This window comes from Monodelphis domestica, chromosome 3, assembly GCF_027887165.1.
Source record: "Monodelphis domestica isolate mMonDom1 chromosome 3, mMonDom1.pri, whole genome shotgun sequence".
Lineage (NCBI taxonomy): Eukaryota > Metazoa > Chordata > Mammalia > Didelphimorphia > Didelphidae > Monodelphis > Monodelphis domestica.
The window spans coordinates 73132587-73240939 of record NC_077229.1 but is presented as its reverse complement, the minus strand read 5'-3'; the positions used below and the strand labels follow the sequence as shown (position 1 = coordinate 73240939).

At 42.5% G+C, this 108353-nt stretch overlaps 3 protein-coding genes across 3 annotated transcripts; all 3 read left to right on the top strand.

The window, feature by feature from the left end:
* The first annotated feature begins 3938 nt into the window (after positions 1–3938).
* Positions 3939–6594, top strand: JUND (JunD proto-oncogene, AP-1 transcription factor subunit). The gene has a single exon (XM_007507887.3). The coding sequence runs from the start codon at positions 4353–4355 to the stop codon at positions 5553–5555; it is 1203 nt and encodes a 400-aa protein (XP_007507949.2). The 5' UTR covers positions 3939–4352; the 3' UTR covers positions 5556–6594.
* An 18873-nt stretch (positions 6595–25467) lies between these two features.
* Positions 25468–94750, top strand: IQCN (IQ motif containing N). The gene is made up of 3 exons (XM_007489232.3): positions 25468–25549; positions 31156–31205; positions 87341–94750. The coding sequence occupies exons 2-3, from the start codon at positions 31191–31193 to the stop codon at positions 94646–94648; spliced, it is 7323 nt and encodes a 2440-aa protein (XP_007489294.2). The 5' UTR covers positions 25468–25549; positions 31156–31190; the 3' UTR covers positions 94649–94750.
* An 8040-nt stretch (positions 94751–102790) lies between these two features.
* CIST1 (colon, intestine and stomach enriched 1) lies at positions 102791–108026 on the top strand. Its single transcript, XM_007489231.2, has 4 exons — positions 102791–103190; positions 106493–106963; positions 107252–107391; positions 107849–108026. Exons 1-4 carry the CDS (start codon positions 103124–103126, stop codon positions 107894–107896), a joined length of 726 nt encoding a protein of 241 aa, XP_007489293.2. The 5' UTR covers positions 102791–103123; the 3' UTR covers positions 107897–108026.
* The last annotated feature ends 327 nt before the right edge of the window (positions 108027–108353 follow it).

Sequence of the window (108353 nt, the reverse complement as noted above, 5' to 3'; positions counted from 1 at the left end):
TGCTTCTCCCCAGGCCCTCCTGGTGCCCTTCCCCTTGGGGAAAAGATGCAGGGACACAGACACCCAGACAGGACCACAGCCAGATACACATCAGCAAACACACAGAGGCTACCCAAGCTGCCAGGCGTATATCCCACGCAAAATGTGGGGGGGCAATAAAAACCACAATAATACCAGCTGACATCTGTGAAGGATACACAATCACAGACTTAGAACTGAAGGGTCCCAACATTTCCCATCCGTCAGATGGAGGCACTAAGGTGAAATGACTTGCCTAGGTCACACAGGACTGGATCTGTCTGACTCCAGAGCTCATCTTTTTTTCACTGAGCCACATCTAAGGCTTAAAAAGCATTTTATGTATTATTTCATTTATTTCATACAATGGGGGGAGAGAGAGAGAGAGAGAGAGAGAGAGAGAGAGAGAGAGAGAGAGAGAGAGAGAGAGAGAGAGAGAGAGGAGGAAGGAAAGAAAGAAAGAATGAAAAGAGAAAGAGAGACAAAAAGAAACAGAAAGAAAAATAGGGAGAGAAAAAGAAAGAAAGAAGGAAGGAAAGAAAGAAGGAAAGAAAAAGAGGGAGGGAGGGAGAAAGGAAAGGAGGGAGGGAGAGAGAGAGGGAGAAGGAAAGAGAGAGTATTATAGGTATTACTATTACTTTTTTTAATAGAGGCCTGAAAATATGGGATTTATCAAAAGTCATTTATCACTAGCCAGTTAAGTGTAAGTAGGAGGTTAGATTCCAGTTTATTCAATCCTTCTAATACTCTAAGCTCCAAGTCCCCATCATTCCCTACTTGGGTGATTTTAAGTGTTACCTGGTCTCTGGGCCTCAGTTTCCTCATCTGTAAAATGAGGGGGTTGGACTTTATAAATTCTCCGGTCCAACTGACTAAAACCCAAGACAATCACCCAAGGCCTACACTCACAGACACAGGTACACACAACCACACACCCCAAATGCATCAACATAACCGAGATGCCAGCTATCCACAGATACAAAAACTCACAGAGTCAGACATGCAAACTCTGCCAGGGTCAGAAGCAGAGCCAATACCCAACCATACCAAAAAACACCCCCAGAGGCCCTCTGCTCCTTCCAATCCAGAGGGGGAAAACCACCCACCCTCCTGAGCTTGATTCCCAAACTAGTTAAACCTCATTTCTAAATTGAGCCTCTAATTGGGAAGCTTTAACCCCTCCCTGTCTGGTCTTATGGTCGTGGCCCCATTTGGCAAGGGGGAAGGGGTGGGGGAGGGAAGAGGAAGGGGAAAGGGTGGGGATTGTTCTCTACGGCTTCGACTAGCTCCCAGAGCTTCAGGCTGCCCCTTTGGGACCGGAGAGGCTGGAAACCAGCACTAGGGATCATCAGATTCAGAGCTGGGAGGAGCCTGAGAAATCGAGTCCAACCCTCTCATTTCATAGATATGAAAACTGAGGCCAAGAGTTGGGGAAAGAACTTGCCCAAGGTCACATGGGTGGTTAGCGTTCTAGCTGGGAGTTTTCTGAACCCCGAGTCTGAGTTCTTTCTTTTTGCCATTGAATTCTTTTTTTTTTCATTGAAATGAATCCCAGAAATTAGCCTGGAAGCTTCAAGATCCTCCCTCAGTTCCAAGGTCCTGCTTCAGAACTTGGGATCTCCTGGGGGGCCTCTCTGTGGTCCCCCCTCAGAGAGGGTCTAGGGGAAAGAGGAGTGGTCGGACCTGCCCTTTAGGGGTCTCTACTATCACCCCAGCCCCAAGGATCTGCCTGCCTTTACACTCCTCAGATTTGCCTTGCATCTCTCACTCCTTCCCTGCCTCTCCTCCCCTTCCCCCAGCTCTTGGACCCTGAACCTCTTAACTAGAGAAGCCCAGGCTCCCAGACCCCCCCAGAATCTCCTAACCTCGCAATTGCACCCCAGTCTCTTCTGTCCTGGGCTCCCATGCCTCTGCCCCTTATCCCAGCCAGGAAGCTGGAAGGGACCTACCTAGTCTGCCTTTCTAAATGGACAGAAGAGGAAACTGAGACCCAGAGAGGCCGGATAGTGCCTGAGCTGGGGCTAACCTCCCAACTGGGTGCTCCACCCCCCCCCCAGGCTCCTCTCTGGCCCTCCTCCCCCCCAAACCTGCCCAGGGGTGTGCTGTGTTGCGGATTCGCCCTGCTAGGTGGGTCGGGGCAGTGCTGGGGGGGTGGGCCTGGGAGAGTGTTTGGAGTGGTGCTTTGGAAACGGTAGAGGAAAGAGCTTTTCAAGTTCCCCCAGTGGGTTTGATTTCTGCTCTTTAAGTTAACGCTTTCCAGCCCGCAGCGCTCCCCACCTCCACTTCCCCCTGGGAGCCTCCCTCACCTCCCCCTGAGCAGGGAAATTTCCAGACCTTTCTCCTTCACCACCAGAGGGTGGGGAGGCCTGGCAGGCCGGAGCCCCATGCCGTGGGGGGAGGGAGGACAGCAGCTCCCCACCCCCTTGAGTTCACAGTGTCCCAGCCTGGTGCCAGCTGCCAGGATCCAGATGGGTTTGGCCCTCAGGGCTGGGGCTGGGGCCAAGGGTGGGGGTGGGGTGGGGGCTGAGGCGGCCTGCAGCCCCTCGGTGGAGACGTCTCTGGGTACCCCCAGCCCCACCTCCCACCCCCAGCGGCCAGCCTCTGTGGCCCGGGGCCCCAAGGGGAGCCAGGGGCTCTTTGGGGCTGCAGCCGGCTGGAGGGGGCTGGGCAGCGTCTGCTTTCCATGCCAGGCCCTGGGCTCCACCTGGCTAGCCGGAGGGCTCCTCGGAGCTCCCCCTGAGCCTGGCTTTCTCCCACAGGGCTAGTGTCTCTGGTTTCGGTTCCTGGGCCTGGTAGGAGCCCAGCGGAGGTGGCCCCAAGGGCCAAGGGGTAAAGCCTTTTCCCAGTACCCCAACCTCCGCCCTGGTTCTCCCCTCCGGCTGAGGGGTGGCTCCTCTCACCTCCCACTGGCTGCAACCATAATAATGATGATAATAATAACAGCATAATAATAACCAGCTGCCGAGATGTGGCCTCATCTGGGAGGCTCCTCTGGCATTTCGGGGGCCCAGAGTGTGGGGCAGCCCTAACAGTGGGCTCTGGGGCTGCTCGGCTTGGGGGGTGTCCGGATAGGCCTGGGATGTCACTGTTCTGGTCGGGAAGCCCTTTGACCAGTCTCTGTCTGTGGACCGTCTCCCAATAATGCTTACTGCCCATTTTCTAGCTACATTTTAGCTAGAGATTAATGAAAAGAAAAATCTAATTCTTTCCCCACCCCAGAACCTTCGTAGGGTCTGAATCCCAGTTTAAGAACTTCTGAGCTAAGGCAGTGGGGCTAAGGGCCCCGTGGGTCCCACCCACAGCCTCCTGTCCAAGCGATGATGGGGCCAACGAGGGGTACAGCCTTGGGGAAGGCTGGATGGGAGCCCAGGAAGGTGTGTATATAGGGGGGGGGGCACCCAGACGTGGCTGGCTCAGGATAGACTTGAGAGCTGCCAGGGGATATCACGCCACTGCGGGTGGGGTGCCCCAAGGGTGACGTGCAGTGGGTGGCGGTGGGGGCGGTCTCGGAGGCAGCCCGAGGAGGGGCTCTGGGGTCCAGCTTGGAGCGACTCCCTTTGTGCCTATAAATAGGGCCTGACGTGCTTTGGGGCCGAGGCCAGCTCTGCTCCAGAAAATACCACGTGACCGTACCCCCCTTCTCTCCCTCCCCCCTCCCCGGGGGGCCCCGCCCCCATGACATCAACCCACAAGTCCCCGCGCTGTTGTGCAGTTTACAGAGCGTCTCCGGGACAACTGGAGCTGGGGGGGAGAATGGGGGGGTCTAAGAGGTTGGAGAGAGAGGCCGCGAGGGAGGGGGGGTGGCCAGCTGCCCTGCCTCCTATGTAAATGAGGGGGGGCCTGGGGGAGACGTCATCTGCATCCAATGGGGAGCGGGCGAAGTGAGCTCATCGTGGCTGGCCGAGGGTATAAGATGCTGGAACTGGGGGCTGCGCGGGCAACGGCCTCCCGAACTCAAGCAGCCGAAGAGGTGGGGGGTGGGCATAGGCGGGGACAGGGGAAAAAAGGCTAAGAACGACGCGCGCGCGCGCGCGCGGACCGTGGGGAGGGTCGTCAGCCGCGATCCCCACCGAGCAGCGCGTCCAAATCCGGGGAGGGGTGGAAGCGACTAGAGCGCAGCCGCTACGAGTGAGCGTGTCCCGGGGTGGGGGAGCCGATTGATCGCTTCGTCCCCCAGCCCCCTCCCCCTCGGGGGGGAAGCAGCAGCGCACCCCCCGCCCGCTTCCTCCGCCCCTGTCCCTCCCCCCAGGACCGCCTCTCCTCCTCCCGATCGGCCCGCCCCTTCCCCCTCCTCTCCCTCCTCCCCGGGGCCGCTGCGGGGGAGGAGGTGGAGAATGGAAACACCCTTCTACCATGATGATGTGTTAAGCAGCTTGAGCGGCGGCAGCAGCACCAGCACTAGCGGCGGCGGCGGCGGTGGCGGCGGCGGCGGCGGCTTCGCCTCCTCTGGCCGCCTCTTCCCCCCGGCCGCGACTCCCTTCGCCGGCGGCGGCGGAGGCAGCATGATGAAGAAGGACGGCCTCACCCTGAACCTCAATGATCAGGTGGTGGCCACCCTGAAGGCCGCCCCGCCGCCGCCGCCCCACGGCGCCCACCACCTGCGCGGGGACGGCGGCGGCGGCGGGGGCGGCAGCGGCGCTGGAGCGGGCGCAGGGGCTGGAGCCCCGGCCGCCAACGAAGGGCTACTCACGTCTCCGGACCTGGGCCTGCTGAAGCTGGCGTCCCCGGAGCTGGAGCGCCTGATCATCCAGTCCAACGGGCTGGTGACCACGACCCCCACCAGCAGCCAGTTCCTCTACCCCAAGGTGGCGGCCAGCGAGGAGCAGGAGTTCGCCGAGGGCTTCGTCAAGGCCCTGGAGGACCTGCACAAGCAGAACCAGCTGAGCGGCGCTGGCGGCGGCGGTGGCGGCGGGGCAGGCGCGGGGCCAGCCGGAGCTGGAGGGCCGACCGGGGCAGCAGGAGGCTGTGCGCCCACACCAGGCGGGGCGGGCGTGGAGCTGAGCGCCGGGCCCGCGGCTGCTGCGTCCCTGGCGCAGCCTGAGCCGCCAGTCTATGCTAACCTGAGCAGCTACACGGGCTCGGCGAGCGCACTGGGCGGCACCACGGTCAACTACAGCACGGAGACGGTGCCTTACCCGCCACCCCCCGCCGGCCTGGGACCTGGGCCCGGCCCGGGCCCTCCCCAGCCGCACCCCCGGCTCCAGGCGCTCAAGGACGAGCCGCAAATCGTGCCCGATGTGCCCAGCTTCGGCGAGAGCCCACCGCTGTCGCCCATTGACATGGACACCCAGGAGCGCATCAAGGCGGAGCGCAAGCGGCTGCGGAACCGCATAGCAGCCTCCAAGTGCCGCAAGCGGAAGCTGGAGCGGATCTCGCGGCTCGAGGAGAAGGTGAAGAGCCTGAAGAGCCAGAACACAGAGCTGGCGTCCACGGCCAACCTTCTCCGCGAACAGGTGGCGCAGCTCAAGCAGAAGGTGCTCAGTCACGTCAACAGCGGCTGCCAGCTCCTGCCCCAGCACCAGGTGCCCGCGTACTGAGGGGGGCCGAGAGCCTAAACTGCCTGGAGACCCGGGGTCCGGAACTGGGGTCCCGGGGCCACCCACTCTTTGACTGACGGAGCTCGGGCGTCCGGCTCGGGACTGCTTCTCCCTCAGGGCGCATGCTCGGCTGCTCCTCTTCCCCCTGACCCTCGGAGGCCAGGACCCAGACTCTCCGACAGAGCCCAGGCGCCTCCCTTGGGACAGGGCGCATGCCTGGCCGACCCCTCTATTTGACCACCCTCTCACCTCTTGGGCCAGGACCCCATGACTGACCCCGGGCGCCTGGCTCGGGGCTAGAACGAGTCCTTAGGGCGCATGCCTTATGAGAGGATCCTCCCCTTTCCCCCCATTCTAGCAGCCCTCGAGCACACAGCCCGGATCCCCGTTGCTCCCACCACCAGCGCTTCAGGCTTCCTCCTTGACCCACTCCACAGTGGCCTCCGGGCTGACTACGGTGGACTCTGGGCGGCGCTCCTGGGCCTTGCCAGGAAACGGGGAAGAGGAGGGGTCAAACTTAGGGAGCCTGGACTGGGGGTTGGAGACCCCACCTGAGAGAAGCTGTGGCGCGCACCGGGGCTAGACTAGCTCCCAGCCTGGGAGGCCCGAGCGCAGAAGACCGACCCCCTGTCCCCGGGAGCTCGCTGCTGGGGGGCTCCCTGCCCCCTGTTTACAAGCCCCGAGAGCGGCTAGGGCCGCTGCCGTCTAGTCTGTCCGTCAGTCCGTCCGTCCCTTTTTCTACACCCCTTCTCCCCATCCCTATCGTGTGTTCGGTTTGCACAAACCCGCGTCTCCCACCCGCCCTCTTTGTACAAAGTGTAAATGTGACATTTACAGAATTTCAAGCTATTTTTTGTTTGTTTGAAGTGTTCGAATTGCCCTATTTATGTTTATACTGGGAACAACGTGGTGGGTGGGTTTTTTTTTTAAAGAAAAGCCCCACCTCCATTTTCCCCCTCCCCCCTTTTGCTATTACTCCACATTCCAGTATGTAATACTGTACTCTGACCTTCTGTTCAGTAAAGTATTGTTACCACGAGCTTAGGCTCCGCCTGCTTCTTCTCCCCTTGGGGGAGGGGCCTGGAGCCCCTCCCCTCTGATCCCGGCACACAGCCCCTACCCCTCTCTCCTCCCTCCTCAGGCCCAGGGGCTCCTAGGGGCCGGGCAGCTGCTGTTGCTGCTGCCTGACCCGCTCTAGCTTTCCCGGGGAAATTGGAGCCCCAGAATTCTTGGGGCTCAGGATTCGTTCCGAGAGCCCTGGGAGAGAGAATAGTGCCTCTGGCTGAAGGCAGGTCTGGGAAAGTGCACCCTCTGACATAAAGCGCTGGGGGCTGCGGCTTCTGGCGGACCACCCCCACCCCCAGCCCCTTTGGTGGGGGATGGGGTGGCGAGTAGAGGCCTAGGCATGCCGACCGGCCTGCTGGGCCCCTGGCAGGCAGCCTGCTGATTGGCAGAGCCCTGCACGCAATTATAGAACCCGGAAACTTAGGGCCGGGACACCCAGCCCTCCCGGAGTGTGGGTTTCCTGGGGGGGCCTTGTAACTCAGGGCTGGGGGTGGGCTGCAGAGTCGGGTTTCTTCCTTTCTCAAAGGCTGTAGTAGACTCTTGCCCCTTAACAGTGGGTTTAGAAAGGAAGCGAAATTCCACCAACGCAGTTACTGTGACTGTTACTTGGCCATCAAATTGGGCTTTTCTGTCACGTCCCAGGGACCATCTCCACCTCCTCGCTGCAGCCCCAAAGCGAAGATGATACTAGCTTACATGGGTATGGCACTTGGGCTTCAAGCCCTGAAAAAGCAGAGTTTAGGGCCGGAAGAAACCTGAGGGATGATCTAGTTAGAACTTCTCAATTACAAATGGGGAAACTGACAATGGAGAAAGGGATCTGCCGACGTCACCGAGGGGAAACTTAGCCTAACAGTGACATTGAAGAAAACCCATTAGAGGCTTCCTTCTGACGAGCCCTGGGAAGGAGGAAGTATACACGGTCCTTCCTTTGGGGGATTCTGCTCTACTCCCAGAAGGGCAGCCTGATCCATCCACGCTTGGCCCTGCACATTAACCCTCCATAGAAAAACGTCCCTGGGTTCTAGAGACTACCTTCTGGGCCTGTTAATCTTCTGGGGACACCAGCATCCTCCCCTGGTGGTGGTGAGGTTGGTTCTCTTAACACAAGGCTTGGCACCCTAGAAAGGCTGGGTAGGGAACAATGAGACGGCACACACAGAGCGGAGTCAGAATCTGTACAAATTGAATGCAAGGTAGCTTTGGGGAGAGAGGACACTCAAACCTGGGGGGAAGGCTTCATGGAAAAGATGACCGAAGAAAATCAGAGATTCCAAGAGGCCGAAGGGAAGGGGGAGAACGTTTACAGCAGGCCTGGCTGGGTGTCAGTGCTCTCAGGACATGTGCTGCTATCATGAGGGATGGGTAGAGAGTAGAAGTATTAGCCTCATTTTCCTCATCAGGAAAATGTTTTGGAGAGGGTAAGTGGACATGTCCAGGGTCAAACAGCTACTACCAGGTGTGAGGGAGTAGGGAAATAAAAGCTAGGGTTACTAGCTTTATAGTCCTCAGTGATGTTGTCCAGGGAGCAACAACTGGCTTGGTTAATGCTACATTTTAACCCAGGGGAAGCTTGGTGGCACAATGGTTAGAGAGCCTGGCCAGGAATTGGGAGGAACTGGGTTCAAATCTGGTCTCAGAAACTTTGTAGCTGTGTGACCCAGGCCAAGTCACTTAACTTGCTCTTCTGTCTTTGTTACTAAGACAGAGAGCAATGGTTTAAAAAAATGCTGACCCCTAAAGAATAGTAAGTGTTCATTCAGTCATACTCACTAGTTTACCATTCAGCAAACACTGAATATTCACCTCTCTGGGTTCTAGAACACACTGAGGGCAGTTTCAAAATGGGTGCTATCTGGCTCCTGTCCTAGTGTAGCTTAGTCTAGAATGTTCTTAATAGTAAACATTTTTATAGCTCCTTAAGATCTGCAATACTGGGGCAGCTCGGTGGCACAGTGGAGAGAGAGCTGGGCCAGGAGACAGGAGGACCTGGGTTCAAATGTGCCCTTAAACACTTCCTAGCTATGTGACCCTGGGAAAGTCACTTGACCCCCATTGCCTAGCCCTTACCACTCTTCTGCCTTAGAACCAATACACAGTATTGATTCTGAGAAGGAAGGTAAGGGTTTAAAAAAGAAAAAGAAAATGGCAAAACAAAAAAAGATGTAGTGAAAAAAAGGTCTTTCATATCCTTTATATTATCTCATTTGATCATCATGACCCTAAGAAGCAGGTACTTATATATCCCAATTTTTAGATGAGGGAAGGTTTACATAATAACAATTTAATTTTTAAAATTAAATTATTAAATATGTATAAATCAATAAAAGTTAATTGAATATTTATGTGATAAGAATTTATATAAGAGAGTGTAATACATAATTTATATAATAAATAATTAAATTGCTATAAAAGACGTATTCTATAATAAATGTCAGAGGCAGGATTTGAATTCAGGGCTTCCTGTCTCCAAGTCCAGAACTCTATCTACTATTGCCATTTCAATCCCTCAGCAAGTATTTCTCAAGATCTTACTCTGTACCAGGTTCTGGGGTCACAGAATCAGAAATGAGCTTGAAGATAGAATACGGTCATAGCATCATGAGAAGGTCAGATTTAGAAGGGATCGGACCTAGGTGACAGAGCTAGTAAGTGGGAGAGCTGGGAGCGTTTCTTAGGAGTGGGGCTAAAATTTGAATGTATGCTGCAGACTCCCAGTCCTGCATTCTTTCTACTGCCCCAGATTACCTTAATTTCTCAGTCAGGTCAGTTTCCTCTGTGGAGAACAGACTAAACTGGGTGGATGTCAGCTGGAGGGCTGAAGTTGTCACTGAAGACAGATGTGGGAAGGGGATATGGTAGTGGATAGAGACTGGGACTTGGGGCTAGAAAGAAGAGTCAGTCTATTCTGACCCTAGAAACGTAGGAACTGTCTGAACCTGGATGAGTTACTTAAACCCATCTCAGCTTCCTCATTTGCAAAATGGGGATAAGGATAGCATCTACCCCAGGAAGAGGTTGTGAGAGTCCAATCAAGTAATGTATGTAGGATGCTTTGCAAACCTTGAATCACTCTGGATGTGAAAAGAACATAAACTATTATTCTTTCTTCACTAATATCACTGATTGGGTGATTTCAAGGATCTAGAAAAGGCTCCTTTTCCTAAACCCCAATGCCCTTCTCCGTGCACCCTCTGGCTAAACCCTCACATGTCATCTGGGTCTTTTCTGGTGATGTATTGGTAAATGTTTAAAAACCAACAAAGAAGGGGAGGGAAAATGTCCAGCACATTTAAATTTTTATTCTTTTTCTTTTAATATTTAATTTTTCCCAATCACATGTAAAAAACATTTTTAGCATAAAAAAAAATTGAGTTCCAAATTCTCTCCCTCCCTTCCTCCATGGCACACTTGTAAATTTAATTTGCATTATTAACATTTTCTCCATCACATTCTTATGTCTAGACAATCAACAAAAGAATAAATCAAGCCCTGATATATAGTGTTTGTTCATTTCTGGAGCATAAATGCTAATGCTGAAAAAATTTTTAACCTTCATTTTCTGTCTTAATAACAATTCTGAGACTGAAGGATAAGGGCTAGGCAAACAGTGTTAAATGACTTGCCCAGAGTAAGGTGGCTAGGAAGTGTCTGAGGTCACATTTGAACCCAGGTTCTCCTGGGGCTAGGCCTTGTGCTTTATCCACTGTGCCAACTAAATTGCCCAGTACTGAAAATTTAACAGTGGGCTCAACTGGTTCACATTGGCTCCAAGCATACCCCTGCCTTTCCCTACACAGATAGGTTAAAAATTGATCCTCAAGATAGGAGTTACTGGGAAAACAGGAACCTCTCATGTAACCATGGTGTGACAGCTGGAGGATCTGCACTTCAGTCCTACCTCCAGACATTTGCTAACTGGGTAATCCCCGGCAAGTCTCTTAACGCTCTCAGCCTCAGTTTCCTCACCTCTAAAATGAAGGCTTTGGAATCAATCACTAGGCTTCCTTCCAGCTAGAAATTGATGATCCTGCCACTTAATAGAGTTGGTGAAATGATAGTTTCTGAGATGCTTTCTTACTGACTGTTAGAAGTAGAGGTGACCTTCAAGATCCAATTCATTTATTTAAGAGAAAGAGAGAGAGAGAGAGGGAGGGAGGGAGGGGGAGAGAGGGAAAGAGAAGGGAGAGAGAGAGAGGGAGGGAGAGGGAGAGAGAAGGAGGGAGAGAGGGAGGGAGAGGGAGAGAGAAGGGAGAGAGAGAGAGAGAGAGAGGGAGGGAGGGAGGGGGAGGAGGAGGGAGAGAGAGGGACAGAGAGGGAGGGAGGGAGAGGGAGAGAGAATGGAGAGAGAGAGAGGGAGAGGGAGAGAGAGAGAGGGAGAGAGAGAGAGAGAGAGAGGGAGAGGGAGTGAGGGAGGGGGAGGAGGGAGGGAGAGAGAGGGACAGAGAGGGAGAGAAGGGAGAGAGAGGGAGGGAGAGGGAGAAAGAAGGGAGAGAGAGGGAGGGAGGGAGAGGGAGAGAGAGAGAGGGAGGGAGAGGGAGAGAGAAGGGAGAGAGAGGAGAGAGAGAGAGGGAGGGGGAGGAGGGAGGGAGAGAGAGGGACAGAGAGAGAGGGAGGGAGAGGGAGAGAGAAGGAAGAGAGAGGGGGAGGGAGGGAGAGAGGGAGGGAGGGAGAGAGGGAGAGCAGAGACAAAGAGAGAGGGAGAGGGAGAGGGGGAGGAGGGAGGAGAGGGAGAGAGACAAAGAGAGAGGGAGGGAGGGAGAAGGGAGAGGGGGGAGGGAGGGAGAGAGAGAGGAGGGAGAGAGAGACAGAGACCAAAGAGAAGGAGAGGGAGGGAGAAGGGAGAAGGGGAGGAGGGAGGGAGAGAGACAGACAGAGAGGGAGGGAGGGAGGGGGAGGAGGGAGGGAGAGAGAGGGACAGAGAGGGAGAGAGAGGGAGAGAGAAGGGAGAGAGAGAGAGGGAGGGAGAGGGAGAAAGAAGGGAGAGAGAGAGGGAGGGAGAGGGAGAAAGAAGGGAGAGAGAGAGAGGGAGGGAGGGAGAGAGGGAGGGAGGGGGAGAGGGAGAGACAGAGACAAAGAGAGAGAGAGAGGAAGAGGGAGAGGGGGAGGAGGGAGGAGAGGGAGAGAGACAAAGAGAGAGGGAGGGAGGGAGAAGGGAGAGGGGGGAGGGAGGGAGAGAGAGAGGAGGGAGAGAGAGACAGAGACCAAGGAGAGGGAGAGGGAGGGAGAAGGGAGAAGGGGAGGAGGGAGGGAGAGAGACAGACAGACAGAGGGAGGGAGAGGGAGAGAGGGAGGGGGAGAGGGAGAGACAGAGACAGAGACAAAGAGAGAGGGAGGGAGGGAGGGAGAAGGGTGAGGGGGAGGAGGGAGGGAGAGAGAGGAGGGAGAGAGAGACAGGGACAAAGGGAGAGGGAGGGAGAAGGAAGAGGGGGAGGAGGGAAGGAGAGAGAGGGACAGAGAGAGGGGGAAAGGGAGGGGGAGAGGGAGAGACAGAGACAGAGACAAAGAGAGAGGGAGGGAGGGAGAAGGGAGAGGGGGAGGAGGGAGAGAGAGATTTGCCCAAAGATCACATAGGATAACAATGGCAGAACCACAGCAGAACCTTGGGCTCCAGTCAGGAGACGGTGTTCCACAGGGCATTCATCCCACGCCTGTCGTAAATCCACTCTCCACTGTCCTCACCACTCTCCGGGTCACCGGGGTGGTGGTGCTGGAGGCACTGGCTAAGCAGGTTGCAGATGGTCCCAGGCAGGGATTCACCCATTGCTTGAGGGAGCCACGGAGGCAGAAGCATCTCCAGGGTTCGAGAGCTCCTGGCTAGAAGGCAGCAAAGTCTGGTATGTATTCACAACAATGGGAGGTAAATAGTTTGGGGATTCTTATCCCCATTTTGCAAGTCAAGAAACTGAGACTCAGAAAATACAGGTATAACCCAGTGGAATTGCTTGTCAGCTTTAGGAAAAGGGAGGGAGAGAACACGAATCATGTAATCATGGAAAAATATTTTTAAAAAATAAATAAAAATCATATTAAAAAGGAAAGAAAGAAAGACTCGGACTTAGAGGCAAAGGGACTTGCCCAACACCACACTCAGGCAACTTTCACCTCCATCACCTTACCACCATCTTATGAGCTAGCATTGGAGCTCCTCCTGCTGGCAGAGAGAAGGCGGCACGAGGGGGAGTAGAAAAGAGACCCGAGTTAGAAAGCAGGGAAGAAGGGTTCAAATCCCAGCTAAAGGTCCTAGGGGAGACCATTTAGTCCTCATATTACATGTGGGGAAATAGAGACCCAGAGAGCAGCAGGGACTCACATAGAATAAAACACAGGCAAATGAGTAGCAGAGTCAGAATTTGAACTCAAGTCCTCTCCAAATACAGACCCATATTGCCTTATTGTGTGACTCTGGCAGTGCCCTTTTCTAATCCTGGATCTCAGTTTTCCCATCCATAAAATGGAATGGTGGAACCCCAAATCCTCCCAAGTTCTGTTGGACTTCTAGCCTGTGATCCTCTGCTTTCCGAGTGGGCTCTGGCAGTGCCCCTGACCTACCTGAGAGAGGAGACTAAAGCCCTAGGCAATGCTGAAGGGCAAGGCATGCCCTCCCCTGCCCTAGTTGCAATGGGAATTGGTAGGACACCACCTCTCCCTTGTCCAAAGCCACAAAGAAGACTAGAAGATGCGGGGAGGGAGGTGCAGAGGGTAGTTTCTGTGCCAGAACCAGTGTCATCGGTGCTCAGGGCCAGGGAAGTGACTCAGAGCTGGACCTCGGCCATCTCCACCCATCCCCAGCTCCCACTGATCCCTGGGCTCCACACTGGTATGGGGGGTGGTGGGTGGAGAGAAGAGGCCCAGAGAGGCTGAAGCAGGGAGGGCTCCAATTCTCCACCCATGCAGATGGCTGAACTCACAGGGAACCATCTCTGCAGAGCCTAGCCCAGTCCAGCCCAGCCCTTAGGTCTCTGACATGTTCTGGTCGTATAATCAGAGACGAGCTCACAAAATCAAAGAACCTCAGAGCTGGAGGGGAACAGGGACCCTTCCGTGAATAAGAACCCCCCTTGGAACAACCCCAACACGTATTGAGCAAGGTCAGCCAGCACTGGATGGAGGACTTCTAGGGAACAGAGCCTATTCCCTTCCAAGGCAGTCCCATTTCCCCCTCTTGTTGTTTAGTCATTTTTCAACCCCGTCCAGCTCTTCTCGACCCTATTTTGGGGTTTTCTTGGCAGAGATACTGGAGTGGTTTGCCATTTCCTTCTATGGCTCATTTCATGGATGAGGAAAGGGAGGCAAACAGAGGGAAGTGACTTGCCTAAGGTCCCACAGCTGGTAAGTGTCTGAGCCCAGATTTGAACCCAGGAAGATGGCACTTTCATCCACTTCACCTCCAACATATCCTTTTGCAGAACTCTAATTGTTAGGGAAGTTTTTCCCCAGCAGCCCTGCCAGATGAACCCAGTTTTGCCCCGTGAGGCCAAGCAGAACAAGTCTAATCCCTGATTCTCATCAGTGATTGTGCTTCCCCTAGGTCTTCTCTGCTTTGGTCCCATTCCTTGACCCATCCATTCATCATCCTGAGCCTCTGGTTTCTATCTTGCAGCAAAGGCTGCTGTGGGGACCTTTCTGTACCTTAAAGCATCCTAGAGACGAGTTCTGATCAGCTGGGTGATAGGTGTGAGGCTCTTTTCCTGGATGACCGCTGGTTACCTGAATGGGTGTAATAAGACGGAACCCATCACACAATGTTAGGAGAAGCGATCTTGAGTTTCAGCGATTACTCAAGAACATTTAGGAAGTGCCTACTATGTGCCAAGCATAGAGAATGGAAAAAAAGAGCCAAAAGACACCCCCTGCCCACATGGAGCTTATGATCCAATGGAGGAGACAACCTGCAAACAAATAAATACAGGGCAAGCTTTAAAGAAGACAAATAGGAAATTTGAAACTGAAATTGAGAGGTTGGGAAAGGCTTCTTATAGAAGATTTTTAGAAGATAGAAGAGTTTTAAAAAAACTCTTTCCTTCCCTCTTAGATTTAGTATTGTGTATTGGTTCCAAGGCAGAGTTGCTGGTAAGGGCTAGGTAATGGAGGTGAACTGACTTGCCCAGGGTCACACAGCTAGGAAGTGTCTTAGGTCACATTTGAATCCAGGATCTTCTGTCTCTAGCCCTATCAGAAGATGGGATTTGTTTGGGACTTATGGGATTGGGGAAAGGTCAGGAGTCAGAGCAGAGGAAGGAGAGAATTCCAAGCATGGAGGACAGCCAGAAAGAAATGTTCAAAGCTAAGAGAGAGTGACATGTTCATGGAGCAGTCAGGAGGTCAGTGTCACTGGACTGAAGAGTAAGTGTCAGGAGTAAGATATAAGAAGACTGGAAAGACCCACATAAATCATCAGCATTTCTATTATTTCCAACAAAACTCAGCAGCAAGAGTTAGAAAGAGAAATTCCATTCAAAATCACCCTAGACAATATAAAATATTTAGGAATTATATGAACACAACTACAAAACACTTTCCACACAATTAAAACTAGACCTAAATAATTGGGAAAGCATTAGTTGTTCATGGGTAGGACGAGCTAACATCATAAAAATGCCAATCCCACCCAAATTAATTTACTTCAGTGCCATGCCTATCAAACTACCAAGAAACTTTTTTTTATTGAATTAGAAAAAAGTTAGAAAGAGAAATTCCATTCAAAATCGCCCTAGACAATATAAAATATTTAAGAATCTATTTGCCAAGACAAACACAGGAATTATATGAGCACAACTACAAAACCCTTTCTACACAATTAAAACTAGATCTAAATAATTGGGAAAACATTAGTTGTTGATGGGTAGGATGAGTTAACATCATAAAAAATAATGACCAGCCTACTGAAATTAATTTACTTCAGTGCCATGCCCACCAAATTACCAAGAAACTTTTTTATTATAACAAAGTTTATTTGGAAGAAGACTGGAAAGGTAGGAGGGAACTAGGTTAGGAAGGCTTTGACCATTAAGCAGACCATTTTGTAGTTGATCCTCTGGAAAGATAGGGAGTGACTAGAGTTTGAGAGGTGATATGATCAGATTTGTGCTTTAGGAGAATCACTCTAGTTGGGGGCAGCTCTATAGCGAGAAGTCTCAGATTGTGAGCCTGATGGAATGGAAGGATGGCGGTGCCTTCTAGCATAATAAGGGAAGTAAGAGGTAGGGAGTCTTTGGAGGAAAGACAATGAGTTCAGGAGTTTCAAATGGCCATCGGGCATCCAGTTCAAGATATCTGAAAGGTAGTTGGGAGATTGGAGACTGAAGACTGGCCGAAAGATTGAGGTAAGAAAGAATTTGAGAATCATCAACAGATGACTAAATAACTAAGTAACTAAATCCATGGGACACAATGCCACCTCCAAGTGGAGTCATATAGAAGTAGAAGAGAAGAGGTCTAGGGTATGGTTAGAAGACATGAGCTGGAGGATCCAGAAAAGGAGACAGAGAAGGAGCAGCCGTTGTCTCTCTAAGCTCTGCTTCTGAATCTCTGGACCTTTCTGCCTCTGGAGCTAGCAGGCTTCTCATCCATCTTTGCCTCCTTGGCCCCCATATCTGATGGGCAAGTTCTGGCTTGGGACCACCATTTTAAGAAGTGCCTAGGCCATCCCTGCTCACTTCTCTTCCAGTTCCACTCCTGACTCTTTGAGCTTTTCCATCTTCCTCTGAACTCATACTCCTCCTTTACTCTCTCATTTTTTGTTTCCTTCTCAACTTGTTAAGGTGGTGACAGTCTTTTCTTGCTCAATTTACTATTCCCAGTACTCAGCACAGTGCCTGGCACAGAGTAAACACTTAAGAAATTCTTTACAGGTATCCCTTCCACAATCCAACTTTCCCCATCATGGTTTCCATATAATGCGAGTATAGCATAAGAAATTAAATGGGAATTTTCAAGGAGTTTTGCAGAAGTCACAGATGACACATAAAGGCCTGAAGACAACACAGAAAAAGTTTAGAAACTCAGAAATGCATAAAATATATGTATAGTATCCCATAATATCAACACATTTTATCTATTTTTAAAAAATAACCATTACCTTCTATCTTGGAATCAATACTATGTATTAGTTCCAAGGCAGAAGAGTGGTAAGGGCTAGGCAATGAGCGTTAAGTGACTTGTCCAAGGTCACAAAGCTGGGAAGTGTCTGAGGCCAGATTTGAACCTAGGACCTCCTATCTCTGAGCCTTGCTCTCAAGCCACTGAGCCACCCAGCTGCCCCTCACATTTTATCTTTTAATACCACAAATATACACAATTTATTTTTCTATAAATACTCCAGAAAAGACAAAAATTCAGACTTCTTCTCTGGTCTTAAGGGAAGGCCAAAACATTTTTACATTTTTCTAGATTGTGGGGTGCCACATCCTAACTCCCATGATATGGAAGGGATACCTGTGTTTACTTATCTATATTTCCAAATATGGCAGCTAGTGACACAGTGGATAGAGCACTTTGCCTGGAGTCAGGAAGACTAAAATTTCTGAGTTCATATATGACCTCAGAAACTTCCTAGCTTTATAACTCTGGGCAAGACACTTGATCCTGTTGTGAACTCTAAATTATTCCACCCTACTTAGACCATACTTTAGGGGAAGATAATATTGTAATCTCCTGATTGAACAATGAAGGTACTTAACTCTTACCTTAAGTGAAGTTAGAACTTTAAGCTGTCTATTTTAAGATCTTAATACAAAAGGTGTTAAGTAACTATAAAGGCTAAATTAATCACAAAAAGGTCAAGTAACTAGCAAAAGGTGAATTTAACAAAGAAGTGTTAAGTAACTCTAAAGATACAATCTAATCAAAAGAAGATGAGAACTAAAAGTATGGGCTGTCCTGGAGAAAAGCCTTTGATTTGATTGGTAGATGTGAAAATTTAGAGGAGACACAAGGGTGAAAGATCTATATATTTGGGTCACTTTCTCTCTCCTGGACCTTTCTGGTGGTGGAGAGTGGCTGGTGGCAGTGTGCTGGGTCTTTCAGCATCTTAGCATGGCTACAAGCTATTGTTCGGTTTGGTGGTGAGTTTCTGGCTGTGTTTTCCTCCTTTACTTTCCAACTTTATCTTCTTAGAAGCCTCTCATCTTCAGAGACCTAGAGGCGGGGATTTTAAACTCCACCTGGCACAGGCCAGGCAGGAGAAATCCTATATCCTCTTCCCTCCTTTTCCTTAAAAATTTCCCCTCTCTATTAATTAAATTACCATAAATTTCCAGACTGACTTGGGTATTTTATTTGAGATTTCCCTTGGCGACCAATTAAATCTAGATTTTAAGTCACAACCCTAAAATTATCTTTACACTGTCTACCTCAGTTTCCTCACCTATAAAGTGATTTTGAGAAGGAAATGGCAAACCCCTCCAGTGTCTTTGCCAAAAAACTTCAAAAATAATCATGAAAAAGTTGTACACAACTAAAAAACAACTGACAACAAAAAATGCAAATGATATGCAAATTAGAACTTTTATTTTTCCTGTTTATACTTATGGGAACTCCATCTTTAGCACCTCAAGTTGAAACTAGCTTGTTCCAGATGAGTTTATAGCAGGAGAGAGATAGAGCAATTATCAGGCACAGTGAAGGATGACCCAAGAACCTCATCTCCAGCCATGGCAGGAGAGAAGACTAGAACAATGGCTCTGGGGAAGATGACTTAGAGATTGAATTCACGGTAGGAGACATGATTAGGGCCAGAACAGTGATTGGGTCCAATGTAGGGTGACCAAGGAACCTCCTATACTATAGGAATAATATCTAGCACTGAGTACCCCAAGGATGTCATCTGTTGTAGGAGAGAGGGCTGGATCAGGAATCAGGCTCATTTTAGGGTAGCCTGAGGTTCTCCTCCTCCATGATGAGAGACAAGGCCAGGCCAGAGCCCAACATACCCAGAATTGCACAAATATGTCAACCTTTCATGAGAACATCCTAAGACTCTACGATGTAAATCTAGGGACCTCATGAGTTCAGATCTGGCTTATCTGAATTAGAAGAAAAAGATTTTTTCAGGTCTCCAAAACTCCAGACTTACCATATTTGTACCATCATTTGGAAGTCATCTACTGACTGCAAAAAGCACCTCAAGATAACTTTCAGAGTTGAGCAAAAGGAAAACCCCCATGGAAAGTCAAAATAAAGCCTTTCATGTATGTGTGTGTGTGTGTGTGTGTGTGTGTGTGTAGGGTTATCAATAAAACAATTAATTAAAAAGAATTTTTTAAAAAATTCCCTGTTGCTATTCTATTTTCTTTTTGCTGCTGCTACTCCACCATCTTGGCTCTAATCCCACTATTCTATTTTGGAGAAGTGCCCAGACTAGCCATCTTTTGTTCCCCTCCAGGATTTACTTTTGATTCTCCAGACATTTCCATTCTACCTCCATATGGGTCCATTCCACACATCCTCCCTTCCCAATATTCCCATTCCCCACTTCTCATTTCTATTTCATTATTTTGAAAAAGAATTTATTTAATTAATTTAGAATACTTTTCCATGGTTACATGAATCATATTCTTTCCCTCCCCTCCTCTTACACCCCTCCAATAACCAACGAGCAGTTCCATTGGGTTTTACACATGTCATTGATCAAGATCTATTTCCATATTATTGCTATTTGCACTAAGGCGATCACTTAGAGTCTGCATCCCCAGTCATATCCCCATCGACCCATGTGATCAAGCTCATTTCTCTTTTGTGTGCGGTCTTCTGCCATTAGAATGTAAGCCCCTTGAGGGGAGGGAATAGCTTTCATTTTTGTCACAGCCTATATTTATATCCTCAGTGCTTAGCATAGTTCCTGGCACTTGGTAAGTGTTTAATAAATGCATGTTACCTACTTGGTCATCTCAGAACCGGAGCAATGCCCAGAGATGACCCAAGGATTCAGTCTGTAAGAGCCAGAGCCAGACCAGCACCCAGTACAGGGTGACGACCCAAGGACTGGCAAGGGGCAAGACCAGCTTTCAGGCAGCCTGGCCTGAATCACAGCAGACTATTCCTGGAAAAGAGGGGTCTGGTCAGCTATCAAGCTGGGGGTCAGTCAGGGTCTCCCCACTCATACAGGAATGGAGGGGGGGAGTTTAGCAGAAGTAAATGTCTTCTAGCTAGAAACAGGCTAAAGATTTGAGTAAACAGAAGAAAATGTCAAGCAAGATGAAGAAATAGCTTGGACTGAGAAAAGTCCAAAGTCTAAGCACAGAGAGTAACTCCACAATAAGTAGAACCTCAAAGAAAAGAATGTTCTGGTGATAAAGTCTACAACAGTGCCCGGAAGAAAGGAAATAAGTGATATAATATAGAATTTCTAGGAAAGGGGGCAGCTGGGTGGCTCAGTGGATTGAGAGCTAGGCCTAGAGATAGGACCTGGTCCTGGGTTCAAATCTGACCTCAGACACTTCCCAGCTATGTGACCCTGGGCAAGTCACCTAACCCCCATCGCCTAGCCCTTATCACTCTTCTGCCTTGGAGCCAATCCATAGTATTGATTCTGAGACTGACAGTAAGGGCTTAAAAAAATTGCTAGGAAGGAAAAAATGACAAGGAGAATCAGTAATAGAATAAACAGTGTGGAAATCAAGGGGATGTTGGATGTGTATCGATTGGGGAATGGCTAAACTAATTGTGGAATAGGATTGTCATAGAATACTACTGCACTGTAAGAAACAATGAGCAGGTTAATTTTTTAAAAATGTGGAAAGATCTATGTGAAATAATGAAGAGTGAGCAAATAGAACCAAAAGAACATTATATATAGCTTTAGAAGTCATATTTGAAGAAAAGCTTGTGAATGTCCACCTCCAGAGAATGAACTGATAAATAGCAGCCTGAAAGATTTTATATATATATATACACACACATATATATATATATATATATACTTTCTATGGTAGAGGGAGAGACTGAGATACCTGGGAATAAATTCTACTTTTTTTTTTTTTTTTAAAGGAAGGGGAGCAGCTGAGTAGCTCAGTGGATTGAGAGCCAGGCCTAGAGATGGGAGGTCCTAGGTTCAAATCTGGCCTCAGACACTTCCCAGCTGTGTGACCCTGGGCAAGTCACTTGACCCCCATTGCCTAGTCCTTACCACTCTTCTGCCTTGGAGCCAATACACAGTATTGACTCCAAGATGGAAGGAAAGGGTTTAAAAAAAATAAAAAATAATTTAAAAAAGGAAGAAATAGTGACAAACTTTTCTCAAGAATTTAACTCCCTGAAAATGAGAATGAGCCAAACAGAAAACAATGACTCCAGGAGACAAGAAACATTCAAACATAATCAATGGACTGAAAAATTCCCATAAGAAAATTTATTTTTATTTATTTAAAAAATCATTTATTTGAAAATATTTTTCCATGTTTACATGATCCATTTTCTCTACCTCCTGGACTCTTCCCTCCCCACTCCTGGAGCTGACAACAATTGCACTGGGTTATACATGTGTTATCACTTGGTACCTATTTCCATATTATTCTTTTTTTTATTTTTTAAACCCGTACCTTCTATCTTGGAATCAGTACTGTATGTTGGTTCCAAGAGGCAGAAGAGCGGTAAGGGCTAGGCAATGGAGGTCAAGTGACTTGCCCAGGGTCACACAGCTGGGAAGTGTCTGAGGCCAGATTTGACCTAGGACCTCCTGTCTCTAGGCCTGGCTCTCAATCCACTGAGCCATCCAGCTCCCCCTCCCATACTATCATATTATCCATTTTTTGAGTAATCTTTTAAAAATCCAAATTATACTCATATAAACCAGTGATAAATCATATATTTCCTTCCCAGAAAAAATATATATTATCAAAAACAACTGATCTAGAAAATAAGTCAAAAAGATCATCTAAGAATAATTCAATTATCTGAAAATCTTGCAAAAAAAGTTGCATACCATATTTCAAGAATTCATAAGTGAAAACTACCAAGATCTCGTAGCACTTTAGGGAAAAGTGAAAATAGAAAGTATCACACTTTTACTTTCTTTATTTTAATTTTTAAGTCTTTTTCCATGATTCCATGATTCATTTTCTCTCTCCCCCACTCCCAGAGCCAACAAGCAATTCCAATGGGTTGTACAAATGTTATCACTTGATATCTATTTCCATATTATTTATTTTAAGCAGGTAGTTACTTTTTGAGAGAAACTCTAAAATGAAAACTACCAATGATGTAACAAAATTGAGAGCATCCAGATCAAAGGAAAATCCTGCAAGAATCCAAATGAAAGCATTCAGGTACCAAAAAGCCAAAGTCAAGATCACACAAGACTTGGAAACTGCCACATAAAGGAGAAGAAAGTTTGGAAAATGATATAGAGCCAAGAATAAATTCAGGCCTTTCTCCTTTTGGCTTATATTCAATATTAGGATGAAATGACACACTCATAGGCCATTCAACAGTTAACAAAAAAGGAATTTACTAGTCATCTCCCATCTCTAGGCCTGATTCTGAGTCTACTGAGTCACTTAGCTGCCCCTAGTTTCAATACTTTTAAAGGAAAAATTAATCTAACTTGCTTGGGGGCCAGAATTAAAGATATTACTCCCTCCACATACATGAATAGAACTTTAGAAAAATTAGAGAAGATAGGTCTCAGTCAATTACTGGATGAAAAACGACATTTATTTATTTATTTATTTGCCATACATAGCACCTTTGTAAAAGATCATATACGGAGGCATAAAAATACACAAATTCAGAAAAGAAGCAATAATTCAATAATGCAAGAAAATTAAATTTAATGGAGAGCCTTTGAAGAATTAAAAACTAATTAGAGGGGGCAGATGGGTGGCTCAGTGGATTAATAGCCAGGCCTAGAGATTGGGAGGTCCTAGGTTCAAATCTGACCTCAGATACTTTCTAGCTGTGTGACCCTAGACAAGTCATTTAATCTCCATTACCTAGCCCTTACCACTCTTCTGCCTAAGAACCAATATATAGTATTAATTCCAAGATGGAAGGTAAGGGTTATACATTTTTTTAAATAATTAGAGAATAAATAATTTAAACCTAAAGAATTGGTGAATCAAATAACAATTCATAGAAATAATAGAAATTTCATCCAAAATGACAATAATAAGATAAAGTAGTATGAGATTCAGCTGAAATAATCTTTGGAGAAAATGTAAATATCTAAACACTTTCATCAATGAAAGAACAGGTCAATGAACCAGACATGCCACTGCTAGAAAAGCAGCAGAATCAAACCCCCCAACTAAACACTAAAATAAAAATTCTAAAAAGTCAAAGAAAAATAAATTTTAAATTAAAAGCAAAATAAAACTAGGAGTTACTTTCATATAAAGAAAAGATATAGTCTGATTTTTTTAAAAAGTACATTCACAATAAATGAAGAGAAAATATAGGAAACTATCCAAAATAATTTTGCCTAATTATATACCAATAAAACCAATTTACGGTGAAATGGATAAATATTTACAAGAATATAAAGTACTCAAATTTTCAGAAGAAATAGATTAAATAGACCAGCATCAGACAAAAATAAAACAAACCATGAGCACCCAAGGGGAGAAAAACTATAAGGCTATATGGATTTATAAGTGAATTTTGTTAAACATTTAAAGAATGAATTACACTATGACATAAGCTATTTACAAAATATAAGAAAACAAAGGACACTCTAAAACTCATCTGGAGGAGGCAAAGAACTAAAAGAAGAAAAACAACTGCTTGATCACATGGGTCGATGGGGATATGATTGGGGATGCAGACTCTGAATGATCACCCTGGTGCAAACATCGATAATATGGAAACAGGCTCTGATCAAGGACACATGTAAAACCCAGTGAAATTGCATGTTGGCTACGGGAGAGAAAGAACATGAATCATGTAACCATGAAAAAATATTCTAAATCAATAAAATAAAATTAATATATGAATAAAAAAATAAAACATCTGGAGGAATGAAACACCAACAATTTCGAAGGAAATAATAAAGTGAAAAAATAAGGGGGCCATTTAGTAACAGATCTCAAACAATACTACGAAGAAAGAATCATTGAAATGATTTGTTGTGGCTTAAACATAAAAACGTTGATCAGTGGAAGAGATTAGGTATAGAGTAACAAAGGAACACAGTATACTGTTTTATAAACCCAAAGATCCCAATTTTAATGGGGCAAGAATTCACTATTTGAGAAAAACTGCTAGGAAACCTGGAAAGCAGTCTGATGGAAATTAGATATAAAGCAACTGATTCTAAGACAGGGGGCAGCTGGGTGGCTCAGTGGATGGAAAGTCAGGCCTAGAGACAGAAGGTCCTGGGTTCAAATGTGGTTCTAGACTTTCCCTAGCTGTGTGACCCTGAATGAGTCACTTCACCCCAATAACCTATACCTTGCCACTCTTCTGCCACTCTCAGTAAGAGAAGGAAAGGTGGCTTTTTTTTTTTTAATGAGGCAGTGTGTTTCTTATTCCTCGAGATATTTAGATGTTTAGAAAGAGACTGGGTTGTTTTAGAGAGGAGTTTTGTTCATTTCAGGGTGAACTAGATGATCTTTGATGTTCCATTCCACTGTGAGATCTGGTGATCTGTGATACTTCCCTCCCCCCAATCCTACCATCATTCCAAAATAGTCATCATCCTCAGCTCTCCCAACTCAAGGATCCCAGCTGCCATCTCAGGGGTAACGGTTATGGTCTCTTCTGTTGCTTGGGGGATGGGGGGCAGTTCTCCATCACCCAGAGGTCCCCAATTCTCTTTTCCCCAGTTCTCTATCACCCAGAGGTCTCCATTTCTCTTTTCCCCAGTTCTCTATCACCCAGAGGTCTCCATTTCTCTTTTCCCCAGTTCTCTATCATCCAGAGGTCCCCAATTCTCTTTTCCCCAGTTCTCCATCACCCAGATGTCCCCACTTCTCTTTTCCCCAGTTCTCTATCACCCAGAGGTCCCCACTTCTCTTTTCCCCAGTTCTCTATCATCCAGAGGTCCCCCACTTCTCTTTTCCCTAGTTCTCCATCACCCAGAGGTCCCCAATTCTCTTTTCCCCAGTTCTCTATCACCCAGAGGTCCCCAATTCTCTTTTCCCTAGTTCTCCATCACCCAGAGGTCCCCAATTCTCTTTTCCTCAGTTCTCTATCACCCAGAGGTCCCCACTTCTCTTTTCCCTAGTTCTCCATCACCCAGAGGTCTCCATTTCTCTTTTCCCCAGTTCTCTATCACCCAGAGGTCCCCAATTCTCTTTTCCCTAGTTCTCCATCACCCAGAGGTCCCCACTTCTCTTTTCCCCAGTTCTCTATCACCCAGAGGTCCCCAATTCTCTTTTCCCCAGTTCTCTATCACCTAGAGGTCTCCACTTCTCTTTTCCCCATTTCTCCATCACCCAGAGTTCCCCACTTCTCTTTTCCCCAGTTCTCTATCACCCAGAGGTCCCCAATTCTCTTTTCCCTAGTTCTCCATCACCCAGAGGTCCCCAATTCTCTTTTCCCCAGTTTTCTATCACCCTGAGGTCCCCAATTCTCTTTTCCCCAGTTCTCTATCATCCAGAGGTCCCCACTTCTCTTTTCCCCAGTTCTCTGTCACCCAGAGGTCCCTACTTCTCTTTTCCCCAGTTCTCCATCGCCCAGGGTTCCCCAACTCCCTTTTCTACCAATCAGACATTTTAACTACCCTCCCGATTACCGAGACTTCCACCCTGGTTTTGAGCCCCTTTGTCAAGGGCACAGCACAGTGCCTGGCATCTAGGGGATGCTTAATAAACGCTTCTTCCCTTTCCTCCATTCATTCCTCCAAACTTCTCTGGTTGCTTTGAAATGGGAAGGCAGGTTGGCAGGACTTGGGATTGGCTGGAACCTGCACCAGGTCATAATGCCTCCACCATTTCCCAGGTTCCGTATAAGGTGCATCATGCTGGTTGCTGGGTCCAAAGCAGTAGCAGGTGAGCCCAGGGTATATAACCCACCCAAGGAACTGGGTGGACAAAGTTGCTAGGTGCTAGGGCTTCCATCTGTTCTGTAAAATAGGTTTCTACTCCTTTGTCTCAATATTGGAAATGTGTATGTGTTTTGGGTGCCATGGGATGCCAGTTCTACAGATGTTATCTGCTCTAGACAACCTCATTCTCCTTTTGTCCTCTTTTCTTCTTATGCTTGGTCCTCCCAAGACCTTCTGGTCCTTTCTGTAAAATGGGTCGAAATAGAAAGATGCTTTAGGATTCCCCATGACTCCCTCCCTCCCCCAATCCATTCTCACTCTTCATTCTGTGTGTCTGAATATCTGTAGCTGAGTCCACCTTGGTTGAATGCCAAGCTTTCAGGTTACCATCCAAGGTTAGGTTGGGGGAACAAGATCCTTCTTGAGGAAACGATCCTTCCTGCTGGCCCAGGTCCCTTGTGTCTTTAGCATCTCTTCTCAAGACAAAGCAGTCTTCCTAGGCTGTGGAAGAACAGGCTGCCTTGGGGGCCAGACTTTTCTTTCAGAGATAGGGACCCCCACCCCAGAGTTCAAGGAAAACCAGGTCTAAGCGCTGGTTTTAGAGAGTCAAAGACGTGGGGACTCTCTAAAACCAGAGTCTATTGTTCCCATCAACCCAAAGGCATTGTGGGAAAAGCACTGGTCTTGGAATCAGGAGACATTTGGGTGATTAGGGCAAATCACTCAATCTCTGTATCTTAGTTGTCTCATTTGCCCATTGGAAGTAGTAGTCAATATTTGTAGATTGTGGTCAATTTACTAAGGTTCTCAAGGCTTATATAAATAAAATAAAACTTTTAAATGCGTTAAGGAAATAAATTGGCAGTTATGGTGGCAGAGCTGATAGGGCACTGTGCTGGGAATCAGGAAGACTCATCTTCATGAGTTCAAGTCTGACCTCAGACACATACTAGCTGTGTGATTCTGGGTAAGTCAATTCACACTATTTCCCTCAGTTTCCTCATCTACCAAATTATTTGGAAAAAGAAATGGCAAACCACTCAGTATCTTTGACAAGGAAACCCTGAATGGGTCCACAAAGCATTGGACATGACTGAAAAATGACTAAAAACAAATAAATAAATACTCATCATAGATCAATGATTGTGATTCAGAAATTTGATTCACACTCAGCTCACACCCTTGCTCTCTCTGTCGATGTATACTCCTTCTAACAGCTCTGATAATAATAAAGGACTTAGGGATTATAAGAATCATCTTCCCCTGTAGCTATATAAACAATTTCACCTTATTGAACGTCTTCCTCCAGTGATGCATATTGGAACCCTTCCTTGTCTGTGCAACCTGGGTGACTCTCATCCACATTCTCCCCTCAAGTTTGCCACAGCAGGTCCACCCAATATGTTGGAGCCCTTCCTTGATTTCACCCAATGCCATGAGGGGACAAGCGGGGTTGTTACCTCTCATCCTATGCTCCTGCCATGGGACCAGCCCAGCTTCACTCGGTGTCATATAATTCTCATGCCTTTGTCAAAGAGTTGGAAAAATGATGTGTATTAGACTTACTTGTCTCTGGAATTGATTGTTGACTATATGTTGCAGCTGGCTCACAAGCTCCATGTCCCTTTTCATTGCCATCTTTAATCCTTTGGAGATTGTGGCATGTCAAGTCCCACCGCCAGAGGATAAAACCAATAAAATGATTTTATTGAAAACATAGATCTTTGCTGTTATGAGGAGCTTGAGGTCAAAGTGTTTTGTAATTTTCTGAAATCAATCCAGCCCTCTCTCCTCCTCCCTTCCAACTCTGGGCTCCCAGATCATCGTGTGTCTCTGTTGCCTGTCCCAGATAAACATAGTATTAGACAAATTCTATAAGGGTGTCCAGCAGGTGCATGCTGAAATCTGAGCAACAGACATTCTTCATTTTTTCTGGTTCTAGAGTATCAAGGCAGTTTTCCTTGATAATTTCTTTTTTTTTAATTAAATTTATTTATTTTTAAGTATTTTCCTAAGGTTACATGATTCAGAGCTGACAAGCAATTCCACTGGGTTATACATATATTATCACTCAATACCTATTTCCATATTATTCATTTTTACAATAGAATAGTCTTTTAAAACCAAGAACTCAAATCCTATACCCATATAAAACAAGTGATAAATCATGTGTTTTTCTCCTGTGTTTCTGCTCCCACAGTTCTTTCTCTGGAAGTGGATAGTGTTCTTTCTCATAAGTCCCTCAGAATTGTCCTGGATCATTCATTGCATTGCCACTAATGGAGAAATCCATTACATTCGATTGTACCACAGTGTATCAGTCTCTATGTACAATGTTTTCCTGGTTCTGCTCCTCTCGCTCTGCATCACTTCCTGGAGGTTGTTCCAGTTCCCATGGAATTCCTCCACTTTATTATTCCTTTGAGCACAATAGTATCCCATCACCAACAGATACCACAATTTGTTCAGCCATTCCTCAATCAAAGGACACCCCCTCATTTTTTGCCACTACAAAGAGCCCAGCTATAAATATTTTTGTACAAGTTTTTTCCTTATTATCTCTTTGTGATACAAACCCAGCAGTGGCATGGCTGGATCAAATGGCAGGCATTCTTTTAAAGCCCTTTTGGCATGGTTCCAAATTGCCCTCTAGAAAGGTTGGACAAACTCACAACTCCAACAGCAGTGTATTAGTCCAATAATTCTTAGATTCCCTCTCCTGGATTTATATTCCAGGTCATTTGTTTTTCAAACGACACATTTCACATTTTCTCCGATTATTTTCATTCTTTTGACTTTGGTTGTTTCTTGATACCTTATGGAATCATTAGCTTCCACTTGCCCAATTTTAGTTTTTACGAAATTATTTTCTTGAGTGAGTTTTTGTTACCTCCTTTACCATTTTGCCAATTCTATTTTTTAATAAGTTATTTTACTCAGTGAATTTTTGTACCTCTCTCCATATGGCCAATTCTGCCTTTTTAGAAGTTCTTTTCTTCAGTGCATATTTGTATATCTTTTTCTATTCACCCAATTATGCTTTTTTTTTAAACCCTTACCTTCCTTCTTGGAGTCAATACTGTGTATTGGCTCCAAGGCAGAAGAGTGGTAAAGGCTAGGCAATGGGGGTCAAGTGACTTGCCCAGGGTCATCAATTATGCTTTTTAAAGAGTCACCTATTGTATTTTTGGGCCTCTTTTACCATTTGGCCTATTCTGTTTTTTAAGACACTAATTTCTTCAGCAATTTTTGGGCCTCCTTTACCAAGCTGTTGACTTTTTTCATGATTTTCCTTATCACTCTCTTTTCTTTTCCCTCTCTTATTTTATTTTTAAAACCTTTTTTTTTTTTAAACCCTCACCTTCCATCTTGGAGTCAATACTGTGTATTGTCACACAGCTGGGAAGTGTCTGAGACCAGATTTGAACCTAGGACCTCCCGTCTCTAGGCCTGGCTCTCAATCCACTGAGCTACCCAGCTGCCCCCTTTAAAACCCTTTTTGATGACCTCCTTGAATTTTTTTTCTGGACTTTAGATCAATTCATATTTTTCTTAGAGGCTTTGGATGTAGCAGTATTGACTTTGTTGTCTTCTTCTGAGTTTGAGCCTATCCTGTCTCTGAAATAACTTTCTATGTTCAGTTGTTTCTTGTTGTTTGCTCATTTGCCCACCTTTTTCTTTTCTTTTAGTTTAGAAAACTTTGTTAAAGTTGTGCTCTGTAGCTGTTTTTTTTTTTTTTTTGTGTAGCTTCCCTCAGAGCTGGCATTGGATACTATCTGCTTTCAGTTCTTCCATGGTGTTAAGAAGAGGCCAGATTTGAACTCAGGACCTCCCATTTCTAGTCCTAGCTCTAAATCCATTGAGCCACCTAGCTGTCCCCTAAACCTACTTTTTTATGTTTCCCAGAAGTTCTTGATAAATGGGGAGACATTTCCTGAGTAGTTTATGTTTTTGAGTTGAACAAGGGCTACTGTTTAATTTTTCAAATTTCTTGTCTAGTCTGTTCCACTGATTGACTTTTTCTCTTTTAACTGGCAATAGTTTTGATGATTACTAACTTGAGATCTGAACGCACTAGCTCTCTTTCATGACTACTTATTTTTATCATTTCCATTGAGATATTAAACATTTTTGTTCTTCCAAATGAATTTTTAGAATTTTTTTTTTCCAGTTCTATAAAGGTTGATTGGTGTGTATTGTGCGAGAGACCTGACTGCTGTTTTGGGTTCAGAGTTGGACTAAAATGTGACCTTTATAAACTATTTAATAATGGTTAGCAAAAGGAAGTTTACTTAGCTGTAACATGGAAAGAGTATTCAGCAAGAATACAGTTTTGGGGAAAAAAATACCATTTTGATTAACTTGGATATAGCTTCCCTACTTTTGGGTTGGCTAAGTTTCATTTGCCCTTTGGGGGAGAGTATGAAACCTGGGAGAGAATCTCTGAACTCTTCATAAACTGGATTTTCTGCTTAGGCCAACAGGAAGCTACATCAATGGCCAAAACCTTAGTCCCTTGGACTAATTCAAGAATGACTTCTCATTACCTCATTAGGGGAAAAAAAACTAGGCTCGCCTCAATGGCAGGCACTAAATAAATCATCTACATAACTATAAACTTGGACTATAATATAGTACTAAACTGATGAATAAATTTGGATAGCATTGTGATTTTTGTTATACTGGTACATCCCAGGCTGGAACAATGAACATCTCTAAAATGACTTCATTCTTCCTTTTAAAAAACTTTTACCTTCTGTCTGAAAATCAATACTAAGTATGGGTTCTAAGGCAGAAAAGCAACAAAGAATAGGCAATGGGGGTTAAGTGACTTGCTCAGAATCATATAGCTAGGAAGTTTCTGAGATCGTATTTGAACCCAGGACCTCCTATCTCTAGACCTGAGTCTCTATCCACTGAGCCATCTAGCTGCCCCTCTTCCTTATTCTCCTCCCCCCCCCCCCCAAAGATATTTTAAGTGCTCTCAAGGAGATGTCAGTGGGCATGCCCCAACTCTTCACAGGTAAATGTTTTCAAAAGCATCCTATAATCTCATCAACTCCTTTGTTTAGTCCCCTACAGAATCATTTTTGTAGTGTAAGATTTGTTCTTGTTTGATAGAATTCATTTATGAATCTATACAGACCAGGTTTTCCCCCCCCAAAATTTATATCTTATTCAGTTTTTTTATTTCTGAGACTGAGTTGTCTAGATTTCTATGACTTGTTTTGTTATTGTGGATACTTTCTATATTTGTAAGTAATCATCAAATTCCTTTAAATTTTGTTTTGCTAACCTATAAACTATGAAGTAATTTCTCATTATTCTTGTTAATCTCTGTTCATTGCAAATTTGCCTCTTAAAATGTTTTACTATATTTTTTTCCATTTTGGGGGGGGGAGCAAATTAGCTTAAGGTTTATTGATATTTTTAGCTCTTGATATTCAAGTTTTATAACTTCTAGGGTCTTTTTGGTTTATATTTTATATTCTTTAATTTTTAATAGTTCTTCTATATTCATTTGTGTTTGTCATTTTGTTGATTTTCTAGTTTTAAAAATGTAGGCATACTTCACTAACTATTTTTTCTATTTGTTAATTTTATTTTCAGAAATACAGTTTTTCTTTTGAGGACTGGCTTGCTATATGTACAATATGTGGGTATGTGGTCACATTGTTATTCTTTTTTACATAATTTCAACTGTTCTATAATTTTTTCTCTGACATCAGAATGTTGTTGCTTATTAGTCTTCCTTTAGATCTATATTTTTATTGGATTCCTTTTTTAATCATGGTTTTCACTGAATTCTAGAATATAGCGGAAATATAATATTTCTGCCTTTTATATTTTTGTAAACATATTTCCTGCATGATGCTAAGAAATATATATATATTGATATTTATATCATGTATATTCTATGGTGTTCGTATTCAGAAGACTCTCTTTAAGTCTTTTTTAAAAAATTCATACCTTTTGTCTTAGAATCAATATGGTGTATTGGTTCTAAGGTAGAAGAGTGGTATTGACAAGGCAATGAGTGTTAAGTGATTTGTACAGGGTCACACAGCTAGGGAATGTCTTAGGCAAGATTTGAACCCAGGACCTTCCATCTATGGACCTGGCTCTCAATACACTGAGCCACCTAGCTGCCTCCCTTAATTCTTTTAAATATAATTTTTTCAATAGCCTGTTCAGTTCTATATTTAACTTTTTATTATTTTGGTTAGATTCATCCAATTTGGATGAAGGGACATTTAAGTCTCCTACGATTTCTGTGTGTCTTTCTTTTATATATATAATAAAACATATATATACATATAAGAATTCGGTTAGCTTTTCCCTCATTGAATTTAAATACCATGTCATTTGGAGTATGTAAGTCAATTGTTTTGTCTGAGAATATGATTACAGTAATAGCTTTTAAAAAATCACCTAATGAATGCTAAATTTTGTTCTAGGTCTCCATTTTTATCCTTTATTTCTATTTTTCATGAATTTCTTTTCTAGGGAGTAGGCTCTGGCTCATTCTCCAAGAGCCTGACCAGCTATATTTCCTCTTTGGAGTTATAGGCTAACCTGAGAGATTGACAAATTATCTTCTCTGACCTCCAGCTCAAGCCACTACCAGTTGTTTTCTCCCTAATATAAGGAACCTGTAACTAGTTTCATTTAACCAGTTAACACCAAGCAGTTTCACCTATTTACTTTGAAGGTAAATCAGAAACAAAGAACAAACAAGTCATACCTCCCCGCATACTTCGGAGGCACCTCCCCTATCCATCTCTATCTCTATCTTTGTCTATTTCTTTCTGTCTTTCTCTGTCTCTCAATCTCTGTCTCTGACTCTCTCTTACAAATAATAAACATTTAGTAAGTGCCTACTGCATGCTATACAAATAAGGAACAGATAGTCTCTGTCCTAAGGGAGCTTACAATCTAATGGGCATACATCATTTTCTTGTGCTCCACTTTGCTTTATTGCACTTTGTAGGTATTATGGGTTTGTGTGGGTTTTTTTTGTTTTTTTTTTTTTTAATTTGTTTGTTTTTAAAATGGAAGGATGTGCCGTTTCCCTAACAGCATGAGCTCATGTCTCATCTCCATGCTTCCTTTTGGTAATTTCCACAATATTTCAAAGTTTTTCCTGATTATATCTGTTTTGGTGATCTGTGATCGGTGGATGTTGATGTTAACTACGAAATTGCTTTGGGGTGCCATGAATGATCATTTAATATAGCTAGCTTAATCAATAAACACTTTGTATGTTTTGGTCGTTGCTGCCTCTTCCCTCCTTGAGCCTCCCTATTTCCCAAGACACAAAGATATTGAAGAATCTAACATAAACTTGATTGTTAAAGCAGCCACAGGGTTTGGGAGGCTTGACTCCAATTTTGAAAGAAGTTCTGCTGTGAGCTCAATACTATCCAGCAACATCAAATGCTACAGAGAAATACTTTGTGAAAGGAAGAGTCAATCAATGAGGCAAACTTCATTATTGTCTTATTTCAAGAAATTGTCCCATCCACCCTCACCTTTAGTGTCCTCCATCCTGATCAGTCAGTGGCCATTAACATCAAGGCTCCCACCGGCAAAAAGATTGTGACTCACCAAAGGCTCAGATGATGATTAGCATTTTTTAAGAAAGTATTTTTTTTAAGGGCATAATATGATTGTACTCCTAATAGACTACAGCACTGCTTTATTATGGTGGTCTGGAACCCAAACCCCAATATACCTGAGTTAGGTCTATATACAAAAGGAAGGTGAAGGCTGAGAAGAGCCTCAGAGGGTACCCATTGCAGGGACACAAGGGAGATGATGGTGGGGTCAAAACTAAGCAGAGCAGCTGGTAGCAGATGAAGAGATGGCTGATGTTTTGAGCCCTGAGTAAATGGAGGAAATGTTGTTGTTGTTTTTTACCCTCCAGCCCTGTAAACAAAAGGATAGAACCAACTAAGGGTACTGATGAGATATAAATAATAAAACTGAAGGATCTTGATGAGATGAGTTTCCTAGTGATGAGATTATCTGGTGGTGAGTTTATCCTGGGCAGGGCTAGATGTAGATAAAGCAAGCAGAGGAGATAGTAGCAAATGAATTTATTTAATTGGGAAGTTTAATCCATTGACATTTAAGTTGTTTTTTTTTATTATCAGTTATCATGTGTTTATATTTTCTTAGATTTTTACATGTATAAAAGTGTAAAACATCTTTCCATAGTAGTCATCTTGTGAAAGAGAACAAAAGAAAATAAAACAAAATAAAAGTGAAGAAATAAAGTGAAAGATAATGAATGTATCTTCTTCTATGTTCAGACTCTATCAGTTCTTTCTTTGGAGCCAGCTGGTGTTTCTCACTGAGTCCTTGAGGTTTTTCTTGGATCACTGCATTGCAAAGAATAGCCAAGTCGTTTATAAATGTTCATCATATAATATTGCTGTTATTTTGCACAATGTGTTTCTGGTTCTAGTCACTTCACTTTGCATTGGTTCCAGGTTTTTCTTAAATCATCCCTTTCGTTCTTTCTGAGAGCACAGTAGTATTCCATTATAATCATATACCACAACTTGCTCAGCCATTTCCCAATTAATGGACATCTTCTCAGTCTCCAATTTTTTGTTACCACAAAAAGCTGCTACAAATATTTTTGTACAAATAAGTCCTTTCCCTTTTAAAAAAATCTCTTTGGGATACAGATCTAGGAGTGGTTTTGCTGGATGAAAAGGTATGCATACTTTTAAACCTCTTTGGGCATAGTTCCAAATCCCTTTCCAGAATGGGCATATCAGTTCACAACTCTATCAACTGTGCATTAGGGTACCAATTTTCTTCCATCCCCTCCAGCATTTATTATTTTATTTTTTCTGTCATATTAGCCAATATTGTGTGACAAGGAAATCACTTTAAAAGACTGATATATATTAATTTAAGGTCGCCAAGGAATTCAGCTATGTAATTCCTAAATGAAAACTCTAGTCAGCCGTCAGCCTTTTATAGAGTTTAATTACAAACAGGAGGAAGAAAGGAATTAGAGAGAGAGAGAGAGAGAGAGAGAGAGAGAGAGAGAGAGAGAGAAAGGGGAGAGAAGGGAATAGGGCTTAAATACCCCTTCTGTTTAGGCTGGGCCAAAAGGCCCAAGCCCTTAGATAGCTGGGGCAAAGAAAGGAGATCAGTCCCTATTACTCACGTGACCAAAATGGAGAAACAGTTTCCGGGGCCTCCACCTCCAGCTTCCTTTAGAGCAAGCTTCTCAGAGCACCTCTCCAACCACTCAGAGCCAAAACTCTCCAACCCTCTCCTCAGTCCTCAGACCCCTCTATCTTTAAGGAAACCATCCAAGTTCCCTCCCCTCAGTTCTCACATCTACCAATCACTGTCCATCATTTTCCCTGTGCCAATGGTGGCTCTAGCTTAACCCAGGACCGCCCAGAGGTCTGTGGCTTTGCACATGTCTGTTGAAGGTCATATTCTCAAATAATTAAATCTTGATCTTTTGCTACAGCCCTTCCTAAATCCTGTTACCCTGAGTAGGGTAGAGATTGGAATAATTAAATTTTGATCTATGCTGCAGCCCTTCCTAAATCCTGTTAGGACTGAGTAGGGTGGAGATTGCAATTTCCAAGACCTGGTTCTGTCATTCCAAGTATCTCCATTGTATCAATTCTAAAATCAATCATGACTCAAAGAAATTCCTGTTCTATGCTTAAGCATAGGTCAAAGCCCTTTCCATTGTTCAGCAAAAGGTTTCTGTCCTAAAGTAATCTTAAGAAGGGAGGAGGAGGAACCTCCCATGCCAATGGGGTTCACATTCCAATAGAGTTCCCACTCTCAATAGGAAATTTTTCAAGTATGAAATTTCCCAATGGTGAAATTTCCAACATTTATAAGTCTAAGAAATTTTAAGGTTTACAATTGTAGGTGTGAAGTGATACCTCAGAGTTGTTCTAATTTGATTTTCTCTAATAGTGAATTAAAGCATTTTTATGTGATTTTATATAGCTTTGAATTATTCATCTGAAAATTGACTATTCATATCCTTTGACTGTTTATCAACTGGGGAATGATGTGCATTCTTATAAATTTAACTCAGTTCTATATATATTTGAGAATTAAGTTCTTTACCAGAGATACTGATTTTTTCCCTATCTTTCTCCTTTTCTTTTAATCTTGGTTGCATTGGTTTTGTAAAACCTTTTTAGTATAATATAGTCAAAATTATCCATTTTACATCCTGTAATGCTTTCTGTCTCTTGTTTGGTTATAAATTCTTCCCTCATCCATAGATCTGACAAATAGACTATTCTATGTTCCTCTAATTTGCTAATTTGCTTTTACATCTGAATCATGTATCCATCTTGACCTTCTCTTGGTATAGGATGTTAGATGTTAGTCTATACCCAGTCTGTGCCATAACTTTTTCCAGTTTCCCTAGCAGTTATTTTCATAGAGTAATTTCTTTTTCCAAAAGGTTGGATCTTTGGGTTTAACAAACACTAACTATGGTAATTTGCTACTCTATCTTGTGTAGCTAATCTATTCCATTGATCTTTCACCCTATTTCTTAGCCAGTACCAGATTGTTTTGATGATTACAGCTTTGTAATACAGTTTGAGATCTGGTAAATCTAGGCCACCTTCTTTCAAATTTTAAATTATCCCCTTGATATTCTTGAACTTTTGTTCTTCCAGATGAATTTTGTTATTAATTTTTCTAGTTCTGTAAAATAATTTTGGGGCAATTCAATTGTTATGGCATTGAATAAGTACGGAGGTGGACTGTCAGTCCATGAGCAATTGACATTTTTCCAATTGTTTAGACCTGACTTTATTTTTATGGGAAATGTTTTATAATTGTGCTCATATAATTCCTGACTTTGTCTTGGCAGGTAGGCACCCAAATATTTTATATTATCTACAATTAATTTAAATGGTATTTCTTTTTCTATCTCTTCTTGCTAGTCTTTGCTCATAATATAAAGAAATGCTGATGATTTTTATGGATTTATTTTATATCCTGCAACTTTGCTAAAGTTGTTAATTATTTCAGTTAGTTTTTTAGTTGAATGTTTAGGATCTGGTAAATATAACATCATACTCTCTGCAAAGACTGATAGTTTGATTTCTTCCCTATTCTAATTCCTTTAATTCTTTTTTCTTCTCTTATTGCTATTTCTTTTTTCTTAGCATTTCTGGTACAATATTGAAAGTATGAAAAGTGATGATAATGGCCATTTTTGCTTCACTCCTGATCTTACTATCGTGCATTTATTAAACATTCATGAGTCAGGCACAGTGCCAAATTCTGGGCATACAAAGAAAGACAAAAAACCCCCCAAACCCAACCCCAAACACACACACACACAAAAACAATCCTCAAGCAATGATTATTCTAATGGAGACACCAAATAAATAACAACAGCAATGTACAGTACACACATTAACAGTAAAAATGGAAGACAATCTCAGAATAAAGGGATGGGGGATAACATGAAGGCCCCAAACACCTCTTGTAAGACATGGAATTTAAGCCAAATCTTGAAGAAAGCTGGGGAAGCCAGAGGACAGAGTGAGACCAGAGTGTTCCAGGGATAAGGGACAATTAGGTCAAAGGAAGAGAGTCAGGAGGTGAAGTATTATATATGTGGGCCAGTACAACTGGATTATGGAGTACATGGATAGAAAACACTCATTAGAATAGGTAGATTGAGACTAGGATTTAAAAGCCTTTAAACGCCAAAAAGGAGAGTTTTTTGTTGTTGTTTTTTCAAATCCTCACCTTCCCTCTTCAAAGTAATACTCTATATTTGTTCCAAGGCAGAAGAGCAGTAAGGGCTAGACAATGGGGGTTAGGTGACATGCCTAGGGTCACACAGCTAGGAAGTGTCTGAGGTCAGATTTGAACCCAGGACCACCATCACTCCTATCTTTGGTCCTGGCTCTCAATCCACTAAGCCAGCCAGTCAGCTGCCCCCAAACAAAAGAGTTTTTAATTGACTCTAGAGAAAGTTGGGAGACATTGGGGTTGGGTGAGGGATGAGAGGAGGATGAGATATAGTCAAAGCTATGCCTTAGGAAAACCATCTTGGTGCCCCTGTGGAGGATGGACTAGAGGGTAGGGACAGACTTAAGGTAGAGAGATTAAGACAATAGATCAGGCAAGAGGTGATGGGGAACTGAACTAAGTGACCAGTTGTGACTTCAGAGATGGTTAAATATGCTTTTTGTTTCTTGGCAGAGAATTGTTATTCTGTAGGGACATAATGGGGACTACATTTTCAATATGGCCAATGGGATAATTTCTTTTTCTTTACTGTATTTATTACAAGGAAAGATTCTACTGGAAATGATGGAAAATCATTAGAAAATGATGCAGTTGTAAAAAAAATCAATAAAATATTTTAAATGGGGGAAGAAAATGGAGGTTATCCATCATGAATTCCATTTTCTTGCCTATTCCAAACCTTAAATCTCTGCCACTTAATATCTGTATGACTTTAGGCAGGTTACTTAATTTTTCTGCTCCTCAGTTTCTTCATTTGTAAAATAGAAGGATTGACCTAGATGACTTCTAAAATCCTTTCCACTGCTATCTATGGTCTGTTGTTCTAAAATCCTCTTTATCATTCCCCATTTTCTCTTTTTCTCTAGTCCGATGAAAAGATGGATCTTCTTGTCAAGGCTAATGTCTCCACTCACCATCTTAATCATATCCCCAACTCTCTCCTCTCCAGTCATTCATTTTCGATCTTGTCTTATCCACTAACTCCTTCTCCATCCCCTGTAAACATGTCTGGTGAAAAGGAAATTGCCACTTATTGCCTTTTAAATCATTCATAATCATCTCGAGTTATCATATATTAATCCGTTATAATAGTTTGACAAGTTGTCACTGTGTGATTTATAGTAAGAAATAGCCTCAGATATTAATTGATTGAATGACTGTGTATAAGAGCCAATAATCAGTAAGGATCATCAAGAAATAATCGCAGATAAAGTGTGCTGAGTTAGTAATTAAAGATTAATTCTCAGTTCACTTTTGACCCTGAGCAGAGTACTCTCAGAATTGTGCCATAGAGCAGAAGGTGGGTTAGGAAACTCATTGTGTGGCTTTGAAAACTGATCTTCTGGTATCCAAAAGGGGAAGTCTCCATGGATGGGAACCCCTCCGCCATTGATGGCATCTGATCTTGGGTCAATTTGAGTTGATCCCATCATTCCCCTAGAATATCAGTGTCATATAAGTCAGAAGATTCAGTAGGAGGAACTACTGTCAGGTAAAAGCCACAGAGAGGTCAAGAAGACACAAGGATTGAGAAGATGCCATTTGATTATCATTTCATCCTTTCCTTTAAATATCTGTAAGTTGTAAGGCTTGGGCTCTTAGTCTATGCTGCATGTATGGCTTCATGATGTGGCTCTCACAATAAAGTCAGTCTTTACTGAGAAAATTCTTTTTCTTTTCTTTCATTTCCTTTTCTTTTTTTCTTTTCTCTTTTTTTCTTTTTTCTTCTTTTCTTAGGTCTTTCTGACCCTTAAAAAAGTCTTTATTTGATTTTTTTTCATGTATTGTCCTTTTTCTCCCTTTCCTATCCAAACTCTGAAAAAAAGAATGTTATACTCTTTGTTTCCATTTCCTTACCTCCTGCAGGCTTCTTGTAATCCCCTCAGAAATCTGACTTCTGAATCGACTACTTGATTGAAACTATTGCCTTCAAGACTACCAATGATCTTTTAAACTAATATTCTAATAGCATCTTCTCAATCCTTATGTCTTCTTGACCACTTTGTGGCTTTTGCCTACAGTACCTCCCTCCTACAGGATCCTCTCGCCTCTTCTGATTTGTTTGACACTGATATGCTACAGGAATGATGGGATAAGTTCAAATTAACTCAAGATCAGATACTATCAATAAATGCTGGCCACAGAGAGATGAATCTCTGTAAGGGGTTGACCCTAAGTTTCTGAGAAACATTTAATTTTCTAGGTCTCATAATAAAAAAAGGTCTGAAAAAGATTCAGGCCCAAAATTCCAGAACCACCGAGTACCTGTGCAGTGGCCCTAGCACCAAGGTTTAAACAAACGTTGCTTTCTTCTATTCTGTTCCAAAATTAATCCATTTGTAGATCTCATCCCATTTTCCTTTCTATTTTTCTTTTTTCTCTAATTGTTTTTATGATGTCTTATTTTTTATTCTTTTGAATTGTCATTTCTTATATTTGTACAAAAGAGTAAATCATCATGCCCTCTCTTAGAAAAACTAAGACTTATGGTTTATATGTGATCTTCTGAAGGCTTGGGACTAGTAACTTTAGCCCCAGGAGCCTTTGCACTGTCAACTTTGGGATTGGCAATTCTTAAGGTGAGTGGGATCATCAGCCTTGGAACCATTGGGCTTGGTGACCTAAGAGCAATACTTGAACTCATTTTGGATTTGGTATCAGACCTTAGATACTTTGGCTTTGGATTTGATGGTCTTGGCATCAAGCTTGGCAACTCTGGGATCAGTAGTAAACTTTAATTTAGTACACCCTGCAACCATAGGTTCATTGGGCTTGATAAGGTTATGACAACCTTAGAATCAATTTTGGGGGTTTGAGGACCTGGATATTTGGTGAGAGTCTTGGGGCTAGTATAACTAATGGTAGCCTTGGTGTGATTGGGCCCGAGGACCCAGACATGGAAGCTTTTGTGCTAAGAGCTAAGAGCTTGGATGGCCCCTGTGTAGGTTTTGGAATTTTTGAACTGCATCTTTTTCAGTCCCTTCTTGTTATTAATCTAAGCAAATTTAATGTTTCTCAGAAACTTAGGATCAGCCCCTTATGGAGACTCTTATCTTTGTGGCCTGGGTTTAATGATGCTTTTGTTTTTTACTCTTCAGTAATGTTTTATTTTTTTTCTCAACTATATGTAAAAACAATTTTTGGCATTCATTTTTCATCATTTTGAGTTCCAAATGCTCTCCCTTTCCTTTCCCCTCTCTGAGATGGTAAGTAATTTGATATTGGTTATACATGTAGGTTATCCTACAAAAAACATTTCTATATTGCTCATGTAGGAGAAAACACATTAGAAAAACTCAGGAATAAAATAAGATGAAAAATGATATGCTTCCACCTGCATAAGTTCTTTCTCTGAAGAGAGATAGCATTTTTCATCTTGAGATATACTAAGTCACTCTTAGATCAGTGATGGTGAACCTTTTAGAGACCGAGTGCCCAAATTGCATCCTCATGCCATATGTGAGCCATTCCCTTACCCCAGACAGGAGAGAAAGGAAGCACTCTCATTGGGTTTCTGGGCAGAGGGGCGGATAATGAGAGACATGTCCTTAGGAGTAGTGGAGAGGAGAAGGGAACAGCAGCCCCCTCCAGCATGTGTGCCATAGGTTTGCCAACATGGTCTTAGATCATTGTATTGTTGAGAATAGATGAATAGTTGTTCATTATATCATATTGATGTTATTTTGTACAGTGTTCTGCTAGTTCTGTACACTTCACTCTGTATTAATTCATGTGAGTCTTACTAATTTTTCTGAAATCCTCCTGCTCATCATTTCTTATAACACAATAGTATTCCATTACAATCACATACCACAATTTGTTCAGCCATTTTCCAATAGATGGGCATGTCAATGCCATTTTTATGCTATTTGTATGATTGGCTATGGACAGCATAATTCTTAGATTTGGCCATATGTCCATTGGAAGAGACTGAAAGTGATAGGGGAGGCTAGAGGGCCCCCTACTGTCTCATTCCTAGAAATATTCACTCATGAAGAAGATAGAGGGGTAAGAGTGTGGCCACTGTATCTGGAGTCTTTCTGTCCTTACCATCACCATTTACTTCTTCTAAAGCCAGTATATCTAAATTCTGTATTTGACATCCTCTTTTTTCACCCTGGATGTTGGGGCAAAATTCTAGGAAGGAGAAGATGTCTCCTACTATGTCAGTCTCTTCACTTCCAAGTAGAACTGTTATGAGGTCTTTGTCGCCACTTTCCCCATGGGAAATATGTTTCAATGGCACCCCATCATTTCTTCTCCTAGAGCAACTTCCACTTAGATCCTTTGGAGCCTCTCTTCTCTACTGCTCTTAGCTCACTCCATGAATGAATGAAAATAGTATAACTTCTCTGCTAACATCATTCTAATTCTGGGTGGAATGACATCCCAATCTCCATACTTTCTTTTGCATATCCTCTTCCCACTCAGGCAAGTTTCCTCTATACTATCTCCATATAAACAACAACAACAGCAAAAACAACAAAACAACAATAAAGAATGTGGGTTTTAGTTTTCAGAATATCAGTTCAATTTTTCCTTCTTTCTTTTAACTCTTAAAGTTCTCTCTTAATCTTGAATAACAATGTCTAGCATTTGTATAGCATATTCTCTAAGAGCTTCATAAATATGATCTCATTTGATCCTCACAATAGCCCTGGGAAATGGGTTCTATTATCTCCATTTTAAAGTTGAGGAAACTGATAGTGAAGCCTATAGAGGTTAAGTGACTTGCCCAAGTTACACAGCCAGTATGTGTTGGAGGCTGGATTTGAATTTAGATTTTCCTAATCCAGGCCCAGATTTCTATCCACCATGCTACCTAGCTAACCCTACTATATAATACTGTTTTTATAAAATCAAGCAACAGAAAGGGAAACTGGGGAAAGAGTTAGCTATTTTCTTGGAACTTTCCTCAGTCCTTGAGTATAATTGATGGTGCTAGCAAAAGCCTTTTAAAAAACAAAAACAAAAACTTTAACTTTTCCTGTTTTTCTTTCTTTCCTCCATATTAGCCAGGTTGAGAAGGAAAATTCAAACAAAAACAAAAAATCCCAAGGAAAAATAAAGTAAAATGAAAGTATGCTTTTGATCTGGATTCAGTCTCCACCAGTTCTTTCTCTGGAGATGGATAGCATTTTAAGTCTTTGGCAATGTCTTGGATCATTATATTGCTGAGAAGAGCTGTCATTCTTTTAAACATATATGTATATACACACATATATATATAACCAATTACATTTAATATTACATTTCCACACAAATTTTCCCAAGTTACAGGACTGAACTCATCTCCCTCCCTTTCTTCCCTATCATTGTACAATATATTGCTGGGACTACTTGTTTCACTTAGCATCAGATCATATATGTTTCACCACGTTTTTCCTGTAGTGTCCTGCTCATCATTTCTTATAACACAATAACATTCCATCACAATCATATACTACTTATTCAGACATTCCCCAGTTGATGGGCATTCCCTCAATTTCCAATTCTTTTCTACCACAAAAAGAGCAGCTATAAAATTTTTGTCCATATATGTCCTTTTCCTTTTTTATAAATCTCTTGGGGATACAGACCTAGTAGTGGTGTTATTGGGTCAAAAGTTTTGCAGGGTTTTATAGCCCTTTGAGACTAGTTCCAAATTGCTCTCCAGAATGACTGAATCAGTTTACAATTCCAACAACCACAGTGCATTAGTGTCTTAGTTTTCTCATCTCCCCTCCAATATTTGTCATTTTCTTTTTCTGTCCTATTAGTCAATCTGATGGGTTGGGGTGGCATCTCAGTGTTGTTTTAATTTATATTTTTCTAATTGATAGTGATTTAGAGCATTTTTTCATGTGACTCTAGATAGCTTTAGTTACTTCATCTGAAAACTGCCTGTTCATATCTTTTGATCATTTATCAATTGGGGAATGACATGTATTCTTATAAATTTGACGCCGTTCTCTAACGTTGTTGTCATTCATCCTTTACTTTTCAGAGGACCAATGTGACATCATGGAGTGGGGGATATCTTGACTTGTTCAAAAATATGATTTAAGTAAGTCAAAGTTGCACAAAGCCTTAGGCCTCACTCTCTTCTAGTGGCAAGACAAAAATCAGGACCATTGGAGATGGTCTGGGATGCAGCGGATAACCTTAGCATCTTCAATGTCTGATCAAGCTCTATGCACTCCCCATAGCCTGCTTCAGCCACCTTCATTGCCTATTGGAACAAATTGTTTTCATCATTTAGTTCTCTCTATATTTGAGAAATTAGGCCTTTTTCAGGGATACTTGTAAAATCTCCCCATTTATGATTACTATGTATTTCCCTCCATCCTATTCCCTTCTGTTTATCCTACTCTTTCTTTTCTTTCACCCTGTTTATCCTCAAAAGTGTTTACTGCCTTCCCTAGCCCACCCTCCCCTCTATCAGCTCCCCTTCTTTCTCTTCATCCCCTTCCTACTTTCATGGGGGTAATATAGTCTTCGATTCCCAACTGAGTATGTATGTTATTCCCTCTTTGAGCCAATTTCAATGAGAGTAAGGTTTTCCTCCACTGTAAAAGCTCTTCTGTATCTCTTTTGTGTGGATAGCATATCTCATTCTATCTCTCCCTTCCACCTTCTCCCAATGCATCCCTCTTTCTCACCTTCTACTCTAAATTTTTTAGATATTGTCCCATCATATTCAACTAACATCCATGCTCTTTGTCTATGTATATTTCTTCTAGCTGCCCTTATAATGTAAAGTTCTTAGGAGTTACAAGTAGCACCTTCTCATGTAGCAAGGTAAACAATTTAATTTTATGGAATCCCTCCTGATTTCTCTTTCCTATTAACCTTTTCATGCTTCTCTTGAGTCTTATGTTTGAAAGTAAAATTTCTTATTCAGCTCTGGTCTTTTCATCAGAAATGTTTGAAAGCCCTCAATTTCATTGAATTCCCATTTCTCCCCTGAAGTATTATATTCAGTTTTGCTGAATAGGTGACTCTTGGTTGAAGTCCTGGATCCTTTGCTCTATGGAATATTATATTCCAAGTCCTCTGATCCTTTAATATAGAAGCCACTAAACCTTCTGTCATCCTGGCTGTGGCTCCACCATATTTGAAATTTTTCTTTCTCACTAATTGCAATATTTTCTCCTTGACCTGGGAGCTTTTGAATTTGACTATAATGTTCCTGGGAGTTTCCATTTTGGGATCTTGTGCAGGAGGTGATTGATAGATTCTTTTCATTTCCATTTTGCCCAACTGATTCTAGAATATTAGGGCAGTTTTCCTCAATGATATCTTGAAAGATGATATCTAGACTCCTTTTAATCATGACTGTCCCGTAGTCCAGTAGTTCCTACCAGGTCAGTTGTTTTTCCAATGAGACATTTCACATTTTCTTCTATTTGTTTCTATTCTTTTGATTTTGTTTATTGTTTCTTGATATTTCATGGAATCATTGGCTTCCACTTAGCCAATTCTAAATTTTAAGAAATCATTTTCCTCAGTGAACTTTTGGACCCCTTCTTCCATTTGATCAATTTTACTTTTTAAGAAGTTCTTTTCTTCAGTGAATTTTGAACATTTTTCCATGTGGCCAGTTCTGTTTTTTAAGGAGTCATTCTCTTCAGTGGATCTTTGTATGTTCTCTTACATTTGACCAATTCTTTTTAAGTAGTTCTCTTCTATGGATTCATATATCTCTTTTACCTTTCTGGCTATTCTGTTTTTTAAGGTATTATTTTCTTCAGTATTTTTTTTTCATTTCTTCTTTGCTAAGCTGCTGACTCTTTTTTCATGATTTTTTTTGGTATCACTCTCATTTCTTTTTCCAATTCTTTTCTCCATCTTTCTTATTTGATTTTTAAAATCCTTTCTGAGTTCTTCTAGGAATTCTTTTTGGGCCTGAGACTAATTCATACTCTACTTTGAGGGCTTGAATGTAGCAGTTCTGACTTTGTTTATTTTTCTTAATTTCTATTTTGATCTTCTCTGTCACTATAGTACCTTCCTATGATTGAATTATTTTTTTATTATCTTTTCATCTTTCCAACATTTTTCCTGACTTTTTAACTTATATGAAAGTTGGGCTTTGCTCCTGCAGTGGAGGGAGCACTGTTTAAAACATCAGATTTTTTGTAGAGCTATTTTGAGAGCTAGATCTGGAGGATCTGTATGTTTTCAATTCTTTTAAGGTAGTATGATCTAAGGAGAAGTGTGCTTGCTATTTTCCCGGCCTTTGTTCTGGTTTGAGCAACCTCATAAATACTTCTTTTGTACTAGAGCTATGACTAGGGTCTTCAACTCTCCTGTGGGTACAAGCTCTGGTGTACTTGTACTCCTACTCACCCTGAGACTGCAGCCCAGGAGTGTGACCTGTGTTTGGACACTTCCACAGATCTGTACCTAGAACAAGCAAAAGGACCCTTATATTCTCCTTCTGACCAGATGTCCAACTCTCTTACTATCTGTGGACTGAGAAGTCCAGAAGTCACTAATGCTGCCAGTTCAGTGAACCCCAAAGGTGTGCTGCAGACTTACCAAGGTGCGGCCTGCTACGGTCATGCCAGGATATTGCCTGCACTGGATTGCACTCCACTCTCACCCCAGTGAAATAGACCTTTCCTGCTGACCTTCTAGCTTTTCTTGAGTGGAAACTTGTTTTGCTCTGTCTTTCATAGATTTTGCTGCTCTAGAAATTGCTTTGAAGTGTCATTTTAAAGATTTTTTGGAGGGGAATTTTGGGAGACCTCAGGAGAACTGTTCCTTTTCCTCCATCATCTTGGCTGAACCCCTCCCCCTGGCCATTTTTACTTTTAAGAGTTTTATTTCTCCATTGAACCAACTGCAAAGTTTGCTATTATTGTCTTGTTATTTCTAGGGAATTAAAACATTCATTTTCTTGATTTCTTTCTTCATCTTCATTTAAAGAATAATACTCATAACAGTATTGTGGCCTTTTATAGGATGCTTGCTCGTTTTTCATTCTTTCTTTATGAGTCACACTGTTGGTCAATCTATTTGGGATCTGGGCTCATTCCCAGCCTTTCTCTCTTGACTATTTTGTTTTTCAGCCTTTTTTCTTCTATTCTTGGCCTCCCTCCACTCTGTTTTCCTTTCCACTGTGGTGGCATGCACATTTTATCCTGTTGTGACCCTTGTGGCTGAGAGGCCTCAGTCTTCAATTAGGAGATATTGGAGTTTAGCTGGGGCCATACCATAAACTTCATAAGGAGATTGCTATAGCAGGTTGATAGCTCCAGTTCCTTCAGAAATGGAATCCCCATCCCTGGTAGCTGGTTTTGTGCTTCTAAGTTAGCCCCATCATTGTCGTATATTCTTTTTTCTTATGTGGCTTGGTAGAATCCAGGTTTTCTATATGTTTTGTAATGTGACAGGCATTCAGAAGAAGTCACTGTTGTGAGGATAAAGAGTGAAAGTCGCTTTATCTGGAACGAGAGATACAAGTCTATCCAGTTGTCCACACTGCATGCTAGTCAGCATGGAGGTGGTTGGCAGTAGAGGGAACTCTGGGTAGTTCAGACATCCCTTGGTATTTCATACAGATTTATATTTTTTATAAGCATTTTCATGTTTTCTTCTTTCTAGAAGAAGTTTTCATTTCTATAGGGTTGGTGCATTTCTTGTTGTTTCAAGGTTTGGGGATGAAGGAATATATACATACGGTACCATCTTGCTGATAATATGTATCCTCCCCCCATGCATTTTTTCACACGAGCTCTTGTCCAGTCTCACCTTCCTCATCCTGTATTTGTACATTTGATTCCTTGCATCCACGTAGAAGACTTGATATTTATCTGTATTAAACACCACCTTATTAGATTTGGGGTCTTGACTCTATCATCCGACATATTAGTTATCTCTCTTTTTTCTGAATCATCTGAAAGATTTTTTTTAAGGAAGACATTGATATGTTATAAAATATATGATATATGATATAAAAATAATGAATAGGGGCCAAGTTCTGATCCCGGGAAAATTCCATTAGAGAACTCTCTCCAAGTTGACATAGACAGAGCTAGGTGGTTCAGTGGAGGACTTGAGTTCAGATACAGCTCCAGACACTTATAAGCTGTGTGTCCCTGAGCAAGTCACTCTGCTTTTGTTTGCTTCAATCCACGGCAGAAGGAAATGGAAAGGCAAACCACTCCAGTATCTTTACCAGTAAAACACCACGGACAGTACTGGTGTGCCGTGGTCCACAGGATCACAAAGAGTGAGGTACAAATGAATGACTGAACAACAACAAAAAGAAGTTGACATTAATGGCTGCTCTTTAGATGTGATCATTCAACCCATTCCAAATTTACTTTACTACTCTCCTCTGGCCTGTATCTTTCCTTCTTGCTCATAAGAATAGCAGGAGAGTCTTTTAAAGTTGTAGGAACTGATGCAAAGCAAAATTAGAAGAAGCAAGAAAACAAAGTCACTGACAACAACATAAATACAAGGAATGGTAAGAGCAAAAATGATAATGTTGTGACAAATCTTGGCCCCCACCAAAAGAAAGGAGAAAATATACCTCCTTCCTTTCTTTTCAAATGGGGGAGACCTCTTCCAAATGAATATCATCTTTCTATATTGTCACACATGACTCATGTATGCATTGGTTGGCTGGCTGATTGGTTGGCAGATCCTTCAGACTTTCCCATTTGTGAATAAAATTGGGACAGTTGCATCAAACATGGCAACATTGCTGAGCTTGCTGGAAGAGATCTGTAACCACTCAAAAGAATTTAGCCAAACCGGCAAGGTAGGAAAAACTAAATACACAAAGAAAGCCCATTGACCAGATTATGGTGTGCAGTGAAATAAATAGACAACCTAGGGAGCATGTCCATCAGTTTATATCTCTATATAATACAAGACAATACAAATGAACATTAGTCAGGCAGGCCTAGAATCAAACAAGGAAAGAAAGAATCAGACGTGTTGGCTTAAGAAAATTGTAAAGCCCTTTTAATGATCCCAGTTTTCTCCCAAAACCAAAGGTCTATTTTTTCCCCTTTAAACACAAATGGCTGCAAGTTAAGGAATAACACAATCTCTAAGGAACTAGAGATGAGTATTGCCAAGGGGCAATGAAGAAGCACAGGGGAGGTATGGGTGACTGCTCCATGTAACAAATAAGAAACTTTGAAAAGGAGATGGAGAGAAAGAACTGAATCAATGGAATGTAGGTATGAAAAAGAAGACGGGCCATTTTAAAGTCAAGAACTGCTAGGCATTTGCTGATGGAGTTGTGACTTGATCCAACCATTCTGGAAGGCAATTTGGAATTATGACCACTAGGTTTGTACCCCAAAGAAACAAAAAAATGGGAAAGGACACATTTGTACAAAAATATTCATAGCTGTGCTTTTTGTGGTGGCCAAGAATTGGAAAGCAAAGGAATGCCTCTCAATTGAGGAATGGCTGAACAAATTGTGGTGTATGATGGTGATGGAATACTATTGTACTGTAAAGAAGGATGAACAGGAGAATTTCGGAAAGAGCTGGAAAGATCTACATGAACTGATGCAGAGTGAAATAAGCAGAACCAGGAGAACATTGTACACAGTAACTGAAACATTGTGGAACAATCAAAAGTGATAGACTTTGCTACTAACAGCAATACAATGATCCAGGACAATTCTGAAGGACTTATAATAAAGAATGTCATCCACCTTCAGAGAAAGAACTGTTGGAGTAGAAATGCAGAAGAAAATATATGATTTATCACTTCTTTATTTGGGTATATGATTTAGGGTTTGGGTTTTATAAGATTATTCATTTACCAAAATGAATAATATGGAAATGGGTTATGAGTGATTAAAAAAAGAACTGCTATGCATGAGGTAATGAGCCATGTTTGGCCAAATGGTTGAATCTATTTCAAGCAAGTGTACAAGATTGCTCCTGTCCAAGATAGCCTGAGTATGCAGGACTAGCCTTTCCTAACACTCTGAGCTACTGACATATTCTCTCCCAAATTGCCTCATATTCACTTTATATGCAGTCTATGTCTATGTCTATATCTATACCTCTATGTAAATATGTACATACATACACTTAAGTATATATAATATACACACAAATAACCATTAATATATATTGTATAATTAGAATTTGGTCCCCAAAACTCTCTTTCTCAGCTTCCCATATTCCTTCTCATGTTATATGCTAAGGTATGAAGGGTATATTTTTTGAGTAGCTCCTCCCTCTTGCTCTCTTTTCCCCTGATCCTGATTTGTGAAGGTGGGGTAAGTTTCAGGCAGGGGAATTTTTCTCACATGTCTCTACTCAGGCTTTTACTTTTGTTCTTGTATTTTTTCTACTTCAAGTGATTATTAATAAATCTTATAAAATATAATACTTAGAGTTATTTGATATTAATTTTAATATTACATTTGATATACTCAAGTATATAGGCATTTATTTAGATAAGTATATGTATATATACATGCATAATTATACATTTATAAGTATATGTATATACATATTTACATATTGTTAACTTTATGGTTGGACTGAATATTTAATTGGTTGCTAGGGATTTAATTTCTAAATTCCAAAAATGAATTTCTAAAGTAAAATAGAATTTATGGTACTTTATTTTTACAATAGAGGGAAGATATTAAGGGGAGGGGGAGAAGAGAGAGAGAGCTTTGACTTCCTCTGAACCAGGTAGAAATTCTAAGGCCCCAGCCAGGGGAAAGGAGTCTCAAGACAATGGGCCTTTCCCAGAGGCTCATGCCTCCAGAAAGGGCAAGGAAGGAAATCAGTCTTTACACTGACCACGTTGTCAGTTCAATCAGCAGATTCTTTTATCAGCCTCCACTCCAGTAGGCTCCACTCCGAGTGTGTCTCTTTCAAACTCCAAGTGTCCCTATTCACTCCAAGTCTCTCTTCACCTCAAGTGACTCTCTTCACTCCAAGTGTCTCTCTTCACTCCAAGTGTCTTCACTCCAAGTCCAAGTGTCTCTCCTCTGCGTGTCTCTGTTTCCACTTTTAAAGACCTTTTTCTCTTGTCTCACTTTCCCTAAATTTTACATCTGCCCAGCTGACACTCCACTCCAGGATTGCCCAATCACTGCTGACACTCCACTCCAGGACTGCCCACTCTTTCACACGTGGGTCACAGACCTTCCACTCAATGTATGAAATGGGTGTTCACACCTTTTTGTGGTTAAAATCCAAAATGGGTAGAGCTCCATACTCAACTTTAAGTACTGTGTTTATACTTTGGAGATTAAAATCTAAAAATAGACAGGGAATTACAATTTAATCTTCACAATAAAGGAAGAGCTAAGTACCTTCATTGTTACAATCAGGGGAGAATCAAATCCAATCTTCACAATACGCTTATGAAGGCCAGTAACAAGAAGAAATTGTTGAAGAAAAATATTGATACTAATACTACAACAAACTGACTTATTTAATATAACATTACTCTATATCCAAGTCATTTGTAGCTTGGAGAGAGAGATGTCCAAATTAGCATAATTCTCCATGTATCTTGATATGACTCTGCCTCAAGACAACTTCAGGTAACATTTAGAGGAATCTTGAACAAGGGAAACATTTTAAAAATACAGCCTGGGGGGGCAGCTAGGTAGCTCAGTGGATTGAGAGTCAGGCCTAGAGACTGGAGGTCCTAGGTTCAAATCTGGCCTCAGACACTTCCCAGCTGTGTGACCCTGGGCAAGTCACTTCACCCCCATTGCCTAGCCCTTACCACTCTTCTGCCTTGGAACCAATATACAGTATTGATTCTAAGATGGAAGGTAAGGGTTTTAAAAAATTATAATTAAAAAATAAAAGTCAAAGAGAGGATTTTATATTTAATCCTATAGGCAATAGTCACTGGTGGATAGAACACTGGACTTGGAAACAAGAAGACTCAAATCTGGCTTCAGACACTCATTAGCTGTGCAACTCTGAGCAAGTCACTTAACCTCTATTGACCTTAATCCACTGGAGAAACCACTCCAGTATCTTTGCCAAGAAAACCCCATATGGGGTCTTGAAGAGCTGTTTGTGACTGAACAACAACAGGATAGATTAATTTCTTGGTCAGACTTGGGCTTAAGGAAGATCACTTTGATAGACGAATAAAAGATCAATTGGAATGGGAAGTGACGACTCTGGGAGACCAGTCCAAGAACCCAAGTGCTATTTCAGGCATTAGTCAATGAAATATCTCTGATAAAGGTCTGATGTTCAAGACATATAAGGAAACAAATATATGAGGACAACAGTCATTCCCCAATTGTTAAGTGGTTGAAGGATAAGAAGAAATTTTCAAAAGAAGAAATGCAAACTTTCAATTACGATAAGAAAGACTTTTAAAAATTGTGAATAATAGAAGAATAACAAATTAAAACAGCTCTGCTCTTTTGCTTCCACACACCTGTCACCTTAGCAAAGATGGTAAAAGATGGTCATGATAAATTTTGGAGGGTCAATGAGAGGACAGACACATGGATACAATGATACTACAACTATCAAATGATCCAACCATTTTGGAAATAAAAACATATATTCAAATAGAAAAAAAGAGGAGTAATCAACTCAATATGTATTTTTTAAAGTTAGAAATCCAACAAATAAAATCAAAATAAGCTTAGAGGAGGAGATGTTAAAAATCAGAGGAGAAATAGATAAATTGGGAAAAAACACATTAAAAACTAAAAGTAAAATTGATAAGCCTTTAACAAACTGGCACTGAGGATGGTAAATTAAATTTAAAAACAAAGAAGATGCCCTCACAATTAAGGATATTAGAAAAAAATAATATTTATAGCCCCTCATACACAAATATATGCTGATAAAACTGGGAACTTGAAAGAAATAGAAGATTGCCTACAAAAGTATAAAATGTCTAAATTACTAGAACACCAAATAGAGATGCTAAATAATTCAACCTCAGAAAAGTAAATTTCACTAGCTGAAAGAAAAAAATCAACAACAAAGAACTCCTGTTCCAGATGGATCTATGGGAGAATTCTACCAGACTTTAAAAGAATAATTAATACTGATGCTTTACAAATTATTCCCAGGAATTAAGAATGCATTACACCATTCTCTTTTTATGAATAAAATAAATAAAGTTCAAATATTTAAATCAGGAAGAGATAAAGAATGAAACTGATAACTATTAATGAATATTGATTCAAAATTATTAAATAAAATCCAACCACACTGGCAAACAATTTGAAACTATACACATAAAAGGACTATTTGATATACACATTCTTCTTGGTCATCTACAAGCTATGTTACCTGCAGCTTCAGCCTTTACCTCTGACTGGAATTGAAGGACTCATCCCTGTGGTTCCAAGTTCTGATTGGCAACATCATTATCACTTCTCCCCAGTTTCTAACTTTGCCTTCTCAGGACAGTGCTCGAGTCAGCATTTCTGGCCAGGATATCTCAATCAATTACCCTATTACTCCAATCACCATTCGGACTTCTAGCCGCCTCCTCACCTTGAGAGGCCTCTGCCCTGGGACTAGCACTTGATTGAGAATCCAAATAAGGATCCACATTTCAGCCATGCTCACTTCTTTCTCAGTTCCACTCACTCACCTGTCTCTTCTCTCTTCCCATCAGCTACATCACACCCTATCATCATGCCAAGCCTATAGTAAGGAGTTAATAAATCCTCTCTCTCTCTGTCTCTCCCTCCCTCCCTACCTCTCTCTCTCTCTCTCTGTCTCTCTGTCTCTCTCTCTCTCCCCTCTCTCCTCTCTCTCTCTCTCTCTGTCTCTCTCTCTCTGTCTCTCTCTCCCCTCTCTCCTCTCTCTCTCTCTCTCTGTCTCTCTGTCTCTCTCTCTCTCCCCTCTCTCCTCTCTCTCTCTCTGTCTCTCTCTCTCTGTCTCTGTCTCTCTCCCCTCTCTCCTCTCTCTCTCTCTCTCTGTCTCTCTCTCTCTGTCTCTCTCTCTGCCTCTCTCTCTCCCTCTCCCTCCCTCCCTCTCTCTCTCTCTGTCTCTCTGTCTCTGTCTCTCTCCCCTCTCTCCTCTCTCTCTCTCTCTCTCTCTGTCTCTCTCTCTCTCTGTCTCTCTCTCTCTGTCTCTCTCTCTCTCCCCTCTCTCCTCTCTCTCTCTGTCTCTCTCTGTCTCTCTCTCTCTCTGTCTCTCTCTCTCTCTCTGTCTCTCTCTCTCTCTGTCTCTCTCTCTCTCTCCCCTCTCTCCTCTCTCTCTCTCTCTCTGTCTCTCTCTCTCTCTCTCTCTCTCTCTCTCTGTCTCTCTGTCTCTCTCTCTCCCCTCTCTCCTCTCTCTCCTCTCTCTCTTCTCTCTCTCTCTCTCTGTTTTTCTCTTTCTGTTTCTGTCTGTCTGTCTCTTTCTGTCTTTCTCTGTCTCTCTGTCTGTTTCTCTCTCTGTTTCTGTCTCTCTGTCTCTTTCTTTCTCTATCTCTCTCTGTTTTTCTCTCTCTCTATTTCTGTCTCTTTCTGTCTTTCTCTGTCTCTTTCTGTCTGTCTCTGTCTCTCTCTCTGTCTCTGTCTCTCTGTCTCTCTCTTTCTCTGTCTCTGTCTCTCTGTCTTTCTCTTTCTCTGTCTCTCTGTCTTTCTCTCTGTCTCCATCTCTGTCTGTCTCTCTCTGTCTTTTTTTGTGTGTGTGTGGATACAAAAAAGAGGCACAAGACAGTCCAGGCGCCAGGGAGCTCACAATCTAATGGGGAAGACAACAAAACAAATACACATATATCAACAAGATACATACCGGTTGAATAGGAAATCGTATCAGGGGAAAGCACTAGGATGAAGAGAGGTTGGGAAGTCTTCCAATAGAAGATGGGCTTTTAGTTGGAATTTGAAGAAAGTCAGGGATGTCAGAAGGTGGCGATGAAGAAGTTTTAAGACCATTCCAGTTACTTGGGACAGTCAAAGAAAATGTCTGGAGCTAAGAGTTGGACTTCCTTGTTCATGGATCATCAAGGAGGCCAGTATCACTGGCCCAAAGACGACGTCGAGGGGAGTAAGGTATAAGAAATCTGTCTACCTCAGTTTCCTCAACCCTACAGGAATACTAATAGCACCTATCACCCATGGTGGTGAGGGTCAGTCAATCAATTGATCATTGTGAAATGAAGAGAATGATGACTATTTAGCAGTGTCTGGCACATAGTAGGAACTTAATCGATGTCTGTTGCCTTCTTCCCTAAATAAGGTGTCATCTCCTCTTAGCCTATATGCTACTTTTGGGCAGAGATAGTCCCATTTGTATTCATGTCCCTATGCTTAGCATTTAATAACCCCCCCATTAATTCATTCATTCCTTTTAACCCAAAAACACTTTTACTTTTATTTTCTTTGTTTGATGCTTTTTCTTTTCTTTTCTTTTTTAAAACAACCCTTACCTTCTGTCTTAGAACTGATACTAAATATAGGTTCCAAGGCAGAAGGGCAGTAAGAGCTAGACAATTGGGTTAAGTGTCTTACCCAGGGTCACACAGCTAGGAAGTGTGACCAAATTTGATCCCAGGACTTCCTGTCTCCTTGCCTGCCTCTCTATCCATTGAGCCACCCAGTTGCCCTATGACACTTTTTCAAAACAAAAAGGTCCAAGACAGGGGAAAGAACCCAGATGTACACAAATCATTTTAGCAAATTTTTAATTATAGAGCAGAAACCAGAAGGAAAATTAGGGCCTGTCATTTGTGAAATGACTGAATTGTGGCATATGAATGGAACAGAATATTATTTTGAACATGAAAAATTCAGAGAATCTTGTTTTGTTTAGTTATAATTCATTCGTGTCCCAGTCTTCATGACCTCATTTGGGGTTTTCTTGGCAGAGATGCTGGAAGGATTTGTCATGTCCTTCTCTAGCTCATTTTACAGAGGAACAAACGAAGGCAAATAGGGTTTAATGACTTTCCCAGGGTCATACAGCTAGTGTCTGAGGCTGGATTTGAACTCAGGAAAATGAGTCTTCCTGACTCCAGGCCCAGTGCTCTTTGCATTGTGGTACCTGCTAGCTGCCTCTAGAGAATCTAGATCTACACAAACATTTTTTTAAGTGCCTACTGCATGCCAGGTACTGTGCTACCAAAAGAAAAAAGAGACTTCCTAGCTGTGTGACCTTGGGCAAGTCACTTAATCCCCATTGCCTAGCCTTTACTGTTCTTCTACATTAGAATTATTTCTACATTAGTATTAATTCTAAGATGGAAGGTAAGGATTGTTAAAAAATAATAGGAAAGTTGGAAAGAAGGGAGGGTTTAGGGTACTGAGGTACTCTAATGAGGTAATGAGTTTTATTTGAACATGTTGAGCTTGAGATACCAGAAGAATGGAACGATCTAGTGAATGGCCACAATGATGTAGAGGAAAGCAACTTTGAAAGACTTCAGAACTCTGATAAATGGTCTGATCAAAGATGACTTCAGGAGACTTAGGAGGAAGCATTGCTCTTCTCTCTCGGCAGAGAGGTGATGAATGATACATACATTTTCAAGACATGTTCAATGTATTGATTCGTCTTGATTGATTAGATTTTTTATAGCAGGTTTATGCAGTTCAAGTTTTACAACTGAGTTCTTTAGGGAGGAAATGTAGGTATGTCATAATGAAAATTATTTCAAGAGACTGATTTTGCATAAGAATATCAGCTCATTGATTAGGCCAGCATCATACCGGTAAAATGACACAGGCCATTGGCCTTCTTGATGACCAAAGACCTCCAAGATCCTGGATCAGGTACCTCAATACACCTTTGGGAGCTCCGTTATGCAGCTCTTCGCCTGAACATCCCAAGACATCCCTAATTGGTAAATAACTAATTAGGAGGTGATCCATTAAAATCTCAGTCCTTCCCCATCCCTATGTGATGGGGAACGTGCACACAGGAAAAGAATCATTGTAAAACATTCCTGTTAGCCAGACTTTGTGAAAGGAGCACATTACTAAAGGCAAAGAAAATGCAAAAATCTGTAGACTGGATGGTACCTGAGGACTAAGACTTGAACTCAGTCATTCTCTCTAGTAAACAGGGATTGGGACCTTTCTACTCCAGGGGCCTGAGAGGAGAACTAATACAGCAGATGAAAAATAAATTCTCCCAGGCACAATACACATTTATGTTTAATCTGTATTATTATTATTTCTTCCTTTGCTTTCTAAGGTATAGACAATCAATAAAATAATAAATCAAGCCCTGATTTGTGATATTTACTAATTTCCGAGGTATAAATACTCACCCTAAATGTTTAATAACCATTTTCCAGAGCCAGTTCAACAGACTCCAGGATATTTCTAATTACAAAGAAGGGCTTCTATTAGTTGTGTGTGTGTAGAAGGATATAGACACATGCTAATGGGAAGTTTTACTTACATATATTTTATATATGTATGTATAACATGTGATGATTTTAACTTTAAATTATTTGTTAAATTAAATTTTATAATATGTTATAAAATAAGTATAATTAAATTACATTTAAATTGTACATAAATAAATATATGTGATGAAAAAAGAAAGAAAAGAAAAGAAGTAAAACAAAAATTATACAGTATACAAAAGAAGTGCAGAAAGGGACACGAACAAGGTAATTTTATTACTACTTTGGTAATTGGTAAATTTAACATGAACTTTAAAAAAATCAACAATGTAACAAAAGTTGATAATCTCATATAAAATCCTCTTTTGTTCCTCTTTGCATGTTGTAATGTTTATTTGTTGATGACTACTAGGTTCTTGGAGAGTTGTCTAACTTTATTCTCTTAATTATTTCCTCTTATTGGTCCTCAGTAAAATGGGAAGGTTGGACTACATGATTGTAGAGGTCCTTCTCAGCTCTTCCTTTCTGTGCTCTAAGAGCCCTTCACAGCTCTGCCATTCTCTGTGCTAAGGACTCTCCCAGCTCTGACATTCTCTGTTCTAAAGGTTCTCCCAGCTCTGACATTCTCTGTTGTAAGAGTCCGCCCAGCTCTGACATTCTCTGTTCTAAGGGTCCTCCCAGCTCTGACATCCTCTGTTCTAAGGGTCCTCCCAGCTCTGACACCCTGTTCTAAGGGTCCTCCCAGCTCTGACATTCTCTATTCTAAGCTCCCTCCCAGCTCTGACATTCTCCATTCTAAAGGTCCTCCCAGCTCTGACATTCTCTGTTCTAAGAGTCCTCCCAGCTCTGACATTCTCTGTTCTAAGAGTCCTCCCAATGCTGACATTCTCTGTTCTAAGGACCCTCCCAGCTCTGACATTCTCTGTTCTAAGGACTCTCCCAGCTCTGACATTCTCCATTCTAAAGGTTCTCCCAGCTCTGACATTCTCTGTTGTAAGAGTCCGCCCAGCTCTGACATTCTCTGTTCTAAGAGTCCTCCCAGCTCTAACATTCTCTGTTCTAGGGACTCTCCCAGCTCTGACATTCTCTGTTCTAAGCTCCCTCTCAGCTCTGACATCCTCTGTTCTAAGGGTCCTCCCAGCTCTGACATTCTCTGTTCTAAGAGTCCTCCCAGCTCTGACACTCTCTGTTCTAAAAGTCCTCCCAGCTCTGACACTCTCTGTTCTAAGAGTCCTCCCAATGCTGACATTCTCTGTTCTAAGGACCCTCCTAGCTCTGACATTCTCTGTTCTAAGAGTCCTCCCACTGCTGACATTCTCTGTTCTAAGGACCCTCCCAGCTCTGACATTCTCTGTTCTAAGCTCCCTCCCAGCTCTGACATCCTCTGTTCTAAGGGTCCTCCCAGCTCTGACATTTTCTGTTGTAAGAGTCCTCCCAGCTCTGACATTCTCTGTTCTAAGCTCCCTCCCAGCTCTGACATTCTCTGTTCTAAGGTCCCTCCTAGCTCTGACATTCTCTGTTCTAAGCTCCCTCTCAGCTCTGACATTCTCTGTTCTAAGAGTCCTCCCAATGCTGACATTCTCTGTTCTAAGGACCCTCCCAGCTCTGACATTCTCTGTTCTAAGCTCCCTCCCAGCTCTGACATCCTCTGTTCTAAGGGTCCTCCCAGCTCTGACATTTTCTGTTGTAAGAGTCCTCCCAGCTCTGACATTCTCTGTTCTAAGCTCCCTCCCAGCTCTGACATTCTCTGTTCTAAGGTCCCTCCCAGCTCTGACATTCTCTGTTCTAAGCTCCCTCTCAGCTCTGACATTCTCTGTTCTAAGAGTCCTCCCAATGCTGACATTCTCTGTTCTAAGGACCCTCCCAGCTCTGACATTCTCCATTCTAAAGGTTCTCCCAGCTCTGACATTCTGTTGTAAGAGTCCGCCCAGCTCTGACATTCTCTGTTCTAAGAGTCCTCCCAGCTCTGACATTCTCTGTTCTAAGCTCCCTCTCAGCTCTGAAATCCTCTGTTCTAAGGGTCCTCCCAGCTCTGACATTCTCTGTTGTAAGAGTCCTCCCACTGCTGACATTCTCTGTTCTAAGAGTCCTCCCAATGCTGACATTCTCTGTTCTAAGGGTCCTCCCAGCTCTGACATTCTCTGTTCTAAGAGTCCTCCCAATGCTGACATTCTCTGTTCTAAGGTCTCTCCCAGCTCTGCTTTCTTGGTGTTGATTGTTAGGTCAAAACGAGCATGAGCAGCAGAGGATCGATCCAGGCTGTGTTGCATTCCAGTCTTGGAGGCTGTATTGAGTGCACAATAATCTATTATGCATCAACTCTCCCTCCACTTTAGCCTTTACTTGTAGCCTTTTCAGATGAAATAATTTACCATCTGACTTTGATTCCATTTTCATCTTTGGTGAAAATATCTGACATCATGGAAAACATCATGCTAAAAACCATGAAAAAAAAAGATAAAAAGCATGAGAGCAAGCACACAGGCCTGCTTCACTCCACTGGTAACTGGGAAAGCACAAGAGCATTGTCCATTGTCCACAGGTTGGTGTGGTAACAAGGTACTAATCCAGGGGCAACTAGGTACCTAGTGGATTGAGAGCCAGGCTTGAAGACAGGAGGTCTTGAATTCAAATCTAGCCTCAGACACTTCCTCACTGGGTGATCCTGGGTCAGTCACTTATTCCCATTGCTTAGACCTTGCCATCCTTCTGCCTTGTAATCAATGCTTAGTATTGATTCTAAGATGGAAGGTAAGTTTAAAAAAATACTATGGGACGGTTATCTGGGGAAGGGAAGAGCAAAGGATACTGGAAGTAGCTATCATGATGTAAGAAAAAGAAGACAATTAAAAAAAACTTAAGAAGAAGGAAAGTTTGGGGCAATTAAGAGGGAGAGTAAGCAATCAGGAAAGAACCCAAATCTTCACCTTTCGGAGGACAAAGGAAGGGATTATTTTCTCCCCCCCCCCCCCACATTGACTATAGCTTCTAGGAGCAGAACTATTTGTTGAGAAGGGGACATTCCATCTAATGACTAAAGAGAAATACTCTTATCAGGCAAGGATAAGGACAAATAGTTATTGGAATCTGGAAATAGCTTCAAAGTGTGGAATTCCTGACCGCAAAAAAAATCAACTGTGGAATTAAGAAAGAGGGCTAGGCCCAGTGATTGAGGGTCAAGACACAGAGATGAGTAGACCCTAAAAGCTCAGCTAATGAGTAATCCACCCAGCAGAGATGTTGAAACCAAGAGAGATCTTTGAGAAGATTCCACAAGAGAAAAGATTCTGACGCCTAACAGTTCTGGAGTTGTGATTTGTTTTGACCACATGTTTGTCTTATTACCATTACTAAATACTAAATTTGTGCTCACTTTTTCTATGGATGCTATATATATTAATGAAAGACTGGTCTCTGACTCAGTGGCATCTTAGTAAATACCTTTCTTAAAAGAGAGTTGTTCTATTGTCTGACTGTTAATGGGAAGCATACTAGTGGGGTCTTGTGAGTTATAATTTTAGAAGTAGCCACAGACTGTAGAACCCAAAGGAATGGCCACCCTCTGGGGGACCAACTACAAATAAGAAAGTGGTTCAGGAAGGAACAGAACCAGGAGAACATTGTACACGGAGATGGATACACTGTGGTACAATTTAATGTAATGGGCTTCTCTACTAGCAGCGATGCAATGATCCAGAGCAATTCTGAGGGACTTATGAGAAAGAACTGTGGGAGCAGAAACACAGAAGAAAAACAACTGCTTGATCACATGGGTCGAGGAAGATATGATTGGGGATGTAGACTCTAATGATTACCCTGGTGCAAGTATCAATGATATGGAAATAGGTCTTGATCAATGACACGTGTAAAACCCAGTAGAATTGCACATTGGCTATGGGAGGGGGTGGGGGAAGGGTAGGGAAAGAACATAAATCTTGTAACCATGGAAAAATAATCTAAATTGACTAATTAAATACATAAAATTTTAAAAAGAAGAAAGTTGTTCAGGGGAAGCAGTTCCATATTATACTGTGGGGGCTTCATCTGGATTGGAACCATAGATTTCTAGAGAAAATTGAACATTTTTTTCTTCTGCAAATGGATAGTTTTTTAAAAGTATATCTTCTTTAGGAGTCAGGCAAGTTTCTTTGAGCTAGCACTTGCATAGTTGACTATTTATGTCCTGATAACCACAGTATTTCTGTACACACTGAGCACTAGCAGTGAGGTTTTCATATTGCCAGGGCCAACCACTCTTGAGTAGCTATTGGGCAGTGCTATATTTATGCAGGCCACCAGGTGGTGATCTAAGCTCAAGCTTCATTGATTCATTCTTCCTCTATATGGGTAAGAAGGACCTAATGATTTCTGTATCTCCCTGGCATTTTCTTCCTAGTGCTTTCCCATTTTCCATGTTTAAAATCAGAGGATAAATACTGGATGTCTCTAAAGTCTCTTTAAGCTATGCAAGCTTTAAAACCACACTAAGACTTTGGAGACATTCTATAGATTTTCATTTTGCAACACCCTATTTTTTTATTGAAAAATTCTATTTAATTAATTTAGAATATTTTTCCATGGTTACAAGAATTATGTTCTTTCCCTCTCCTCCTCCCTCTCTCCTCCCATAGCTAACACAGTTTTACATGTGTCATTGATCAAGACTTATTTCCATATTATTAGTATTTGCACCAGGGTGATCATTTAGAGTCTACATCCCCATCATATCTCTATCGAACCATGTGATCAGGCAGTTGTTTTTCTTCTGTGTTTCTACTCCCACAGTTCTTTCTCTGGATGTGAATAGTGTTCTTTCTCATAAATTCCTCTGGATTGTCCTGGGTCATTGCATTGCTGCTAGTAGAGAAGTCCATTACATTCAATTGTACCACAGTGTATCCGTCTCTGTGTACAATGTTTTCCTGGTTCTGCTCCTTTCACTCTGCATCAATTCATAGAGGTCGTTGTTCCAGTTCACATGGAATTCCTCCAGTTCATTATTCCTTTGAGCACAATAGTATTCCATCACCAATATATATCACAGTTTGTTTAGCCATTCCCCAATTGAAGGGCAGCCCCTTGTTTTCTAATTTTTTGCCACCTCAAAGAGTGTGGCTATAAATATTTTTGTACAAGTCTTTTTCCTTACTCCTATATATTTTTCTAATTTATATAGGACTGTGCCTCCATTTAGATAGCAGAAAATTGGGTAATCACAAGGAAGAAGGATAGTGAACTTGGGATGTAAGAATGAAGCCCTTTTAGCTATAATGAAATCATTCTCTACCTGGTAAAAAGTTGGGAGGTTGTGAATAGATCATTCCCACATCATTTGTGAAGACAATGAATTTGTTTCCATGGCATAGTCTGATCTATCTTTTCCCTAACCACTAGCATATGCTAGCATAGACCATCAGTAGAAACGTGGTTTGTTTTTTTTTAAACTAGGGAACCTTGAACCCAGAGCTGTTTCAGAGCTCTATCCTAAGGGGCCCAGATAATCACAGATGGTGGAAGGTGATGGTGTGGTAACAAGATATTAATCCTCAGTGATCAGGACAGCTAGGTAGCACAGTGGATAGAGTGCCAGGCCTGAAACTGGAGGACATGAATTCAAATCTAGATTCAGACACTTGTTAGCTGTGTGACCCTAGGCAAGTCACTTAACCATAACTGCCTAGCCTTGCCACTCTTCTGTCTTGGAATTTTTATAAGACAGAAGATCAGGATTTTTTAAAATCCCCAATGATCCCTCTACAAAGTATGACCACCTTTCTCTGATTATTTATTTATATTTTTATTAATAGAATTTTCCCATAAGTGTACCAACCCCTCTCCCTCCTCCCCACATCACAGAAGGCATCTGATTAAGATTTAAAAGCCACATGATTGACTAGCTGGAAAAATTTTTCATGCCCCCCAATGCTTTGTGACTTAAATATAGTTAGTGTAGAGTACAACTTACTCCTTTGTGGAGGTGGGTGGTCCACAGGTGTTATATGTTACATATATTTGGGGACTATTTCAATGTATTGATTGATTTTACTAATTTTTTTCCTTTTGAAAAAATACTGTTCTTGGGATGGCTCTCTGGGGAGGAGAAGAGCACTGGGGATAACTATAATGATGTAAGAAATAGGCACATAGGCAAGCGGCAGTCTCCAGAGGCAAAGACTTAGGAAATGTGCTGGGAGATCACCATAGTTGAGGATAGGGTCCAAAGATACAGCAAGCAAAGGTTGAACCGCTCTTCTCTCTATTAGCTGTCCTTCCAATAGAAGCTAAATGGCACATGGATAAAGTGCCAGGCTCATCTTCCTGAGTTCAAAACTGGTCTTAAACACATACTAGCCATGTGACTCTGGGCAAGTAAGTCACTTAACACTATTTGCCTCAGTTTATTAATCTATAAAATGAGCTGGAGAAGGAAATGTCAAACCACTCCAGGATCTTTGTCAAGAAAAGTGGGGTCATGAAGAGTCAAATGTGACTGAACAACAACTAATCTCTCTGTTCTTGTGTCCTTTGTTATAGTTAAAGGGATTGTTGGGATTGAAGAGGGACAGGGGATAAGGAAGGTTTTGTAACAGGGAATGGAGGAATTGAAGGGACAGAAGGTAAGGTAAAAGGAGAGAGATACTCCCTGCTAAGAGGCTATCTTTGAAAAAATGGGGTTCTTGAGAAATGGACCAACTATGATAGCCTAAGGGGATGTCTTCTCTATTGATTGATGTTGAAGATACCCCAGGGCAGGTAAACATGGACCACCTGAGGGACAAGCCTCCCCCTGGATCAAGGTCACCTGACAGGGGTCTGATAGGGACTGATGGTTGAATGGCTATCCTGAAGTTCTGCTCCCTCTATGTCCCCCTGAAATCACAGTCCTCTTATCTGACTGCAGGTTATTTAACTCAAGATGAATTTAATAACATGTTTGGATTGGGAAGATATCAGAGAAGAGGGGATTGGGATTTCCCTAGATTGGGTTGAGTCTCTATCTCAGCTTTTGAGCTAAGACCAGGTCTCGCAGGCTGGTGGAGGGTTTCTTTTATTCCTATCTAGGCTAATCTATGCTAGCTTTCTTAAGTTCAAAGTCTTTAGCAGTAGACAGCAAGAGGAAGAAAAGATTATGACCTTCAGAGCTGTTTGGGCCTGTCTCTTCAGGCTGGTGCCCCTAAAAACCAGCCTTACAGTTCAAACCACTCCCCTTAAATCCTTTTGTTCAATGCCTCAATCACAGGAATCCAGGTAGAGCACACAGTAGGGAAAATCCAGGAATAGAGGTACTTCTATCCAGAGACAGGGAGAGAGCACTCCTTCCAGTCTGAGGGCCAGGAAAGAGAGTCCTTTGAGAGCAACTGTCACTCTCCAAGTTCCCCTCCTCCCCACCAACTGTCATCATTGCTGTCTATCAATTTCACTCTAAACTTCAAACTGCTGTTTGTTCCAACTCAGTGGCAGAAAGTTCAGAGCTTGATTCAGTTTTCCTTTCCTTTTCCTTTCCAAAACTGTCCCCTTTTTTTTGTTGTAACCTTCCCAAGGTCACTTATATTTATTATACTTTCCAAGCTACTAAATCTAATTTCTAACTACTCCCCCCAAAATAATAAACTTCCCTCAATTACTCTATCACTAGTCTATGCTAACTTTATCTACTCTAAGGAATTCTATGCAGGAAAGTTTGGGTAAGGGTAGTTTTAGGGTTTTACAATAAATTCAGTGCAATAAATGTTTGAACAAAACCATTACAAAGAAATTTGAATCTTATTGCTAATAGTACTTACTCTTGCTAAGTTAACTAATACAAACATTTTTCCTATCTTATATATCTATAATTATTTGCAAACTATTTTATCTATCTATCTATCTATATATATATATTTCCATTAAACACAATTTCAGCATCAGCTTTACTATAAACAATTAAAACTTTGCTATCTGCAAATACAGCTTAAGTCTATTCCTAAGTATAACTAACTGTTGATGCTACGCTTAACTTAATTTACTCCTAATCTATTCCCTATAACTATTCTCTAAGTCCTTAGTCTAATCTATAACCTAATCTTATGTACAACATATATACATTCTATGCTACATATTTACAGACCCTATCACTGTGTTACCAACCTAATTATCATATATATATTATTTATAGAGATGACTTACATATAATACAATATTATACATTGTTCCCACATCCTGATGTTGGTCAAATAGAAATATCTATTGATCTTTCTATTTGCCTAAGACCTTATGGAACTAACTAACTAACTATATATATATATATATATACACATATATATATATATAATATATATATTTACATTTTGCATAAATGCAATTTCAGACACTCTTTTATTTACATGAGGTCTCCCAATGTATGTCAGTTTGTGATTTTGTGTTTTGTGTCTGATAGTGTTGTGTTGAATGAATACTTATCAAGTTTCTTCAGATTTCCACTTCTCATGTTGACTGATGGATCTCTTCTTTCTTCCAAGTTATGTAGTGTTGTATTGTGATAATTAAAATGTTTTGGAGCAAGGGAAATATATATATATATATATCAATTATGACCGCTGAAATATGTTTTCTACTGTGTCTTGGGTTTATATAAATATAAGATGGTCGCCAGGGAATATATTCCCAATTTATGAATATGCCCAAGCCAACTGGGTTTTATAGAGAAATTTAATTTATAATACACTGATTAATCAATAGAAAAAGAGAGAAAGTAAGAAAGGAATAAGAATGAATAAATCAGTCAGTTGGTTTTATCACTCACCCAAGATCTCTCTAGGTAAGGCTTCTCATGCCAACCTCAGGCTCCACCTTCAAGAGAGCCTCCTTTCAAGAAATGTTTCCAGAGAATTCTCCTCCTTCAGAGCCAGCCTTCTCTCCTGGTCCTCCCACAGAGCAACCTCCTCAGTCCTCCTTCAGAGCCACCTCGCTCAGAGCAAAACCTCCCCCTTCTCTCCTCAGATCCTGCTATCTTTAAGGAAACCATCTAAGTCCCCTCCCCTCAGTTCTCACATCTACCAATCACTGTCAATGTCTCCCCTGTGCCAATGGTGGCTCTAGTTTAACCCAGGACTGCCCAGAGGTCTGCCCCCCTTTGCACATGTCTGTTGAAGGTCATATTCTCAAATAATTAAATCTTGATCTTTGCTGCAGCCCTTCCTAAATCCTGTTACTCTGAGAAGGGTGGAGATTGTAAGTTCCAAGACCTGGTTCTGTCATTCCAAGTATCTCTATTGTATCAATTCTAAAATCAATCATGACTCAAAGAACTTCCTGTTCTATGCTTAAGTATAGGTCAAAGCCCTTTCCATTGTTTAGCAAAAGGTTTCTGTCCTAAAGTAGTCTTAAGTAGGGAGTAGAAGGATCCTCCCATGCCAAGGAGTTTCACATTCCAATAGAGTTCTTACTATCAGTAGGAAATTTTTTCCAGTATGAAATTTCCCAATGGAGAAATTTCCAACATTCATAAGTCTAAGAAATTTTAAGGTTTACAGTATGCTATTTCCCTAATATGTGAAATTAATTTTGTTTTGTAATTTCGCTGCACTTAGTATTACATATAAGTCCTGTTTTCCGTTTGTCCTCTTCTTATAAAAACAAATTTATAAAGTTCAAAGTCTTTAGCTGTCCATTTCAGCCTTTCCTCTTTGTTTCTTTTCTCTAACAGCTTTTCTTGATGCTTTTCCTCTAGACTGGAAAGTTGTCTTCTCCTTGTTGCTCCGGTATGCTTGACTGCCAGGATCTTGTCTTGAACATTATGTGTCACTATTGTTTCTTTGTGGTGTACTTTTTTGATGTTAATCAGTTTTTTGTTTTCATTTCACAGCACTATCTTTTGTGTAGCTGTCTTCATCTTCTATGTCTGTTACAGTGATATTGGATTTTTCTGGTTTTATGTGGGAACAGTGGAACATGAGTCTTTCCCTGCAATTTTTATAGCTATCAGGGTAGTAAGCAATACTTCATGTGGTCCAGTCCATTTTAATGTCCATAGCCAATTTTCTATTGAAAATTTTTGTGTATACTTTATCTCCTGGTTTGATATTGTGCAAATTGTAATCCAGGGGGTACTATTTGTTGTATCAAGTCCATTTCATGCAACTCTGCTATTCTTGTTTGTAAAGCTTGCATATATTTTGTTAATTGACAGTCTGGTTAGTAAAGAAGTTCTAAGTCAGAGAAAGCAAGGTGTGATGGGATCATTATGTTGTTTGCTTCTTCCTCTGTTTGTTTTCTTTCAGGTATCTAATTTTGTTCTACTCCTAATTCAGTGTCTTCTTCCTCAACCTCTCTTCTGCCTTGGAACCAAGACACGGTATAGATTAGAAGGCAGAAGTTAAGAGTTTACAAGATTGAACCACCTGCCAGCAATAGGAAGGGGAAGGGAAAAGAGGGAGGGAGATAAGCTCAATAATATAACTTAGGAAAACTTAAGTGGGAATTTGTTATTATATGTCATTGATAAGAAAGAAAGAACGAAAGAAAGAAAGAAAGAGAGAGAGAGAGAGAGAAAGAGAAAGAAAGAAAGAAAGGGAAAGAAAAAGAAAGAAAGAAACAGTTTTTTAAAAAGAATTGAGCTTCTAGAATAAACAGAAAGATGTTAATGAAGAGAGCAAAGGAAATAATTTTTGGAAAGGAGTACAAAAAATGAAATAAAAAATCTAATGAACAGAACTTAGCTGAAGGAGAGGAGAGGGAGAATCTACATGAGAGCAAAAAAAAGGGAAGAAATCTATAATGAGATAAAAGCAGGAGAAAAGAATTAATGAAGAAAATTCTAAAGGGGAAAGGATAACAAGTGAGAAGAGGAGAGCAGAGGCGAGAAGAGAGCCAGAGGGGACAGAACCACCTTAAAAAAAGATCAGAGTAACTGAAAGAATATAATATTGTGTTTATAGAAGGAGATGGGGTAGGGGAAATCATAAAAAAGAAAAGATAACCTCACAATCTGTTACTTATGAGAAACACATTTCAAAAATAAAGACATACACAGAATAAAACTCAGAAGGTGGAAAAAAATTTACTATTCACATTACAGATGAAAAAGTGGAATCCCAGAAAAATAAAATTACTTGCCCAAAGTTATAGAGATAATAAGAGGCAAATCCAGGATTCCATTTCAAGTTTGGCCCTCTTTCCACTGTGCCAGGGTTTTCAACTAGTCTCCCCATCTTTAACAAACAAAATTGTTTCAAACTATTGCTATGAGAAAAAAGAAAGCACTTATTATTGGCAACATAACATAAAGACTGGAGTATTAAAGAATGGGAAAAAGTTACTTGCTTTGAAGAGACTTACTTTTTCATTCAAGGCTATCTACAGCAAAACCATTGTCAGAAGTTCAGGTGAGTCTGTAAGTTTATGGCATCTTTAGACTATAAAACATCTATCCCAAAAAGATGCTTTGCAGATATTTTCTGTTTTAGTGCATCTGGAAGACTTATACTTATTGTAGGAATGATGAGCTTTGACAAATATGCTGATATATTGAAAAGCAGAATTGTTCTGTACCGAAATGCCAAAACAGAATTCTGTAACACACCTTGTAATCTGACCCATCATAAAATGTAAAAAAAAAATTATCCAAGAAATGGAGATAAACAAGTTTCAGTGACTTGGAGCTTCTTTGATTTAAACCCCCTTGAATACCTATGAACAGGGACAGCTTGGTGGCTTACTGGATAGAGAGCCAGGCTTGTAGTAAAAAAGTCTTGGGTTCAAGTCTGGCCTCAGACACTTCTTAGCTGTGTGACCCTGTACAAGTCACTGAATTCTGACTGCTTATCCCTTTCCAACTCTTCTGTCTTAGAAGTGTTACTAAGGCAGAAGGTAATGGTGGAAAGGAAGGAGGGAGAGATTGAGGGATGTATATAAATATATATATGTATATATAAATATATATATACATATATATATTGTGTGTGTGTGTGTGTGTGTGAGAGAGAGAGAGAGAGAGAGAGAGAGAGAGAGAGAGAGAGAGAGAGAGAGAGAGAGAGACAGAGCCTTCCTTGATTCTACTTTCTCACACTCATTTTTCAGCCATTCACTTAACTGAATCTAGTCCCTCCAAGGTCACTAACAAACTTTTTATTTTCAAACACTTCCTTTCTAACTTAGAATCAATACCAAGTATCAGTTCCAAGGCAGAAGAGCAGTAAGGGCTAGGCAATGGGGGTGAAATAACTTGTTCAATGTCACACAGCATGAAAGTATCTGAGACCAAATTTGAACCCAGCACCACCCATCTCTAGTCTGGCTCTCAATTTACTGAGCCACTTAGATGCCCAATAATGCACCCTTTATTAATGAACTTCAGGGGCATCTTCTCAGTTCTCAATCTCATTCTTGACTTTTCTACAGAATTTGACTCTGTTGACCACTCCCTCCTTCCAAAGAGTCTCTACTGTATGGAGAGAATCATTGTTTGCCTCCTATCTGTCTGACCAGGGTCACACAGTTAGGAAGTGCCCGAGACCAGATTTGAACCAAGGATCTCCCATCTCTAGACCTTGTTCTCCATCCACTGAGCCACCCAGCTGCCTCCAATAATTACTTTTTGAATTGCCTGGAATTAGGAGAATTTCTCATTTTACAGATGAGAAAACTTAGACCCATTGAGGCATGGCAATTTACCCAAGGTTAACATCTAGTAAGTGGCAGGAATAGGTCCTTAGACCTCAAATCCATGGTCCTTTCTACTTTCCTACTTGAGAATAGGACTATATGTTGACTTTGAGGAAGATACATTCTGAGAAGAAAAAAAGGATCAGCACAGGGGAGAAGAGACTCAATTTTATTTTTAAAAATAGCTTTTCCCTTCATTGAATCCAAATCTACCTCTCCCCAATTTAATCCCATTATTCCTGTTTCTACCCTTTGGTGTCAAATGCATAGGTAGATAGATGGCTCGGTGGATAGAACTCTAGAGGACTGGAACTGTGAGGTCCTAGATTCAAATCTGTTCTCATATACTTCCTAGCTATGTGACTTTGAATGAGTCACTTAACCCCCTTTGTCTAGCCCTTGCCACTCTTATGTCTTAGAGTTGTTGCTAAGATGCAAAGTAATGGTTGAAAAATAAATAAATGAAACTAAGAATTAATTTTCTTTTTGGTTCTATTGTCCCTTACTGAGGAGAGAAATGGCACGGTCAGTCCTGTGCTTTCAGAAGATTTCTTTGGCAGTTGAATGGAAGATGAACTGGAATGGGGAGAAACTTGAGTAGAGAAGACTAACTCCAGTCTGTAATTCTATTTAGAGATTATAACAATGGTATGGCACCTCAAGTCAGTTCCCAGCATGCACATAGGTCACCCCAAAACCCAAGACAAGCTATCCCAGGCCTGAATCCTCCCTCTAAGGGTTAAGGAGCAACACTTATAACACTTTGTAACACTTTATCATTTACCTATCATTCCGTTATTTTAATGTTTTTTATAATCCTATAAAAGCATATTCATTTCTAAACAGAAATTATATAATATAATATAAATTATACACTTACCTATTGGCTAGAATAGCTCTAGAGGGAGAACTTCAGGCCATTTCAAATGAGTCACAGTTCATAATTTTCCAATCATGGTTTTAAGTTCTCTGTTCATTCTTTCAACTTGCCCTGCACTCTGAGGATGGTATGGTACATGAAACTTTGAGAGTAATCCCTACACATGAGTAAGTTTGTGATAAAACTCAATCAGTAAAATGAGTCCCTCTGTCTGAATCAATCTGTGCCAGCAGGCCAAAATAAGGTATGACTTCTCTTAAAAGCACTTTAGCAACAAATGACACTCTGTTGCTCTAGTGGTTGGAAATACTTCTGACCATCTGGTTAACTGATTTACTATGAATAAGCAAAATTTGTAATGTTCAGCCTTTGGAATTATAATGAAATATATTTGCAGATGTTCAAAAGATGTGTAAGTCAAAGAATGCCCACCAAAAGCTTTTTTTGCAAAAGACATTCTGGTTATATCCTTGACAGGTAGGACAGGTTGCACACACTTTAGAGGCAATGTTAGCTATTCCAGGGGCTAGCTATATATTTTTCACAGAATCTGCAATGTCTTGGGTTCTAAAATGACCATTTTAATGGATGGATTGAAAGATTTGATGATAAAAAGTTCTAGGGAATATGGAGTTTCCTTCAGATGTCACCCATACTCCATTAATATGTTTTGCCTTAAATTTTTATTTTCATTTTTAAATTTCTTTTTCATTATAGTAAAGGGATAAATCTGAGTCATTGAGAGTCGCCAAATTTAAGATTAATTCAGGGCCTTCTATAGCAGTGAGTTTTGTGGCAGCATCTTCCCCTGTGTTTTCCTCTAGAGATAGGGTCAGTTCCACCTGTATGGGCAGAGCAATGTACAACAGCCAGGGTTTCAGGTAGTTGGAGAGCAGAAAGAACCTCATTGATTGGTGATTTTAGCATTTGTGATACTTTTGCCAATTGATGTTAAAAGTCCCCTTTGAAGCCAAAGCATACCAACAGCATGTCATATTCTGAAGGCATATCTTGAGTCAGTGTAGATTGTTGCTTTCTTGTCTCTTACAATTACACAGCCATGTTTCAAATCTATTAATTCTGTGCCTGGAGCACTTATATTTGCTGGTAGTGAAGCTGACCACAGAGTGGCAAATTCTATGACTACAGCTGCTCCAGAGTAACATATACCATCCCTCATAAAGGAAGAACCATCCATAAACAAAATTAGATCTGAATTTTCCAAAGGAGTGTCCGGAAGATCATCACAAGGTTTTACTGCCATGGATACTAAAGATTCACAACTATGCAATGGTTCTCCTGTGACTGGTAAATCTGGAAGCAAGGTGGCTGGGTTGAGTGTTGTACAGCATTTTAAAGTGATGTTTTCATTGTCTAATAAAGTTATTTCATATCTTGTAAGTCTTTGGATAGAGAATGTCTGTGTTCTATGCCTTAGCAACAATGCTTCAACTTCATGAGGACACATTATTGCTAAAGGGCATCCCAATACTAAATCCGTAGATTTTGTTACTAGCAAAGTCTTTGCACCTATGCCTCTAAGACATGATGGTGCTCCTGGAGCTATTGGGTCTAATTGAGCTGAATAATATGCAATTGGACATTGAACAGGTCCTAAAGCTTGGATTAAAACACCTGAAGCTATTCTTCTCTGTTCATATACATGTAGAGTAAATGGGTTGTAATCTGGGATGCCTAGAGCAAGGGCAGACAGGATAGCCTGTTTTAATTTAGTAAGTGCTTCTAGGTGTTCTGCCTCCAACCAAAGTGGTTCAGTGACTATATCTTTTGTTTGGCGATTTCCCCATAGCAAGGAATCCATTGCCTGCAAAATCCTGTTGTTCCCAGAATTGCTCTCAACTGGCTCTTAGTGGATAGGGCACTCAATTTTTGGATATCTTCAATATGCTTAGGGGAAATGAAGTGGGCACCATTGGCTAAAACAAATCCTAAATACTCTACTTTTGGGAGACACCACTGAACCTTTGCCTTTGAGATCTTGTGTCCTTTCTTATATAATTACAACAGGAGATGCTTGCTATCTTTTTGGCATGCTATGGCATTTGGTGAGGCAAAGAGCAAATCATCCTCAAAGTGTATTAAACAGCTCTCCTTAAACTCGATATTTTCCAAATATTGTGTCAAAATTTGGGAAAATAAAGTTGGATTTTCTACATAACTTTGAGGCAGACAACACCACATGTATTGTGAACTTTTCCAGACAAATGCAAATATGTTTTGGGAATCTTCATGGATGAGTATTGGAAAAAAGGAGGAATACAAATCTACTAGTGTGACAATGTCACAAGCAGGGTTCAGCCTCATTCATGGCTCCAGGGGTTTCCAGCAGGTGGTGAATGGTCAGTCAAGAAAATAACAAATGGAAGACAGCTGTGTATATCATTCAGCCATGGGTGTGCTTTGCATCTGGTAGCTGCTTCTCCATCCCCAGACATGATCTTTTATTTTATACCCATTTTCTTGGCACACAGAAACATTACCTAACACACATGTCCAAATAGAGATAATTGGAAGTGATACATTAACTTTTAACAAATCACTTCATTAACATCTTATATTCTTGTATTATGATTACAGATTTTGACAGGATGAATAAAGGTCTTGCTTAAGAGAAATTATTTCATTACAGGTGGCTTGATTTTCTCATTACCCTGTGAGGAGCTTGAGCTTACAATCAAGGAAATTTACTTATTACTTTAATAAAAAGAAATAGTCAATCAGAAACTCTTAAAGACAATTCAACAATCACAGTGCTAATCCTCGGGGATTAGAGGAGTATGGGGAACGCAATTCAGATTAATTATCAGGCTGATCATTTTTCAGAGTCAGCAGGGAGTTTCTGGTTAGTGAAATCAAGTCACTGAGGCATGGTGAATCTTGGTGTACCTGCACATTTTGTATGGGTCTTTATGATTTATTTGTATGCTGGCTTCAGGAAAATAAGTTTCTGTGAATGGGAAAGTTCTGGGCTTGGCTTGTGGCTATGGTTTTACTTGGAATTATGTACCTAAGTAAAAAACTCATGGTAGTCTTTTGGGATTGGGTTTGAAGGCCTGATCTTTTGGTGATGTTTTGGGGAATTAGAGTACAGGTATTTTGCTCTTATATTATTCATTCTGAGGTTAGGGTGGGGATAACAATCATGTCAAGGGACCACTCTGTGACCTCTTAGCCACCACACGTGACCTTGCCAAGACATCATGGCCTGATGGCTGCCAGCATGAAATATTTAGCAGTGCTAGGAATAGAGGAAATAATGGTGGATGGACTTGGAACAACAGGGTGTCTTTTGATCACATGATTATTAGCAGAGCTTAAATCTTGAACAAATTTATAAACAGGCTTTCCATTTTCATCTAATTTCATTTTTAATAGGCAAGATAGTTGTATTATGTTCTGATTTGCATTGGATTATTATTTTCTATTCAATTAAAGAATTTATCACTGGAGTAATTCCCTTGATTGCCTCTTTTGATAATGAATACTGAGGAATGAAAGGAGGTGGGCCACCTTTTGTTCTAATTTGAACCAGAATAGTTTATTTAAGTAGGCCTATATCATAAGAAGATGTAGCCCAGAGAAATTCAGGTATATCTCTCAGTATTTCAAAGGTGGGAACTTAATCCACCTCCTGACTATCTAGAAAGAGTGCAGGGAATGAATTTAGAGATTCCTCAGGTAGTTCTAATGTAATATCACTATCCTGAGTGCATATTATTTTGGTTCTTAATCTACACAAAAGATCTCTCCCCAATAAATTTATAAATGAGTTAGGCATTAAAAGGAACAAATGTTCCATGGATAAAGGTCCCACAGATACCATTTGTGGTGAAAGCTTTGGGACTTTCAGTGATACTCCTGATACCCTGACAACATTGATAGAGCCAATAGAATTACAATTAGAATCAGGTGTATTCATAAGCACAGTTCTTGATGCCCCAGTGTCTAGAAGACAATCATATAATGTATTTCCTACTTTTGATGTCACATGTGGTTCATTGCTATTCAGGGGAGAATGGATTGAGGTGACTGGTGTAATTATGTTGGTGTCTGGAAAATCAAATGTTTCAATCTTTGATTCCAGAGTGCTTTCTTCCCCCCTCAGACCTTCATAAAGGTCCATGTGCACCTCTCTGAGATGCCTCTCATTGAAGAGAATTTACATTTTGGCTATTGCGTGGACAAGCACCATTTCAGATATATTGTAACATGTCATTTGCCTCATTTTGATTATTGGTTCTATTATTATCATAATTTCTGTAATAGCTGATTTAAGTATTGTTAGTTCTGTAATAGCTAATTTAAGTATTGTTATTTCTATAATTGTTTTGTTGTTATTATTATTTCTAGAATAGTTGTTGTTCCTAGTTTCCATTATTTCTAAAATTATTGAATAGTTGAGTCCAGCTTCTGCAATTTAACAGTTAGTGTCCCATTTTTCTGCATAAGTAACATATTGGTCTTTGGTTTGTAGATTCTCACAAAGGGGACGTAGCTACCCCACAATTTGTATCTCTTTTTTCAAGTTTTCCCTTTAATACTTTTATCACCTTTCTTAATGCCTCCACTAAATCACTATCACCTTCATCTTTCTTTTCATGCCCACTATACACATATACTGCCTCTCTCCTTAATTCATCAAGGCCCATATTCGGCCAGTTAGGACAGCTGGTTTTGAAATCATTCTTGACCACCCTGCAACAATTTTTCACAAACTGCCTTCTCAATTGTCTAACATCCCTTTCTCTGTCAAATCTAGGTCTATATATATTCCTCCCAGTTCTATAAATCTGTCCATGAACTGGGAAGGATTTTCACCCATCTCTTGTCTGAGTTTGTCAAACTTTGTCCAGCTACCTGATCTGTCATAACATGCCCTCATGTCTTTGAGTACTGACTCCCTAGCCTGACACAATGTAGTATAATCAGCTTCATTGTTAAAATCCCACTTAGGATCTTGTAGTGGCCAGTGAACTTCTCCCCTTCCTCAAGCCTTATTAGCAAGTGAGATAAGCTTATCTTTCTCCCTTTTCGTTAACAACTCCTCTAGCAAATGTTCAAAATCAATACAGGTTGGATCAAATTGTTGATAAATGCCAGTGATGAACAACCTTTTGAGCTTGGGGTGTCAAAATTTGCCAAAAAACTGAGCATAACTCAGGTGCTGTGTCACTTTGAGAAAAAAACCCCATAATTTCATGATATTTACAGTTTAAATAATAAAAATGTATAATTGTAATATATAACTATTTAATAAACCAAAAACTAATTATTTAGCTTACCTGTTTAGTGACTACTTTGTTCATCTGTCAGTTGGTTGCTTTTGTTGGTCTTGATATTATTTAACTTGTGTGGGGTGCTGTGAACTAAGATAAGTGAGGGGGAGGGGGAATTATTTTACTAATCTACCTATTAGTGACTTTTTTGTTGCTGAATTTCATTGGCTAAATCTTCAATTGAAGGTTGGTATTTTGAACACTTCAAGCCCAAGCAAGTGATACTAACTCCATCTGTCAATCTGTTTCTTTTGTTGATTTTGATATTATTTAATGCTAAGAATAAGGTCTCACTAAAGTATGTAGAGGGAAAATTTGTGAGTAAAGCCATTGCTATATTTTTCAGGGTACTAAAAGTGTCTGGTAATCGGTTCCAGGCACTCCTCCTTTGCATGTGGGCTGGAGCCCCGCCCAGTCTTCCACAGGCCCAACCCCTCCCTGCCCCTCCCCTCCACAGCTGGCTGGCCTGGGGACACTGTGAGAACAGCAGCTGCTGCCCGCCAGCCTGACTGCCCCAGAATGCTCCTTCTGCACAAGCACTCCTCCTCCCTGTCCCTGTGGGAGCCCTACATGCCCCAACCACCTGGCATGCTGCCCACCGCTCACCCCTTGCCCCCGTGGCCAGTGTGTGGAGCAGCTGTCCCCCTGGGTCAGGCCTGGGCATGGCAATGGCCACGGCTCCAGGCTTGAGGCTCCAGGCTCGAGGCATCCTGGGCAGCTCCCAGGCCCCGAGGTGCACTGAACCCAAATGCAACCTTGTGTCATAGAAAATGGCTAGTTTGTCAGTGCTGACATACATGTCATAGGTCGCCATCATGGATATATGCTTTCCAGCCTTTTGTTAACAGCTTTGGGATCATCCTCAAAATAAGAGGTGCTCTGCTTAAATCTTTCAATATCCTGAGGGGTAAATGGTTTTTGATGCCTGATGGTAACTAACTCTTATTGAGAATTAAAGGTTGGTACTTCTCTTAAAGGGAATAGAATTGTATCTTAATTGTTTCTTATTTCTTTCTCTTGGGTTTTTGCTTGAGCTGCCATGGAGTTGGTGAAGGAAATAGGAACAATAGGAGAGATAGATTGATTAGAGTGAGAGGTAGTTTCAGTAAGTTGAGAAATAATTTGAAAGATTCAATCTTCAAGGTATGCAATTCAAATCTTGATTAATCTATCTTTCCATTATTTCTTATTCTTCTTAGAGAGAACTAGGTAAATTATTTGGTAAATTTGGCATATTTGTAGTAATACTATTAGAAAAAATACTCACAAAAATGATAATAGCCTGAAAAAATCAGAAACTGAAAGCTGTGCCAGCTCATCAATGCTCTCAGGAAGCAGGAGTTGTTTGAGATAGGCTGGAACCTTCTTCTTCACTATGTGTGCCATAATTTCTAGCACCATATTGAATTTCCTATAAAAATTTCCTGCACTTCTACTTTTTGCCTATGTAATCTTGAAAAGAAGGGATAGTATAGTAAAAAGTGAGGAACAGAAGATTAACAGGCTAATCAAACTTCTAACTGGCTCACCAAATATTGTAAGGGTTAAATTAAGGAGTTTGATGAAGTGAGGGAGCAGTTTAACAGAAACTTTGTTTAATTTAAGGAAGAAGTACAGATGGAAAAATAGGAAAGAGGACAGAGATTATTAATCATATACCCTATAAATATACATAAAAGTCCTAATACTTCTTAAAATTTCCTAAAACTAACTGTCTTCTCAGGACAAGTTCTTCTACCTGGCACACCAGGCCTGTTCTATTCTAGTCCATCTAGAAATTATTCACTAACTACCTAAATACCTAAAATAATAGACAGTCACCACTCACTCCTTCAATCAGTTTTCTATAGCAGCCCAACTGTCAGCAGCTGACTGCCAGTAGCCCCTTGCCTCAAAGACAGACTTCCTGTTCTCTAGAGATCCCAGAGGCAAAAGACCTCCAACTGTCAGTGGTTGCTTCCTTATCTCCTCACTGACCAACTCTCCTCTCTAACCTCCTTTCCAAGGGCCTGGTTACTTCCTCGTCTCAGTCCCAGTCTCCCTGGTCATTGAATCTTCAAATCTGGCTCATTGACTCTATAAGCTCTGATCTACCTGAAAACCCTGCTCTCTAGCCTCCCAAAGAGACAGAGGGAGAGATTAAGAAAATCCCTTTAACATCCCCAAACGTTGGGAGCTCAGGGAGTCCAGCGGTCTCCCTGAGGATGAGGGCTCCTTCTGTCTAGATGTGATGATCCAGTCAAATTATGAGAGACACTGTGTGTTCAGGCCCACATGCATAGGTGTCACACAGTGTTCTGCCATAGCACGGAGGTTCATTTATTATATAGGCCTGTGATTACATACTTCTTTGGCACACAATTTTCTACATAAATATTTCCATGGAACTTAACAACAAGACATGTAACCTAAGGAGATAGTCAATGCAACATTGTTACTATAGATGAATGACATAAACAGGGTGATCTAGAGGTTAGTTCTCCCTGACCTAGGAGAATCATTGTTACTTTTGGTCAGCTTTCACAGTCAATCACAATTACTTAGGATATGGGTAACAAAACATTTCATAGCTAGGGACAAGGTTAGAGGGCAATTTAATAATAGACCAGATTTGGGGTTTTCCTCAATTTACAAGTTCTATTTTCTTGTATTGCCTGGTTTCTGTTCATCAACAAATTCATTGGAGTGTGATAACTGTAAGGAAAGATTTATTATAGTGCTCAAGCATTTGGCCAGTGTTTGCTGTAGGGCCTTGGAGCGTATCTGTGCTTGAGTTAGAGAAAGGCGGGGTGATGGGCTATCTTTGGACTTTAATTCTGTAAATGCAATCTTCTGGGGGCAATAATCTAGGGGGATTAAAGTGGGACATATATATATATATATATATATATTGATCCTATAAGCATTTGCTCTCATATTACTTCTCCTGTGTTGGGGAGAGAATAATAAGCATAACAAGTCTATTAGTAGGGAAAATTGGAGAGAGAGAGAAGTCACAGAAGGGGGTCAGTGGGGGGCTTTGTTCTCAGGGGGCTGCCTTGCAGTTCCTGGCTCCCAAACTGTGACCTTGTCAGCCAGTGGGGGGTCTGTTGGCTCCCTACACCAGAGCCCTAGTTCATGAGCCCTCAACAAGATATTTACTTTAAAAAAAAATCCTTACATTTTGTCTTAGAATTGATTCTAAAACAGAAGAGTGACAAGGTCTAGGGCTATTGGGGTTAAGTGACTTGCCCAGGGTTGTATAGTTAGGAAGTGTCTGAGGTCAGATTTGAACCCTGGCCCACCCACTCTAGTCCTGATGCTACATCTACTGTGCTACCTAGCTGCCCCAATGTGTTTACTTTTATGAGTCTACTAAGGACAAATTTGTTCAAACCAAAGACATTTCATGAAATAGTGTAACAATAAAATAGTCATAGAAAGGCAGCTCGGGAGACCATCTGGATGTTGTAATTTCAGAAAACCTATACTGAAAATTGTCATTACATGTAATGGAAAAATAAAATATATTTGAATTAAAAAATAGAAAAGCAGTCACGTGGCACAGTATATTGAACATTGTGCTCGGAGTCAGGATCGCTCTTTTTCATGAGTTCAAATCTGACCTCAGACACTTACTAGCTGTGTGACCCTGGGTGAGTCACTTAGCCCTGTTTGTCTCAGTTTCCTCATCTGTAAAATGAACTGGAGAAAGAAATGGCAAACCACTCCAGTATCTCTGCCAAGAAAACCCCAAATGGGGTCACAAAGAATCAGACAACTAAAATGATTAAACAACCAAATTGCAATAGAATATTTTCCTTATAAACCTTGGGCACACAGCCCCACAAATAAACACATCAATCAAAAATGGTTTACATCTAAGGAACATTTATGGAAAGGCCCACATATAGGGACCATGTATAGCCAGGGTAAAAACCTGATGAGCATACAAGTGAAGAATATATGATTGAGACTGACAGATGGAGAACTGATTCAAGACTAATTTAATAGAGCTCAAAATGTTGGGGGACATCACCATGCTATTCTTTAGGGGGCTGCTCCCAGTTGGCCTCATGTAGTGCTCAGGTTCTTCTAAGTATTTACTTTTTTTTCTACTACTAAGGATTTACAAATGATATGATCATAGCGTACATCTTTAGTGGGTGTCACTAATACATGATGGTTTCATAAGATGGCTGCTGGATGATTATTTCTGGGACAATGTGGTTATGGTTACTCTTTCCCAGATACAGCTTCAGTGGGTACCATGTTGTCAAGCTTCTTTACAACCAGCTTCTTCCTTTAGTTATGGTGCCACCTTTTGGTATTCTTAATTATGGTACCACCCCTTTCCCCAAGGAGGAAGAGTGGCCTTTGTAAAATTTTAAATTATATCTTAATAGTAAAAATATTATATTTTAAGGAGATTTATTAAATGATCATCAGGAATCAAGGAATAAAAAGGATACAAAATAAAAACCACAGGTCCATGGCTGGTTAGCCATTTTCAAAATCCCCACTTATCACCATCACTGCTGATGCTACATCATGCCCAAAGAGAGGAAAAGCCTCAATGCCCACTCCCTTTATCCTCTGTCTACAGGAAGTATGTAATGACAGGAAGTCAGTGGGCTCTTGGGATATGTAGTTGTTTTTTTAGGGTAACAGATTTTCAATTATACACCTTCAATATACCTGGTTTAGCTTTAAGCCTGGAGGATTAAGCTAGAGGCCCTCTCCTACTCAGTAATCAGAAGAGGAATAAACCCTTATCTGTTGGGTTTTTCCTCCCCTATAAGAAAGTTCTGTTAATTCCCAGAACCTTGCCTTTGATAGGCTTGTCTTCTATAGACAGTATTTATTCCAAGACCCACATCCTTTGGAAAATCAAATCTTAGACCAAAGATTAGGTTTTTTAAAAAAACTATTTATGGGGTTTCCCCCTTTGACAGCTTGTTAAGGGCTTGCTGGAACTGAGGTTTTTTCTTCCTGAAGTTGTTGGGGAGGGTTTTGAGAATAGAAGGGGGAAGGCACAGGAATAAAAACCTCTAGGTAGAAGAACTGCTTTAAGTCACTATCATCTATCTTAATTCTTTGTTTCAAAATTTTCAAATTCAAATGTGTAAGTGGCTGGCAAAAACCTCTACAATAGTTTATGAAAAAAATCTCTTAGGTCTTTTTTTCTCTGACATTCTGAATTCAAAGAGCCCTCCCTGCTCTGATAATGTGTATTTTTTCTTAATCTTCAGTCGCTATTTATTGGATACTTCCTTGCAGCCTTCGAACACATTGAGATCTCCTTTGTCTTTTTTTAAATTTTTATTTTGAATTTTTTATTTTTAAAATATTTTTCTATGTTTACATATTTCATTTTCCCTCCCCTGTCTCCTCCCTCCTCTTGTATCCAATAAGCATTTCCACTGGGTTATACAAATGTCAATAATGTGTATTCTAAAGTTGCTCCCAGCTCTGTCATTCCTTATTTTAAGGGCCCTCCCAGCTCTGACATTCTGTGTGCCAAGGGCTTTTCTATGGTTTTCAGTATTCTTAGGTTTAACCTATAGAACATTTTCTGTGATCTTTTGGGAAACAGGAAGCCATTGTAGATTTGGGGGTACTTTATTTTGGTAACATAAGAATAACTGCATTAAAATATTAACGTTGGGATCTTGAAGAGTCGTACAAGATATAGGAGGAATGCCTGGGAGAACTAGGAATATGGTGTCTAGGCAGGTGGAGGGTCAGCAGTGGAGGGAGTCAGGCAGGCAGACAGAAACCAGAAGCATAAGAACTCAGGCAAGTCATCGCAGAAAGAAAGCATGAGGCACCAGCTTTCAGGAAATCTTTATACAGACTTAAGGAGCAGTATCTGTAGGGAATCTGTTATTTCCCATTGGCCAAAATACACCAAAGCTGGAGGAAGAGGGTTTTTTTTTCCCCCTTCCAGCAGATCAGCAGATATGCCTAAAAATGACAATACTAGGACTCAGTTGAGTAGAGAATAATGACCTTGTCTTCTTCATTTATCTTTTGCTCTGGCCCATATCAATTTGCACACTAAGCCAGTGGGTATTGGGGGGAAATTCTAACCTTAAGTCAGATAGTTGTCTGAATCAAATACAATTTAATTTCAAGAACATTTATTAAATGCCTATGATGTGACAAAGGGCTCTGAACTTAATGTTGGATAAAGGAAAAACTGAATCTTAGCCAGAACTCTGTCTGGTTTTTGTTAGCTTGGTTGGGTGCCTTTGATCTTCTAACTATGACTAAAGAGCTATCATCCAACTGTTATCAGGAAGATACTTTTGAAGTCCTACTTCTGGTACACTAGAACAGATTGTCTAAGGGAATGAAGCCCAGAAGGCAGCAACAAGGAATAATATCAATCAGTGACCTCAAAACCAGCCTAGAAGAAAGCAGAAAAGTCCAGGCCAGTAAGAGATGGAGAGCATCAATAAGGCTGTGACAGCTAGTAGAGAGCAAACAGCAAAGAGATGATACAATGCCCAGATATAGTCCCCTCAGAGGGTGGCATTCCCAAGAGGGTAGACTAGAGAGAAAAAAGGGACATGACATCACCAAAGGAATGAGCTGTTCTTACATATGTTCCCTGTGTGTATATGTGTATATGTGTCCCTCTACATGCATGTCTTAGGTATATTTCCTCCTCTTTTTGATGATGTAGATGTTTGTGGGAGAAGATATCCCACATTTTCTATTGCCACTTACCTTTCTATATTATTTTACAATTTTACTTTGCTTTGAACTAAATGGGTCCTCTGGCTACTTGTAAAAGTGGGGTCTTAGTGACTAGTGAGAGGGTTACAAGTCATGTTTTTGAGGACCTTAAACATGGAGTAGTTTTTCTGGGAGCCCCACTATTGAGTGTGGACTGTTACATGTCTTATATGTTCCCCAAGTACATAACACACACACATACCACACAAATAACCTCTCTCAAAATATGGACACATGTTTATATGTTTATATTTACACATATGTTTGATATCTCATTTCACAAGCTGACCTGCAGACTGCAAAGTTGAGGGTTCATCCTGACTGGGTGTGATGACTTAGGCAAAATAATGATAAATGGGAGACAGCTTTCATATTCAATCTGCAGCACAGGTTTCACAGGGTAAACTGTTTCATCTTGACTGAGGCTTACATTTATTTTATACCCTCATGATCACACATCTACTTGGCACACAATTTCATTCTCAACATACATGTTTCCATAGAAACTAACAACAGACATGAAACCTAAGGAGATAGTCAATAAAACATTGTTGCTAAGTGCAGGGTCAGAGGGTAGAATCAACATGGCAGATGTGCCAGAAGTTTTTATGCCTAGAAAAGAGGATCCTATCTAAGTGGGTATATAAGAATCCTTAGGCTTAATTTTGTAAGGGGGATCTCTTGGTCATATCCTAGGGGGAGAGAGTGGGGCATCTGTATTAACCCTGCAAGAATGTTGCTCTCATCTATTTTTCCTGGAGATAAGTAAGAATAATAACCATACCAATTCCAATAATAAGGGGATGTTAATAAGGAAAGTCACTTGGTGGGGTTTGAGTGGGTGTTTCCATCCCTCCTGGGGCTGCTTTGCAGTCCCCTGTTTCCTTGTGTGACCATGTCAAACAGTGTGGTCTTTGATGGCTTCCAGCATTCTAAAATATGTTTTATATAACATGTGTTACATATGGAATATGTTATATACTACTCATATGTTATATTTGCTATATTATATATTATTTTAATATATTATATAAAGTTATATAACTTGTGGTATATTTTATATATGAGAAACACTATCATTGGAGATATATAGATATTTTTTACTTTGGAAGTTTAAAAGCTATATATGTATGTGTATACATATCTACATATGCAATGTGTATACAGAACTATATCTCTCCAGCATGTATATGAGTATATAATGCATATGTGTACAGACATTTGAGAGATATATGTGCTAGAGATATAGATATCTACATATTTCTACAGAGATATGAGAGAGAGCTATATATTACAGAGAGAGATGTGGAGATACTGAGAGATAGTGATAGCTCCAGCCCTGATATCTCTCAAGTCACTTTTGAGATGTCTCAGACTAGGCATCCCCTAGGCATCATATATAAACCAGAATTCATTCTCTTCTCCTCTCCACGTTCACACTTATTTTTTCCACACTTCCCTGTAATTGTCTAAGGCAGCCCTATCCTCCAGGTCACCCAAGCTCAAAGCCTCAATAAGGTGCTGAAATTCTTCCTCATGTTCCTCTTCTGATGCTGCCACTACCCTGATGCAGACCCTCACCACCTTAGGCTTAGACTATTGCACAAGCCTGCTGGTAAACCTCCCTGACTCAAGTCTCTTCCCATTCAGGTCCATCCTCTCTATTCATCTGCCAAAGTGATCTCCTCAAGGAGAAAGTCCAATCACACAGCATCATTCCTCTACTCCCTACACTCCAATGGCTCTCTGGGACATGTAGGACCAAACAGAAATTCCTCTGTTGGACCATTAAAGTTTTTGCTTCCTATTGCCATTTCTCCCACATTACTCTACATCTCTCAATGCAATGTCTTTCCACAGACTGTCCCCAGTGCCTAGAATGTTCTCTTTCTACCTCCTGAATTCCCTGACTTCCTTCAAGACTCAACTCAAATCCAACCCTTCCTGTCACCCCACCCCCACCCCAGTCCCACTGCTAGTTCCATCCCTCTGAGATTACCTTTCATATCTTCTGAACAGATCTTATGTGTACAAAGCTGTTTACTTGTTGTCTTCCCCATTAGAATATGAAGGCAGGAACCATGGTTTTTTTGTCCTCTTTGTATCCCCAGCACTTGGCATGGTGCCTGACCCACAGTAAACACTTGATTAATTCATTGGCTACCAGTGAGGTTGGCCTTACATTCCAATGAGACCATGATACCTATTTCCTAACCAAAAAAGATGTAATGTAGGGGCAGCAAATACAGTTGTGGGCTTGGAGTCAGGAAGACCTGAGTTCAAATCCAGCCTCAGATGCTTACCAGTTGTGTGGCCCTGAGCTAGTTACCAAACCTCTATCTGCCTTAATCCATTTAAAATGGCGAGCCAGCCCAGAGATGGGAGGTCCTGGGCTCAAATCTGGCCTCAGACACTTCCTAGCTATGTGACTCTGGGAAAGTCACTCAACCCCCATTGCCTAGCCCTTACCACTCTTCTGCCTTAGAACCAATACACAATGTTGATTCTAAGAAGGAAGGTAAGGGTTTTAAAAAGGAAAAAGAAAATGGCAAAACAAAAAAAGATGTAGTAAATAGGATGAATAGGAGATATTTAACCAGAGAGAAAGCCAAAGAATTGAGGGGGGTTGAGAAGGGCTTTATGTATGCATAAAAGATAGGGTTTTAGTTTCAGGAAGCCAGGACATGGAGATGAGAAGAGAAAGAATTCTAGGCATGTGGGTCAGTCAGAGAAAAGGCCCTGATTCAATAGATGGAGTATATTGGTCATGGAACAGCCAGGAGGCCAGTGTCACTGGATCAGAGAATACATGATGAGAAAGAAGGTGCAAAAAAACTGGAAAGGGAGGCAGCTAGGTGGCTCATGGATGGAGGGCCAAGCCTAGAGACAGGAGAACCTGAGTCCAAATCACTTCAGACACTTACTAGCTGTATAACCCTGGGCAAGTCACTTAACCCCCATTGCCTAGCCCTTACCTCTCTTCTGCCCTGGAACCAATATCCAGTATTGATTCTAAGATGGAAGGGAAGGGTTTTTTAAGAAAAAAAAGACTGGAAAGGTGCATGTGGGTTGGGGATGGGGGAGCAGCAGTTAAATTTTCATGGGTTTTGAATGCTAAATAGAATTTTGTATTTGAGGCCTGAAGGTTATTGAGTTGGGGGTGATATGGTGTAAGGGTTAAAATTAGGGGTTTAACTAAAATATATGATTCAAAGAATTATTGTTCAAATTTGAAGTGACCTTTAATAGATTTTATTTATAAATGAGGGGAAAAGAGTAAAAGTAGAGAAAAACAAAAGGGTAGAGAAGACATTAACCTATCTAACTAAATATTGTTCCAGTGCTTGGCTCAGCCAGGACTTATTAACCTTCAACTGGAATTAAACTCTCTCCAGAAGACAAGAAGGGAAAGCCAGCTATCCACTCACCCAAGTTCCCTCCAACAGGCAGGTCAAGACAATGACTCAAGCTGAAGATGACTGCTGATGTCAACTATTTCCCTTGAGCCAACCTTCTTCCTTAAGTTGAATTCCTTCTTGGGGTCGACTTCCTTTTTGCCTCAGAAATTCAGGGCCTTTTATAGTGGCTTCTTGTCTCCTCCCCCTCTTCACAGGGGCCAACCACAGCTTCCAAATTGTCTAGCACTGCCCAAGGGGCAGTGTTTGTGGGAACCAGTTCCCACTTTCTGGAGGGGTGAATACTCATCAAAAGGGTTCACAATTTCTGATGGTGTGAACTCTTAAAAGAATTCACAAGTTTCCAACTGTTTGAGTTAAAAAAATGGGTGGGGCTCTCCAAGCATCTTGCTGGCTTCTCACCTAGTACCAAGTAGGGTGCAAATTCACTAAGTGGTTTGCAAGCTCCTCCACTTAGTTCAAGCTTGTGTTGATTCAATCAAAAGGTAGAAAAAGGAGAGTTAATCCTGTCTTCACAATCTAGTGAGGTACTTAATTCAGGATAGACAATAGAGTAAAGAATTCTCTTTCACAATGGTCAGACTTGTGCCTTGGGAAAATTTACTTTGGAGGCTGAATGGAGGAGAGATGGAGGTGATCAGACCCATTAGTAGCCCAGTGCAGCAGTCCAGATGTAGGGTGGTGAAGACCTGTACTAGATGGGCCGCTGTGTCCAAGGAGAAAGGGGCATATATTCAAGAGATGCTACAAAGGTGAAATCATCAGGCGTTGGTAGCACCTTGGATATGGGGGAGTCTGGGAGAGAATGAGAGTCAAAATTAACATTTGGGTTCTGGGAGCCAGAGGTCCTAGGAGGATAGTTGTAAAAGGAAGGAGGTGGGTTTGGAGGCAAAGTAATGGATTCATTTTGGACATATTGTATTTCAGATGTCTTTTGGACATCCAGTTGAGATGTCTGAAAAGCAGATTAGTAGATTAGAGATTAGTAGAAATGGGGGCAGGAAAGGTGGATTCAAGAATAATCCACATAGAGAAGATAATTAAATCCATGGGGGCCGATGTGATCACCAAGGGAAGTTGAATAGTGGGAGAAGGGGACAGGGCCCAGGATGGAACCCTGATGGACACCTAGGGTTGGACAGCACAATCTGGAGGAGATCCAGAGAAAGGGACTGAGAAGCAGTCAGATAGGTGGGAGAAGAACAAGGAGAGAATGGCTCCATGGATTGAAAGCCAGACCCAGAGATGGGAGATCCTGGGTTCAAATCTTGTCTCAGATACTTCCTAGCTATGTGATCCTGGGAAAGTCACTTACTTAATCCCATTGCCTAGCCATTACCACTTCTCTGTTTTGGAACTAATACACAATATTGATTCTAAAATGGGATATAGAGGGGGCAGCTGAGTGGCTCAGTGGATTGAGAGCCAGGCCCAGAGACAGGAGGTCCTGGGTTCAAATCTGGCCTCAGACACTTCCTAGCTGTGTGACCCTAGGCAAGTCACTTGACCCTCATTGCCTAGCTCTTACCTCTCCTCCTTGGAACCAATACATAATATTGATTCTAAGGTGGAAAGGAAGGATTTTTTTTAAAAGCTGTGTGAGAATAGATAATTCACCGTTTCTCTCAGCTTCAGTTAGCTCATCCAAAAAATGGATGCAATACTTATTGAACTAATCTCCCAAGTCATCAGGCTGAAATGAGATAATGTATATAAAGTATTCTGTAAATCTAAGATGCTATATATAAATGTTTGACATTAATATGAATATTACTACACATTCTTTTAGGCAAGGCTGACTTCCCATTTTACCAAGAATATAAAGGAACCAAAGCAAAACAAGACGCAAGGGCTAACCTGCAGCCGAGGCTCTTCCCCTCCTAACCCCTCACTGGTGTCCCAAAAGGTTCAAACTGTCCAGGTTCAGCTGCTGAATGAGAACACTTACAATCAGATCCCCACCCACTACCTCCAGGCCCATGTGCTTGGATATAACTCCTCAGATAGGCCTTTTCATAACGTGCTGGTAGATGAGATGGATATGATGCTGACTAAAGCAGCCACCGTCATCCAGTCTGCCTGGCGGGGCCACCACATTCGACAGAAGTTGGGCCTGGAATCCATGGTAAGCAATGATGTTGAGGTCAATCACGGAGTCTGCCCAGGGTTCAGTGTCCACCAAGATCCGCAGTCTTCTCAGGCCTTGGGACATATGGCAAAGAACCTGGAGCAATTCCAGGCCTTGAAGGAGAATTCTCAGTTACAGGACATACCATATTCTGAGACAAAGCCCAAGACTAATAAGGACCATGCGCAGCTTTGGAGACCAATGGCACATCTCCATCAGTCAAAATTAGAGATCTGTAGCCCTGAGTTCTATCCTCCCCAAAGTAAAACGGACAGATGGACACAAGTCTCCTTCCAGGAGGAAGACATTCCAGCCATTGAGAAACCTTCCCAGTCATTTCTAGAAGCCAAGGAATACTGGCTACAGTCCCAGAATCAGCCAGAGGCTAAATATGGCGCACTTAAGTCTCATAGATATTTCAGTGATGGAGAGAGCCAGGTCCCACCCGAAACATACCCCATGTCTTCTCAGATGGATCCTCCATTGGAGGAGGCCAAGGCTCTGTTTCAGGAACAACCCACAGTTGGGTCAGCCAAGACCCTTGTCATAACTGGAATAACCAAGGTCCCATTTCAGGCCAATCTGATAGATAGGGTAGGCAAGAACTCATCCCAGACACAGTTCTCAGCTAAGGCAGCCCCGCCCCTGGCATACCCTGTAGCTACAATGACCAAGGTCTCAACCAAGGAACATCAGGTGGCTAGAGGGACCAAGGTCCCACCTCAGGCACTCCCCACAGCTGGATTGACCAAAGTCTCAGCCAAAGAACATACAGTGAGCAAGGCCCCACCTCAGGCACGCCCCACGGTTGGATCGACCAAAGTCTCACCCAAGGAATATCTGGCATCTGTAGCAACCAAGGTCCTAACCCAAGAACATGATGTATATAGAACAACCAAGAACTTATCCCAGCTACATCTGACAGATGGAGGAACCAAAGCTCCACCCCAGGCACTTCCCAAGGCTGGAACAGTCAAAATCTCATCCAAGGGATATACACTAGCTGGAGGGACCAAGGGCTCACCCCAATTCCGTCTGGTGATTGGAGGGACCAAAGCCCCTCCTCGGCCATCTGCCCCATGTAAGGAGAGTAAACTCTCTTACCAGGGACATTCCACAGTCAGAGAGACCAAGACACCATCCTTGGCAAGTCCCATAATTAAAATAAGCAAGTTCTCTTTCCAGAAACATTGCTCAGCTAGAATGACCAAGGCATCTTGTCAAGCACATCTGGAGGTCAAGGCAACCCAGGTCCCATCTCATGAATACTTGGAGGTCAAGGCAACCCAAGTCCCATCTCAGAGTGATTTGAAGAATGAGGTGATCCAAGGTCCATTTCAGCCATATCCGGAGACTCGAGTCCCATCCCAAGTCCCACTAAGGACCACAGGGACTGAGGTGCCATTGCAGGCACACACAAGGCCATATTTATCCAAATATGTATCTTGGAGAGACATGGATCTGACCAGATATCAGGCCCTTCAAGAGCAGGGAGGGATGGTGGAAGCTCCAGAGATGGCAAAAGAAGAAAATAGGGTGGGAGGGTCACAGGTGGAAAAGAAGACGAACTCTCAGCAACAGCTGGGGTCTGTGCTGTCCAAGGCTCTGTCTCAGGGAGAGGTGAGAACAGCTGTAACCAATGCCTTGTCCCAAGAAATGCTGGGCCCTAGCATGGTCAAAACTTTCCCCCAAGGGATGCTGGGACCAGTGCTTATTAAAGCCTTGTCTCATGGGGCTCTGGGGACCAGCCTTACAAGGGCCCTGTCCCGGGGGGAACTGCGTGCAGAGGTAGCCAAAGCCATGTCCCAAGGGAAACTTAGGGAAGCCTTAGACAAAGTCCTAACCAAAGAAGAGAGGGCTGCCCTCAACCAGGCCCTGACACAGGGGGAGCTAAGAACTGTCCTCAGTCAGGTTTTATCCCAGGGGGTATTGGCAGCCATGGCAAAATCTTTTGATATCGGAGCTGCTTCAAGCACCCCCCTAAAAGAAGTGGGAGCCGCAACTCAGGTAGATGTTGGAGAGGCAAAGAATACCATCCTGTCAGGAAATCCCAGTCCATCCAGAGTTGTCACTCCGAGGGAGCATCCTTGGCAGAAAAACTCTCAAGAGACATCTCTACCTGCAGAGACTGGTGATAGTAATGTGAATCTAAACCATTCAGAGGGGCCTGTAGCAGGGAGGGAAGCACCGAGTCTGGCCCCAGGGAACAGAGACAGTGGCGTGCCCTTGGGTCTACCCTGGGGAAACCCGATCAGGGGAGTAGCCTCCAGCCTTCATCAGAATTCTGAGGCCAATGCAGGAGCAACAGCAAACCTTCACCAATTGTTCATGTCCAGTGGATTGAGTTCGATTCTGCCTTGGGGGTCGATGGCCAGTGGAATGGTCCCAAATCTTCCTCAGGAGTCTGTGGCCACTGAGCTTGTCCGAAGTCTGTTGCAGGACCCTCTGGGCTCTGAAGTGGTCTCTACTGTGGACGAGCCATCCATGGCCAGTGGAGGGATACCAAATTTGCTCCAGGAACCTGGGGCTAATGAGATCACCCCAGGCCTACACCAGTCATCTGTGGCCAGTGAGATGACCATGAGCTTACAGCAGCCATCTGTAGCCAGGGGAATGGCTCACAGTCAATATCCAGCCTCAGAAGCCAGTAGGGCGAGACCAAGACTATTCCAGGATTCTGGAGTCAGTGAAATTGATCCCAATTTATGCCAGGGATCTATAGCCAGTGAGATGGTCTCGGAGCTACCTGAGGCCAATGGGCTGGTCGGAAGCATCTCCCAGAGATCTAGGGAAAATAGGGTTGGCCCAAGTCTAAACCAGGCCCTGATAGCTAGTGGAGTGACCCCAAATTCCTCCAATGTATCTGTAAGCACTGGTATGCCCTCAAATCTCTGTCACAGACCTGGGACCACTGCTATATCTCCAAATATGTACCAGATGTCTGGGGTCTCCCAGGAGTCTTTGATCGGTGGCCTAACCCCAAGGCAACATCAGACATCTGTAGCTTATGGAGTGACCCCAACCCTACAACAACAAGGGTCTGTGGCTAGTGAACTGGCTCCAGGTCTATATGCAGCCTCAGTAAACAGTAGAGCATCCCCAAGCCTTCACCAGGCATCTAAAATCAGGGATGTGGCCCCGAACCCATACCAGGTATGTGGGACCAATATGGTAGACCAGAGTCCCTCCCGAACAGCCATGGAAATTGGGATTCTGAGTTCACAACAAAATTTAACTTCTGATAGATCAGCCAGAAGTCTATCCCAGAGCTCCATGACCACTAAGGGACATTCAAAGCTGGCCAATGAGTCAGTCTTGAGTTTCTCCCCAGCAGCGATCCCTAGAGTACAAGCCCCAGACTTCCACCAGGTGTCTCAAGTTACTAGTTCAATTTTGCACCATGCTTTGAGACCCAGCGCTGAGTCTCTACAAGCGCACTTGGAGGCACATGCTTCAGACAACGCAAACCCAAGTGAACAACTGGGAAGCAGTATAGACACTAAGAACCTACAGCAAGGGTCCATGTCTCCAGGTTTTGGAGTGGAGCCCAGTCTACACCAGGTATCTATGACCAGCGGGGTAGTTCAGAGTCTACCTGAGACATCAATGCCCTGTGGGGTGGGCTCAGGTCTATCGGAGACATCTGTGGCCAGGAAGGTGGGGCCGTGTCTAAACCAAGCACCTACGGCCAGCAGAATGGAGTCAAATCGACACCTGGTATCCACGACCAGTGAGTTGACTCCTAGTTTAAGCCGACGGCCCTTAGCCAGTGGATTAATCTCAAGTAGACAACAGGTGTTTAAGGACAAGTTAGAGCCATATATATACCAACAGTCCATGATTAGGGGCAATCATGGATCTGGAGTCGGTGCAGTGACCCCAAGCCCAAATCAGCATTCTTTGACCAACGAGATCGCCCCAAATCTACCTCATGCAGCCCAGAAGTTCATGAGCTATAAGGTGGGCCCAAATCTGTCCCAGGAGGTAGTGCCAAGTTCACATAGGAGACCAGTGGGTAGGGAGGGCGTCATACACAGTCAGGTAGTTGGGGCAGGTGAGATAACTCCAAAAGTGCAATGGCGACCTGAAGACAATGAGGTAATATCTAATGTGCACTGGGGATCTGAGATCAGCGAGCAAGCTCCAAATGAACACAGGGGAACTATAGACACTGAAGAAGCCCCAAATATATACCTGGGATCCATATTCAATGAGGAAGTCCCAAGTGTGCATTGTGTGTCCACGGTTAGTAAGGTGGCCCCAAGGGTACAACACCACTCTATGGTCAATGAGATAGAGCCGAATATACAACAAGGGTCCTTGGTCATTGGGGTACTTCCAAGTGTTGCTCGGGGATCCGAGGTCAACAGGATGGTCCCAGATGTGATTCAGGAGTTTGGAGTCACTGGGGCAACCCCAAGTGGATCTTACAACTCTCTAGTCAGTGAGGTGGCCCCAGGTAAATTCTGGGGATATGGGAATTCTGGGGAAGTTTCAAGTGTTGCTCAGGCATCGGTGGTCGATGAAGCCATTCCAAATACGCATCAGGGGTATGTAATTGGTAAAGTGTCCCTAGCTGTGTGTCAAAGACTTAGAGACAAACCACTGACCCCAGCAATGCGTTGGCGATTAGCAGTCAGTCAGGTGGTTCCACATCTATTCCGGGAATGTGTTCCCAGTGGGGAGGACCCCAGAATGAATCAGGGATTTGTGCCCAGTGGCGTGACTCTAAGTATGAAACAAGGATCTCTGACTGATGGGGTGACCCCGAACGTGAATCAAAGACCTGTATCCAAACCAGAGTCCCAAGGGACACATCGGAAATTAACAGACAGCAAATTCTATAAAGCTATGCCTAATAGAGAGGACTCTAGTGTGATCCAGGGGACTGAAGCCACAACGATTGTGCCCCATGTAAATCAGGATGTGGCCTCAAACATACATCAACCAGTCCCTAGAGTGGTCCAAACTGTACAACAGAGATCTATATCCAAAAGGACAACACAGAATATTAATAAGAAACCTGTTGCCAGTGGAGTGACCCCTAATGTACACCAGAGACCTGTGGTCAGTGGGGTGACCCCAAGTGCATATCAAGGTTCCAAAGTTGGAGTGCCCATAAGAGTCCATCAGGAATCCAGGATTAGAGGGACTCCAAATGTACCTCAAGAATCCAAAGCCAATGCTGTAACCCAGAATGTAAGTTGGGATTTGGAGCCCATTGGAACAACCCCAAGTATACATGAGAAATCCATGAGCAGTGGGGTGGCCCCCAAATCAAATTTGACATCCAGGATCAGTAAGGTGACCCCAAATGTAAATCAGGGGTCCATGCTCAGTGGGGTATCTCCAAGTGTATATCAGAGAACCACGCCAAGTGGTCCAGTTCAAATTCTGAATTGGGGTTCTATGACCAGTGAGGAAGCTCCAAGTGTAAGTTTAGCACCCGAGACTAGTAAGATAACCCCATGTGCAGGTCAAGAATCTGTGGCCAGTGAAATGACCTCAAGTGGACAGCAGGAATCTATGCCTAGGGAAGAGGCCCCATGTGTGAACAGGGGATCAGGGGTCAAGAAGATTGCCCCAAATGTACATCAAAAATCCATGGCCAGTAAGTTGATCCCAAATGCACATCGAGGATTCCAGAAGACTGGGGTAGCCCCAACTAAAACAGGGTGGAGATCTAGGACCAGGGACATAGCCCCTAGTACACATCAGGCATCTGCAGGGAATGGGGTAGCCCCAGTCAAGCCCCATGAACCCAAGGCCAGTAGAACGGTCCCAAGTGTGACTCAAGGACACATAGCCAGTAAAGGAACCCCAAGAAAGCATCAGGGATCCAGGGCCACCAGCATGGTCCAAAGTATCAATCGGGGATCTGTGGCCAGTGGAGTAGCAAGAGTACCTCAGAATCAAGAATCTGTGGCCAGTGGGGTAACACCAAGTATATATCAGAGATCCCCAGAAAATAGGGTGCTCCAAGGGTCTTTGACTAGTGGAATGCCCCCAAATGTGACCCTGATCCGTGATAGACGCGTCATCAGCGAAGTAAACCCACGTGCGACTTCACAACGCGCAGCCAGCCCAGTGGCCCCAAGCATCCAACAAACCAGTAGAGCGCTACCAATTGTAAATCAGGAATCTGGGGCCAGGAAGGCTATCCCAAATGGGCTTTGGGGGCTCATGACCCAAAAGATATTGAATCCATATACTAAGCAGCAGAGATCTGACAATAGTCAGTCAAGCATGAATTTAAATCCAAACGAAGGCATCCCTAACTCACCACAGGACAGCAGGAATGTGCTAGCAGAAATAAGAGAAGCACAACATCGGGCAGCCGCTGAGATCCAAGCCGCCTTCAGGGGCCATCTAGAACGCAAGGTTCTGAAAATACAGAATGAGGCAGCCACCCGCATCCAGGCCGGGTGGAGGGGCCTGCAGAATCGAAAGGCTCTGGCCCACCTCACAGAAGCAGCCACCAAGATCCAGGCCACCTGGAGAAGCCATCATACTCGTCAAAGGCTGATGTCTGGGGCCTTCCCATGGACAGAGCAGCTGAGCTCGGACCAGCAGATCCCACCCCACCACTGCTTCCGGTCCTGTCAACCAGGGTCCTGTGTCCTCTGCCGGAAACTCCAGGGGAGAGAAGAGAATGTGCCCATCTGTCTGGCGCTGCTCACGCAGTCCAGCTTCCGGACCTGCCACATATGCCAGCGTACGTTCGAAACGAGGATGCTCCATGGTCTGGGTCAGGGTGATGACAGTCTGCCCAACTTGAAGACTGACCATCCACTCACTCGCCAGGAGGCAGTCTTGTTGATCCAAGCTCTCTGGAGGGGCCACAAGGTTCGGCAGGACCTAGAGAAACAGCAGATGGCAGCCACAAGACTACAAGCTGCCTGGAGGGGCCACCACACTCGCAGCAATCTCATTGAGGAAACCATGATCCTGGGTCCTACCTTAGCCTAGAATGCCAATCCACGAAGATTCCCTTGGGGTGGGGGGTGGACAGAGGTGGCTCTGGTGGATGAGTCCTTTTTGGGGTGACCTAATAAAGCCTTCCAATGCCTTCATCCTGGTCCGTCTACACTATCACGTCTGGGCTGGGTGAGTGGGAAGAAAGAAAAGGGTCGCTGAAAGACTAGAGCACCCAGTATTGATTCTAAGACTGAGGGGAAGGGTTTAAAAATGTTTTTTTCCATTAAGGATCCCTCTGAAAGTGAGCACTTAAAATCAAAAGACAATACTGCTTTGGGGGAACCATGTGAGAGCAGGTCACCAGGGTCATATGGGAGGCATCCTATCCACTCCAGAGAGGCACATGCTGAAGAGACTACGATCCAGCTGCATGAAGGTGGTGGAGATGGGGAGACTTTCCCTCCCTCTGTGATGAGTTAGTGTGCCAGGAATTTAAGGGAAGATCCCAGGGCTGGATGGCAAGCTGGGAGAAGACTGTGACAGCAGCCCAATATTGATTCCTGCCACCTTGGGAATATTTGGCAGTTGGTAAAAGAGAGGACTCTGAGGAAATTAGCCTTCCCTAAGAGAAGCAAGGAGAGGGAGTGGATTTATCTCTCTCCTTCCCCCTCAGCGAAACCCTCTTATAGCAGGAGTAGATAAAATAGGAGACAAGATAGGAGCGGGCCTGTACTCGAGAGGCTCTTTGGCTCTCAGCAATGACACCTTGGAGATCTGGAAGCACTACACATCAGAGCTCGGCTTATTGTTTTGTTGACTGTCCAGGCCAGAGGTGACAAATGGTTGTGTTGGTTGGCTGTTTTCCTTAATACTCGAAGACGACCAACATGACATCACTCATGTATAAATTGGATTTAGGTGATGCAGAGTTACAGAATGTCAACCATCTCACTCCCTCTTCCAGAGGCATCCAATTCCAGTGCAAGACAAAAGTCAGGATGACTGGTGATGGCCCAGGATTCAGTGAATGACCTTGGCATCTTCAGTGTCTGACCAAGCTCTAAGTATTCCATTGGGCCCACTTCCACTGCCTTCATGGACTCTAGGACAAATTATTTCCTTATGCCCCTGCCACTGGGGGACGCCTTCACCTGATAGAAACCCCTCCTAACTTACTGGCAGGTTGGACGTCTGTCACTTACCCTCAGCCTGGTTTAACCCCTTTGCCAAGATAGTTTACTGAGGTGTGGCTACAGAGCATGCTACAACTTCTTGTAGTCACAGGTGAGAGCTGGCTGGCTGATGGACACCAAAAGAGCAAAGCAACCCTGAAAAAGGCTTGGCAAGTCCTCATGCCCCACCGAGGCTTAGTGGTTAGCTCAGTGGTAGCTCAGTGGGTGGAATGTCTGGGCTAGAATCAGGAAGACCTGAGTTAAAATCCAGCCTCAGACACTTACTCACTGTATGGCCCTGGGAAAGTTGTTTGCCTTAATCCACTGGAGAAGGAAATTGAGGTGTTAAATATACCACCCTGGACTGGACTGCGCCAGCAACACTCATATTTTACAAAATAAACAAAAAAATACAATAGTATTACATTTTAAAACTATATCAATATCCTGCTGCAAAAGACCTTATGTATGGTTTAGTGCTTCTCTCTTTTCCTCCAGTTCCTATTTGAGTTTGATACCACTGGTCTAGACTGGTGTAGTCTTTTTTTTAAACCCTACTTTCTGTCTTAGTAACACTTCTTAAAACAGAAGGGCAAGCCGAGGCAAATGAGGTTAAATGACTTGCCCAGGGTCATATAGCTAAGAAGCATCCATGTTCAGATTTGAACCCTGATCCTTCTGATTCCAGGCATGGCTTTCTATCCACTGTATTACCTAGCTGCCCCCATATAGCAATCTTATTTTTTTTAACCCTTACTTTCTAGCTTAGAATCAATACTGTGTATTGGTTCCAAGTAGAAGAGAGGTAAAGGCCTAGACAATGGGGGTTAAGTGACTTGCCCAGAGTCACACAATTAGTAAGTATCTAAGGCCAGATTTGAACCTAGAATGTCTCATCTCTAGGCCTGGCTCTATATCCACTGAACCACCTAGATGTTCCCATATAGCATTCTTAAAAACCCTTCTTAACTTACAGGTGGCCTCTTGGTTTGCCTGTCCTTTTCTGACTCCTGGGCTAGACTTTAAAAAGTGATACAGAAAATGTCAATACTGCAGCCTAAGCTTAAGAGTGTACTGTGCTTACATTTTCTTTCCTAGAGAGCTGGTTGTTAAACATTTCCTAATATACTCTTGTGGAAGAGTTGTCTTGCCCAGGAAAGGGCATTTACAGAAAGTGGAGCTACAGAGAAAAGTAAATCCAGGAAAACTGACAGAGTTTTGCCTGACATAAGTGTTGATGAGGACATTAGGATCCTAGGGTCAGAAAAAAGTATGAGCTAGAATTTTAGGAAGTCAGACACCCAGAATGCTTTGCACCTAGAGTAGCCATCACCTAAGGGACCCAACCTAGAAATGTGAGTTGGGAATCAGGGCACAGGGTAAATCAGAGAGGTCTCTAACTGGTTTTCATTTTAAACCCCAGGCTAAGCTGAAAAGAACCCAAGCAGTAATGGGAGGAGAGACAGGCTTCTTAGTATGTGCATATACCAGCAAACCAGAAACCTAACTTTATAACTATAGGGGAGAGAAGCCTAAGGTTGGTAGCTTGAGTTCAGAGTGCCATCTGGTGACCCTTTGCTGACATGGCACCCTGATGTATTCTATGCCCCTTTGAGAGATATGAGGCTCACCTGCTGCTCTTTCCTCCTCCAGGGCCCATGTAAGAGACAGGTCGGTGCATCGTAAAATGGGAAAATTGGCTGTAACAATAGCATCAGTTCCTTACTTGTGGGAGGAGCTGGCTGTTTCTACCAGAAAGACAGGTTCTAAGATAGAACCCTAGTCTCAAGTCCCACTTCACCATTCAGCCTGTGGCAAGTCCTAGGATCTCAAGAACGTTCAAGCACCTGCTTGTCCTCCAAGGTAGGATGATGTGTCTCCAAAATTGCTACAGTGCCATAAAAGTCAGAAGAAAGTGGCATGAGGACCAGGAATCCTATATAACTTGGGAGCCCTTGTTATTCCTAGGGTTGGTGTGGCTCTTTTGGGTGACCAGTTATACAATTCTCAGCTCAAGCACCCATACAATGCCCCCTGTTACCAGGTACATACAACTCTCATATTGAGAAAGCATTTAATTAAGAAATGAAGCAAGACAAAGAATAAGAAAGGGGATCAATAAAGAGGAGAAAACCCATTCTCTGTTCTCAGATATAAATAAATTCAAACTCGTTTGTCTTTAGAGGAATAATAGTGTAGCTTCCCTAGAGTAATTTAATTCCCCCTTTAATCCTACTGATATCCTACAGAGAAAGTTCTAAGAGCAGGACAGAGTACCAGAGGTAAATGCAGTGCCTCTGTTTCATGTACTGTTTTGTGGAAGTATATCAGAACAATTGAAACCTCAGGACAAGCTGGAGGATGACTGGAGTGATAAATATTATTGTACCATAAGAAAAGGCAAATATGAAGAGTTCAGAGAAACTTGGAAACACTTGTATGAACAGATTCAGGATAAAGTAAGCAAAATCAAGAGGAAAATATGCACAATGACCATAATAACATGAAGGAAAAATAAGAATTAAAATTTTCAGAATCCTGATGAAGAACCAATTGTGAATTAAGATTTTGTCAATCATGAACAATATGCTGATTTGTCTTGCTTAAATAAGTCTTTCTTTGCTCCAAATGGGATTCTATTGCGGGATAGGTTAATCACTGGAAAATTACAGTTGTAAATTTCTTCTTTAAAGATATTAATTGAAGATGGTGATGTGATAGGAAACAATGTAGAGAGCTCTTCTACAAAAACTCTTCCTTATGGATCTAGAAAATGCATCAGACTGAATTCTGATGGGACTAGCAGAAAGTCATAGTGAGTTCCTTGTCCAGCCTGACTTGATATAGTTAGATGGTGAGATCTTTAGATCTTGGCGACAGGGCAAGCCAAAAGTACACTGTGCACTGAAGCATGGCACCCAGGGAGTATAGGGAGAGTGTATACCAAGGCAAGAGGGGGTCTCAGATCCCAACTAGGAAACCTCAAACTCATACAGGGGCACTGCAGTGGGGAAAAGTGCCAACTGGTGGCTTTGTTGCCTACTAAAGAGTCCCAGGTCAAAGTGAGAAGAGAATCTCAACATAGTTGGGCACATTTCCAACCTACGGAGGCCCTGGCTGAGAAGAAAGGAGAAAATTCAGAAATCACAAGCAGTGGTATGACTCAGACCTTAGGGGAAGAACAAGATCTCATTTCCAATGTCCAGCCCTGCTTTCAAAGGAATAACCAGAGCAAGTCCTGTCCAAAGGAGAGTCTAGAATTTTGCCAATCTGAGCCAAAAGAGCTTACCAATTAGCTGATAGGGATGGAATCCAGCAGCCATATTCTTGCTCAAACCAAAACCCAGATTAGGACCCTGAAGACCTCAGACCCAGAGGGGAATCAATTAGACTTAGCCCTGGACCAAACTACTTCAAGAGCTCTGAAAACTTTCAAGATTCCAGCCTGGCCTAGAGATTCTGGAATAATTCAACACACAAAACCTGAAGAAAGCAGTAGTATAACCAGTTCAGCTCTTCTGTCCGAAAGTGTCACAGAATTAAGCCCTAACGTCAAAAGGGAAGTCAGGAAGAAGGCCAGAAGAATGGGCAAACAAACAAATGAAAAAAGAACCTACCATAATGAGCTATTATGATAGTTGGGACTCTTAAGACACAAATACAGAAGAGGGAAACTCCAAAACGTCTATAAGCAAAGTCTCAGAGAAAAACACAGCTTGGGCCCAAACTCAACTAGAATTCTGGGAAGAGATGAAGCAAGAGGGGTTTTTCTAAGAGTTTTAATTTTTTTTTTCTACAAATGGTATGAGAGAACTTTAAGAAAAATTTAGAGGAAAATAAGAGCTATGGATGAAAGAAATTGGCACAAAGATCCAAAACCTGACCCAAGTAACAAACTCCCTGAAAATTAGAATAGACCAAATAGAAACTAATTACTTCATCTCAAAACAAGAAATATTAAAACAAAGTTAAGGGCGGCAGCTAGGTGACTTAGTGGATAGAGAGCCAGACCTAGAAACAGGTGTTCAAATCTGGCCTCAGATACTTTCTAGTTGTGTGACCTAGGGCAAGTTACTATCCCAGTTGCCCAGCTCTTACCACTCTTCTGCCTTGAAACCAGTACGTAGTATTGGTTCTAAAACAGAAGGTAAGGGTTTAAAAAAACTTTAAAAGATTGAAAAAGAATAAAAGAAAACATGCTATCTCAGAGCAAAAACAACTACCCTAGAAAATAGATGGAAAAGAAAAAAAAACTTTTTTTAAATTATTGGACTATCTGAATTTACAACCAAAAAAGAAAAAAAGAGTAAGTATAGACATTTTATAACAAGAAATCTTAATAGAAAATTGCCCAGATCTCTTAGAATCAAAGAGCAAAATGGAAACAGAAGGAATCCAGCAGTCACCTCCTGAAATAAGCTCCCCAAATGAAAACATCCAGGAATAGTACAGACAAAATCTAGAGTTTCCAAGTCAAAGAAAAAATTGCAAGCAGACAGAAAGAAAAAAAAAATTGACCTATTGAGGAACCTTAGTCAGGATCACACATGATTTAGCAGTCATCACTAAAAAGGAGTGGTGAACTTGGATTACCAGGTTCCAAAAGACAAAGGATATGAGTTTAAGCCAAGAATAACTTACCCAGCAAAATTGGATATAATGTTACCGGGGGTAGGGTGGTGGTGGGGTGGTGGTGAATGGGCCTTCTATGAAACAGAGGACTTCCAAGCATTCCTGATGAAAAGACCAGAGCTTCAGAGAAATTCTGAAGCACAAAATTTGAGGAGAAATATAAAAAGGTAAACATGAATGAACAATGATAAAAAAAATAAATGAAGGATAAACTGCTTACATTAAAATATGGGGAGATGATAAATGTTTCCTCACTGAACCCTAACTTCATCAGGGGTCATAGGAGGAATCCAATTAGACAAAGTCTGGGAGTGGTTCTGCCTTGATGATCTTAAAAAAAAAATGAGAAGAAAATAAGGAATACACTGTGGAGGAGGGAAGGAAAGAAAGGTTAGGGAAAATTTTCTCACATAATTAGAGTACACAAGTAGACATCTATATGAACAAAGAGGCAGAAAGGAGTGAGCATCAGCTGACACAAATCTCAGTCTTATTTGAACTAGTCAAAAGAAGGAAGAAGATACATATTCACACATACACATATACAAAGTTAGGTAGAGAAAACATTTCACTCACCAGTGAAATAGGAAGTAGGAAGAAGAAAGGGAATTAGCAAGAGAGTAAATAAAAGGAGGGATTAGTTTTAAGTAAAGCAAATTTGAATTCCTAAGCCTCTACAAAAATATTCATAGCTTTCCTGAATTGGCAAAAAAATGGAGAAACTGGGGGGCGGGGGTGTATCTATAAATTAGAGAACAAATGAACAAGTTATGGTTTGTAAAAATAATTGTGCTGAATGAACTTTCATCAGTCTCATGATCAACCAGGATTCAGAGTACTAACAATGAAAGGATGAAGGATCTAGGCCAATCCTTGAGGTACCAGGGGGTAGTCCTTGGTTACTTAATGGGCCTGGACTACCTCTAGGAATGTTGTACAGGTCCTGGGGCATTTCTTTTTCTTTCTTCTTTTGAAAATTTATTTAATTAATTAATTTAGAATATTTTCCCATGGTTATAAAATTCATGTTCTTTCCCTCCCCTCTCCCCACCCCATTCCCGTAGCTCATGTGCAATTCCACTGGGTTTACTTGTGTCATTGATCAAGATCTATTTCCATATTATTGATATTTGCACTAGTGTGATCATTTGGAGTCTACATCCCCAATCATATCCCCATCGAACTATGTGATCAAGCAGTTGTTTTTCTTCTGTGTTTCCACTCCCACAGTTCTTTCTCTGGATGTGGATAGTGTTCTTTCTCATGAGTCCCTCAGAATTGTCCTGGATCATTGCATTGCTGCTGGTAGAGAAGTCCATTACATTTTGATTGTGCCACAGTGTATCAGTTTCTGTGTACAATGTTCTCCTGGTTTTGCTCCTTTCACTCTGCATCACTTACTGGAGGTTGTTCCAGTCTCCATGGAATTCCTCCACTTTATTATTCCTTTTAGCACAATAGTATTCCATCACCAACATATACCACAATTTGTTCATCCATTCCCCAATCAAAAGGCATCCCTTCATTTTCCAATTTTTTGCCACCACAAAGAGCGCAGCTATGAATATTCTTGCACAAGTCTTTCTCCCTATTATCTCTTTGGGGAACAAACCTGAGGCATTTCTATAAGGACACATATATGATTGGCTTTAGGAAATGTTGAAGGTATAAGTCTTCCCTAGTGGACAGTGAACCTCCCTGAACTGGTTTCAGGGGTGTAAAGACATTCCCCCTAGGGCAGTGATGGTAGACCTTTGGCACAGGTGCCAAATATGGCACCCAGAGTGCTCTCTGTGGGCAAGAAGCTGCCTCTCCCCCTCCCCAGAATTTGTTACTAGAAAGGTAGACGGACTTGGGCCGACCTACTCCTTTCCCCTTCTCCACCAAGGTTGCCATCACTCTCCTAGGGCATCCTAGGAAGGGGTGAAGTGCCCAAGGACATTAGACGAACTCAGGCAGGAAGAGGAGAGAAATTGTGACTGGAACTGAGAGTCACGATATGATATGGCAGAAAAATCACTGGTTTGGGCACTTAGAGGCCCTGGGTTCATATTCAGTCTCTGCCATTAACTTCCTGTGTGACCCTGGGCAAATCATTTCCCTTCTGTAAAATCAGTAGGTCGGCCTAGCTAGACACCTAAGGTTTCTTCAGTTCTAAGTTTACATTCCAGGCGATCCGGGAAAGTTCTAAGATAAGTAGAAATCCCCCGCCCCAGTGATGACTGAGGGGACTGGAGCTTCCAGTGGACCGAGTAGGAGGTGGGAGCGGTTGGGCAGTAGGTCCTTTTGTAAACTTTCCAGCCCTGAACAAATGTGCTCAAATTAAATCTGTGCTGGTCCCGCCCTTCCTTCTCTGGGGCCAACCTGAGCTCCCAGACACCTCTATCGGAGGGCTGAGATTCTGGCTCCGCCTTTCCTCAGGTGGGCCAGTCCCCATTCTCGCTCTACTTCCCCTCTCTCTGGACCATACCCAAACCACCCCCGCCACCCCTCTCCCGGGCCTCATCTCACTCTCACCCGCGAGGTGCCCCGGCGCCGCAGGGCAGTGGCGGCCTGCAGGTGTGCAGCGCAGGTGAGGGGCTGGGACCACGTCGCCGCCCGCTCGCGGAGCTCGGGGCTAAGTGGCTCACCTGAGTGGAACTCGCCCCAGGCAGACAGTCGAAAACTGGCTGCTCGGAGCCCTGCCCCAGCTGGGCCCCTAGCAGGAACCCTCGCCCGAGCCATGACGGGCTGGCCTCTTCTCTGCGCCCTGCTGCTGCCGCTGGCTTCGAAGTTGGATGGCGTTGGAGGTAGGGACGGGCTGGGGCCCGGGACGCCCCCTCCAGCTAGGCCCTTGGGCAGTTGGAGGGGTCCGGAGTGAGGGCGGCTATAGGGGTCTGGCCAGACGCCCTCCCTCTCCCAGATGCTCCCCATCCCCCACTTCTCCCGGGTGCCATTCCCCACCCCCGCAAATGCCCTGGGGATCGAGGCGGGATCTGCCCGAGTTCTTCTCGTCCTTCTTTCTTTCTCTAGCCAGGCCGACTTTCTTAAAATGTCTGCAGCTTCCCTGGCTACCCCTGAACTCATCCAGGAAGTGCTGCCTGGTGTCCAACTACTCCAGGCTGTGGCCATTTAGATCCGTTTCTTCTCACATGCCAAAGGGGACAGGCCAGATGGCCAGCCCCAAACCCTTGGTCAGCCTAGACCCACAGCCTGGCAGGGCTAGCCCTAAGCTAGAAATTACCCTCCCTGCCTCATCTACCCCTTTCCTAGAGGGTCCCATTTTCTGGCTTTTAGTTCCACTACTTTGTTGTCCTGGATCCTCCCCTGGTTCTATCCTGTCAGATTCTCCAGGAAGGATTAGGGGAGCATCAAGCTGTTTTTTCTTCCAATTCAGCAAATATTTCTCTCTGGTTTAAAGGTTTTCATCTTTATTGATATCTTTTTTAATTTTTTTAACATCAACCTCCTTTGGGAATATTAGAGGTAGCTAGACAGCTCAGTGGATAGAACCTGGAAGTCAGGTTTGACTGTACCTCAGTTTGAATCCAGCTTCAGACACTTACTCCCCGTGTGACCCTGAGCAAGTCATTTAACTTCTGTTTGCTTCAGTCTCCTCATCTGTAAAATGGAGATGATGATAACATATCCTCCCCAGATTGTTGTGAGGATTAAATGAAGTAATATTTGTATAGTGCTTTGCAAACCTTAACCCTTAAATGCTAGGGGGGCTGCTAGGTGGCTCAGTGGATGGAGAGGCAGGCTCAGAGACAGGAGGTCCTGAGTTCAAATTTGGCCTCAGACACTTCCTAGCTGTGTGACCCTGGGCAAGTCATTTAACACTGTTTGTCTCGGTTTCTTTAGCTGTAAAATGAATCAGAGAAGGAAACAGCAAACCATTCCGGTGTCTTTGCCAAGAAAACCTAACTGGGATCACAAAGAGTTGGATATGACTGAGCAACATTTTTCTTATTCTCTCCCACTGCCCTACCAGCCATCCCTAGTAACAAATAATTTTTAAAAAGGAAAAAATCAGGTCAAGAAAACCAACTGAATTTGACTGGATGTACGATATTCCACATCCACAGAACCCTCCCCCCTCCTTTCTACCCCCTCCCAAAATGAGAGACTCTCTTCTTTTTTCCAGCACAAAGCTTGGTCAATCTATTTAAGCAGTGATTAGTTTCTCATCAAACATTCCTCTAACGGTTTCTGGGTGCTTGGTCCCAGGCTGAGCTCTGGCTACAAAAGTGTCCATATGACTGACAAATGAGGAAATTGAGGCAACAGGGTTAAGAGATTTGCTCTGAGGCCAAATTTGAATTCTTGAAGATGAGTCTTCTGACTCCAGTCTTGGTGCTCTGTGTACTATAGCACTATGGCACCACCTAACTGCCCATCTGTGGGCCATAGGGAGCCCCAGAAAGTTTCAGAGCAGAACACATCACCTTGAAACCTCACTGGCTCCTTGGCAGATGTTTTTAGTGTCCCCTACCTATGTCCATTGATGCTTCTTCCACCAGGAGGCAGTATGGTCAGAATGAAAGAGCACCGAGTGTGGAGTCAGACAACTTGGCTTTTAAATCTCACCTCTGATACTAATTGTTTGTGTGACCTTGGGTAAATCACCTAATCTGTCAGCCTCAGTTTCTTCACCCATAAAATGGGCACAATAATAGTGCTGACTTCTCAGGGTTGTGTGGATAATATTTATAAGAGCACTTAACACAGTTGCCTGGCACATAGGTTAGCTATTTTTATTATTATTATTGGAAGCAGTTATTAAAAACATTTTAGATCTTAATGGATAATAGATATATTCATAATCACTTAGGAGAGTTGGGGGAAATTGGGGGTGATACCATGTAGTCCAATGGAGAAAGCTCTGAATTTGAGGGGCTAGGAAAACTGGGTTCTAATCCCAGTTCAGCAAATAACTCATTCAGTGATATTGGGGAAGTCACATCCCCTCTTTAGACCATAGTTTCCTCTTTTCCAAAATGAACCCATTCTTCACTTGGCCAGGCTGGGTCTCTAGAGGTCTGTGAGCAAGGTATTCTGGGGAGCCATGCCAGAGCTAGAGAGAGGAAGTAGCTTAGTTTAATTAGATAAAGAAATGTTTATTCACCCACACCCTGGGAAGGTCTACCTGTGGAGTTCCCTAACTGGGTGGAGAGGGATAGAAGGAGAGAAGATCAGTCAACCACAAAATTGTAAAGTTGGCCAAGATTGCTATACCTTTGACTCCTGATAGCACAGGGTTTCCCTTTACGGTAGCGCAGAAAAAGCCCTACCCTGTGACTCAGGTGAATTTAAGTCCCTTTGCATCTTGGCACTATTTGAAGGGCCCTCTCAGTTCTGACATTCTGGGTTCTAAAGCCCTCCCAACTCTGATATTCTGGGTTCTAAAGCCCTCCCAACTCTGATATTCTGGGTTCTAAGTATCCTCCCAACTCTGATATTCTGGGTTCTAAGTGCCCTCTCAACTCTGACATCCTATGCCTTTTTGATTCTTGGGACCATAGGACTCAGAGGAAAGAAAGAAAATCTACTGGATCCTGACAGGCCAAAGGTCAAGGATTTTGGGAAGGAGGACAGGAAACCTTCCACTGTCCCTCAACTTTGCTCTGCATTAGGTGAAACTTGACATGGGATCTAATGGGCTAAGCCATCTCCTAGATCAAGAACTCCTCCCTCTTTTTAAAGAGTCAATGGATAGGAAGATGAGGCAGTCAGGTGGCAAAGTAGCTAGTTTGTGGGACTTGAGTCAGGAAGTTCAACTCTGGTCTCACACACTTGTATGAGCTGTATGACCCTGGACAAGTCATTTAACCCTCTTGACGTGAGTCTCCTCATCTATAAAATGAGCTGGAGAAGGAAATGGCAGATCACTCTAGTATCTTTGTCAGTAACACCCCAAATGGGGTCATGATGGATCAGACATGACTACAAATAACTAAATAACAATAGCAGGAATAGGAAGAAGGAGCCAGGAACCTTCAGTTTCCCTGTTGGGAAACTATGAGAAAGGGAAGGGATGTTTCTAACCAATGAGGATTTAGTGTTCTGCTCATATTAAAGTCCAATCAGATCTTCTCCATTCTCTCTTTAGGGAATACCACTTCCATAGCTACTACGAAGACTTCCAATATCATCTTCTCCAGTACACCCCAATCCACCATCACCTCATCCAATGAAAGCTCCCACCCCACTTCCTCCACCCCCTCCCCCAAAACTTCCCACAGTGGTACCCCCTCCTCTACTGGCAGCTCCAACAGTGTCAGTACCTCCCACAGTGTTATCCCCCCCACCAACATCCCCTCCACCCCCTTCCATAGTGTCACTCCCTTCCGCAGTGACTCTACCTACCATACCTCCCATACCAGTTACCCCACCCCCTCCCACAGTGGCTCCCCTTCCTCCACCACCTCCCACAGCCACTCTACCTCTCACAATAGCAGGCCCTTCTCTCCAACCCCCCCTGAGGGCTCCTCCCCAAGCTCAAGCATCTCCTCCAGAGCTCCGACAGCTGCTGCCAATAGGACCCTCTCAACAACCAAGCTGCGGATCAGTGCCAGTGCAGGTGAGAGCCCCAGGAGTTAGGCTAAGGCCTGAGAGGCTGCTCATCCTCTGGGAGCACCCCAGGAGGAACTGCTGCCTTGTGGGAACTCGTTCAGGTATCAGTAGTTGGAATAGAAAGAAATGAGCTCTTCTAGGAAGGATGGGGACCAAAGGAGAGATGAGAGATGAAGGTCCCCACCAGGATCAAAGGACCCTGCAGGGGCAATAGCAGTGGGGGATGGGGGAGGGGAAATAGTGGCTGGGGGAAGGGGAGAGCCTAACTGGGAGTTTACCTCCCCAATCCCACCAGGAGTGAACCAGCGTAATCCTGGTGTGGTCATTGTGGTCTGCCTGCTCGTATCCATTCTGGTCCTGGGCTCCGTGGTGGTAGCTGTGAAATGCTGCCAGAAGGACATGAGAAGCTTTCAGAAGATGGATGAGGTGCCCATGGTCTGTGCCTCTGAGGAAAGATCACCCTGATTCCTGCCTGCTGAGCCTTCCTGCCTCCCTTTCTTCATCTCCTTTCTCACCTTCCCTCTGTTTTTAGTCTACCTTCTCTCCCTCTTCCTTTCTCTCTCCCTCTTTCCTTCCCTCTCTCATTCTTTCCTTCCTTTCTTTCCCTCTTCTGTCTTCCTATTACTTTCTCTGCCCCCCTCCTGTTCTCTCTGCTTCTTCCTCTTCCCTTCCTTGTCTCTTCTCTGCCTTTTGTTTTTGCCCTCCTTCCTTCCCCACATTTTGCCCTACCCTACCATCACCAGTTCATCCTGGGGGAAGTGCCAGAGGGGCAGGTTGAGACTGGCTGACCTAGGGCATTGATGGCTCCAAGGAACCCCCCAAACAGTTCTCTCTGCCTTCCCCTCACCCCAAGGATGCAGCTATGACCTGAATACCTCTTTTTTTTTTCCAGGAAACTGTTCGAGAAGAGGCACCTTTTGCTAGATTCCCCCCTCAGTGACCACAGAGGGCAGTGGGAGGTGGAGAGGTGGGTTCTGAGGGGCTTTGGGAACAGCTCCTGCTCATCTGTGTCATCTCCTTCCTCCCAGATGGATACTGGTGTCTGTCACTGAATAAAACAAAGAACGAAATGAGACTGAGGCTCCCCTTGAATCTTTTAGCTGCTGTCACCCCACTCCACACATTTCTTTGCTTTTAAAGTTGGGACTCCCACCTTTGACTTTGACATCTGATTAAACAAGGTAATACTGTGCTTTGAAAACTTTGAAGCACTATATAAATGCTATTATTATTTAATCTGAGCACCTCCATACCAAGGAAGAGGGCCATTCCTCCCCACTGAGTTGGACCATTGTCCTCTCTGGTGGGTAAGGCTTTGGAGTCAAGGAGCTGGGTCCCTTGTCTCCCTTCCTATTCCTAGGAAAACCATTGCCTTACTCTTGGCCCTAGGGAGTAAG

Excerpts from the sequence above, each read along its gene's own strand:
- JUND (XM_007507887.3), top strand. The coding sequence starts at position 4,353 with ATGGAAACACCCTTCTACCATGATGATGTGTTAAGCAGCTTGAGCGGC.
- CIST1 (XM_007489231.2), top strand. The coding sequence starts at position 103,124 with ATGACGGGCTGGCCTCTTCTCTGCGCCCTGCTGCTGCCGCTGGCTTCG. Across the intron at positions 106,964-107,251 it reads GCGGATCAGTGCCAGTGCAG|GAGTGAACCAGCGTAATCCT; the intron begins GTGAGAGCCCCA and ends CAATCCCACCAG. Across the intron at positions 107,392-107,848 it reads AGATGGATGAGGTGCCCATG|GAAACTGTTCGAGAAGAGGC; the intron begins GTCTGTGCCTCT and ends TTTTTTTTCCAG.